General features: G+C 40.1%; 4 protein-coding genes across 9 annotated transcripts; 1 reads left to right on the forward strand and 3 right to left on the reverse strand.

Moving 5' to 3' along the window:
* Positions 1-22,052: 22,052 nt before the first annotated feature.
* Positions 22,053-31,203, reverse strand: LOC144523179 (uncharacterized). 4 transcript variants are annotated; one of them, XM_078258567.1, is made up of 10 exons: positions 31,099-31,203; positions 28,359-30,038; positions 27,463-27,568; positions 27,176-27,323; positions 26,942-26,989; positions 26,658-26,735; positions 25,693-25,830; positions 24,379-24,462; positions 23,827-23,877; positions 22,053-23,550 (listed from the first exon to the last, which is right to left on the reverse strand). In XM_078258567.1, exons 2-10 carry the CDS (start codon positions 29,872-29,874, stop codon positions 23,440-23,442), a joined length of 2,280 nt encoding a protein of 759 aa, XP_078114693.1. In that variant the 5' UTR covers positions 29,875-30,038; positions 31,099-31,203; the 3' UTR covers positions 22,053-23,439. The 4 variants fall into 4 exon arrangements, with proteins under 4 accessions (XP_078114693.1, XP_078114692.1, XP_078114694.1 ...); XM_078258566.1 differs by having other exon boundaries at positions 28,359-30,160; positions 31,099-31,202; XM_078258568.1 differs by lacking the exons at positions 22,053-23,550; positions 23,827-23,877; positions 24,379-24,462 and adding an exon at positions 24,478-25,561 and having other exon boundaries at positions 28,359-30,160; positions 31,099-31,202.
* Positions 31,204-31,652: 449 nt separating this feature from the next.
* anos1b (anosmin 1b) lies at positions 31,653-78,938 on the reverse strand. The gene is made up of 15 exons (XM_078258571.1): positions 78,573-78,938; positions 68,035-68,082; positions 49,538-49,600; positions 48,559-48,766; positions 47,811-47,995; positions 45,879-46,008; positions 43,018-43,111; positions 42,209-42,452; positions 39,231-39,369; positions 37,495-37,731; positions 36,896-36,990; positions 34,199-34,361; positions 33,477-33,709; positions 32,997-33,140; positions 31,653-32,883 (listed from the first exon to the last, which is right to left on the reverse strand). The coding sequence occupies exons 1-14, from the start codon at positions 78,747-78,749 to the stop codon at positions 33,000-33,002; spliced, it is 2,157 nt and encodes a 718-aa protein (XP_078114697.1). The 5' UTR covers positions 78,750-78,938; the 3' UTR covers positions 31,653-32,883; positions 32,997-32,999.
* Positions 78,939-88,547: 9,609 nt separating this feature from the next.
* Positions 88,548-117,407, forward strand: swt1 (SWT1 RNA endoribonuclease homolog). 3 transcript variants are annotated; one of them, XM_078258573.1, is made up of 17 exons: positions 88,548-88,628; positions 89,970-90,039; positions 91,960-92,033; positions 92,162-93,245; positions 93,430-93,556; positions 94,110-94,211; positions 94,880-95,071; positions 96,130-96,223; positions 96,720-96,955; positions 97,555-97,703; positions 98,095-98,233; positions 99,820-99,959; positions 100,377-100,507; positions 100,848-100,994; positions 104,111-104,177; positions 104,304-104,371; positions 115,648-117,407. In XM_078258573.1, the coding sequence occupies exons 2-17, from the start codon at positions 89,974-89,976 to the stop codon at positions 115,754-115,756; spliced, it is 2,925 nt and encodes a 974-aa protein (XP_078114699.1). In that variant the 5' UTR covers positions 88,548-88,628; positions 89,970-89,973; the 3' UTR covers positions 115,757-117,407. The 3 variants fall into 3 exon arrangements, with proteins under 3 accessions (XP_078114699.1, XP_078114698.1, XP_078114700.1); XM_078258572.1 differs by lacking the exon at positions 88,548-88,628 and adding an exon at positions 88,687-88,705; XM_078258574.1 differs by lacking the exon at positions 88,548-88,628 and adding an exon at positions 88,719-88,996.
* A 1,978-nt stretch (positions 117,408-119,385) lies between these two features.
* ivns1abpa (influenza virus NS1A binding protein a) lies at positions 119,386-132,104 on the reverse strand. Its single transcript, XM_078258575.1, has 15 exons — positions 131,915-132,104; positions 127,996-128,286; positions 127,652-127,785; positions 127,202-127,371; positions 127,037-127,112; positions 126,751-126,924; positions 125,361-125,486; positions 123,657-123,767; positions 122,958-123,099; positions 122,474-122,698; positions 122,092-122,213; positions 121,680-121,806; positions 121,201-121,332; positions 120,724-120,897; positions 119,386-120,591 (listed from the first exon to the last, which is right to left on the reverse strand). The coding sequence occupies exons 3-15, from the start codon at positions 127,760-127,762 to the stop codon at positions 120,329-120,331; spliced, it is 1,953 nt and encodes a 650-aa protein (XP_078114701.1). The 5' UTR covers positions 127,763-127,785; positions 127,996-128,286; positions 131,915-132,104; the 3' UTR covers positions 119,386-120,328.
* Positions 132,105-144,179: the final 12,075 nt, after the last annotated feature.

The raw sequence follows: 144,179 nt of genomic DNA on the forward strand, positions 1-144,179 counted from the left end.
TAGAGGGTGTAGAGTAATTGGGGATTTCTCACACACCTTTTGGGACTGCCCGAAAATACAAGTCTACTGGAAGGAGGTAATGAGAGTAATTGGAGAGATATTGGGGTATTAGTTGACCCACAGAGGTTAATTTTAGGGAACACACATTTAAGAGAGTTGGGAAAAAACTAATTGTATATGCCCAGAGCTCTGGTGTTAGTAGCCCATAAAATGATTACGAGGAACTGGCTTAAACCCCACCCACCCACCCTAGACCAGTGGACCCAAAGAGTCAAAGCTGTTAATTGTATGGAAAATAAAACAGCAAAAGGATGGACATTTATTTAGAGAGGTGGTCGCCTGTCATACAGTATACGGCAATTGGATAGAGTGTTGAATTAGAACTGGACACTTGAGATTAGGAAAGTAACCTCTCACATCTTGTGTGTCAGTAGTAGCATGTTGATTTTTCTGTCAATACTATCTGTTTTTGTACCATGTTGTGTGAGACGCTTTTTCAAGGATCTTGTTTTAATAAATGTTTAAAAAAAAACAAACACAATTTATAAAATCATGCCAACAATTATTATTTTAATAGCTTAGTATTCTATGCACTAAAAAGGTATGTATAAAGGCCGTAGGCCAACATACATGTTATTGTAGGCCCAGTTTTATATGCAACTTAATTTTGATACAGGGTCCATGCTCCGTCTCTCTTTCAGTTAGGGGTCCTTTGCTTAAAAAACATTTAGGACCCCTGCTTTAAACTCTGCAACATTACATCTGCCTGTTACATTGCATTCATGTGCCTGATGATTTTGTCCAAAATTACTAACAGCTTTCTTATTCACATCAATACAGTGGGAGCAATTTTGGTTTAATACCACAACCTGCCCACACAGTTGTGATCATGGGGATGGTCAGTGGTTCAACAGGGTCATACTTATACCAATATGATAGATATTCTTTGTGCCAAGCAAAGCTAAACATGTCTACCTTTCTGTACTCAACACAAAGAGATGAAAATGTATTATTCTCCATGGGAATGTGGTCGCTCTTTGTGCATTTGGTGAAACGTTACACATTAACTTATACAGTACATCTTCTCAGACATTACTCTACTTCCCTAGAGAGTTAGTCAATGTTGTGGTGGAAAATAAGTAAGCCTTCTATGTGTGTTGGTCAGTATATATATATATATATATATATATATATATATATATATATATATATATATATATATATATATATATGGGTAAACTGCAGTTCATGGGAAATTATCAAATCTATTGTTTCTTCATTCACTGGAATGCAGCAGAAGGAAAGTTCACGCTCTCCACAAAATTAATGACACACATCTGTGAATGTCGGCTCAATCCCATGTTAGTGAGCACACAATGTAAAAATAATGTTGTTTCAAAACATGATAAGTAGCCTCATCACTAGAGCTATTATTAACTTTTTAGCAAAATGAGCTCAGTGAATTCCCATAACCTATGTTTTACATCTGTCTCTTTTTTACAAATACACTACCAATGACTTCTGAAGAGATTTCCATGTTGCAGTAAATCATCTGTGCTGTAAGACTGTGCTGTTCTAGTCAACAAGAGGAGGCATAATGTGGAAAAAAGGCAATACTACTCTCTTGTGAGTTCATATATTATGCTTTGTCAATGCCTGTTCTCATGTCCAGAAGTTCTCTGTGTGACAGATGTCTGTCAGCATAACATGTGTGTGTGTGTGTGTGTGTGTGTGTGTGTGTGTGTGTGTGTGTGTGTGTGTGTGTGTGTGTGTGTGTGTGTGTGTGTGTGTGTGTGTGTGCGCGTGCGTGCACCACTGTGTCACCAGGTCATGCTGTATGTGATTACTCCACAAATACTGTCCCCAGTCTGTCCCTGTTAATTAAACTTTGTTAGACTTTGCACTGATTTCTGAGCATTAGTGAAACACCGGCTGTAATTTTCCTACGGCTTAAAAAAGATACTTTTTTACTGGCAAATACACAAAGTTTGTGACATTTGTCTCATATAATCCACTGGAGCTTGCGCTTACTGAACAAAGAGGTTGCAGGAAAGCTTTTCAAGCCTGTAAGCTTAATCAAAATGGGATAAAAGCATGCATGTTTGTTATGGTCAAACCATACACAGCTTTACTTTTTTGATCCTCAAACCCTACAAAAAAAGATCTGTGTTGTAGGCCTACCTCTGTTGTTCTGCCCAAAGCAAGAGCACACATCTCTCTGAGTCCTCTGAGCTACTGTACTGTTGTTTGTCTGAGCAATCCAGAACAACACTTAAGTGTTTTAAGATCTGATGCTTCTATCAACATCATTTGTCAGTGCCTTCCAAAACCGTTACAAATTATTGTTGGAAAAATAAATCTGTGTTATGATGTGACAAAGCTATGGTTTACGTTTCGTTAATCAGTTTAGGCACAAAAAACACTTGGTGAGTGGTCAGAGAAAAATCATGGTTTGGGTTAGGAGAGCTTCATCGTCATGGTTACTTTAAATAACAAGGGGTTAGGTCATGGTTAAAAGAAAACAACATTGATTGTTGGTAGAAAATGGAAAACAAACAGCGATCTCCAGTGTCTAAGTACGACATTTTGTGCACTGCGTGGTACATCCTAGGAGTAGCGTGTTCCTGCAAGGGTGGAAGCTGCAGATTCAGGACCGCATTTCTAGGACCCTAGTTTTTCAGGTAGATGCTAGAATGTAGTTACTGTACCTCAAACCAAACCATGTCTTTTAACCTAACCCTAACCTTATAGCTAGTCAGCTGCTAACTTAAGTGTTGACGCTTGCGCAGTATGACAGTTTTGTTCGGTAACTAGGGTCGTAGAAATACCGTCCTAGGACCGCAGTTCTGAAACTGCAGCTTCCTTTATTGCTTGAACATAGAATAGCCTTTGCTCCTGACGGACAAGTCATAAACATAAACATGTCGGTTTGGGGGATTTACTGAAATCACTGAAGCTGTAGTTTCTCTTGGGAGGACAGTCTCAATTATTCTTCAATACTATTTCTGACTAAAGAGCTTTAGTCATGTAATACATTTCTACTTTAATCCAAGCACAGGAGTTGTGTGCCATTTCAATCCAACAGAATGGACAGATTTCAGCAACACAGAGTGTTATGGGTTGGTGTGTTTTATCTTATTTTGGTAGTCTGTTTCTGTTCTGTATTTTGCTCAGTTTCCTGTTTTATTTTGATAGTCTGGTTTTCTGTCTTGTCTGGTTTTACTTTAGGTCTTGTGTTTTCCCGCCTTTTTTGATTGTTCTGCCCAGCCCTAATGTGTTTCACCTGTTTCCCAGCCCTTGTGTCGCCTGTCTTGTGTTACCTCGTTACCCTGTGTATTTAGTTTTTGTGTTCCCCTTGTCCTGTGTCAGATCATTGTGTGTGTGTCTCGTAGCCAGTTTTGTATTCCTGTGTATTTTGGCTCCAGTTTGTTTGTCTTCCTGGTTTGTGTTAGAGTTTCTGTTTTTTCTTGGACTTTATTTTTGGTTTCCCGTTTTTTGCCTGCTTGTTTTTCAGGACTCTTTTGGGGGGGGTTTTGTACTTTTTCTTAGTTTATTAAAACATCAAAATTATCCCCGGTTTCCGCCTCTGCATTTTGGGTCCGCATTTCCTCCAGCCATTCTCTAACACAGAGAGAAAATATTATGGCTTACTTTGTAAGTTTCTCTTCATTTATCAGTCTTGAATTGAATTTAGACAAACTGTGACTAACTGTGTAATGATATTTTTGTTTTTACATTACAACATAGGAGTGCTCATTATTTATCTATTTGACAGGGACAATGGAGAGTCAAACTGTCCCAGAGTTAGCTGATTGCTAAATTTGAACAGCAGTCCCCAGGCAGGAAAAGCCACAATAACTATGGCATCAAATGTTATAATACAGACAGAAAATAAACATTGCATCATGCAAAAATAAAAGCACTTTCCATTTATTATGGCACTCCTTTTTCCCTCACACAGAGTATTTGATTTTTTTTTTATTTTTTTTCTCAATTTTATGAATCCTTTATATCTCTGCCACCACAAAGCGTGTCTAATCTTCTCAATCGACCGCAAGAGCAGGTTTCTGTGGAAATGAGGATTTGGTAACAATGCAGCAGCCTATTGACTACAAATGTTGACTCATTTCAGGCAATCATGCTGTTGACCCTTTCAACCTCCTGTATCAAATCAAGTATGTTTTTGTGTTACAGAAAAGATCACTCACGTGGTAGTGCTTAGTCCAGTATGCAAAAAAAAAAAGTATTTTAGGTTTCCCAGTCTCATTGAGAAATGAGGAGGTAAGATGTTACAAGGAGGAGAGGCCAATTATTAAATCCTTTCTCTATTGTGCTGCGAAATACAGGACCAGTTTCTGTGTGTGTGTGAATAACATGGTGCTCTGTTGCCTGTAATTACTTTCATTGCTTCTTTCGATCACATCCTTAATTTACTGTTAGTCTTTTTCCAATTCCTAACACACTAAAATGACATGCATAGCACAATTATTTAAACTGACAGAGAGCAAAACCTCTTCTCAAGTCTCAAAGTCTAAACACATTTTCTGCTTTACACACATTTTGCAATTCGAAATGGTACTTTTTAAATGCACTGAACACGGTTCTCTGCATAAGACACAATCTGACAGCAAGTCACATGTTTGCCATTTCAAAACATTGCCATTCAAAATGACACTACATGAGCTAATCAATCAAGCCACCTGGCCGAACACCTCAATGCTTAATTGTTACCACTTCAATGAGGAAGTAAGCACTATACAAAGACCACATGTGAGCACCTCTTTTTTTTTCTATATATTTTTCCTGCAATTTTCTTTTTCAGTTTACTTTGTTGTGAGCATATTTCTGTTCAGTCCTATGTAAATATATCTGCTGTGCATATGTTGCACTGACATAAATGTTTCAACAGCATGTGTGTGTGTATATGTCTGCAAATATTTAGATAGATACTTTATTCATCCCGAAGGAAATTTTAGGATCCAGTAGCTTAGACAACCTTAACACAACAAACATAAGAATAAAAATAAAAATCACGGACAGAAATGCAATGACCATGATAAGGTCTGTACAATGACCAAGGTCTGTACAATGACCATGATAAGGTCTGTGCATGTGAGCAATCTGAATTTTCTACAATTTGAACTGTTTTAGTATTATGGAAAAGAATACTAAAGATGAAAGTGCTTTTCATTATGCCCAACAGTGTGTAGTTGGTTAGACAAAAATCTGGTAATATGAATGAAGTGTGTGCCATGTGGTGCAAAAGTTTGATTTTGATAATGCTATATGTAGTTTTGGTTGCAGTGCTTCATTTTGCAGGATATATGAGGTATTTTGCAGTTTGGGTGTGTGGTTTTGTGAATTGTGTTGAGTAATTTGATAAACACACTAGTTTGCAAAATTGTGTTTTAGCAATTGGAAAAAACTAAAGAAACTGGGATCCACTCGGTTTTCATCATCACTGTCTCAGCAGAGCAGAAGACACCTCTTGCAAATGTGTTAACCCTTTCTCATTGGATGACACATTTCCCCCACCCTTTAGCAGAACAGTTAACACAGATGTCATTCAAGCAGTCCAAACTCCATTGTTTTAGCTATGGTAAGCAAACAGAAACCATCTGTTCCTAACTATTAGAAACTACCTACATCAGTATGACATCACTGAAGCACCTGTTTGACATTCCTTCAAACAAATCTTCAATTAGCAATCAGTCTGCAGGCCTTACTATTTTTCTCGATTGCTTTGACACAGCAGTCACCTCACACTCCACATTTTTCAAAACAGTTAACTCACAGGCCGAAACAGTGGCACTCATGGTCAAAATGACACATTTTGTTTGCAAAAGGCTCTAACCGTGCCAAAACATTTAAAATATGCAACAAAAGAAAATTTTGCCTTCAAACAACACAACTTGCAAACAAATGTATGAGCTCTTCCAATCAACCATTACACAGTGGACAACAAAATACAAAATACAGCACACAGTATGAATCAGTGCACCATTGCTTGTCACTGTAGCCTATTACTGTACGTAGCTTTCATGCCAGTGACATTTGTTGTCATATTTGCCTTCTTGCAAAGATTTGGAACCAGAATCAGAAATGCTTTGATGCAAATTTTATTGATTCCACTGATCCTTATTTTGAAACTATGGCTGAAAACTGAAATACTGTAAATATTACACAAAATACATGTGAACCAAAATAAAATCTATTAGAATATAAGAAATTAAAAATAAAATCTATTACTGTAGAGTATAAGAAATAGCCACTATTGAAACTCAGTCTCGTCTGTCTTAGACCTCTTCCATCCATGTTGGCAAAGAACAACACAGACGCTGCACCTTTAAGGCCTGTAGACTGATTGCTAATTGAAGATTTGTGTGAAGGAGCGTCAAACAGGCGCTTCAGTGATGTCATACTGATGTAGGTAGTTTCTAATAGTTAGGAACAGATGGTTTCTGTTTGGTTACCATAGCTAAAACAATGGAGTTTGGACTGCTTGAATAACATCCGTGTTAACTGTTCTGCTAAAGGATGGGGGAAATGTGTCATCCAATGAGAAAGGGTTAACACATTTGCAAGAGGTGTCTTCTGCTCTGCTGAGACAGTGATGATGAAAACCGAGTGGATCCCAGTTTCTTTAAGCAGGTCAAAGCAATCAAGAAAAACTGTAAATGTTTTGGCACGGTTAGAGCCTTTTGCAAACAAAATGTGTCATTTTGACCATGAGTGCCACTGTTTTGGCCTGTGTGTTAACTGTTTTGAAAAATGTGGAGTTTGAGTTGACTGCTGTGTCAAAGCAATCAAGAAAAACTGTAACACAACAAACACATATACACACATATATCACACATACATAAGAATACAAATAAAAATCACGCACAGAAATGCAATGACCATGATAAGGTCTGTACAATGACCATGATAAGGTCTGTACGATGACCATGATAAGGTCTGTGCATGTGAACAATCTGGTGAATTTTCTACAATTTGAACTATTTTAGTATTATGGAAAAGCATACTAAAGATGAAAGTGCTTTTCATTATGCCCAACAGTGTGTAGTTGGTTAGACAAAAATCTGGTAATATGAATGAAGTGTGTGCCATGTGGTGCAAAAGTTTGATTTTGATAATGCTATATGTAGTTTTGGTTGCAGTGCTTCATTTTGCAGGATATATGAGGTATTTTGCAGTTTGGGTGTGTGGTTTTGTGAATTGTGTTGAGTAATTTGATAAACACACTAGTTTGCAAAATTGTGTTTTAGCAATTAGAAAAAACTGTAATAGCAATAATATTTACAGGAAGACCCACATATCTATGAGTATACAACCTCTGCCTCACATCAGTCTCACTGAGTTATTAAAAGCCTCAGGTCTAAATATTTCATTCAGTCACAGAGGAACAATGTCAGAAATAGGGCTGGGTAGCTATACTCAATACCTTTAAACGTGTCAACCAAAATAACCCAGAGCCAAGTAGTATCGAAACTTCTCCAGTCAAACTTTTGCATTTGATCCTTTATACCCAGATAAAAAAAAAAGACTATTTGTATGTTTTGCTCTCAGCCAATCACCGCAATTATTCTTCGATTTAATGCAATGTGTGATTGGCCCTGCATACTGCAGCAGCTACAACCCATGCAGTCTGTGGAGTGGCGAAGATGAGTGTAGTGTATTTGATGAAGTTGGACAGTTTTGTATAGTTTTTTAATAAATAGTTTAAAAATGTAAACATTTTCAAAATGTATTTGTGTAAAAATCATTTGGATGGGCAGGAGAGGTGGTGGCATTTTATACAACTGAATGCTTCCATTCACATAATGGGTAATGGGTATCGAATAAAGTAGAAAAAAAGGTATTAAATTAAGTACTCTATTGGTATCCTAATCACTTTAAGTGTACTGGTATTGATACTGGTATCATAATCTTTTAAATAATACCCAGCCCTAGTCAGAAACTCCTACATAGGAGGTATCAGTCCTAAAAGGTCTATAGGGTAGGTTTCCTTTACAATCTGTTATCAGTAACTTAATTAAATCTTGGCCACTCTAATTTTCCTGGAAGGACCCCCAGACCCCCACTTAATATGTGCACACACACAAGCATGCACGCACACACACACACACACACACACACACACACACACACACACACACACACACACACACACACAGATGAGATATGCAGCACCACCTCCAATGTGAGAGGACACTCATCTGTCATACTGTTATGAATAAAGTAATAGGGAGAATAGATATGTTTACAGTAGATAAACATGTATCTGCTGGGATGTAAACATCACCTTCATGTGACAACAGATTGAGATAAAATGAAAACATTTAGGTTTATTAATATTCCAAAGCTGAGCTGCATTTTATTTGCAACTAAAGAAAGAAGAAAATGATTATGCTGAATTGAAAAGGGAACATAACAGAAGTGATGCTTCTGAATGCAAATCAGTTCAATCCCCACCCCTGCATCCAAGTGGATTGACTCAATCTCATCCCTGTATCTAGCGAAACTAAATTATCTCTAAATCATAATATGCAACGCAGATCTCGAGGCTATGTGGACTCTGCTACAGAGATTAAAATATTACCACTACTATAATACCAATATTTTTTTTATGATGCTTCCACGCTGATCTCATTTCACATACATAACTTTCTGCTCACTGTCTGAAATGCTGTAGAAATACACAGAGACAAATGAGAATTGGACTCCTCCATACTGATGAGAGATGATGCCACTGGGGGTGGCCAATCATATTTGTTTAAGCGATGACATGGTGCATTTTGTACTTTTAATTGGACGCATAGACTCGCCGTTTTTTGTGGAAGTCCCATTCGACCCCACAAATCCCTGTTTACACACAAACAAGGTCTGTTTGTTTTGTGTTTAATTAATGATGTGTGTGACACGTGTGCATGTTACAGTGAGGATGGTACATTGAAAATGTGTGTGTATGCACTTGTGTGAAATGTAAGCAAATGGGAAAGGCTGCCGAGTGTGTGTATATTAGTGTGTACGTGTGGTGGTTTGGGATTTACTTCTTAAGTGACATGGCCGTGCTTAGGAAGCATTGCCATCTGGTAGCTAGAGAGGGGTACTGAGACACATGCAAACAGGTACACACACACACACACACACACACACACACACACACACACACACACACACACACACACACACACACACACACACACACACACACACACACACACACACACACACACACATATACACACACACACACACACACACACACACACACACACACACACACACACGCACACACACACACACCAGTATCAGCGTGTAATAAATAATTCAAATGCACAGAAAAAAGGCAGCAATGCCCTCATCTGTATCAGGCAATCACACACATAACACACATAACACCAGCACCTCATACAATACTATAACTCTGTTTTCTTACCAGTCACTGCAGATTTACTTTCAAAGTTCATGACACTTCCACTAGATGCTGCTTTAATTTTCTTTCTAGTGAAAAAAAAAATCACCATGTGTTGACTCAGGTAAGGATAAAAGACCACGTCTGCAAGGGAAAATTGAAGGTCAACACATTAACCTGTTTCTGTATTACAAGAACACTTCAGACATTAAAACAAACAGCTTCTGTTTTGTTTCTGTTACCCCACACACTGGCACACACAAACAACTTTGTTGTTGTTTATGTACACAGCAGTTGAGATTAGTTTGCATCGCAGCAAACTTGCGAGGGTTGTGTTTGTCCAGGATTACAGTTTTTTTCCGATTGCTAAACGACAGTGGGCACAACTGAAGCCACGTGCAAAACTCAAACTCCAGTCTGCACAGCAGCAGTTCATGTGGACCAAACTCTAGTTCGTTTTTCATTGTTTGAACACAGTTTTCAAAACTCTATACCCTTATCCCATCATTTTAACCACAACCTGAACAACACTGTGGAGTTACAGCACTTTGTTCAAATGCTAACACACTGCTTTCAAAACTGTTAACCACACATTCAAAAAAGAATAGATTTCAGTCTGGTGCCTATCAAACACTGCTGATTGTAATTTTAGCTGAAAGCCTAAGCAGGTGTCTTGTTTTAGACTAGTTAGTGAACATATACAGTATTTATATAGAGAAAGCTCAGAAAGCCTTTTTTGTATACAAACACCAAATAAGAATGAAACAATTATACACTGTACCGTTTGAGAGAAACAGGTAAAAGAGCAAAGATAGCAATATGTCCAGGTAAGATGTCTGAGGTTACATACACAGTTATAAAACAAAGAAGTGAAAAACACTATATCTTTACTATAGTAAAACTGTGTTCTTACTGTTTTTCAGAAAGTACTGGCGGTTACAATAAAACCATATTTCTCTCGGTGTGGTGTTGGAATGGGACACATTTGGACTGAGATAAAGGGCAAGAATTTCAAGGAGTGGTACCTTATGTTGGTAGGCAGTAAGCAGAGGTAACAACCATGACCTTAGACAGCAAATCTCTATCTTATCTCATCTTATTCAGTATTTCTCCTTTCAAATAAATAACAAACCAGTCTATTGTAACACTGGAGTTTTGGCTTTCGGCTGACCTTTACGGAACCTTTTTAACACCAGCAGGAGCACATAGCCTTGCTGTGTTCAAAAGTGAGGTAGTCATATATCAAACAATGTTGATATATGAATAAAATGAGATTATAAAATATCTACCATTCTTTGTGGTGAGGACCTTATCACATGCCACTTCTTCAAATGGCTAATTGATGCTTTTCGGTCAAACAATTACACATATTGTTTAATATATGTGTTGCTTTGTGTTTTTGTTTTATAATAGTGACAACTTGAGAAAGATGCCTAATTCCCTTAAAGCGCCCATATTATGCTCATTTTTTAGGTTCGTAATTGTATTTTAAGGTTGTACCAGAATAGGTTTACATGGTTTAATTTTCAAAAAACACCATATTTTTGTTGTACTGCACAGCTCTCTCTCACTGCTGCAGATCCTCTTTTCACCTGGTCTCTGTTTTAGCTACAGAGTGAGACCTCGTTTCTTCTTCTTCTTCTGTACCATCTTTGATTGCACTCGCAATGCGCAGTAGCTCAGATGTAGATCGTGTCGGCTAGCTAGCTCCATAGACAGTAAAAGAAAGGCTGTTTCTCCTGAACTTCGGTCAGTTAGAAGGCAGGATTAGCTGGGCCCTTCTAAATGAGGGCGCACATGTAAGTAGTTCTTTTGTAGATTATGGTGAACTTGTGTGTGTAGCAGTGCTATTCTGCTATTGAGAACGAGGTAGCATGCTAGCGTTAGCATGCTAACGCTAACGCTACGAGCTAACGGTTGCGGTTAGCCAGCTCGTTTCGGCTTGTGACGTCACACGCCGTGCCGATTTTGAACAGCTCACCCAGAGACTGAAGGCAGGACACATTCAGAAACCGTATCTCACAAAACAGCATGGATGGATTTTTTTCAAAGTTTGTATGCGTGTGGAAGCACCAGAGACACAAAAGAACACCCCAAATCCCAGAAAAAGTGTTTTTTTCATAATATGGGCACTTTAATGTATATGTTGTATGGTTACATGTGTCCTGACATGGACCCTGAGCACTTTTCTTTTTCTTCTCCAGGATTTCCAGCAGAGCAGAAGACTTATACCTGGTTGAATGTGTTTCATTGAATTATGACACAGTAAATGCATACATGAAAGAAAACACATATTACCATGTGAATTGTATTTTACTTTATTTCTTTGACAGGGTTTTATTTAGGCATTTTAAATCTTCCACTATAGGGAAGCTCAACTTAATTCGTATTACTGACATTCAATTTCACTGAGCAAAGTAGTATGTTAGATTAAAGAGAAAATCATGATCTATACTAATGTTAATGTATGCCCGCTCCCCTTTTGTTTTAACCCTGTGGCCACACAGATAGTCACAATCTTCTCTCTGTCTTCTCTGCTCATAGCTGTAGCACAAGTCTTTTCTTTGGACGTCAGGTTATTAAGTGGTTAAATATTTCTAAATCTGTGTTATGAGGTCAGTTAATTTGGAATGGGCACAGTTTGTCATATTCGCAGATTATTACTCAGCGTCACTAATTGCACCATCATACTCATGTTCAGGAGCACAGACTGTATGGACGAAATAATTCTACACACACTTTCGCTGACTCTCCCTCACACACACACATACTCACACACACACACACACACACACACACACACACACACAAACACAGACACACACACAAACATACATGTAGTTCACTCGTTTGGAAAGCTTCTGCTACTCACTTTGCTTATACAGCGAGCGAGGCATGCTGAGAGGTTTTGCCTACATGCTGTGGTATCTCTCCTTTTGCGAGTTAGTCCTCACAGTGTGATCTCCAGACATGACTCACCAGCATGACACTGCGTCTGTACACACACACACACACACACACACACACACACACACACACAAAGACACACACAGAGAGATACATAAGCATACATGTTATGTAAGACCATGTGGAGGCACAATTTTGTGCACAGTTCATTCATTTCCATGTGTGCTTGATTTTCCATATTTCACCCACATACTGTTGACCACTTCTGGTTGCCATGCAGTGTTGTACCCTACATGAGCTCAAGTATGACTTCATCGACACCAAATGTGTTCCAAATGTGTTCAGTTGAATTGATAATAAACTTCACTTTATTCAACACAATTAAACTGTCATGTTTCGGTTGATATGATCAAGTTTGTACTACTACCAGTGGCAGAAGCTAAATGTTTCAACCATTTATCGTTACACATATAATAAGTGTAATGACCTCCCTGCTTGCTAACTATTTTAAACATGTTCAATCTCAATATATAGTGTCTATAACTGATTAAATGTAGATGTATATTATTAATTCAATTGTTTTTTACGGTTGTCTTTGGCAACTACAGAAGTAACCCCTGGCTTACATATACCCCTGGCTGGAAATTACTGCTGTAGACACACACACATACACACACACACACACACACACACACACACACACACACACACACACACACACATCTGTGTCAGAAAAAAATACAAATTAAAATGTTCTTTTTGCAATCAGGCACACATGCAAAAGCTAGCTTCTGTGACTATACAGTAAGTGTAGGTTTTCACCACAAAGGATATGGTAGAGAGAGTGAGACACAAAGACAATTGATATTCATCATATGAAGCCTGCATTCAGTGCTCTTTACAGTCTAATTTTCAGATAAAAGGGTTCAGAGCATCAGCTCACAGAAGTATGTTCTGTTTCAGGGTCAGTCTTTGCTTAAATTGCTTTTCCTCCACATCTCTTTGTCTCCTGGCACTCAGTCTAAATATGCACTAATTCCGTAGGCAGTCAAAGAGACTCATTTGGAAGGAAAATGTACATTCATACAAACGCTTGTATACAGATATATAATCAAGAGTTGACCTGTTTTTTTTTGTGTCATTCTGGTTCCACAAACCTGCAATCAGAGAGAAAGAGAGGGTTCAGGAAAGAGAGAGCATCCTGGAGGGAAACTGGGTAATTTTTTTCAATGAGTGGACAATGTATTGACAGGTCCAGGTGCACACAGTTACATAATAACAGTTCAGTAGAAAAGGCGAACAACCAGACTCCATACATCAAATGATTCCTTTAAGAATATCTCTCCCTGACCTCAAAGAGCAATTATTTTCTTCTTTCCAGTTTCAGCAAGAAAAATAACACTATAGTAAGGTAAGTAATAGTTACTATACTATCCAATAACACACACTTGGTTGTACAGACACACTTTTGTAGAAACAGGCACATGTATGCACCCACACGCTTGCATAAGACTAGGTTCTCACACCAACATGCTTTTACTGAAATCAAGCACACACACACACACACACACACACACACACACACACACACACACACACACACACACACACACACACACACACACACACACACACACACACACACACACACACACACACACACACACAAATTCATTTAAACCCCAAGTTTCAGCCTGTGTGTAGGATCCATTAACTGCCCAGCCCAGGGAAATAAACTGCTGAAATATTTACAGTATAGTTTTTCTGTATGTACGTCGTATGTCCATGTATGTTTATCTCCGTCCTGTGTGGGACAAAGAGACTGAGGGAAAACCTTAAGTATGCTAAAACAGTGATGGAGTTCGCTGCTGTCTTTGTTGTTTTTATTCGCATGAGGTCCAGAAGAAAAGGGTTGCTGATTGTATTGATTTCAAAAGCCAAGTAATTTGAGACTTTCGAGATTTTGGGACATTCCACTATGTTTTTCTGCTGCTAATTAAAATACAAGGTTGGTGTTCTTTTTGTGCATAAGTCGCTTGAAAACTACCAAAACCAACAATCAATTCATCCATCTAACATATATCATCGTCAGTTATTATAGTTCATGGAGTATGTGAGTTCATTACAATAAACATGGCCGCTGCAGTTTTTCTGGACAGCTCTGAAATTACATTTTCGATCTCTGGAGAGCAAAGCTTCACAGAGCTTGTTAGGTTGAGAGTTTACCCTACTTTGCTAGTTTGACAAGCTGAGTGGAATACACTACATTGGTCATATGACTATGGACTTTTAGGGCATAGAGGCAAGCAGTATATCGGGCATATCAGGCAGGGGCTACACAAGCAATACTGATAGCTTAAATCAACTGATTGGTTTTATTTGCTTTATGGGATTTGTTAGCTATAATATCAGTGTCTTTGTCTTCCCCTGAGCCATGAAATGGGGGCTCATGATTTCCCTAACACATTCTTACCCGCTTGGCAGAAAATCTCATAATCAACCAGAGTCTGCTTTGCAACACAGACACAACAGCTGTTTCCCCAGCTTAAAACACTGCCTGATCATTTTATTGCAGACTCCTTTCAGACAGACACATCACACTAACATTACTCTGAGGAGACACAAAGACACTTTTCTCAGGCAGAGAAAAAGCACTGAGTCTTCACATTGTAACAATACAGTTTGCAATGCAAATAAATCTTGAGAGTTAAAAGATTCACAGTCACCCAGGGTGGAGTGAAAATGCTGTGTTGAATCTTTTTTGTAATGAATGTTCGGAGAGCAATCACTGCAAACCCAAACCCTCGGCAGTATGTGACAAGGCTGTTAACAGAAGCATTGTTAGCTCAGGGATGGAGATCTTTGGCAATGGAAGGACAAAAAGGAGGCTGGAGATGTATGCTCTTGTAGTTCCATATTTTTGAGGACCAATCTTAACTTGAAGGTGAGGACATTTTTTGGAAACTATTCTAACCAACTGTCAAACAACCCTTTGACATCTTGAAGACTGCTTACGATGTGCAAAAAAACCAAGGTGTAAAAATGTATTTGCAATTTTGAAAAACTTTAGGACATCACTGCTCCCAGCTTACAGTAATAGTTAACTCCTTGTTAGAGTAAGCAAAAAAGCAAATAAGCATATTGAAAATACATTATGCCAATGATGTTCCTCACAAGCAGAGTAAAAACATGGGTTTGTCTGTGTATTAACCCACACACTGTACATGAACTCATGTATGATGTATTAGCATCTTATGTCTGAGTCCACCTCAGAATTTACCAAGCTCAGCTAAATAAGAGGCTCGAATTTTTTTTTAAAAAGACGAAAATAAATCCACTCAATAATTAGCGATGTGCCACAGCTACTGTGAAAAAAAAGTGACTCACTTTTTGTTCTTTTTCATTTCTGCCTGTTTAGTATAGACAAAAGAGCTACTTGTAGCGCGACCCTTAATAGCAACAATGACATTTAGCTTTGTTTTAATTTACATAAAGGTCATTGTCATGGCGATGATGAAGGAAGTAGAAGGTTATTTGAAACTCTCTGGGGTTCCTTGTCTGGGGACAGAAAGAAGTGTGTGTGTGTGTGTGTGTGTGTGTGTGTGTGTGTGTGTGTGTGTGTGTGTGTGTGTGTGTGTGTGTGTGTGTCCCTCTCGGCCCATTTTTCTGTGGTCTGCATTTAGTCACAAAGGACTGAAAACAAGCAGTCAGTTGTCAGTTTTTTTTTTTATTGTGTCATTAATAATAAAAAAGCTGTAATAAACTGCTTATAATTTAATAGAAATGTTAGGTAACTTAACTCTTACTTTGTTTTGTAATGATTTTGCATTAGATGTAATACGTTATTACATTATGGTTTTGGTGGCATAACGTGGCATATATATTGACATAGAAACTAAGACACAGACAACATATATGTATACACACTTAAAGTGTGTTTTGAAGATAACTTTTTGTTCTGCATTTCAGCTATGTATGCTAAAGCAAGGACACATGCACGGACACAAACATGGGTTCCTACATCTGTAACCATGGTAGAGAAATAGGATGTCTGTATTTGCACTGTAGTACTTTAAGATAAGATAATATTTTATTTATCCTAAGGGAAATTGCTGTGCAGCAGTTGCAGTACAAAGTGGAAAGAGTACAAATCTAAAATCTAAAATAAGAATAACATTTAGGTGCAAATCCAAACTAAATACATACAGTATGCAATGTTGTATGGATCAAAAAACATAAGCAGGTTAAAGGTAAGGATCAGTCCACGTGTGTTGCATATACTGTAGGTATGTATGCACAATATCAAATCTTAAGCAAAAAAAGCTGGAAGTAAGACCTCACAAGGACATTGAACCAAACAATGATATTTTCATGTATAGAGTGCTTGAAAGACTGCAAGGCTTTGAAATTCTTAAAGGTTTTGGACATTGAAATATTGACTTACTTATCATTATTGCTTTTCTTCCTATTACGTCTTTCCACACTCAATACAGGAGGCATCTGTTTTATTATGAAGCTACATTAACTGTTTGTCCTCATCTATCATGCTACAACACATTAGTACAGTTACATTTATTTTACATATTATATCTAATGTAATTTTATAAACACACGTCGCAAAAGCTGTTTAATCAATCTGCTGCAAAATTAGCTCATTTCAGTGTTTATGTTTATGTCTCAGAAATGCATGTCTGCATCAAGCTGCTGTCACTTGTAAACAGCACAGGCACCATGACACTATGATAGAAGTGTTGTTGGAGGAGTGGATGATGAGGAAGATTAAGATGTCCATCTGTTGCCGAACAGTCAGCTTGGATCAGCGTGCAGAGCCACTGGTATGATGCTTGTGCTGAAATGATTGGCAATGAAAGATGCATGGCTCTTAAATGGGAAAAACAGATAATTGATAAGCAAATCCAACCTTTGTATAAATACCAACACTCAGCAGGAAGAAGGTGGGTAAATACTTCTGGGTCTGTGTGTTTTTTACAGATGGTCTAACCCTGACTTTACGAATGAAGAACTATGTAACTAAGTAACTGACTGTCTGACTGAATAAGAGAAGTGACTGACTGAATGAATCAATGATTAAGGGAGTTAACCTTCAGACTCATGAGGTGTATTGAATCTGAAAATGAAGACCTTTAGAAAAGCAATGATTAGCTACTTTGATAACAGTAAAAACATGAAAAAACAAGAGGAGACTACCAGCTAGAGAGAGTGACACTTTGCTTCTGCGCAAGGATCTACACTGTATATGCATAGCATGATTACTATATGTATATTATAATAACTCTCTTTTTTTATGTATTTAAGTATTTAGGAACCACTCATTTCCATACATGTTTATTTGAAACCTCGAGTAGCTCATGTTGCGTTGTGTCTATGGCACCCACCTTATTATTATTATTGTTATTAAATGACATGAATGTTTTTGATATTATTACTGGCTTTTTGTGACCTACTGATTGATGAAGACGTACAAGAATTGCACTTGTATAACTATTCATATGAATGTTTTTCATTTTTTATGTAATTAGAATTTCCTGGCATATATCAAAAGACATGTTCACACTTTACTAAGTCTGTCAGGTGCCCATATGAGCATTGCAACAAATCTTTCTTGCTGTTATCATTCTTCCTTTTCATACCGGAAGAAAGGGGATCCCTTTCTAATGAGCTTTCAATATAAGAGATGGGGGTACAAAATCCACAGTCCTCCTTCTGTGCAAAAATATGTTACAGTATGAAAGTAGTATGAAAATCCCCCTTTGTGTTTTCCTGAAAAGTCTCTTCCCTTGAAAGTAAAATATTTAAATATTCCCCTACATCTATCTGACTTTCTCTTTATTAAAGCTCTATCCATGTTTTACATAACTACTTGCAAAGTCTCTTATCCACATTTAGCTTTCTGACTAATATCTGTGATTACTGCACAGCTCCTGCAGCAGCGGCACTGACCTCAGAGCTTCCAAACCATCCATCTCCCTCCCTCATCCCTTAATACAGCTCCTTTAGTGCTCACTACATCCATCTCAAATGTCCTTTTAAGATCCAAACTCTTCTTCTCTCCTCTTTTCTGAGCTTTATCATCACCTTCTGACCTTCCTTCCAATCTCTCCAAAATAAATCCCTCTTTTCATACCCACTTCACTCCATCCCACTTCTGCTTATCCTCCCCCTCCCTTTCCCATTCCTTTTCTGTAGAAAAGTTTCACTTAAACAATGAAATTAAAAAAATCATAACTATTTGCTCTCTCAGCTCCCCAAGAACAAATCTGGTCTGCTTCTTTAAAACAAGACTGTGGAGACATCAAGTCAAGATGTCCTGCAGGGCTGCTTCAACTGTACAGACTACTCTGTCTTTGAAGACCCTTGTAACGAACAGACAGATGAATATGGCCGCATCAATGGCTGTGTGACACCCGCTAAGCAAACTGTCCTTTATTCAAATAAAAATGCATACATTTCTAAACAAATGAGAAGGAAAACTGTTTTTTGTACAAATAAAAAGAGAGAAGACATGGTGAGGAGAACTTTTAGTTATACACAATTCAGTGTAAATTCCGCTGTTATAATCTCAAATGGAATGACATGCATGATCGAGGTAATGACATAATCTCCCAAGATGGTTTTACTTTGATGCAGCTGCCATATAACCTGAATAGTTTTTATCTGGGAGTTGATACTCTTTTATTCCCCTCTGAAAGATTTGTGTCTTTCCAGGTCTGCTCCAACACTTGATTTATATGTAAAGTGCTGCAGTGCTTTATTACTTATTTTACTTTTTTGTTCCTGTTCCAAAAAACAAGGACCCTAAGCTCTAAATCACTTCAGACCAGCGGCTCTCACTTCCCTGGTGACATTTACCTTCTCACGCTATTATCTGAATATTTAGAGCCCTGCTTTAATTCATAGCTGCTGTTTTTGAGTTTTCCAGCCTTATGTGTTTTCTGAAACAAATATTTATTTTGTTGGATTAAAGTCTTATTGGTTACTGACAGTAAGTAGTGGACTTCTTAGAAAACAGGGTTTAATGGTGAACCTCCTTTCAAACTTCTTTCCATGAACAGTCTCCATGCAAAAGCAGAGTAGTCTGTACTCTGTACAGTTAATGCAGCCCTGCAGAAATACATCTTTATATTTTTTATTAAACTGTCTGCCAGTGTCTTCTTTGATACTACCACTGGTGGAGGCCAAAGTCAGACGTTTTACAATTTTTATCATAGTGTCTCCTGAACCAGTTAAATGATCAGGGATTTCAGTGATTTTAGTAGGCTATGCAAAGTTTTGATCTTTTTTAATTACAGATTACATTTTTAAGACTTCAATTTGCTGCACTCAAGATTCTCTGTGCACTAACATAAATCATCTTTAGAACTACAAACCTGCTGAAACTACTTATTGTTTACAGATTTATGGTGCCCAAAACAAATGCATGGCATGCCAGAGCCTCTCCAACGGACTAAATGTTTCAATGTAATGAGAGCCGGGTCTTAGCAGTTGGCTCGTTACACTGCAGCACTTTACTTGGACAGGCTTTTAAAACTTCAATGTGACAATAGCAACTTTGAGTTATCTGTCGGTATCTTTTGGAGTTTTAAAATGTATCAGTGGTGATGGCCTTGATCTGATATTTATTTGAGTCACATTTTGGCTTCATCGTCCTATTTGTGGGAGGTTTTTAATATAATTTATATTTTTTTTATGTGCTTTATTGAGTATTTTTAGCCCTGGCTGCAAACCAAATTTCCCTTGGGACAATAACACTATGGTTGAAGTTGGGGGCTCCAGACAGATAGGCATCAGATAGAAAAGACCAAAAGAGGCACGTGGAGTGAAAGAAATGACTTGGACAAGTCCAACTGGGAGATGAGATCAGGCTCATTCTAGAGAACATTTACCCATCTCTCACACAGAGGGAGGGAAGTTTTCTCCTGCCTTTTAGAAGCTAATCCTTTTATAGTTTCCCCACATTAGAGAGATAAAGCAGTGCTTTGCAGCACTTAACCCGCCTGTGTAGAGCTGAAGGTTTAGTGGGAAAGGAAGACAGAGACACCCTCAGCTACTGCTGTATGTTGAAACTGCCTTCACACACTAACAAACAAACCTTCATAATGATGCTTAAACCAAAGGGGGCATAGAAATCCCTATTCTTATGTGTGTATATATATATATATATATATATATATATATATATATATATATATATATATATATATAGTATATATATGCCCAGTCCACCATTTTGGTCCAGGCTGAAACATTTAATGGATGGTTTGCCTTGAACAGACATGCATGGATCCCAGATGAATCCTAATGACTTCAACAATCCCCTAACTATGAAACAAACGCTCCCCACAGGCTGAGATGGTGAAGCCCAAGCACTAATCTCAAACTGGAACTTCCCTTTATTTAATGCACATAATTAGCATAAAGCTGTACTCTATCAACTAACTAGATCAACTAAATTACAGGCCTGTGTAATGCTAATTATGACATCAAAGTATGTATCACTAAAATAATCAGACTTGCATAATGATTAGAAGACCCTCCCTCAGGAGGTGTCCCCGCTGAAGTGCAACTCGAGCAACACACTCAACCTCCATCCAGCTCCAGGGCCACTGACTTGTTTCTGACCTTGTGCTCTGGATGGGCGCCAAGAAGAATAAATAAAAAGATGACCATGGCAAGGTGCTAATCAGTGATATATGGCCCCATCTTCTGGTAATGATGTAGTAATGCAGTAGGCCCCAACCACAGTACATTGATCTTTCACAAATTCCTTTTATCACATTGATCAGGGGTCTCCAAGAAGTAACTCGCGAGCTACCGGTAGCTTGCGAGAAGGTTTCCAGAACCTCGCCAATAGGTTGACAAACTGAGATACAAAATTACCATGATATTAAAGGTTAATAGGTAGCCAACTTTTTCTTGGACCCTGATGGGACTATTTTCAGTGATGCAGCTAACTATGTGGGCTAAAAGAAGTGTAAAAATAGTCATGAAGCTTGACGTGAAGTTAAGATTTTTCATAATCTTTGGGTATTGCAATTTCAGCAAACAGTAGCTTCATTCAGCTTACGTGCGTTATGTAAATAAATGTAAGCGATGTGATGCAAGTAGCTCTTGGCCACTTTCATTATTTTAAAGTAGCCCTTAGATGAAGAAAGGTTGGAGACCCCTGACAGATGCTGTAGGTTTTCAATCAGCCATTAATGCAGAGATCTAATCACGATAATAGATTACTTTCCTAAAGAAAAAAGATAAACTAAACTCAAAGATTTTGATGAGACTTTGATGCGGAGATAAGATTGATAATAAGATAGGATATCTTTGAAGTCACACTATCAGTGGTGGAAGGACAGGTTTAACTTGAAGGTCACTGCCGTCACACACTCACTGAAAATAATTTACTGTATATTCCCCAGAATTGTATAGATATCAGAACTGAGTCAATTCCTCTTCTTACTTTATCTAAGGACATTTCTTTTCTATCTGTACTGGATCTCAAGGACATCTGCTAAAAGGAGAAATGTTTGAAACAGGCGCTGCTGGATTGATTTTTTTTTGTGTGTGTGGTTTGGTTGGGATAAACCTCAATTAACACTTAAAAGATGTTATCCATCCTGTCACTATATGTTGTTGCATCCATGTTTCAGCATTTTTGTTGTTTTTTTTAATCACTCCAGTGCACTACTCAATAAAGAATACTTAAGACAAAAGCTGCAAAACAATTCCCAGCAATATTGGCCTTTTAATAACAACAATAAAAACAGCCCAGAAACAATTCTAGGTTCAAGCAATAGCAAGCATATACTGTAGTAGGCCAGTAAAAGTACAATACAATCTGTAAATACATTTATAACTACATAATATTACAACAAAATCTAGGTTGGACAGAAGATTTAATAAAAATAACTGAGGTCCACTTGTTTCTCTGTTAAGAGGCCACTCTGTAACGACTTTCTACTCCTGTGTTAATGCGCCCTTGTGAAGCAGAAGGCCTTGACTGCTTGGCTATCAAAACCGGTGGTCCTTACATCAGCATCTAGCTGTATAGCGGACACGATATTTACTAACCAGCATGACAATCTGTTTTCAACCAAAATTGATGGATTCAAATGTAAAGTCATACAATGGCTTTCAGCTGAAAAGGCAGAAAATACTTTGTACAAATCCAATCATAGGGATGTGATCACAGCAAACATAAAATAGGCAGGAAATAATGTGGTGGAAAAACTGGAATTTTAATCAGAAATTATTGAAAGTAAGGTCCCAAAAACCTGATACTTCAAACAAATATCTGCCTTAAAATATAGTCCCTGTTTCAAGCCTCAACCAAAATGTGCCATTAACCTGTATGGTGTTAAGTCTCCACCCTGTGAGGCAGCCAGGAAGAATATGTGATCAGTACATTCAGTTGGTATTCTAGACTCTGCAATGGATAGGCCTCTAACTGTGCAAATATCAGTAGTCCAAGAGAACGAAACCAACTCAAACCTTCAAGTTTTAAGTGAATGGTTGGTCCACTGAATCAAAAAATCCTAACTTTATTAAACATGTTAGAAACTGCAATGATACTGCTGTGAAGGCCAGCATAAAATAAACAGTTAAAAATGTCATTCAGGCTAAAATGGCCATCTGGGAGGTAAGGCCACTCCATTTGGGATGCAAGGTTCGTCCCATTGGTCCAGACTGGTCCAACGCCTGTGTTCCCATTGATGAGCGATGTGACAGTTACCAAGTCAGAGCTCCATTGTGTCCATTTGGCCATTTGTTTGAAATTCACCGGGAAAAGTAAATGTAAAACGCAAAAACAACCTGATGGGTATGGGTCCAGTATTTCTGTGGGTCAGTAGGGGGCCACATCAGTAGTTCTTTGCAAGTAAAAATTTGCTCTGCTACAGACTGTTATTAAACTCCAAAAGTCCAAATGTGCAGCCACTCTGCTGTCAGTCAAACAGGCAGAATTGGCAGTTATGGTCCTTGGAATACAGATGGCCGCGTTGTGTTAGCTTGTCAGTGACACAGGCCACCTGACAGACTTGGACAGACCGTCTCATGTAACCAGGCGAGCAGTCAGTGAGTGAAAGCGATCATTATCCAGTCGTTCAAACGTTGAGACGACAGTCACACAGTTCCTTGTGAATTCTCTTGCGGATGCGCGGCATGTCCTCCTGACTGAACAGCAGAGGCTGCTTCACCGAGAGACAACGGCAGTACTGACAGAAAGAAAAGAGTGAGGGAAAGTTATCCACAACCACAGCTAAGGTTGCCATATTAAATGTGGACAATGACAGAAGCTTCTCTCCAGTGTCTTTCACTCCCCTTGGAGACTGAGCAATGATCACATTAATGTAGAAACCTGGGGCGGGAAAGACACACTAGCGACACAGCTATATTTTATTTCTATTTCTGGGGGGGAAAAAGACAGGGACAGGGGAAAAAAAAAAAAAAAAGGAAAATTGCATGACAAATGAAGGACAAAAATGTCTCACCTCGAGGACAAAAACTCCACAGTCGCTGTCGTTTTTCTGCTGAGGAATACCCTGAGGAGTCAACAAGTCACAGTGAAGCAGAGGACAAAAGATGCCACAGTTACAGCTTCTGGACTGAAATGGTTCTATGTATTTACTATATAGTATATGTTTGACTTTGTAGTGAGACAGTAATTAAGAAAAAGTTACTGGAAAAAAAAGTGTGGCAGTAACTTGTATTGTTCAGGGTTCATATGGTGAACAAAAGTAACTACTGATTCCAGAAACCGTAATAAGGACTACAAAAAATTAATGTGTTTGGTCACTCACTTGCATTAATAAATAAAACTAATAAATAAAACTGTCAGTGACCTGCAGGTATGTTAGAATTATTTTGGCACCTTTAACAGACAATGTCTTTGTTATTGTATTTTACATTGTATTGCTGAGTCTTCTGTTAATCATAGATTAATTTGGCACTATTTTCATTTTACAGACATCAACTGTGCTGGGCAATATAAATGTTTTCAGGACACAAGGTGAACACAGCATGAGCATTACAGTCAGGGTTACCTTGATGATGGTAATCTTCCAGCCTTTCTGGAAAGCCGTCTGTTGCTTCTCTCTGGCTTCAGACTGAAGGTACTTCATAATGTTCTGACAGGAAAACACACACACACACACACACACACACACACACACACACACACACACACACACACAGAGTTGTGCTGAAAATGGTGCAAAGGACTATCAAACATGTCAGTACTCCCACTGTTTCAGTATTTACTTGATTTTATGAATGTTACTTATAATATTTTCAACAAACTTAAATTTCAATTCAGACTCCAGATTACTGTGTGGATTGTGCAAGCATTGGAATAGTTTTAGACAGTGGAGGGTAAAGAGGGCTAAAATCAATACGTTAAAGCTACATTGTGTAAGAATTTCTCCCATCTAGCGGTGAAATTGTATATGACAACCAACTGAATATTACTTTCTAGCCCCTCCCATTCCGAGCGCGTTTTAACTCATACGGTGGCCGAACCCGAAATTAGCTCTTAGTATCTCCATCGTTTACACGCAGCTGTTCTAGCCACTCCAATATTAACTTTGGTCTTGTTGCTTTGCCGGTCGCGTTGTCGTTTTAATTCTCTTATTCCCTCCCCCTGGCATTCGTCACGGTGCCACTGAGTTTAAAAGTGCAAAAGGCGGCGGTATGTCCCTCTTTGGCTAAGGTATTTTAAAGATGGAGGCGCTACATGCCGCCCGTCATTCGAGCGACTCACCTGTATGTATTCTGAATGATTCTAAATGGCAGATTCTACGCGTACGAGAATACTTTGATTAGTGGGTGGAAGTAATTACACATGAATGAACACATACTTGTGAAAGAACAAAGGTTTTTTTGCTAAGAATCAACTAAAGAAATTACACAATGTAGGTTTAAGCAGTTATGCAGATGGCCACAAGGTGGGGCTATTGGTGCCATGCTTTGATCTTTGATTTGCATCCTTGAGAATATGAGCTAAATTTAAACAGGTAAATGTATGACTTGGTTTTGGTGAAGAATTTGGTCTTTCACACATGAATCCACTAATTTACTATCATAGTATGCTCTGCTTCATTACAGCCTTATGATGAAAAACCTGGATTTCCAAAGAAACTGGCGCATACTGACTATCTGCTGTTACCGACATCAAAGTGAAAAAACAACTATTCATCGTGTGGTGTCTCTCGCCAGGAATTGATGGTCCTATAATTTATCAGAGCAGAAAAGCTGGATTACTGATGATCTTGTTTGTTCCGCCAAGAGATTTAAAATCATTAAAAGTCTGAAACAATGAACTACAACCCAAAGACATCAACAAGCACAGAGGCACTCACATCTGTGGTGTGTCTGAAGACGATGCCTTGGCTGTCGTAGTAACTGATGGTTTTGGTTGCCATGGTGACTGTGATGAGAGACCAGTGGATTTCTAAATGGATGGGAAATAGCAGCAGCCACTTGGAGAACAGGTCAACCTAAAATAATCCCACAAGTTGACATACACACAAATTAGAGATCTAAAGAAGGGAAATAATGCAGATGTCTACTTACTGTCAGATTATTTGGCAATACTTCCAAAAGTCACCGTCTGCAGGACAAAAAATGGCTTTTCAGCATTTCTGCTTGGCACTATATCATTTTTTGACCTACTTTACTCGCACGGCTAAACAGTAAGGTGGTTACTGAATTACTAGTCTAGTTGTGCCACACCATCCACACGCTGCGGAGGAGGATCTGGCTACTTGACATAGCATTCTGGGATGGGAGAAAAATGTGCTCTGGTTTATTGGCATTTCTTTAAATCAATCACAATCGTCATGGGCGGTGTTAAGGTCCGCACGGAGCCACTGTAAAATAGTTGTGCGAGAGAAAACTCAGATTGGACAGATAGTCTAGCTAGCTGTCTGGATTTACCCTGCAGAGATCTGAGGAGCAGTTAACCATAGTCCTCAGAAATCCACCAGTTTAAAATTCCAACACAAAGAAAGTGGACAGAAATGGACATACACGCACCCGGCGGCATTTCCTGCGGCACCGGAGCAATCCTGGAAGTGGAACGTCGAGGATATAGACTACTGAACATATTTCACAACATACTTTTAACACACACAAAAATGGTTGACAGTGAAATCTAGTTTCCTGCAGCAACTGGGCAATGGCTGCTGCCAAGCCCTGACTCTGAGAGGCAAATAAATTAAAAACCGAAAAAATAAAATAGTGACATTAAAGTTCAGCTATTAGCGATACTGTCAAAATAACAGAAAAATGGCTAAACTCCAAACTGTTCCATCTTCCTCCTTACTTTTTTAGTCCATCTCTTCACACCATCATAACCCTTGGCAACCAGCTGCTTGTGGAAAAAGCTGTTGAAAAAATGAACCTGAAGGAGAGAAATAACATTACACAGTCAAAATGTCATGCATACATTTATTAAATAAAAAAAACATCAGTCTAAATATCTCACGAGTCTCAAACAACAATGTAATACAATTTTAGACTCCTACAGTGAGACCTTTTTCTATTTCATATCCCATTCTATATCATTACAAATTAGCATTTTAAGCGTACAAACACACCATCACTTACCTTGTGTTGTGTCGCCTCCATGATGAGTTCTCCATACATGTTGATAATCTGAACAGCCAAAGAGAAAAGTTTCAATGTAAGACTGTCTAACATCACTAGAACTAAACTCAAAACTCTTTTCATTATTGATTCAACCTTTGAAGTGATTTCTGTGTCAGAAGGCCAGACAGAGTAAGAAGAAGTGTCAGAAAAGAATGCTTTTCTGTAGCTGTACAACCCTCAGTCTGTCTTTACCTGGTCATTAAGCCAGTTCTGTTCCTCCAGCGTACTAAGGTCCTCCAGACCCAGGGTGTGTTTATTGTACGACACCATGAAGCCCGCAATAGGAGCAGAGGCCAGTCCCGCCCTATACCGATTCATCTCTCTTTTGATGTCCAGTCCCCTAAAACAAAAACAAGAGGAGAAATGCAGTAGAATTTTTATACAATCTGAATTGTTTATTATACCTTTAAGGACATTTAAAAGGAATATGACGAGCTCAGATACGGAAAGAGTGCGTGTGTGTGCGTGCGTGGACTAACCTATTGCTGAGGTCAGAGTTGCCTTTCTTCTTTAGGTATTCCACGACATCAGTCTCACTGAGAGGAGTGAAACTGCCGTACTTTATGTAGAAGCTCTCCAGAAACTCTGAAAGAGAGGATATATGATCGGTTAGCTAAATAACAAACGCATTGTTTTGTTTTCTCTGGTGTTAAAACCCAAATTCACAAAAACTGATTCTGAATCCATTGCTGACAATCACAGAACTGTTCAGGTCTGTGTGCTAATACATTCAAGCAGTTACATTACGGTGGATTTAACTCGATTAACATACTCACTGCTGATATTTGCGCACCCTTTGCCACTGAACCAGTTTTTGCTTGCAAATTTTCACTTGCAAACATTAGTGATGCCAACAACATGCTGCCCCGCAACAAAAAAGACAAACCTTTATTCCGAGAGGAGAGAACTGCGTGTTGTCTCTTGAAATTGTAAAAGAGAAAAATGCAATTCCCATTTCTGATCCATGAAACATGTGCAGATGACCGATTTGTTCATGCCCATGTGAAAACCTTGGTGAATCAGAGTTAAATTAGGTCTGTCCTGAAGGCAAAAATATCTCTTGGCTTTCTGGACTGTTTTTAGTATTATGCTTGATAACCAAGTCACAACAACACATGAAAAGAGTTTGTGCGTATCGGCTTCAAAAATTGTCTTGACTACCAATCACTTACTCAGAATAGTCAGATCTTATTTTGAAAATAAGAAAATATTCCATAAAAGTTCTGTGTGTAAATGTTTCATGAAAAAAGCCACATTTTATGAACGTCATATGTCAGAAAAAGTGCTATCCTCAGCACTTACTTCTTTCAGTCTGTGTGTAACAAGGTCAATGATTTACATAGCTTCATTTCGACAAACTGAGAATGCATCTTACCATGGATCATATCAGTAAGCTGCTCCAGGGTTTCTTTATTCTGTTGCTCTCCATCCATCTCTTGTCCGTTTATTACTTCTGACTGTTCTTTGCCCCGAATGTCTTCCATCCCCTCCCTCTCCCAGGTTCCAGGCTGACAGTACAGCCCGTGGTCTCTTAATGCCCAGCTGTGCTGCATGCTGCACACTTTGATATAGCCCTGGAATGGAGGAGCAACCATAGCTGGATGAGAAGTTTCCACCTCCATAAGTGTGGAGCAGTGGTTGTCATTTGTTGGTGTGGGGACATTTCCGTTGGACAGAGTTACTGGTACAGACACTGAGTCTGTTCTGTCAGGAGTCTTGTCCACCTGCATCCCAGAGTCCAGGTCCTGGGGAGATCCTGACCTTGAAGCAGGACCCAACTGCTGCGAAACAGAAATTAGTCCATTTGTCATTTCACACTTCATCACGTTACCCTCCTTCGCCTCCTCTTCAGGCTCAGTGTCACTTAGGTTTACCGTGTCTCCATTTACTAGTGGAGATTTAACTGAGCTGGGGTAAGTCTGCTCTCCATGGTCCATCTCTGCATCTTTGTTTTGCCCTGGCCTCTGCACAAACACTAATGGAGCTAGGGCATCCATTTTAGAACTGATGACAACACCACCTAAACATCCCCTTTTTATTTCAACTTCTACTTCCGTTTTTGATGCAGACATAGCTCCCACCTTTCCCCTCCCTCTAACTACTGGTGTTGCCCTGCCAGCCATTCCCGACAATATCTTCTCCACAGTCCTGCTATCTCCACCTCCTCTCCCCCCTGACCCTTCTATCAACATGTCTTCCTTTTTCGGCGCATCCCTTTTCTCTGGCGCAACATAGCTCATTATTGGTCCATCCTGCAGGGAGACTGTGACAGGGGGAGCAACAGGCGTTTGTGACTTAGCATCAGCCACTACTTCAGTCCTTTGCACCTTCTCATATCTGTCACCTTCATCCTCTGCTTCCTCTACCATCTCCTTGGTCAAATCAAAACATTTGAAACCTGTCAGCTGGCCATCCACTTTCCTTTTTGGGGTGTCCCTAAGGTCCTTGCCGGCCCCCCTCCCTCTCCCTCTTCCTCTTCCCTTCCCTCTGCCCGAGATTCGGGCATTGTGTCCTTTGCTGTTGGGGCCACAGCAGTCACATGCCTTAGGAGTCCTCTTTCTGCCTGATGTACGACCATTGAGTAGTGGGTTCTGAGTGGTGCTAGGTGTCTGTGGAGAGGACCAGGCTGATGCTGGGCTTGAGTTAGTAGCAAGTGCTTTTGCTGGGGTTACAACAGCGGGATCTGGATCAGCAGGAGTTGAAGTAAAGGGCTGGGTCAAGTCTGAGTTGGAGGCAAGGTCTGGGGTGAGGAGATTGGTTTGTGTTAGGTCCTGATCTGTAGTATCTCCAGAGGGAGGTACTAGAGGGGGAGCTGCTTTAGCAGCAACAGTTAAATGAGGTGATGCTGATGGTGTTGTTTTCACTGGGGATGCAGCGCTGCTGTGAACCATGACGTCCTCCTTTGGCTCTTCAACCCCATCCCCAACACATCCCTCCCCACACTCCTGTCCTCTCCTTCCCTTTGGTCCTGTGAATTTCAGGTATTGTGGTTTGTTCCTTCCTTGGTTGTTACCCTGACGCTTCCCTTCAGGTATTCTTCAGTAAAGTGCTTTTCCTGTGTAGAAAACAAAAGTTGTTCCCACCATAGAGGTCATTGACTAGACAGCAGACTAGAACATGACAGATATCAAGTGTTCCTCAGTGATGTGGATGGAATAGTAACACCACCATGGTCTCCTAATTAGAGCAAGTGGAAAAGAGGAAGAAACAGGGCCAATGAAAGATATGTTAGCAAGCTCCTCAAATAAATGAATTATGGTTTAAATGTGAAAATGATGGCTCATTATTTAAAATTAAAATAAAAACAATATTTTCCATATTCAACAGGAAACCATATTCATTTAACATAACTGTTTGAGACAATTGGCAAAACTGAAGTAGCAACTACAGTGATGTTATCGTGAATTAACAGGTGGATTACTGTTCAGATATACAGGTTGTGCTTTATTTGTTTGAGCTTGCAAATAACTGCGCACAAGATATCCCGACTACACAACAAGCAGTCAACTGACATTTTGTGCATTTAGTAACGTTACTTTCGCATTTTCAAAGCGGTGTTATTTCGTTCGGAAGCGAAACTCGTAGTTAGCTGAGGTTAGCAACATAGCAGCGACAATTGTTGAACTGCAAATAATCAGTGTATGCAGATGAATTAGCCATTAGCAGCTTTGCTTGTCGTCTCCAACATATTTTCCAGCGTATGGTAAAATGCCCACAATCAATTAAGTTATGGAGTTTAATAAAAACAAACGTTACGTTAGCTCAGGTGACGTTAGTGACATTGGGCACCAGGCTGCTGGAGCATGCACACACATCATTTAAGAATATAACGTGCCATCCGATAATTTAACTAGGTCAAGGTAACGTAATCGCATTTTACAAAGTTCTGCATAAGTTAGTCATTCCCTGAAGGCTAGCTAAGCTAAGTCAGCTAGCTGCAGCCAAAACACAGGCGAAACCACAAAGCAGCGACTACACACATTTCCTCCATTTTCAGTAGGAAGTTGGAGGCGTCTAAAGACAGAAGAGGAGCTGCGAATCAGTATCTGACGTGATATAGGGTATAAGCCAAAAGCATGCGAAAAAGAGGGGGAAAAGTCATCATTATACACTACCTTGTCTATGAAATAACACAGTTTCGTCTGACCACGATTTGAATAAACAATTCAAGCTGTCGTCGCTTATTGATTGCGTCACGCCGTCGGTCTCAGCTTCGGTTGCGTACGGATCGGTCCGAATGCTTTCGATGATCTCCAGAAGTAGCTAACATTCAAATTCTTTCTTCTTGTACGCTGCAATGGCGTATCGCTGCCCTCTACTGATTGTTATAATATGTCTTTTTAACAGTTATAAATACTTTGTTATATTCAAATTCCGCTTCATGTCTTTCCTTTTAATCTTCTTACTTCGACTATTTAGCCATAAAATATCGCAGCCGTTTTGAATTTGAAAAGAGACGACAAGAACATCTACAACAATATACCTGTTTAAATTGTAAATGTAAATGCATGTAAATTAGTCTGTGTTGCCATAGCAAAAAAGGAAAATAGTGGATTAAGAGAAGGAAAACAATGGCAAAATATGATTTTAAATATAGGCCTAATGCTAAATATGACACAAACTGTTATCATAATTTCTAACCACCAGATCACTGACACAACACACAATGTATCTTGATAATCTTTAATTACAAAACACTAAAACAGAAAAACAATAAATAAAACTAAAGGTCAAAAAGTAAATGAATTAAGTACAGAATTATCAACAGTAAAACGTCATAGAGGTTGCATAGAGATAATTAACATTATAAATAGGCCTACTGGTGGCTTGACACCAGTAATTTCCCATCTTTTCAAAGTAATGCCATGACTTTTGTTAACAAAGAAATCTACTACAGGTATATATTTACTGTGTAAAAATGAAAGGGGTGTACCATGTGGAGGATGGTCTGGCAAAAGTGAGACTAGGTGTACCATAATGCAAAGTAATGCTGCACAAGGCACAGACATGTCAAACAAGCAAATTCAGACCAATTTGAGTAAAGAATTAGCTTTTTTTTAACATATGAATAAAATATTAAAATATATTTGAGCTTAATTCAAGGCTTTAGCTCACCAACTCAGAGCCACTGGCTTCAAAAATAATGTAGCAGATTATGCATTAAAATAAACACAGTCAGTCTGTTGCTATACATTTCGTTTGTACACAAGGTCAGTGCTGTATCATTCTCTACTTGCATGATCAAAAACAACAGGCATTATAAGTCTCTTTACAAGTGTCATTTGGCTCAAGTGATGTGAAATGCTTAGAAATGACCTGATTAGTCCCATCTAAACACCCAACATGTACAGATGCAGCCATGCAAGGAGTCTGACTTTTCACATACATGTCCTGCATTGCTGCGGCGCTGTGGCACTAATGCCAAGTGGAGTCATTTGGAAAATGCTTTTAATACAAAAATAGAAAAAAAAATATGGTTAAAGGATACGCATTTCTAGACTAACTGTAAATACATAGTGCTTTTTTAAACTGGCACCATGTACAGGTACAGTTTTTTTTTATTTGTTTTTTTTTACAATTTGTACAAAACAATATTGACTTAGGCCTTAACCTTTAGAACAGCTGCCAGATTAATGGTTGACTAGATGAATGATTGATTTTTTTTCTATTTAAAGCGAGCTCACAACCTTCATGATGTTTGAAAAGTGATTAAAGTATCAGAGTAGGAAGTACCGTTCATATATGACAGTGATCTACTTTACAGAGAAACATTCTTTATTTTACAGCTTTGGTCATGTTTTCTGCACTGTAATGAAAGCAATTGTGGAAGACAGTGGAGAAGTGGATGTTGGTGTAGATGACCGTGATGCAGCAGACGGTGACAGCTGTGGGTTTTGTGCCTAGAAGAGATGATTGGTAGGATTAAAATGTATGCTGTTTTATCATGTACAGGGCTAAAAAGTGTGTCTATAGCTACACAAAAAGCAGTGTCTTGCTGAGAAAGCACGATTACCTATCAAAGTGTGGTGTTGATAGCTGGAGTTTGTATGGTCTTGGTGATTGCGGCGCCGTTGCTGCCCCCTGCTGTTAGCACCTGGAGCTGCAGCTGGTAAATACTGTCGGCCTGAAGACCATGAACTGACACCGACCGCTGAGACTGTGGATGGTGAAGCAGGGTACTGTAAGTTCACACACACACATGTACACTATTCTTGCTTAGCAATAACAAACATATAGAATGTCACTACATTAATCCTTTATTGTACAATAATGTGTCATTATGAAATTAATCTTTTATTTTTTTAACCTTTTTATTCTTTGAATGTTGAATGTCTGACTCATCATCCAAACTGAAAAGGCACACACACACACACACACACACACACACACACACATACACGCACACGCACACACACATCCCTCTCATATTTCTAAGGCATTTTCCTCCTGCTGCTATAGCACAACACAATGTAGACCTCTTTTCGTGTCTCACCGGTGCAATTGTCTGTGTCTGGGAGATAATTGTGTCTTCCTGCCCTTCTGTTGCAGTGGTAACCCCTGATTGCAGCGTCCAGGTGAATTGGAACCCCTCCACAGCTGCCGGGTCCAGGGCATGATGGGACATCCTCCAGCGGAGCGTCGTAAGCAGGGTGCCATTGACTTGCTGAAAGTCTGCAGTTAGTCGTTCTGGACGCAGTACCACCTTTCTGCCTGACAGGAGGCGCTCTGACACCAATAAAGGACACAAAACAGTTTCTCATTTATGACAGAAGAACACTTCAAAATGATTTTTTAGTAGGTTTAATTTGTATACTAAAATGTCAATACCAATAATCAAAGTTTGTTCATAAAAGAAATTATTTGGACTGCATTTCAACTACCGTGTGGATATAAAAAAAGGTTGTTTGGCTACTGAAACTACTGGAATTTTGTGATATATATATATATATATATATATATATATAGTGTTTCAATGAGTGCAAGTTTGTACTTGTGTTTGTACTATGTTTTGGGGTTAATGTTCCCAAAAGAAGACAAGGAAACCACTTTCAAGAACTACTTTTTAAATATAGGCATTTAGGGGGTACAGAATTAATTAAATAAATGAAACTTTTATAAATAACTTTTATGCCGTGCGTGCATGCGTGTGTGTGTGTGTGTGTGTGTGTGTGTGTGTGTGTGTGTGTGTGTGTGTGTGTCTTTAGTTACTCTTACCCTCAGTGTTGCAAGGCAAAGCTTTGCCTCCTCTGACCCTGATGGAGGAGCAAGTTGGGGTTGTAACCCAGGCAACAGCCTCTGACCCCAGGTTAGCGTTCATTGCCACGGCGACCCAGTACTTACAGGCGAACAGCAGGCCTGTGATGGTGTGATGGGTGCCCTGCAGAGAGAAAATTAAGTCGAATTAGGGATAAAAAGAGTGTTTAAACTGAACACAGCTGGTTGTTAAGACTGACATATTAAAGGGTTCCTTAAAATATACACATTACCCCTATTTTTGTTTGGGAACCTGTCTCATATAAGCAGCTTGTTAGCTCCATGTTAAAATAAACACCACAGTTTGAAGCGGAACTTGGCAGCGTTGCAGCTTGGCAGCTTCAAATGGTGAGAAATGGCATAACTTTAAAAAAAAGGCTGAACTTTAATGAACAGAAATCATGCTCTGTGACATCAGCAAATTGCACACAGCACTTTGATATTTATCAACCCACTGGGTCAGTGATCATTTTAGACAAGAGGTTAAAGGTGCACTATGAGTTCCTGCATGGTTTCAGCGCAATTTAATTTTTTGTCTCAAATCGTAGACTGTGAAAAAGCCCGGTCTCGGGAGACAACACAGGGGGCATAAACGTCAAACAAACACTAGAGGCACAGGCTGCGCACCAAAATACAACAAACCACGCCAGCCAATCACCGACAAGATGGTTGGGGGAGGGGGTGAGGGTTAGTGACAGTTAGTCAGTTAGTCATGACAGTTACGGAAACATGGGGGGAGGGGCGAGCTTGCTCTGTTTTGTTTGGTATTTACTTGGAACATGTGACCATGCATGAACTTATAGTGCACCTTTAAACCGCAGACACACTGACCAGACGGCTGACCCACGGCAGAAATAGCAGTTGGACTGATCAGTCTCCTGGAGTTGGTTAAAAAAGTGCCTCGGAACACACCAAAGAGACGAGACGTAATACGTCTCCATAACAGCAGGCGGCGCTAATCTGTATTGTCGGCCAAAAATGAAAACCGGCAGCTGATTGGATGAACGTGTCACGTGGGTCTGGTTTCTCCAGAAATTCAAAGACAGACTGTCATGGCGGCTCGTTCAGAATACGATCTCATATTGTACTAAAATAGTTCACTGAAACGTGTTTCTGAAAACATTTTAAGCGAGAAATAGGCCATGCAGTAGCTGAATCTGTCTTCATTTCAGATCAACAAAGGTCAGTTTAAAAGATTTTCGTCAGATTTTGAGAGACTCTAGTCACGCTCATTCCGCTCCCCATTTCCGGGTTAGCACTCTACTAATCAGATGGGTCATTTACTTCATGATTTGGGTTTAAAATAGCTGCAATAGAAGGTGTTTTAAATGCAGATTTAAAGTAGATTTTGTTTTGCCAATTTAATTTTACATTTACAGTTTTTCTGAATTGCTAAAACACAAAACCCCATTCTCTGAACCAAATGTTCAGCGGCCTAAACTCATTTACTGTGATGCACTAGTGTTGTAAAATGGTTAACACAGGCAGCAAAAGTTAAACACAACTACAACACAGTTGTCATCGTTTACACACAACGACTCAAAATTGTACACGTTTCTAGGTGATCAAACCAATTGTAGAGAATATAAACCAGTTCAGAGTGCACAGGTGGAACAGTGGCATACTGATGTCTGATTTTGCGGTTTCACAATATTTTTTAGTGTACTGTCATGTGCTTTTCATTTCATGTTCTTTGTTCTTTGGCCTTTTGCAGTTGGACTACTGTATTGTTCTACAAGTGCCTTATACTGTAAACAGACATTTACACAAGTTTTTGTTTTCATTTCAAAATGTGTTTACTGTATGAAATAAACTTTTTTTTCTGTAACATGCCCTGGACACTGTGTTCTTGAATTTGTGAGGTAATGTCTAATGAATGCTCTGTAGTGGTTAGTTAATGACTGGCTGTGTTTATGATCTGGCTGTGATGGATCTAATGATGGTAAATCAGTTTTCTATAGATCATTCTCAGTCAAACCCCTTTCTGTCATTTTATATTTTAATAAAGCAATATCCGCCAGGGATTTGACAGAGTTATGGTTAAAGTGATGTTAGGCAGACACAGAGCGAGATGATGGCAGACAAACAAAACAATAGATGCGACATTACGTCATAACTAATTGGATAATTTCCGCCATGTTACTTGGGTACTATTTACAATCGCCACCTATGAGCGTCAGCAATTATATTGTCAGCTGTGCAGCACATATTGCTTTACCAAAAGGACCAAAGAGACCAGGGAGGCTGGCATTACTTTCCACACGCCAGTATAGAGCAGATAAAAGATTTCTTATTTACATATAGGTCAACTAAAACTACTAAAAATGGTCCGTGAACTACCTAACTTAACCGTTAGCAACCAACGGACCAGCTGAGTTCCAAGTCAAAGTTATGGCTGCTAGTTCTCAAAAGCTTGTTTCAAGCTGTTTATATCTATGACTCTCATCCTCTGTCTGTGTGTAACTTTGTCTCTCTGCCATCATCTCGCTCTATCTCTGCCTAACATCACTTTTACCATAACTCTGTCAAATTGGATCTCTGATACACACATACACACATAAAGACACAAGAACAATGCTCACATAAAACCAAGACGTCTATACACAATTTCACAAACACAGAGACACATAAAACTCAGCCAGGGAAGTTATACTGTACCTGCACAGTTGTTGTTCTCTCTGTGCTTGTAACATTAGCACTGCAGGTATGTGGACGCCACCGCAAAATGTATGGACCAGGGTGTCTCTGCCTGCCTGTAAAGCAAAAGAGAGGCAGCAAGACAGACATTACAAGTGGGCATGTGTTTGTGTTTATCTTGTATACATTTGTCATAAATTAGACTGTTTGAAAACTAAGAAAAACATTGTTGGAAAACTCTGGATTCTGATTGGTTGTAAGGTGTGGATTCATTTTTAGTAACCGGACAGTATAACTGGACACCTGTGACGCAGGTTTTTGACTACAGTTCTAAATGAATGTGCAATTATTAACATGTTGGTAAAGACTGCAACAATAAGCCTCAGCTAAAGAACTTGGAGCGAGGGTTATTTGTGTGTAATAGGATAAGTAGCTTCTCAGTAAGAAGCATGCAATTTAATTAGAATTATGTTTGATATTTTTGTGAATCTGGACAACCAAACAGTCACAGAAAGGAAAGAGAGGACTTTTAAAATGATGTGAGCTTCAATGAATATTTTTTTTGCATCTATTTTTTCTTTTCTATTGTTGAGTTGTTGTGTGTTTCAAAATCAACTCACCATGGTGAGGCCACTTCCAGAACACCTTGACCTGCAGCTGGTCGTCATGGTAATGAGGGGCAGCAACCTCTAGGCGCAGGTTGCCAGGGGTGACCCCCCCAGGGTTGATGGGGGTTTCAGGGTGAGGCAGAGAGGATGAGAGGGGGAGGTCAGAGGAAGAAGGGGAGGAGGAGGAGAGGGAAGGAGAGGAGGGAAGAGATGATGAGGATGAGGGAAGTTCATTGGAGAAGTCTTCACCTTTCGTGGAGGAGAGGATAAAAATAATAAAGGTTACAATTTAAAACATTGGCTGATTTGATAGTATGTCTTCTGCAATGAGGGCAGTAAAAGGTAAAAAAAAATATTTTGAGTTTCAAGCTTGTAAATAACGAGGCAAACCACGAAACAAACTTAAAACTTTGGATGCTGGAGTGATATTCATTATGTTTTTATGCGTGTGTTGAAGAAGCAGTTTCTTAACCACTCTACAGTAAGCATTATCTATACAGTAGCTGTTCTGCTATAACTGGCAACATCACAAAAACACATCATATGAATGACTGGATGTATGAAACCTGTTATATAGCACATGGAATATATAAATGTATTATATTGTGCCTGGAATATCATAAACTGGTGACGAGGGTGCAGCTGGTAGCTAGCTTTCCCGTTAATTCATTCACATAGAAACACTAATTGGCTTTATCTGGCCTAACTGACCCTCAGGGGGAAAACCAGGCCAATATGTGGACTGTGTCAAATATTAATGCTGCTAAATTATAAATGGCAATATGTTCCATATAAAATTGTTGGTATGTGGTTTGATAATTGAGCTGCAGCTGGCTATAATCCTCTGCTGGGCTGACCGACAGGTCGCCTATAAATACCTCTGTTGCCTGGACAACCATTAACATCACCACTTTCCTCTTTTTTAAACAGTGCAGCTGTAGGCACACAAAACATGCTGACAGTAAATTATGCAGCTCTGCACAAACTAACAACTTACTAGCTAAACTCATTGACTCAATAATCTACAGCTCTGTTAGCAAATGGGTACAGTGGACTGTACATACAGTATCTAATAATGACATGACAAGTTAATGAAATGTTTTGATGTAATGCACTTGAGTGAGTCTCTATTTGGGGTAAGGTTGCTAGGGGGTCCTTAGGAGGCTTTATTGTTGAATCACAGCAACACAAAGAGTAAAGCTACAGTTTACACTACTTGGGCAAGAAGGCTTGGGCTACTGAGCAACACTTAGGTTTATTTATAGCCCCTTACGGTTTTGTTCCTCCAAGACAAAACTGTACAAAACCTACTGGAGATTGGAGCCTTTCCTAAAAGTTATATATTTCTAAGTGACTTTACACCTGCAGCTGGCCATATTTATTAGTCTATCTAAAGATGTGATGCTTATCCATACTGCTGAGAGAGGCAATGGTGAAAACACTGTATTCATGGTATATGAAGCTGCAGATTTCTTATGAAAAATAATTAGTTCTTAAGGTAACTGCAGATTTTGTGAGAAAGTGGAGCAAACTGCAGTCACAACATGCACCATGTATATGAAACTCTGTACAACCACTGTAAAGCATAAAAATATTAATACACAGAAAAATAATTACTACCCTTTAATGCATTTTACGTAATCACATTCTACTGAAATTGTGACGAGAAAATTGGATATAGTGGTACACAGTGTTACTGCTGAATATAACACGTACACCATGAGGAAGAAGATGCTTTGTTTGTTTACCTGTATGTGTTATTGTATTGAAGACAATTTGGGCTCTGGGACTTTTCAGCCGCTTCTGACCCCAGTAGGCCACCGTCTGGACAGACAGGAAGTAGGAAGTAGCAGGCAGCAGACCCTGCAGCCACAGCTCACACTGTGCCTATAACACATTAAAGAATGGGAACGTGGAAAGAGAAGTTTTCTTAACGGTTGGTTAAGAAAACAGTGGTTCTTGGCTACTTCTTACTCTGTCCTAATTCACTTTCACTTGCTAGATGTGTCCTTAAATTCGAAAATCAACTCAGAATCCCCACTACAGCCAGTACACTTACTGCCAACATCTTCACTGTCCTTACTGTCATCATAATCCTCACTTTTAGTGCTGTGTGTGTGTGTATGTGTGTGTGTGTGTGTGTGTGTGTGTGTGTGTGTGTGTGCCGCTTTGACAGTGCAGACCTGTTCTGCATTAGCCCGCTGTTTGACTGACAGCTCATTAACAAGCTCTTAGTCAATGAGGTCTGTCTGTCTGCGTGGGTTTGAGCTAGTCACAACAAAGAGATGCTTGGATGATAACAAGTTTGTGTGTGTGTGTGTGTGTGTGTGTGTGTGTGTGTGTGTGTGTGTGTGTGTGTGTGGAGTTATGTAAGTGCACACACTTAAGACAGAATGAGACAAAAGCAAGTTAAAAGCAGTTTTGGTGACCTGCAGACAAAATGGGGTTGAAGTATTTCCATTACTCTCAAGATAGACAAAACATATGGCCTGTACAGCTGTGTGTGTGTGTGTGTGTGTGTGTGTGTGTGTGTGTGTGTGTGTGTGTGTGTGTGTGTGTGTGTGTGTGTGTGTGTGTGTGTGTGTGTGTGTGAAACAGAGAATGCAAGAGAAGCCTGGATTTCTATTTTGGTGCATAATGTCAGTGAACATTATATGTAAGAGGCTGATGTATATTTAAAAGCACTGATTCAGCAGAGGTCTTTTCGTGTTTGAATATTTCCCCTTTTACTTCAGGTTTAATGCTAAATCGCTCCAGTCCTGCATAAATTCCTGACTGACAGGATATATGTTTTATATCCATCTAGGGAATGTATGATCATGTGCTGACGGAGAGCAATAAAATATCAATGCTTTCCATAATATGAAAACTATTTTACACAGCGTAGAAATGTTATTCTGTTCCTGACCTACCTGTTGGGATGCTGCTGTCTGTGTGTGTGTGTGTCTAGATGCAGCTGCAAGTAGGAAACACTAGTTAGGGGCCTCATTTAAATTCCAGGCCTCCCAGCCAAGCAGAACAGAGGACCAGACTAGAGATAAATGGCTCCACAATGCTCAGTCTGGGATCGCCATTACTACTTAGGATAGCTAGGTCCATATGAAGCGCTTGCATTACAAGCCTCAAACTTTGATGTTTATGTTTTTATTTCTTCTCTTGAAGTGAGTGCTCGCATTAGAGTTGAACATTTAAGTGGGTCTATATCTGAAGGATCCTGTGCAAAGAGTACTGTTTACTAATTTGAAGAGAAAATGTTCAGTCACTGCATAGGCAATCATAACTGTTGCGTCAAAGCTGTAATATCGGTGTTGTTTACTGTGATTATGGGTATTTTGGCGTTGCTGACTGGACATACTTGCATCGTGAACATATTACATCACCGTCACGCCTATAATCATAATAGTAAAATCCACCCTCTTGACTGTTATTGCTGCATTAAATATAATTTAAAAGAAACCAGTAAGAAACAGGTTACCGAAGTTACTCTTTGAATTGAACAACAAGGAGACAGTAGTGATTAACTTTATTCCTCTGTAAAATAACTTCCCATCATTCTCCTGGTCTAATGCTTGTAATGATGATTTACATGTTGTGCTGGCAGCTACAGTAATAAATATTCATCTAAACATCAATCATATAAGTCTACCTTTGCGCAGATCTTATGCTTTACTTCTCTGATAACTGAACACTCACTCACTAATGTCCGTGTGCTGCAATGACTGGCATGTCGTCAGTACATTTCCAGATGCTTTGACTTGAGTTTAACATGTTATCTAAATGCACGAAAGCCACTTCTCTCTGTTGCCAGTCAATCTATCATGACTAAGTAGTCATGTTATTTCACCGCTGTAAAGCCAGACCTGCATGTTGTCATAGCACTCTAACAAAGTTACCGGTATGTCCCATAAAGATAATGGTACGTATGTCTGTCTGAGGACAATATTGCATTTTCAGATTCACAAGGAACATATGCACAAAATGTCTGCAAAAATAAAGGAAAGCGTGCCAAACAGGGATTTCAGTGTAAACATGTCAAAACCAGATCTAAAGTAATGCACATGTAAACCTTATTTTGGTATATATATTATGTAGAAAACCTTAAAAAGTTAAATCTACTTTAATGACATATAAGTGTCAAGTTTCAAGTATGCAAATTCAACAAAAAATGTAGAATAGCAAGAGCATTTTTTTTCATCCCCTAATTTTTTAGCAGTTCCACTATGCCTCCACCTAATTTTCATTTGTTGGATTTTTACTGGTTTACAGGCTCAGCAGGACATTCCTTAATTTGAGGTAATCATTTAATGTCTAACATTAAGAATGAATATAAAGAAATGTTGAATGTGAGTACCATCCATTCTTATGGTGTTGTTTCCTGTTTACTTGTGCTGAACTTTAAACATACACAACATACAGGTTGCTATGATCATATTAAATGAGTTAAATAGTTTGCACCACTTGCATACAGCACTGCAGAGGGCTGTAAAATCACTGCAGTGTATGTGTGCGTACGTGCGTATGTGCATGTGTGCGTGTGTGGTGCATGGATTTACAGAGCCAGTAAAATCTCTCAGGTGCAGCTATAGATGTGCATGTGCACTTTTCATTTATTCTTTTTAAGGACTTGTGTGCCATGTGTTCATACGTGTGCATTTCTGATGGGCATAGACAGTTAAATCATTGTATTCTTTTATTCAGTGTAACTGAGTTTAAAAAAAAAACTTACCCCCTGAGTCACTCTGGTGTTGCTCTCCTTTTTACCTTGTTCTGGTGTGCGTGAGTGTGTAGGACGTGTGTGCATGTTATTGTGCACTGTATGTGTGTGTGCATGCAGTGTGTGCATGTGTTTGTGCGCTGTGTGTGTATGTCGAGACATCCAGGTGACTCTGTAGTTGTGGACTGGCAGGTCTCCCTCTCTGGGGGGCTCCCAGCTTATTAAGACCGCAACTGTGACCCCACTTCCTCCCGACCTGAGGGGAGAAAGCAACAAGTCAAACAACATTGCAGCATGGATGTAAACACATTTGTGGTAATAAAGTAAAAGAAAGGTACTTCCTTATAAGTTTAGAGTTTAGATTAGAAGTAATTGTTTATGAACACGTTGCACTGGTGTGGTAGATAAATAGTTGCAATACTTGTTTGTCATCTGCTTTCAATGTTGGATTTCATATATTTAATTTATTCTATGTATGAGCTGTCAGACATGTTATCATCACGTTACAATTTGAGACCTGACCTCTGTTTGATTGCAATATTGCTGCTGATCCAAGAAATGGTCTAAACTTTATATGACCTTGTTTACCATTAAAACACACAAATAGAAAAGGCGCTGCAATTTATGATTGGAATAAGGTCAAGGCTGAACTGTAATTTGCATGCAGCTACGCCATCAGACAGGCACTGACAATCCACTTAAACACATTTTATGACTTACAACTGCAGCCTGCAGTCCTGAAAGGATGCATAGCAACTAACCCAGCAAGGAAAATAGCAAAGACATTTATCTATCTAATAATATTTAATCTATTGAGATACCTTTCTGTAAGATGGGTCCCTGGTTGTGAACCTGTCCAGTCTAGAGTGTGGTTGCTCACTCTGACATTCATTGGAGGCTCTGGAGGTGAGGGGTCTGCAGAGAGAGAGATAGTCAGAGAAATGCTGTCAAGAGAGAAATGGCACAAATGCTCATCAAAATAATAGGTGTAAGTACTTTTCTCAGCTGCTGCCTGTTAAGCTTATTGCTGTGAGCGTAATAATTGAAGGTGACTGAGATGAGTCTTTCAACATTTTATTAACTCAAAGCATCTTTCATGGGGATTTGGCAAGTAGACAGTCAGAGGGCATTGTTTAGAGAGATTGAAGTCAATATATAAAAATGAAACTGTTAAAGAGGATAGGACATCCCCTGTGAAAATGACACCCTGGACACGTTTGTCCCAACTGTTTCTAATGACAAATGGCATACCCTCATACTCATCTCTTCTCATCTACTGCTCCAGTGGCAAGAAAGCGTTACATCTATATGGAGATTTAGTGAAGACTAATTGGGGTTAAGATCGTGATTCTTACAAGGCAAAGACTGTTCAACCAGCTTGATTGAATTGTAATAACTCAATGTCTGGGGGGGAAGCTAATTTCCTCTTGGTCTCATTCAAGTCTACAAAGCCAATTAGATTTCCAGCATCAAAGGTGAGCGATACTGGAGAAGCCTGAAGCATCCTTTTTCAGTAGCTACCTCAACACAGACCAAAGACGACCACCACTAGTCACTGTTTGCATCCAAGATTAAATACTGTGCTCTTTCAACAATGGCTCTGTATCTCATTAGAAACTGAAACCCCAATTCTGTATTTGATTAAAACTACAAAATATATCTGATTAGAACTACATCCCCCATGGCAGATCTCCCACAGGCCCCAGGCTGTGCTTGGCTGACCCAGATGCAGAGATCAAAGTTAGGGCAGCATATTCAGACTGCAAGACCTGGCCTGTTTGTCTGTGCATGTGTTTTTTCTTTGGAATAAGAAGGGTATATCTCAGTGCCAGCAGTAATTTCCAGATCATATCCAAGACACACGTTTCTTCTTGGAGGCCTTTTTCACTGTGTGCGTCTTACACAATCAGCCGATTTCAGTCCATTGTTTCATAAGATGAAGACATCAAGATGAGTTCTCTGAACCAGACATTCCCTAGTAATTACTGTTGGCAGGTACTGTGCAACCCTAATATCTAAATGAACAGGAAAGGGGAGTTTCAAATTCAGAGTCTCTCTCTGGTTAGAATAAGGTCACACAGTGGAGGAACTCCAACCATCCTGACATCTCCCAGCCTCCTGATTTGTGACCCCTGACCTCCAGCCCCTGTCTAATCAAACTAATGAACTGGAAACACAAGACTCTGACACCGATCAGATTTTATTTAGAAGTGTGTCTTTAACCTTTAACCCTGGCACTCACAAATACACACACACACACACACACACACACACACACACACACACACACACACACACACACACACCCCGAATCTTAAAGGAATAATTCAGTACTTTGGGATATAAACATACTTGCTTTCTTGCAGAGAGTTAGATGGGTAGATCAATACCACTCTCATTTCTGTCTGTTGTATATAAGGCTATAGCCATCAGCCGCTTAGCTTAGCATAAAGCCTGGAAACAGGGGGAAACAGCACCTCTAAAGCTTAATCCATACAAAAGCAAGCAACCAGCGGAAAATTCTGGAAGTTACTGCTCCCAGCAAAGAAATAACCCACATAATCCACTGTAAAAGCACAAATTATATTTTTTCACTGACTGCTGGCTATCGCCTTAACCTGAAATTATTATTCTGCAGAGATACACGTAAACCTATTTGTGAACCTACGCTGGGAAGAGTTGTGTTATGAGTAACCTTAGGTCACTGACATGCACACAGCCCAGAGAAGTATAATTCCAGGTTTATATGTAAAGGACAGACATTAGAATCTTTTTGTCTAACTCTCTGCAAAAAACTATTTCTTTATTATTATTGTTATGTATGTATCAACATTGATAGGCCACAAGGACAGCCAGAGAAGTTTCAGTATGCAGGCATGGCACAGGTTGTATATTCTCTAAACATTATTACATGAGGAATTCTACTATTTGGTGTTTTGTTGAAGGCGGTGGAAAATGCTATCTCAGACACCTCTTTATAATCTCCCATAAGTGCTCAACTGATAAAGAACCTTTTTCCAAAGCTCAGTCCAACCTGAAGTCATTATTCACATACAAACATGCTCTAGCCAATCCTGGCAGGGGATTCATATCATGAGCCAATCCTGGCGCGACATCAATATGACCTAAGTCTGCTAAACATTAGAGCTAGGACCTCCTACTGTATGTGTGTGTGTGTGTGTGTGTGTGTGTGTGTGTGTGTGTGTGTGTGTGTGTGTGTGTGTGTGTGTGTGTGCATGTAACTCTCACTCTTACCCTGTCACAAGGGTATTTGGCAATAAACCAACTGAATGAGCATGTGTACTGTATATGTATGTGTGAATAAGGGCATGTGCAGTTGTGTATTTTCTGTTTCCTGTCTGTGTTTTATGGACTGCCTGATAGTGTTCCTGCTGTGTGTACCTTATCCATCAACTCTGAGTGAAAGCGAGAGTAAGAACAGGAAAGAAGAGGACTGGAAATGTTCCAGAGTTTCTGACATTTCCTCAGAGAGATGTAATATCTCTCATAAAATGACACAAATGGAACGGAAGAATATGTGTTTTGCTCAGTGTCTCACAACAGAATATCAAAATTCAACAGTAAGTTATGAAACACAGGAGGAATCATCACTCTCTGTGGGACTCTAGTAACAGCTCTCGAAAGAAAATGAAAGCATGTGTTTAAACTGTGTTTGTATTACCTTTACTGGAGATGTAGTGTTTGCTGGGTGTGGTGAAGCCTCTGCCGCCATGGCTGTTGATGGCTGCTACTCTGAACTGGTACCAGCGCTGAGGTCTCAAATCTGACAGAACCACATCTTCAGAAAGGGTCTGAAAATACAAACACATCACATATAACAGTTGCATGACAGAGAAGGACTTTTGTTCCAAACAGATACAATTATACATGATTCCCGACAGATTTAAAGAGTCATAACATCCCCTGAAAATCTTGTTTTTTCTGACCTCCAGTGGTTCAAACTTTTCACCTTACTACAGCGACGTACAGGTGTACTCCAGGACAACAATGTTTTTTTCAGCCTGGTGTTCTATATTAAACTCTTACTCTTTCAAAACAAGTCTCACTATTGTCACGTCATAATTCAGCGTTGGCCCCCCGGTTGGGATGGCTGGTGGCCTATCTGCGTCACTGAGCTTAAAGCGGAAGTGAAACAGAGGGACGGGGTCAGTCTAAGGACGTGACAGTGGAAACAGACTACATGAGGGGATGAGCGTTTTCTTGAGCTATTTGACGTTCCTCCCTATCAAGTTATGTTATTGTAATGCCCGCATCTTAATTGTTTAACAAATGAACTGTCAAGTGTGTGGCAACACAGTGGGACGTTTCACCGGTTGACGAGGGAACGATACATTTATTGGCAAAACATTATTCCAAATCAGTGTTATTTTGAGTTTCTCAATTTGTAAATAGAAAGTTTGCTTCAATCCAAGCCCAATTTGGGCGAAAATATTCCGTCATCTTTCACAAATCCATACTATCTTCTTTTTCTAAAAAACATGACAGAGCCCTGTGTACTTTTAGACGTATACGTTTCACAAGTTAATGAGGTGGAAAGTCCGATGAACACAGCCGGATTGGAATTCCATCTGATTATAGTAAAATTAAACGATTTGCCCAAATTATGGTTCAAATTGCTAAAGATTCACATGTTTTGTCTCCCTGACAGTGCAAATGTAATCAACTGCTTAAAATCTACTCATCCCCACACACACACACACACACACACAGACACGAGCTGCCATCTATTTAAGTCTATAATGAGCGTTCAGTCATTCAGAGTCAGCCGGTGGAACGACTATGGCTGCCTGTGGTTCCTTTTTAAGCTCTGCTTATTTACCTAACCTCACACAGGCACACACACACACGGACGTACAATGCACACACACGCGCACGCGCACACACACACACACACACACACACACACACACACACACACACACACTCACACATTCGCACACACAGACATACGGTTTACCCTGGCAGAATGGGAGACTGGCTGGGGTGGAGAGGTTTAGACAGCAAGGCAGCAGACTGATGAGGTGGAAACAGAGTCTAACATCCATCTCCATAGCTGAGAAGTTTCATCATTCGAGGCAAATTGAGAGTTATGAGTTAAAGATATGTTACGAAGTTTGTGGCCCTGCTCCACTGTTAAAGGCACAGGGAACCATTTTTATGGCTGCAATGACTCAAGACAAAATCAGCTATGGGCCATGTTGTTACAAGGTTGTTTTTTTCTAGCTAACAGCTACCCCTCATCAACATCTCCATAGCTAATATTCCCCAATGTGTGTGTGTGTGTGTGTGTGTGTGTGTGTGTGTGTGTGTGTGTGTGTGTGTGTGTGTGTGTGTGTGTGTGTGTGTGTAACTGTCTTAATCTCACTCTTACCCTGTCACAAGGGTATTTGGCACTAAAACAACTGAATGAGCACATGTACTGTATGCGTGAATAAGGGCATGTGCAGTTGTGTATTTTCTGTTTCCTGTCTGTATCTCTTTAAATGTGAAAAGATCATTCAAAAACTGAATTTGAATTTGACTTGAACCTTCTAATCGTAAAAAAATAAAGACCCAGGGTGAAAGGTGAGATGCTGCTGGTTACTGTAGTTACCATGGCAACAGTAGTCCATGGAGAGGCATGGTCTTCACTGGGATGAATCCCGACGTTCCAGCGGGACTGGAGCATGTAAACGACCGGTTCCACGCTAACATTGAACTTTGACACCCACACCAACTTCACATGGCCCTCTGAATTCTCCACGAAGCTCATCTCTCTGCGAGGCTTCAAAGGAACACCTGGAGAAAATAATTATTTAAAAGGTCAAAACAGGAACGTGATGTTATTTGAAAGTTATTTAAAAAAAACATTAAAAAAAACATTTACGTAACATCAAATAACACAAAGTGATTGTGAGATTGATGGTCTACGGGTAGAAGGGTATTGTATGTTGTACAATGCAGTATCTATTGTATGTGTATGTACAGATTGTAATTTGGGATATATAAATAAAAATGACTTGACTATCAACAAAGTGACACTAGGAACAAGCGTCACAGCGTCTGAGGCAGTTTGTACTCATGACTAGCTCCACACAGACTTGAGCTGGAGCTTTTAACCACGGTGGGGCCGTCTGGGACTTCGGATGCAGTCAAGCAGGCAGTATTTAAGGATGGTTATTACATTAAATTGCATTTCATTTATTTGGCAGACACTTCTAACCAAAGAAACTCACAATAAGTACATTTAAACGCCATAGGAACAAGAAACAACTAAAAGCATGTTCACTGAACAGCAGTGACAGCAGCCTCTCATAATAAAACCCACAAGATGTTACACACAAGTCCCAACCTGCCTTTACCTTTATATAGATTGGATGGGGCTTGGCAAGTGTGTCCACAGCCATTAAAGCAGCATTTCCTGGGGGAGGGACAATGCTGGTCTGTTGAGCAGCCCTCCACGCAGGCTGCAGCAAATCCGGTGGCTCTCTGAGGCGGAGGGCAGTCCCCCTGACGAGACAACCTCAGAGAGGTCAGAAACTCCCTGCTCGTCACACACTCGGTCTGCTTCTGAGAGAAAGAACAGTGGGAAATTGTTAATATTACAGTTGACACACAACGGAAACAATGCGTAACGTATGAACACACATATGAAGGCAGAAAAACACACAGCAGAGGTGAAAGTGTATCCTGGTACATGGTATGGTAAACTCCTACTGACTCTTTGAAGCCAGCCCTTGAGATCTGGTCTAAAAGGGGATGCATGTGTGTGTGTGTGTGTGTGTGTGTGTGTGTGTGTGTGTGTGTGTGTGTGTGTGTCTGTGTGTGTGTGTGTGTGTGCGTGCGTGCGTGTGCGCACATGGCAGCAGATCATCAAAATGTAAACACAAGCTTTAACTAATAGCTCTAAATAGCCTTGTGTTCCCAACCAGCCAGCCAGCCAGCCAGTAACATGCTTCAGCTATTGTGATGAAAAACTAATATGAAGACCACAGCGACTGGCTTTACAAATAATCATTCAGGGCCACACACACACACACACACACACACACACACACACACACACACACACACACACACACACACACACACACACACAATATATACACACATAACCACTGCACACTCCCAAATGTATACATTTAAAAGCTCACAAACATGTTATTCATAACACACATAAGCTTGCATAAACACACACATGAATGCTCATTCATGGCATACACAGTCAGAAAACAGCTTCATGGTGCCAACAAAAGCAAGTTTCGGGTGCAGGAGTGACACAGCCACCAAGGGTGTTGTGACACACACACACACACATTATGCACTCTCTTTCTGTCTTACCTCACAAGACTTTGGAGAAAGGACCTTCTTGGTTTCCCACAGTTCTTTACATGGCTGTAGGCACTACACATAAACAAACAAATATAAATAAACAAAATATGAGGCTTTAGGCACAATAAAGTAAGTACATTTGATCATCAACACCTTCTTAAAGCAATAGTTCAACATTTTTGGGAAAATAATTATTTGTTTTCTGGTGGAGAGAGATGAGAGGATCGATATGTAGCTACAGCCTGCATCTGGTTAGCTTAGCTTAGGACAAACACTTCCAGTGCCCTTTCTAGGACCACAGAATCTTCGAACTTTACACATCTAAAGACGCACAGACTTAAAAACAATGCCAGCGTCGCGGCTGGTTATTAGTTACCTTTAGAGATGCTGGTAGTCAGGTTTTGTTACTTTTGGACATTGTCAGGCTAGCTTTTTTCCATTGCTTTCAGTCTCTGTGCTAAGCTAAGCTAGCCTGTTACTGACTGCAGCCTTATATTAGACGCATACTTACGAGAGTGGCATTGATCTAACTCCATGCCAGAAAGTGAAAATAAGTGTATTTCCGAAAATGTCTAACTGTTCCTTTAAATAGCTGAGGTTTGAAGAAATACAAGAAAGAAAATGTGTTGGAACAAGGATAAATGACAAAGTGTTAGAGGGTTTTAGCATTTGCAGAGGCCTTAGTGTTTAAGCAGGTATGGAACACAGAGAAAACACACACTCCTAATACACACATGCACACACTCATCTGGTTTGCCACCTCAGTGAACTGGTGAATGATGGCTCTTACCAAATTAAAACCAGACAACATATAAAAACTGCGGTTTCACCCCGAACCGCCATCCCCCCTCCTCTATTCCTCCCTCTGTCTGTCTCCCTCCCTCAGCTCCCTAGTGTGCCTGGCTTCAATCATTTCTCCAATTTATTCCATCGTACTGATTCCACGGGAACAAACAGAATCAACAAAAAGCCATAAAAACTTATTTTGCACAAATAAATGGGCTACTGTTGGATGAAAAAGTATTTTCTCAAACCCCAGCTGTTTTAGATTATTATTATTTATTTGCAGACTGGTGATTATGAACACTTTAAGGGTTATCATCATACGTGAGCACTGCATTAAAGACCATGTAAACTTTTCATTTATAAAATGAAAGACAAACACTTCATAGTTACTTGTCACTGGGATTCATACAGCATCAACAAACCAAACCCAGTGAAACCACATGTGCTGGTTTCATAGCATGTGGGACAAAAAAATGGAGTCTCGGAGTGAAGCATGATAGCGGTTTAATGTTGTACAGTCGGCTCATTTCATTCAAGTCATGGATGAAAAGGTTTGGGTTAGCTTAAAGTGATACTCCACCCCAAATTCTCCCTATTGAGTATTAAACACTCTGTAGGTTTGAAATGTGGCAGTAAAAAGTTTGTTTCTCCGCAGGGCTGTAGTCAGCTGGATTTATGTAAGTTACAGTGGATTCCAATAGTGACAAAATAAAAATCTATATGCACAACCATAGCAGGTGTTTAGGCATCATACACCTTGATGCACTCCATGCATGTTAGACTGCCCATCTCTGCCAGATCAACATGAATATTTTGGCACACCTAGTTTGGAACACCCTTACCATACGCATGGACAGCAATGTGTGCTACACTTTAGAAGTTTCAATCGACTTCACAATTTAATCCATTAAAACTGCCATAAATCCAGGAGGACCTCAACCTTTGTTCCCCATGAAGAATCAAATTACAGCCTTTGTCCACAAAAGATACATTTTTGAGACTTTAAGTTATTTTCCATTTTCTCCTTTGCAAGTTAGTTACGTATTCCTCAAGGAGTCTGGGTATGAGGAGACAATACAAGAGAGAGAGAGAGATAATACATGACACACCCATAGTATTGTAACCAGACCGTTAAGTGCAATGTATTTTTTCAAGGAGCTCTCGTGGGTCTCTGCACTCCACTGCAACCACATGCTGCTCAGGTTGTCAGAATCTCCCCAAAAACGACGCTCACACACACGCACACACACACACGCACAGACACACACGCATACACGCACACACACACCTATTGTCTTTTTTCATATGCGCACAACTCCATCTTGCATCCAAACCCAGCCCACTTTGTACTCTCCCTTCGTCCTTTGCTGCCACTTTGATCAGTTAGACATTTTAGTTTTTCATACCCTTCCCTTCTACTCTTTCCCCCTTCTGTCCACTCTGTCTTTTTATCTCCTGTCTTCACATTATCACTCCTCTTTTTCTCCTCCTTGACCTTTCATCCCTGCACTGCCTTTCTCTACCTCCTTACTTTCCCCTACTTCAACACCTCTCCTCTCCTTCTTCCTCTGCTCTCCCTGACTTATCCTTCTCTAATCCAGGGCTAAAACATACATCCCCACTGAAGTTTATTTTGGGGTTTTTTACCCAGCTTGCAGGGCATCCCTGTGAAATAAAGGTTTAGATAGCTGACTTTGTAATCACAATGTCACAGGTTTGAGTCCTTTTCCTGTCATTGTCTCTCCTCTACGGTATCTAACAAAGGCAAAAATGCCCCCAAACCTAGATAACTAAACATCCCATCCCACAATACATCCATACCATATATTTTAGATAATAATGAATACTAACTCTTGCAAACACCAATACCAGTGTTTCCTATGCATTGATATATCTGTGGTGGCCCGCAACACAATCAATGTTGACCTACACATACTGCCGTATATGCTCTCTCTCTCTCTCTCTCTCTATCTATCTCTCTCTCTCTCTCTCTCTCTCTCTCTCTCTCTCTCTCTCTCTCTCACACACACACACACACACACATATACACACACACAAACAAAACAGACGCTACTCCTCCGTGCAAATTCATTAATGCCATTGATTATTCTACACACTCCAATACAGTAATGTAGGTGGCAGTATGAGCTTTAAACTTGGTTTGCGATCCGCTAATTAACACACAGAAAAAGAAGTTGCTTTTTCCGACATCAATCTTTTTCCCCACAGAGAAGAAGGCTAGTCGATCCGGAGTTTAATGGTTAGATATGAAGTTATTACCAGTATTTATTCAGGGTTCCTTTTCTAACTTCGTTCGCTGTTTGACTATGGGAATTGCCTCGGCGTGACCAACTATGGAAGCACCAATGACACCACATCTATAATCCTCATATAATCACAGTCAACCAGCTCCTTACAAATCATTCTCGCTTTCTTCCCGTGAAGAAACTATACTAAGCTCCCTCAGCGCTTCTAGGCTTGCTTGGTTGGTTATCTGCTAAACAGTTCCCAACCCAGTCTGGATTTGCTGAGTAAGTACTTCGCAAGAAGTTTTTACCTTGTGGTTACACAATTTGAAAGCAGTGTCCGCATCAAGGCGAACTGCTCTTCTGTCGGCTAGTCGGTATTTGTTTATTGGTTGCTTAGCTGTGTAACTCTTTTACCCTCTGGCTATCACGTTATGGCGAGCCTCCCTGGATTTGGTTAGCATTTGTTTGTTAGCCGGACCGGGTACCTGGAGTAAGATAACGTGTTACAACGGGCTAACTCTTTCGGTACATGGTTAACGTTAGCTCAGGCTAAGCCCTGTGTGCTAATCTTGCCGACAGGCTAACGTGTCATGACGCGCCTGCTAAGGTTGTATATTTACGCCGTTTTTCTTTCTTTCCAGTCACCATGTCCTCGGCAGCGCCCCACCCCCCGCCAAAGGGTCGGAACCGAAAGCTAGTGAGGCTGTATCCTGCCTGTGCCCATCTCGGGCAGGGACCCTCACCAGATGTGCATAGCCTGCATGGGCGCTAAACATGCTATAAGGGAGAACAGTGAATGGCACATAAAACCGGAGGTTAGCCCAGGCTCACATAAATGTCTTGGAGCTTATGGTGGTGTTTCTGGCTCTAAAACATTTTCTGCACTTTCTCCAAGGTCGTCATGTTTTAGTGAAAACAGACAATTCCACTGTGGTTGCGTACATCAACCGCCAGGGCGGCACTTGCTCACTGCTGTTGCACCAGTTAGCTCGCACAGTGATTTTGTGGAGCAGCAAGAGACTGCTGTCTCTTCGAGCAACACACGTGCCAGGTGTTCTAAACACCTGGAATCCTCTGTACTCAGAGTGGACTCTCCACCCACAGGTGGTAGAACAGATCTGGCAGAGATACGGTCAGGCAGCCGTAGATCTCTTCGCCTCGCAGGAAAACATGCAGTGTCCAGTGTTCTTCTCTCTGTCAGGCATAAATGCACCGCTGGGTGTGGATGCTCTAGCCCACCCATGGCCAAACGTGCAACTCTATGCATTTCCCCTCGCCCTCAGTCTGATCTCCCCCACCCTAGCGAGGTGAGAGGACAGGGCCTGTTGCTAATCCTGATAGGTGGTCATCCAAGCATTGGGTAGCAGAGATAATACAACTCCTGGCAGGAGAGCCATGGCCTCTCCCCATACGCAGAGACCTTCTCTCCCAAGCGGGCGGGGAGATCTACCACCCTCACCCAGACCGCATAGCGCTCTGGGCTTGGCCCGTGAGAGGTGGAACCTTTCACCATTCAGAGTGCAAGGGCCGCATCCACCCACTCCCTTTACAGTGGAAAGTGGCGGGTTTTTGAGGAGTGGTACGAACATAGGGATACCATCCCTTTTCAGTGTTCTGTGGTGGACCTACTGTGTTTCCTGCAGTACCTGATGGATAAAGGGAAGCCTTTTTCGACAATTGTGTACTTAGCTGCTGTCTCAGCTTGTTACATGGGTTTCAGGGATAAGCCGGCGGGGCAACATCTCTTAGTTTGTCGTTTTATGAAAGGGGCATGCCGCAAGCTCCCAGTTTCCAGGCCCCTGGTTCCTCTGTGGGATTTGACACAGTTTGACCTGTCTGTCACAGACAGACGTGGTGTCATTGGAGCTTCCATAGTTGGTCATGCAGAGGCGATTCCCATAGTGAAACACCTCACGTCTGATTGTCAGCTACCAGCGTTTGTAGAGTCAGACTCTACCGGACTCTCCAGGTGACCATGCTGCTCTGGGGTGAAACCACTGCGGACGCAGAGCTCTCCACCCGCCGGAGCTCCAACTGCTGTCTGTCTGTGCCATCTATCAGTATTAAATTGAAACAGTTTCATAACCTGTAAAAATGAAAACGTCTCGTATGTGCGTAATGTAAATACATTTCCCCGTGTTTTGGTACAGTTCATTTTAACACCTGATACGAGCCATGTGGGAGTAGCCTACACATGAAACTCAAAGTTTTGAGTGCTTTAGCAGCATCGCCCTGACTCCCTGAATATGCAGAGACGTCGTCTCGCTCCGCCTCTCTGCTGAGGCCCGTTCATGTAACAGCATCAGTTAAACTTTATTTCACACTATGATGGTTACATTTGCAACAATCTGTGGTTCACATGCATGCCGAACTGTAGGGGCAGTCTGTTACTCTACATCACGGACAATTTATCTATCAATATTTCAAAATAGAAAACATTACACTTCATAATGGGTTGTATTCATAACACTATTGTATTATTGTACAAATGAGCTACAACAGTAATAGCAGTTACCTTAAGTCACTCCTACATTTTTCAACTGAGGAGCAAAACATGCTCCTTGGGAAAAAGATACGGTTGTGCCCTGTTCATACTAATCAAATGAACCTGACTTTGTTGTTAAGTGTAGTCAGATGTGAAAGCCTCCTTTCCTTACTGCATTATAACATTACATTTAAAATGTTGAATTGTTACCTGCAGAATTGTGTATACAAATATTTGCAGTACATTTAATATAAGAAGTCTGCACCTCTTTCCACGCGTGCAACCCCCACCCCGGGTCAGTTACCACCACAAATAGAATCTAATTATGTGGGGAACACTGAATACCAAATATTACTCTTCTTGTGCTTTATTTACAAAAGATATAGTCCCCTATTGCAACGTGACTATTCGACCTGAAACTGTACTTTTTTCACACCCTGCAGTCAGCATACCCCTGACAGTGCAGGTGTACACAGATGTTATCTATTTTGTTATTATTATTATTATTATTATTATTATTATGTTATTTTTATAGACTAGTTGTGGTTAAAGTTAAAGACAACTTTCAAACGTTATTGTCCCGACAATAAAGTATGTATTTTATTGTATTGTACAGTGGTGGAAAATAAATAAGTAAATCTCCAAGTACTGTACTGAACTACATTTCATTTTACACTATAGTTATTACTTTTTCCTCACCACATTTCAGAGGGAAATGCTGTACTTTCTACTCCACATGTATGTAGTAGTAGTAGTAGTAGTAGTAGTTAAAATTAGCTCTACCTTGAACCTGCCTCCAACATTTAAATGCTGCACACATGTTAATGCAACAGCAATAACAATTCAATAATATATTAATTGAACACTGACAGGGGCCATTCTGCATAAGAGTTACTTTAACGTGTGATACTTTATATATTTTGCCAGTAATAGTCCTATACTATAATAATCTATACTGTTACTAATGCTGAATGCAAAAGGTTTACATGCAACAGAGTATTTTACTTGTATTACTGAAGTAATGAATGTGGGTATGTATTATTTTACTCTCAGTAGTGAGAGAAAGGCGAGACAGAGAGAGAGCGAAGGGAGAAAGGGAGGGTTGAGGCAAATGGATTTAAGCTGAAAACACTCAAGGTATGTATGTGGTACACACCTTACACTCTCAAATATCACTTGGATATTATAAATCACTGAAAAGTACATGAACCGTATTTGTGTAAGTGGAGCTGAGAGACGAACGGACACTTTTGGCCTTGAAGGCGACATGATGAGTTATGTGTGTGTGAGAGAGAGCAGTAGACAAAGCAGAGGTCAGAGGTCAGGGGTGTTACTGTTTAACACACCAACACACTGTAACAACAGAGCCTAGATTAATGACTGTGTATGTGTCCGTATGTGTGCACAGTTTGCATAGTGAGCTCCTCAGATATCTGTATAATAATTAATCACACACACACACACACACACACACACACCTAGTCTCTCGGCCCTGCTTTGGCCTCTCCTGCTGTTTTATGGCCTCACCTGCCACGATAGAGGGATGACAGCCACACTCAAAGAGAGGGAAGAGAGGAAATGGGAGAGGGAGGGGAGGAGAGATGTGGTTTCAGAGTGGGAGGGGGGGGAGGGAGTGAGTGTCAGTTGAAAAGGAGAGAAGAGATGAAAGACAAATTGTGAAACAGGTCCAGAGGAAAGGGAAAGAAAGAGAGAGAGACAAAGACAGCCACAGACCAGATGTGCTCATTCTCCATACACCATCACCCTGTGTGCAATGTGAAAAAACATTTATGTTCATTTATGTGTTCAGTTGTTCAGAGTCTTATACATATATATACATAGTACATATGTGTTGTTGTATTTAGGATTAGGTACCGTTTAACTTCTTTCACTACTCCTTTAGTTTTAGTAAAATCATTAACAGTGTATGTGTCCGTATATCAAGACTTTTTTTTTTTTGCAATTATATTTTCAATCCCTTAAGTTGACAAATGTTTTTTCGACAAAACCCTTTATCTATTTAACAAAGCTCAAATGTTAATTGTTGTACAACTGGAAACTAAATATTAAAATTGTAGATACAGACACATTTCAGTCTGCACAAAGAAAGTGTTATGGTACAATAACAAGCCCTCGTGGGATCTTTATACTTCTTTCTATTAGTGTGAATGACAAGAAAAAGAGTTGTAAAATTGTAGCTATGACTGCATGCCACAATCCCAGGGTACTGGTATGACCAAGTATCTCTTAAAGTTGAGACCAAATTTCAGATAAATCTTGTTGCTGAAAAAAAAGGTTATTTCTTCTTCTGCAAAATATTCTCTTATTCTTAAACACAAAAAATAACTTGAAAGTTATTTTTCCATCAGCTTTTCTTATCTTCCACCAGCAGCTATTTTGAGAACCTGAAAGCTCTGTTTGAAGTGAAAAATAGCATCCTCATCATGTTTTCTCCTGCAAAGCAATCCAGCAGATTTCCTGCGAAATCTGACCCGGTGGCCTACATTGTCACATGCAGTTCAGTGGTGGATGCAGTCCCAGTGATGTCACATACTGACTTCAGGTTAAAGGTGTAGTGAGAGAAGTAGAGGGCCACCCAAACAACAAACTGACAGGAGTGTGATTGTAAGGAAACAATAATAGTAACTTTAGGCTAGTAGTCTGCGACTACTGTCTGTGACTAATACTGATGAAATATCTAATTGCAACTTTTCTCAACCAATGTTGTGAGTGTTACTGAAATCACAGTCTGTTTAGTATCGTATGTGAAATGTGATTTTGAGAAAACGTGAAAAAAAACGTACGTGTTTCTAAAAACTTAAGAGTACGAAAAAAAATAGTACATGCAGACGTTTAATAACTCAGTGTGAATATAAATCTAAATTTTGCTTTTTCATGTATGCCTTCCTCATTTCACATCATCAGGCTTAAGTTAGTCAATGATGGTCAAACTATTGCGGCACAATTAATTCACAAGTGTTGATTTATTGATGTCACAGTGCTACATTTAGTAGTAACCACATTTATATGCTAAATAAGATTCTACAGAACATTACCGAGGGCAAGAACACGCTTTTATATTTTGAATTTGCAAACACGCATACAAGTATACACACATGAATACACACTTCAGGTTTTGTGGTACGTGAGTGAAAAGTAGCGGAACAAATTCCACAAATCCCTTTGAAAAGCATGTTATACTTTTGCCAGACCTTTGGAAAAACATGTACAACAACCAGAGCTAACTTAAATCAGCAGCTTGCGGGAGGAGAGGAAAGGCTAGAGAAATAGAGATTGGGAGGATAGTCAAAAAGACAAATGCTTCGAGATAGTTTGGTGGTTAACTTCCTCACCTCTCAAACCCACAATAACCTCAGATGAAATCCTGCCAGAGCTTTCTCTCTCTATGTTTCCCCTAATCATTTTCTCTCTGTGCTTTCTCTCTGTCTAAAATAAGATTGCTAGACTGACTGCTCTGTTTGGACGGAGAAAGGAAGTATGCACAATTAAGAAATTGATGTATTGATGGCGGTCAAAATACTTGACCTACAAGAGGTTTTGCTGCTTTGTTAACTTTCTAAAAGGCAAAAATATCAGGTTCAGATTTGAAAATCTCATGTATTCCTTTAAATACCCTCCGAGCATAAGCTTGCATTTCTAACAATATTTTGACAGAACTTGCACTTATGGCCAAGTAAATGTTACATATCTCAATAAGACATCTTAATAAACTACTGGACAAGTCTGAACAGCAGAGGGAATGGAAATGACTGTGGGAAAAGGAGAAGAAAGACACAGAATTAAGATTGATATGCAAGCTTATACAATCTAGCAAGCTGTTGTTTGCAGCTGTTGTACTGGGTTGAGTTGTACTTTAAAATCTAAGGAGGAGAGTGAGACGGGAGCTTCGAGCTGGCACACAGGGATGACTGCCTGACTGTTGAAACCCTGTCCAACATATTCCTCTTCAATTATTTCCTGGGCCTCTTTCGATTATAACATTGTGAGTGCCGATTTCATTTTAATCCAACACTTGATTTGAATGAGAAGTAATTGAGGCGAGATTCAGCACCTTCAAGTGTGTGGTAAAACAGTGGACAGCCCCCACTGGAACAAATTGCTGCCCTAAATAAAGCAGTTCAAATATGTTGGGATCTTGTTCATAAGTGAGGGTATGATGGAATGTGTGTGTTTAAAGGTGGATTGGTGCCCACACTATTAGTGTTAGGTGTTGCATCGGACTGTTGTGGTGAAGGTGGAACGAAGCCTGAAGACAAAGCTCTCAATTTACCCACCGGTACATGTTCCAACCCTCACCTACATACATGAACTCTGAGTTCAGACAGAAAGAATGACATTGTGGATACAAGCAGCTGAAGGAAGTTTTCTTTACAGCTTGTCTTGCCTCATGGTGCGTTCAGTTTTGTACTCTGAAGTAGGAATTTCCGAGTTGCAAGTCGGAAAATTGAAGTGGAACGCCCCCTGAAGTCAGATTTCTGTCTTGAAAAGTGGGTGAACCCCACAGTACCCCGAGCAAAGCCAGCCTCAAAATCCAACATGGCTACATGCATCAACAGTAGTGAAAGCTGTAGTAATATATAGTTTAATAGCACTTCTGTATTATTTGTGTGTCATTAAACCAGTCATACACACAGTACCGTCCAACTTCTATCTATTAGCTGCCCTCCGGTGAGTGTATTCAGAGTGTGTACAGCCAGATAGCCGTTAGCCGTTAGCTGCTAGCTACCCTCCGGTGAGTGTGTACAGCCAGATAGCCATTAGCTGCTAGCTGCCGTCCGGTGAGTGTATTCAGCCAGGCTTCTGTGATAATCATCCCAATAACAATCCACAGAGCGGCGATGGTGTTGCTATGTCCTCCAGTTACTGAAGGCTAGCTTTAGCTTGCGCTTGGAGCAGCAAGTTAATCTGCCTGTTGCCCCTCTGTCTGTCTCGTTCTTTCCAACTCTTGGAAAGAACGAGGCTAGTTCTTCGTCTGTATACTCGGGTTCGAATAAATAAGGACGACCATCAAACTCAAAAGGCTCTTCCGTGTGTTGTATATCTGCTATGTTCTCCATAGTTATGTTACTCCAAGCTTCTTCCCTTGTGATCAACTCTGCCCTTCACTCTTCACACACTACTCTTTAACTTTTCCTGCTACAACTGAATTCCCAGGAGACATGGCGCGATGCTACAGCTAAGCTTCAGCAACGCTATTACTGTGCAAGCCACAGACATTGTTTATCCCGTTTCCATGTAGTTACATAGTCACTGATATGGTCATAACCACTACAGTGCTCAATTACCTATTTTGAGGGGGAAATAATCTAAACTTTTCACTGCGAAGGCATGATCTGTCCTATGCAGGACATCCACCAGACCACCGCCGCTCCATGGATTGTTATTGGGATGATTATCACAGAAGCCTGGCTGAATACACTCACCGGACGGTGAGCTATCACGCGAGATTACGCACAGAGCACAACATCTATTGCTTTTAAACCACAGCCGGGATATATACAACTGTGTGGCATCTTGTCCTATCACCTCACTCGCTTCTTGATTCTTCTTTACCAGTAGTCTCTTCCAGCAATAGATGTTGTGCTCTGTGCGTGATCTCGCGTGATCTCGCGCGATAGCAGTCGAAAGGAGTATCCATCAGGCAAGTGTTATTTAAATATACTTCTGGTGTAGTGACACACTTTCTAATGCCTCATTTTATAAGTAAAGAAACTATTTGTACTACTGTAGAAGTTTGGTATCATTCCGGGCATTATTAGTGGGGTAATTTACGAGATACAAACGTGGATCCATTAGTGCCTGCACTAAGCTAACCAGCTAATAACGCTAACTCGACCAACGTTATTACAAGGGAAAAAAGCTTATGTGGGGTTGTTTGGCTCGAGGTCGAGGTGCAAAGTAGCCTCGTGAGACCATCCTGATCCAAGGGCGTAAATCCCAGGGAGGTCGGGGGGGTCAAGACCCCCCCCATCTAAGGGTTGTCCCCCCATAGAAATATCATTACAACAATGCTGTGTATTGTAAATAACATAATGATGTATACTTAAAATATCTGTGTAAGCAGAAAAACAATACAAACCCCCAAAAATGCTTTTTAAGTTTAGAAACATTTTGAGTCCCCCCTCCCTTGCCTCACAGTGGTTTGGTCCACTGCATGCTGTAGGATCTGCACTAGACTTACAGTCACATCGGGTAGTAACAGGAATGTAGTAAGTAGGCGGTTCAAGACTATTTTATTCACATTAAATAAACATCGGATTAAGTTTTTCTTTTCTCAAATAGAAATGATGCTGAGTAATTAATAAATTAGTCATGACAAAAAAGTTTGCTATGTTAGTGTAATATAATGTAACGTTACCTAGCTTATAGCTTGTTGGAAATGCACCCACTACAACTAACGTTACCACGGCGATAAACCTAACGTTGTGTGTGTGAACTGATATTAGGGTTAATATTGAAGATCTACAGTTGTGTTTTGCTCAATATGAAGTCAAGTGGCTGATCAGTTAAATATATATCCTCTGTCCCAGAAGAAACCTAATATTTATGTGGAGGACGCAAGATCATGTTATAATTATAATATGACCACGTGGTGAACCTATGAACCTAACTCATATTTAGACATCTGATGTTAAAGATTTGTGTTGTTGTTAAAAATGACAGAGAAAAGAAAAACAGATATAAGATCCTTTTTCAGTAGGCTTACACCGAAACGCCAAGTAAGTACAATAAGTCCTCATATCAAGACAATTTGGTAACATCTTTATAAGAATGGGTGCTTATGGAAATACTAACGTCACTATGTCACAGGCAAAGGAGACAGAAAGAACTGAGGAACAGGGAGACCAGAGACAGTCAGGTGTAGAGTCTCAGGTATTTTTGTGGCTTGATTATAAACAACTTAAAAATAAATACATGATTTTAAAGAAGAATATTTCGTTCAATTTAGTCAGCTGTTTTATTGAATCAAGAGAAACGCTGAAAAGAAGGATAATGGTACAGTCTCCATGCTACACTAATGATAGTATTAAGGCTTTCCTCTGTGAACACATGTCCTCTACGAGTATAATTGTGGCTGTATTATTTGTGTCCTCTTCAAAAATTGCTCTTCAGAAATTTTATGTTTATTGTCCCCCCCTACCTCTAGATCAGATTTACCCCCATGTCCTGATCTCGCGAGTTCCAGTTCTCCACTCGCAGATCAGTCTGGCATCTTGAGACAGAGAAAATTTGGAGCCGTTCGCCAAACGACCGACCAATCAGCGTTGGTTTTGAGGCGGGTTTAGGTGTAACGCAACGAGAAGCGACTGTTCAGTCTAAACAACATGGCAGCTTCCACGGATGAGATGAGCGTAGCTATCACACAAGTTTTATCCAAATTAGAAAGTATTCCTTCATTGAAAGAAGAGCAAAAAACGGCACTGGAGGCTTTTCTCGAAGGAAAAGATGTTTTTGCTCTTTTCCCGACTGGTTTCGTTTAGAGATGGTCCGATACCATTTTTTGCTTCCCGATACCGATTCCGATACCTGAACTTGCGTATCGGCCGATACCGAGTACCGATCCGATACCAGTGCATATGATTTCTATCTTTGTCGGTCTGGCTCAGGTTAAACTCTTGTGAAACATGAACACCCAGAACTTTCTGTTAGTTTGACAGTCAGTTATAACGGAAAAAGAACATAAATAAACTACTTAACGTAGATTTTCTTTAGGGCTTTATTACGTGGTATCGGATCGGTGCATATAATCCAGTACTTCCCGATACCAATACCAGCGTTTTAGGCAGTATGAACATCTCTAGTTTCGGCAAGAGTTTGATATATTGTTGATCTGAGTGGTTGATTTGGCCCGTCTATCACCAACATAGGTGGTGATAGACAGATGGTTTATCCAATCAGCTAACCAGTATTTTCGCCCCTTCCCAAAAGTGCTCCAACGGAAAGTTCCCAGATGGATATGCCGAGCAAATGCGAAGCAATCCATCTGGTGGAGTCAGGTTAGGTGCAAAGCAGCCTAGGGTGAAATTACTCCGAACCATCACTTTAATACTACAATTAGAGTTCTAACTTACAGTATGATGTGAAATCTACCAAAGCTAAGCTAATACAGCGATAATACAGCCATAACTATTCCAACTGGTATTACAAGTGATGTGAACCTCTTAAGAGCAAGTAATGAGGAATGAATAACAGAGATTATGATAAGAGAAAGAGAAACAGTAACTTGATAGCTCTGTTCTTTGTTCTGCATCAGACCTGTTTGCTAGTGGACATTCTGCTGCATCACACACCTGGTACACATTACGTCTACTTTGCATGTGTTGTGAGAAAGAGAGAAAGAAAGAGATAAAAAAAAAGGAGATGGACTGATGGACAGATGGAGGAGTTGAGTGAGGGCTGTAGTTCATTTTTGGTGAACTCCCATGGGTGTTTCCACGAATGAGAGTCCACTGATGATGTGACACAAACCATATGAGTTGGGGCAACATCTGCCTAGTGCGTGTTTGTGTCTTCAATAGAGAAATCCTGGGCCGTATGTAACAAAGGAACAGATAAAGCACAACATTCAGTGAGACAATGCTTACCTTTAACTTGCCCCCTTTGTCTCTTTCTCTTATCCTAGCATATTAAGGGATTCACTAGAGGTATAATTTTAGACCATTTTTATCCTTTTTTATTATAAATGTGTAACATTATTTATGTATAAATGACAATGTCATGCAGGTCTATATATGGAAGACTAATAATATATCATTGCAGAGTATTTGCACCCTACATGTCCTAAGGATGCACTTTACAGTCCCCTATAAAGTTTGTTTGTTTTTGAACAAATGCTCCTGGTACTCTGAGAGTAAACATTATATAAGAACATGCCATGAAATTGCTAAAGAAATTATTCAAATAGCTTGCTGTTTGTAATTGTTTTGTGCCATTTCCAGTGTGAAAAAATGGATCATTGCAAGCTTTCAGCCTCCTAAGTGAAACATACATAGGAAATTAAATTCATCCTTTAGCTTCCCAGTGCACCACTTTGTGTGTGTGGGTGTGTGACTGTGAGCGGATAGACTGACTATGTGTTACACGTGTTAAATCTCAGTGAGAACAACCTCATTCAGCACTGCTCCAAGTCTGGGTAAGGAACCAAAAAGGAGTTAAAGGAAAAGTAAAACCAGTCCCCAAATTATAAAAATCTCTGACAAAAGTTATTCAGTATGTTACACTGCCAAAATGCTTTATGAGATCTGCAGTGGAATGTAGGTTGAGACCAAGTCACATTTTGTTAAATTTGCTTTATTAATAACCCTAAAATTGGGTTTATAAAGATAAGAAAAATGTGGCTCAGTGGAGAAAACGTCTGAAAATCTGTGCAGAGGAGTGTTTTCCTCCAACAGATAAACACTTCCTCCCCTCTGACTCTCTCCTTCTCTTTTTCTCTCTGCGTATGAGTATGAGTATTGCACCTTAAAAACAGTGTCCTTAGCACTGATGAACAAAAAACATGAAGTACTGAAAACTAGCATTTAATATCTGGTCAGATTTATTTATTCTTTACTCAGATTATAGTTAAATTTGAATCAAAATTTTGCCAGTCTTGGACTGTATTTTATACGAAAAGATTTGGACAGATTGATATTTTGGCCTGACGATGGATGACGATGAAAGGTCGGCACACTAAAGTTATTAAAATCCATCCGGAGTGGAACATGAATGTCTGTACAAAATGTGATAGCAATCCATTTAATGGTTGTTGAGATATTTCAGATGGGCCAAAGTGGTGGACCAACCAACTGACATTGCCATCCCCAGAGCCGATAGCGTGACTAAAATATTTTAAACAATAATCTGGTCTGTTGTTGTTGGGATCTGTAGTTTACCTTTTTATATCAAAAATGTTACTAGAACGGGCGCCTGGGTAGCTCACCTGGTAGAGCATGCATCCATATATGGAGGTTTACTCCTTGACGCAACGGCCGCGGGTTTGACTCTGCCCTGCGGCCCTTTGCTGCATGTCATGCCCCCTCTCTCTCCCATTTTCATGTCTTCAGCTGTACTATATAAATAAAGGCCTTAAATGCCCAAAAAATAATCTTAATTTTTTTTTTTTACTAGAACAAATGAAGAATTAATAGAATAGAGGAGAATGGAAACCTGGAAATATTATGTCTGTATTATGTTTCTGTTATATTTATGTTAGCCTAATGAAACAAAAATAAAGTGTGCTCATTGTGTAATGCTCCCAAGGTGCATAATCAACAAAAACAAATAGTAAGCCTACAATATCTCCCACATATCCTGTTAACAAATACACACACCTTGGGAGCATTAAACAGTGTTGGACTTCCTCTGCTTCATAATTCATTATTTTGATTAATCTTGGCAATTATGCCTGAGGACTGGGATAGATGCTTTTCTGTTCTAATTTATTTTTTTTGGCCTACCCTGGTGACTTTTACAAATTGGGCTGCGTCCACTTTCAACAGACTGTAAAACGGTAAGAATTAATAACTCTGCAATTCAAACAAGCTAGAAGAGACACTGTGCATGTCTGTGCAGTATCAGCCTGTCTAAAAGGAAAATTGTGGTTTACACAGAGTCAGCCCCCACTGGCCAGTTTCAGAGACTGTTATTGGACGTTGGTTGCCACACTGGTATTCACACATGTACAACAGCAAGACACAAAGCCAAGGTAATAAAGTTTAGATGTGGTATTAAACTAGAAAATATTTTCTGTTCTCATTCTCCGTGTGTTTGTTGAACTCTAAACATCAGGAATAGAAACAAAGGAAGGGAGAGAAGGAAGGATATAGATAAGATTGGCGAAGGTCAAAGGAGCTGTGCATGTTTGAGGTGGTGAGGGGGGTTAGGAATAGCCGAAGGTTGAGGTCTGATGTTTTGTTCGTTGCGGTATCCACTGCAACGGTCTGTTAGTGGGAGGTTTGGAGGGGGGCATGCTCTTGTCTGTTGTTGACATTAACCCCAGCTGACCTAAACATACACACACTACTGATCTACGCGCTGTACAGAAGAAGAAAAAGCTCTCGCTCTCACGCCTGTTTCTTGCTTTTACTTTGTCCAACTGTGCATTTGTAGCAAAGCTTGGAAGTGTTGCAAGAAGTAAAATACGACTCAGGCGCACTTTCAGCTGTGATGAAGTTTTTAGGTGTGAACCTTGAACGGAGAGTTCAGAAAACACATCAATAAGAAACCAGACAGAATATTTCAATATATGTCATTAATATTGAGTAAGTTAAGGTCAGGGAGTAAAAGGTCATGGTGGACAGATATTTTGCAAACAATGTTTGGGCTGTGACTTACACAACATCATTAATTAGTCCATAAAATTGTTTCTGATTTCACATACTTTGTTTAGTGATCAAACCTTTTATTTTCCTCTCCTATCTGTTTTTTTTTCAATACTGAAGATATTTTTTCTGTTTTCATCTTTTAGCCTGTCTGATTTAAAACATGATGAATTGCATCAAAATATGGAGACCCCGTTTCTGTCTTATCCACAAACTGTCTGCGTGTTTGATTTGGGACCAGCGGTCTAAATCACCCACAGTAATGTCCAGAAAGCTGTAACAAGCAGGAACTTCTGCAGAGTGGACAGACTGGCAGCTAAAAACGGCATGGAAACTCCTCTTGAATCAAACAATGAATTAGCACGCACGCACACACACACACACACACACACACACACACACACACACACACACACACACACACACACACACACACACACACACATACACACACACAGTAAAGCCTCCTGGCAGGCAGTGTTAAGTGAATAAACAGTGGATAATTTTTGCTCCAGGGTGGATGGATAATGGGGTTATAGCGGAGGACGTTATTTTAACTAAAAACACCACCTTTGCTATTACAGGAGTCGTGTGGTGGGTGTAAAGATTCTATACACAAGGGAAGCAAGAGAAAGACTCTCGGTCTCTTTGCCTCTCGAAGCAGAGACTCTGACTCTGCTTTTACTGTTGTTGTGTCAGCTTTGTTATATTCTATCAGGATACCTCGTTGTGTGTTATCATACTTATACTATATCCACTTACTTACTTAATACACCAGTGACAGTTAGATGGTAATGTAGCACAAAGCAAACATACTGTTGTTATGTTTTAATGTACCTTGCGCACTGATTTAAACTGTTGCACAGAAATTAGTTTGAGATGTGCCAGCTAGTCAGAAACACATATTTTCCATGGCCCCTTATACAATATGATGTCCCAAAAAAGCCATACCTGTGTTCTGTTTAATGTTCCACGACAGCCCTTTGGCCGGACTCATAATTTGAATCACTGAGTCAATGAAAAGAGATCAAAACATTTGACTTTTGATTTTTTTTCATTGCTGTTTTTCTCACCAGTACCTTCTTGTTGCTGTAGTTTTGGGAAAGTTTTGTTAAATCACTGGAGATGAACTTGCCCCCTTCGTCATTGAATATTTTTGTTCATATTTAAAGACAAATTCTGTCCCTTCAAGATCAACAACTTATTTTATAGTTACCGTAAGACTTCGCCCTGTTTTTTGCCCTTTTCACTGCTAACTCTACTGTTTTTTTGGCAGTGCACCCGCTTCTTCTCAAGTGCAAGCAATGAGCTTCACTAGGTGTAACATGAAGATGGTTCTCCCCAACCAGTAGGAGTTGCTAGTGCAGCAAAAATGACAAAAACCCTCACAGGCTTACCACCCAACAACCCGAAGACGGCCAATTGTGTTTGATGGAATGAACTACCAAATCAGAGTTAATGTTGCCAGAAGTTTGACCCCTGGTCTTTACTCCTACATTGAAGACTCGGTTTTAAGGGTTATGACTGGCTTAAAATCAGGGTTACGGTTGGGGTTAGGCACAGAGTGATTAATGTTTGGGTAAGCCTTCAGGGAATTGAATGCAAGTCAGTAAAATATCTTAAGAAGTGAAGCAGTACAAGTTTGTGTGTATGAGTATTTACCTGCGCACAGCGTCTGTGGTTTTCACACCAAACCAGAACTTGGTCACTCTGGAAGAGACGGAGAGGATGAGGATTAAAACAAACAGAGAGAGAGAGAGAGAAAGAGAGAGAGAGAAATAAATCTTTCACAGACAAATCCTGTGTTTCACACATTCTGCCCACACTTGACCCATTCGTGTGAGACTGCTGTCTAACATACAAGGAGACAGAAAGCTAAATATTGTTCATAAAAGGTCACCATATAACCAAAGCAAACCTGACATGCAGACAGACTCACACTCAACCTTTTTCTTATTTACATATTATCCTCAGGGTGCAAAATGACTTAACACACTGTGTTTGTGGTTGCTGAACCAGACAGAGACCGCGTCACTTGGTGAGATGTATGTTTATGTGTGTGTGTGTGTGTGTGTGTGTGTGTGTGTGTGTGTGTGTGTGTGTGTGTGTGTGTTGTGTACAGTTGCTGCTAAGTGAGTCAAGACCACCAGTAAACATGGCTGCTATAACCACCGTGACAGAGGGAGACGTCATCGTGACCACAGGGACAGAAATACAGATTAACCATCCAACCCCTCATCCTAAAGTCCTTTCAACTTTTCAAAATGTTCTTCCATCCAAGAAAAACTCTTTAAAATAAACTTGTAATCATCCATACTTGGTATTGAACGCACAAGGCCATGCAGACCTGCTTTTACCTGTTGATGTATGAGCTACATGAGGTATTTTTTTGTCATTATTATAAGGTTGTGAAATGCCATAAACAAATAACAACCGATTCAATCAAAATTGTTTTAAAAGACATTATCTGTCAATTGAGTAATTATATAATCGACTATTATTTAAGCACTGCATCCCATAAAGCCTGTTGGTTTCACAGTGTGGATGTTACATTAAAACTTAACTTTATTTAAAGTTAAGTTTTTATTAAATTTTTTTAGGACATGTTGGATCACTTACTGTAAATAGTTTAATTGCAGACTCAAAACCCTATCAGCTGTTTTTAACTTGAATTGGTGAGATAGTCAGTCAGTGTGGCAAAACTGCTGCTCTTTGCTATGTCATCATCACAATCATGATGACATCATCCAAAATCAAAACAACTATTACAATACTGGTGTGTGTGCAGTTGTGTATCTGTCTATTGTCATGTGTGTGTTCCTCCAGGGAGTATATGACCCTCTAGTGTGTGTGTGTGTGTGTGTGTGTGTGTGTGTGTGTGTGTGTGTGTGTGTGTGTGTGTGTGCATGTGTGTGTGTGTGTGTGTGTGTGTGATAAGCCCTCTTAACGACTCCTAAACTATCTCCTTAGCGTGCTGTATTTAGCCTGAACTAAGCTTATCTCTTTATACACACACACACACACACACACACACACACACACACACACACACACACACACACACACACACACACACTTTTCAGGGCTTCTCCTCTTTTAAGTAGCCTTTGTGCTGCTGGTATGATGAGGGTTAAGGGGTTAGAGTTGGGGTAACAGTGCAGAGGTTAAAGTTTAGAGATTAGGGGTTAAGGGCTTTCACGGTACAGAAGATATTGAATTGCCTCATTCACTCTTAACATTCAACAGATGCATACTGACTATTATGGTAAAATACCTGCTAAAGGAACTAAATTGGACTTTGATGTATGAATATGAGGACTAATTATATTAACTTATAAGCCCTGTAAAGATGCTCCATGTAGCAGCAAAAAGAAGTTACTGTCACTAGAACAGCCGAGGATTTTTCCTGAAGTGAGGACATGATTAAGGCTGTGACATACTTTTAAAGAAGTGCTGGTCTGACAGTACAGTTAAAAGCTTCTTTCTGACTGTAGCATGGGGAGGGCTGCCTCTCATAATTTTTGTAAATTTCTAAAACTGACAAACCATCAGTCGTGCCTGCTTTCTGCAGAGACTGGCCATTGAGCATATGTGTGAAAATGGTCAGAGCTCCAAGTTCTCCACAAATTTTATTTGCCTCATTCCTCTCATACTCTCACCCTTGTCCACTGCTACAGCTGCTTACTGTTGCCTCGGTTGACCAGCTGTTGGCAGCAGTGAAGAGGTGGTTAGTTTTCCAGAGTGGAGAAATCAGGAGTGCAACCAAAATCAGGATCAAATTCTGAACAAAGACCGCAACAATTTCATTCAGAGTTTACAACGCTTAAACTGAAATTCTGTCTGTGAAATGGTTGTTGGACATAACCTTGGGAGAAATACAAAGGTATTTCTTTCCCATGCTAGTATGCCTTCAAGACTTAAATGAGTATTGATGGGGTGGACACCTCTGACTTAACAGTAATCTGTGCTAGTTGTTAAAGGGGGATAATGCTGAGGATGCTGCTTAACCAGCCTCTATAGAGATTGATATGAGAGAGAGAGAAGAAGAAAGCAGCAGAGCATAAAGTAATGGTTAAACCTCTGATGAACATATTAGGTAACAAGTCTGTGGGGAAGGATGGATGGAAAGAGGAATAGATGAGAGGAGAAACAGAGGAACGGCTGTCATGGTGTCACTACAGAGACAGACCTTCCTCCTCTGCCCACCTTTTCTTTCTTTCCTCCTGTCCTTGAGGCACTTTCTGACTACGCATTACTGATGCCGCCAAGGGGCTACTGAATGCATAAATAAATGGATGCAGGTCTTATAGTAGCAGTGTAACTCACTACTTAAATGGAGGAGGTTGTCAGCGCTCTCAAACATTAAAACACGGTTGTGAATAACATCACTAATCTGTACTTTCACCATTTCCACTTCTGGATCCACTGGTATTTTTTTCAAAGACAAACTTTTGCAGACATTAAAACACACAACTTTAAATGGGTCGCATGTTCAGGATATAAACAGGTTTAAGAGAATGAAAACATTTGCAGGTTTAAATGTTACATTTAAGCGTTACAAGCTTTGTTGGATATTCTACATATTCTGAGATCCAACAAAGCGTTGAATTTCATTCCTCACAAAACATTTGCAAATCCAATGTTTTATAACATTTTGAAACCTACACCATATACATTTTAAGTTACTTGCTGGCAGTCTTCTTCTTCACTGCCTTTGTCGGGGCATTGCTGCTGTCTGTGGTGCTTAACCGCCACAGTGGAATAATGTGAAAACATTGGCAGGATTGTGTGTTTGCATTGTACAGACAAACAAAACGGGGATCCATTCATGAAAACATTGCTCATAGTGGTCAAAAACTCCACAGGGTACCTTTAAGTTGCATTAGTGCTGCAGAATTGGGATGCTGGGGGTGCAGCGGTGAAGCAAATTCCACCCTCAGATCCCCTTTCAGCATCAGTTTGTGAGGTTCCGTGAATTCTTTGTGATGGAGTGATATCATTTACTGATTTTATTACTTTGGATTATGTTACAAATTCCCCACATTTACCAGAATTTCCTTTAAAAGTTGCCAAATGTATGTACCTGGACTGGTGGGGTTAATATGTAAGGTGAAAGACCAATATGTGTATTGGTGAGAGAGTCTTACAGCTGCATTGCAATCTGGTCTAAGGTTGCTAGTAGAGAACAATGTTTCTACCTCTTTAAAAAATATATATAGATATGTTCCTGTACGACAGCTGAACAGTGGAACAAAATGATTAAAATAATAAAATGGAAACATTATACTTTATGCTGTGTAATTAATTCAACAGACATATTGTGATTCTTGATTGCAATATTGCTCTGCTCCATCCTGGGTTGAACATTTGTACTCTACCCTTCTGCCTTTCTTTTAGTAGAGTAAAAATTGTTACAGGAAAAGCATTCTCATTCTTTGTGTCTTTCATTTGTACCCAACTCTTCCTCTTAGTCTCTCCACATTGCTGTCAACTTCTGTAAAAAAGTCAGGAGAGGACTTAAAAATGACAGTGATGATGTACTGTAGCTCCAGTCAAAGAACTGAGGACAGTTAAACATCTCCAGATTTTCACTGAGGAGATATAAAGCTGCTTTCCCCGCTGCTGGCCTCACATCTTCATCCCATATCTTAATCTTTTTCACGCTCTCTTTCTTTTTCCTCGCAATAACATCCCCCTTTTTCTGTCACTCCTCGTCAGCCACCTCTGCAACACACACATTAATGCACGCATACATGGATTTACACATACACACACTGATCCCAAGTCAATTTCATGGGACATATTTGCTGTCAGAGCCAATCAAGGCAGTTGAGATGGGCCTGTGTGCCGTATGGCTATTAAACGGTGGTCAGAGTGGGGTTTCGTAGGGTCTCAGAGAGTGTGTGTGTGTGTGTGTGTGTGTGTGTGTGTGTGTGTGTGTGTGTGTGTGTGTGTGTGTCTGTATGCGGCAAAACAGCTGCACATGTTGAAAAAGTCAGGGGAGAGAAAGGGAGGATTGGAAGAAGGTGACGGGAAGAAGTGAAAAGAAGTTGGATGTGGAAGGCCGAGAGGAAATGGTAGGGAGGGAGGAAGTTGAAAAGAGCAGAGGGAGACAGACAAAAGAAGGTGAAAGATGAAAATAACTATTAGTTAATAGGACCAAAGAGGAGACTGGAAAGGAGTAGTGGATACTAGTTGTGAAATAGGACGCAATAAATGTAGTAAGTTTCGTCTGACTGGGGTTATTTTAATAACGAAAGGCCAATTCTTTAGTGTATTTTCATCCATAGTAGAAGAGCATTACTAAAATTTACAAATGCATTTATTGTGGCACTATACTTCTGGTTATGGATTACATGTAAGTTGTATGTGATGTATTTATTTACAAAAGTATATTTATTTATTTGCTAAACCCATATAAAGAACTACAAAACATTTCGTTCCAAAAGTTTTTGTGCATTTTATGGCTCATGCACCAAAAACACTGTTGCTCACGAGAAGCCTTGCATGAAAAGTATCAAGAGAATTTCCCTCCAACCCAGTTTACGATGTATTATTCACCATTTCAATTATGGATCTCCACATGGCCGGATTTAATACCAACACTAAAAACACAGGGTTTTAAAAAAAAATTCTATCCTGGGATCTGCAAGAGAAATCTGTCTGAGCCTGAGACACCCGTCAGAACCAGAACTGACCCACGGAGTTAGAAACACTTGCACTAAAGGACTTTCACATGACTATGATGACTGCTGGGTCTACAGTAATCCTTGTTGAAGAACAACAACCTGATATCACTGGATGCAACAGCAGGAAAGAGGTTGGGACACAAATACAGACACACACATACACACACACAGAGAAACGTGCACGGTCAACATGCATGCGCACAGCTGCACACACCCTTCAGTGTTTGAAAGAGAGTGAGATATAAATCACACTTCTGCCAGATGCAGCGATAAAAAGGGAGTGTGTATGTGTGTGTGTGTGTGTGTGTGTGTGTGTGTGTGTGTGTGTGTGTGTGTGTGTGTGTGTGTGTGTGTGAGAGAGACAGGGGCAGAAAGAGTATGTGCACATATTATGTGTGTGTGTGTGTGTGTGTGTGTGTGTGTGTGTGTGTATGTGTGTGTTGTGGTCAGTGTTTGCGGTGAGGCGCAGTAGAAAGTCTTTTTAACATGAGGCATTAACTCTGCTAATCACACCCAGATGACCAGAAGCAAACGTGTGTGTTTTGTGTGAGTGTGTGTGTGGTAAATGCATCATGACTAACTTCCACTCAACAGAATATGAAGTTCTTCCAAAAAGGTCCATGTTGAGGTCTGAACATTCCCGACAGAAGCCCCTAATTAGCTTACGTGCGGGCGCCTGTGTGTGTGTTTCCGTGCACGTGTGTCAACGTTATGTGTTTGTGGTGCCCCACATCCTGTAAACAACAAGAGTCACAACAAAGTGGTTGTTATACGGTCCTGAACTTTGCATCATCCGACAATTACGTCGGCATCCATCTTTCTGGTTCGGTTCACTTCAAACAGCAGCAACAATGAAACGATCGAACTTTCAAAAGTTCAACATTTTGGGAAACACGCTTATTCTCCTTTCCGCCAGAAGCCAGCTAACTTAGCATAGCACAAAGACTGTAAACAGGGGAAAACCAGCAGAGACGTTGGGAAGGTACTGGTCCCGACTGAGAAATAAAACTGTGATTTGTCATTTTTAATAATTTTTTTTTTGTACAAATGAAACAAATGAGATACAATGTGTTAATTAGATAATTAGTGAGCTTTAGAGGTGCTGGTCAGCGGAAAAAAAAGGCAGGCTTGCTGTTTCCCCCCGTTTCCAGTCTTTGTGCTAAGCTAAGTAGACCTGCTGCCGGCGGTAGCTTCATATTGCAGAAATGAGAGTGGTTTCCAGTGGGAAGAAGAATGGATTTAATTGCTCACATATCAGATAAAATATGCCATCATGGCTTTCTCGCTTTCTGGAGCTAAGAGAACAAAGCCCTGCCGCTCAATGCTTTGCCATTCCAGCTGTAATTTACGGTCTTGGAATTTCTTGTCCTGGTTTCAGGTGAGAGTCACTCCTACGCTGCCACAATTTTATCACCATCTATCTCTGCTGATCAAATGACAGGGCAGTCACAAAGCCGCAGAAAGAGGTAGATGCTTTATCTCTGAGGTGAATCAAAGTCTTTGTCTCCTGCCGTCACCCACCCTTCTGCCTGTCTCTCTGCTTACCTATCTGCTGACCAGCATATCAGAGCACGCTTTTTAAGCAGTGTATTAGTTTGTCAGGTTGTCCGTCTTCATGTACGGTATGTTTGTTACACCTGTCTGTTTGCGGCTACCTGGCTGCGCAAGCTCACGTTTTTCTATCTCATCTGTCTGTCTTTGTGCTTGACCGCGTCTGTCTACCTGCCTTTATCTCCCCATCTGTCTCTGTGCAACCTGACCTGACCGTTGTCTCTGGTCTTTTTCAGAGCGTGACTGGTTGGCTGACCGACCACTGCTGATTAGAGTTACCTACCGCAGAGCAGCTGGGACACACACACACACACACACACACACACACACACACACACACACACATGCACACACACACAAACATGAATGCACAGGCAGCTTATTCAGCCTCGCACTGGCCCTCAGCCCTGGCTCAAACCGCTAACCATCCGCTCATCAGCACCACAGACCTGTGAGTGTTTAAGACACGCAGTCTAATCTGATCTACTACGTATGTGTAAAAAGATGCTGCAGGCTGCAGTTCTTTTCTTATTTTTAGGAGTGTACATCAAGGAGGAATTTGGGAATATGACAACATACCAGCAAATATATGCTCATGTGTACACACACACAAACACAGGCACATAAAGAGCTATAATTACACTATTACACCATACAAGGGAAAAGTAGTGGAAAACCCAGAGAAGAAGCTGTAGGAGAGGTGTAAATAGAAAACTGGTGACTCACATTCTAGTGGCTACACACTAGCCACACACACACACACGCACACACACACACACACACACACACACACACACACACACACACAGAGAGAGAAAGAGCCAAAAACACAGGGTTCACCCAAATGAAGCCAGAGGAAGCAATGTGTGTGTTTGTGTCTTTGTGTCTGAGTGTGGTGACAGAGTAGGATGAGTAAAGCTCTTTTTGCCCTCCCTGATGTTATAGTTACTGGAGCTGTTATCAAAAGTTGGGTTTTTTTAACGTAATTTTCCTTAAATGAATGAATGCTCTGACACACAGTCTCTCCTGCCCATTAATCACTCTGTGTTCTGCTACAGCGTCCTATAATAGGTTTAGGGAGTGATGCTGTTCCCCAGGATGTGGCTGAGAGGAAACTTGTTTCCTTGTTTGCTCAAAATGTAGAGGCTCTTTTTAATTTGGTAAAGCACACAAAGTTTTCAGTGCCCCTTTATATACTAAAATGAGTTTCTGAGTCACACGCAAGGGTTAAATTGGGCCGCGGCTGTCAGCACCAGCACATAGGCCTACACTCTCCTATCAGAGGACGCTTAACTTAAAACTTCAACACATCTTCAATGCTTATATTTTTTATACTTTTCTCAGTAGTAAACATAGTCCTAAATGAAGTGATGAAATAACTTGCGAACATCAGACATTTAATTGGTTTCCTTTTTGTTGCTGTCCATGGGTTTCTACCTAGCAGATCGGCGACCTTAGTCTGGGAGGCGGCAATGCACCTTAACAATGGTTGCCACCTGCCATTAAAACTGAAAAAAGAAGAAGATGCAACCTCAATGCACTTGTCAGTCAGTCAAACAGCACAGATGGCAGAGATTGATAGGTGGATGGCAAGGTAGGTCAGAAACTGACAGGTTTAACATATATTATTTTTTTTAACAGAATTCAAATTGCTCTGCTTAAACAATGTTTTGCTTTTACAAAATGATACTATAACTTTAACACAAGACTGTTTGGGGCAGGTTGCTTCCAATCCAATGGATTGTTCCCCAGTGAGTAAAAGTGCATTAAGGATCGGACTAATCGAGTGAGTTACTTTAAAAACTACTTGTTTCAGGAAGTTTCATGAATCAACCTCTGTGTTCTTACTTAAAAGATCTGCCTATTTTGTTTCAAGATGTTGACAGTCTTGAAATCTTCCTGACAAATCAAATGTATATAGTGTAAGAAATGTCTAATAACTTCAGTTGTTTTAATAAAAATATCCAAGTGGGATGACTAAAATTTTATTTATTTTCTGGATTATGGGATATTTTCTCAACAATTGGTAAATTGTTGAAAAAATATCAGCATAAAGAGAAATATCCATGTCAACTAATCCCAAAAGCATGACAGAAAATACACTCACACAAGAAATTAAGGAGTTGTATCAGGATGGAATGCAACATTTTGTTCACTTTAAAAATAAATAAAACCCAAGTAGAAAATGAACATCTGGCCTGTTTGCTACCTCCCAGTCAGTTGGTTTCATTTCCATCGCTGCCGTTTGATGCTCAACATCTGACTACTGCACTCCACTACATAAAATTTAACCAAATGTTCCCTTTCTCACACCTCCATCACACACACATCTCACTCTGCTAGAGAGTCATCCAGGGGCCACCCTCATTACCCAATGCACAGGTGCCGGGAGTCTATTCTGGATGGACGAGAACCAGACCAAACCTTCGTTTTATACATGAACATATGCAAACCCGCACACACATATTTCTTCTACACACTTCAGAGCCACTAGGGCTGAACTCTTTGGTTAATGACTTTCCCACCCACTACACAGCTTGTACATGTTGAAGCTGTTAACGATAAGTGGCTTTTCGAACTTGGTAACGTCCTAATGTCCCTGTTAATCTCACATTCCTCACTACAAAGGCCACAGAACATTGGCCAGCTATTTCACTGAGATGAGTAATTTTGTCAACTATTATAAACTAGTAGGCTTCCCAACATTTTTCATGGTCCCTTTGGCCCTGAGTACTGACACGGGGCAACTACAATCTGAGCAACATTAAAACATTGGTCCAAACCTTCCTGATGAAAACCCTGTTGGAAACAACTCACCATTTAAGGTGAGATCACAGTTTCTTCTGATTAATTATTTAGGCAGCAATTGCTCTGCTGCGCTCCTTTTCTGTTGTGCATAACAACACTGTTAGCTGATCTAAAATATCTGCACAACATGGCATTTAGTGGCCTTTGTTTCCCCTTAAAAGGAAAGAATTGCAAGCTTTATTCAAATATTTGGATGATAACTACAATTTGTTTTAATGAGTATTTCTCCAGCAAGCAACACAGTTCATGACAAGAGTGACACAAACTAAGTGACACAACTGTGAATGGGGGTTAGAGGTGTAGGAATATCTGGTGTGGCCTTTTTACAAATCAGACCAAATATAATTATTGATGTTGTATTCAATGTTGTAATAATCTTTCATGATGCAATTCAAAGTTACAGTAATTGAATGTTAATGTCTGTGGTTGCATGCATATCTAAGAGCCATTCAGCCATTTGTGCATACTGCTCTATCTGACAATTCACTGAGAGTCCTGTTATGAAAAAGTACAAACTTCGACCTTTTGATTTATTAAGCCTATCAATTTGACTGAAGACGCTCATGCCTTTCAGCTTCTGTTCCTTTAGTCCTTCAGTATCCCCCTGTGAAATATTTCAGGGAGATAGATAACTCTGAATATTTAAGAAAATAGCCTCCATTCAAATAATAAAATTGCATTAAGCAAAATGATGTTAAGCGACTATTAATACCACAAACGAAATTCATCACCTCACATATGGATTAATACGGATACAGTTGCAGAATACAGTAGCCTATTTTGTCAACAACACATGCCGTGATTGCAACTGTACAAATACAGAAAATACCAGTAATGCACCTTTTAAAGAAAGAGTTTAGAGGGTAAAACACTCTAAAGTTGTGCAGCCTTACAGTCTTTATATTTGAAGAATACAGTTTACTCACATTTGAGGGTCACATAAATGTTTGAAGTATCAAACTAATGTAATTAGACTGGGATGTAAGTGGTAAATACCATCGAAAACCCAGTCTTGGCTGTGTGTATCTTTATGTTACGACTTCTCATTTATTTTGTATGCACTAATGGTCATGTTGACCGCGGACTGCAGGTCATATTTGACCTGAGGGTCGGTAAACACTCATAAATAAGGGACAAAGTGGCTGTAGGTACCTGGAGGTGTCTGAAGGCGGCGGTTAGCTGAGTCATATGCAGAGTGAGGCACCTGGACGTGCATCTGGCGCTGTTGATTTTCTCCTGCACATCATCCTGTTCGGGGGAACTCCTGCGGGCACTAGTCACCGCCAACACCGCGCACAGGAGCACCAAAACAGCCCGACAAACAGACATTGCACCGCGCGGAAATACAAGAACACCAAATAAAGGGACGCACAAATTAAACGGCAGACTTTTCTTCCTCGTGTCCGGCTCGTCAACGTCTTGCTCTCGCGACCCCTTAATAAGTTCAGAATGAAAACATCTGAGCGCTGCTCGTGTCTGCGCGCGAGCAGTAAGTGGAGCGGCTCTACCCTCCTCTCGGACACTCCCACCACCGGTACTACAAGTGCGGCCACGCGGAGTTCTAATGGTTTTCAACCTAATTATCCTTATCATCATCATCATCATCGTCATCATCATCATCATCATCACCTCTGCGATTTCCATAACGTGTTCCTCCAATTAGTCTCATCATCATCATTATCATCATCATCATCATCATCATCATCATCATCATGATCATCATTATTATTATTACTCAAACACTCCCATCTCTTCACCGCTATCAGCGTTGCTTCCAGTTTTTTTCAATTGCTTAAGCACAATTTTGAAAACAGTGACCGTCTTTTTCAAAACACTACACCCAATTAGCAGAACACCTCAGACCCTTTGCAAAATGAAAAACTCTTGCTGAAACTATACACTAATTTATAAAAAACATATTTTGTTACCATATGAAACACACACGTTTCATTTGACTTAATTATGTTTGAACCAGATACACACTGCTGTTGCTAACCTAAAACACTTTTAGCAATTCTACTTCTCAGTGATTAGAGTACTGTAAATGTACACAGAGAAAGTGCAAATTTACAATAAGTTCACCAAACACTACACAAGACCAATGCTGCAGACTGAGGATAATATCATTTATTTCTCTCCATATACCCAAATCAGTCAACATGTCGACATGGAGAATCAACAACAAAACAAGTCCCGGTTTTCATGCTACTAGTGTGCATAACACTGTTAGCTCAGCAAACAACAAACAAACATAAAATACGGTATCCAGTACAGGTTACAATCACAGAAAAAACAACAACAACAAAATATATCTGAAAAAGTACAGAAAATACTAGACATTATCTCTTCGCCTAGCTGGATCTGGCCAGAGAATTTCATCAACATCACAGGCAATATCCTCATTGGCAAGACAACCGTCTTGAATGTCGAATCCGTCCTTGCACAGCTGCAGCGTCGACTTGGTCACAGGGGTCCTCCATGGCCTGAATGAGGGGTACCAGAGCCTGGGGCCGGAGATCGTAAACCCTCGCGTGAATACGGGCCCCCTTCCTCCTTGTCGTTCTCGACATTCAATCCTCAAATGTCACAGGGAGGGGTATCAAACGTGCTGATATGGTGCATACAATGAGCAGCTGATTACTGTAACTGTAGACAGATTTTCTTTTACCTGTTTCCTTGTCGAAATGTCCTTATGACAGATGCCACTGTATATCTGCTAAGATTTGGCTGAACTCTTAGTCCAGCCTCCCTCAGCGTCAATCCGTGGTTCACAACATGGTCCACTAGTCTTTTGCGCGACTTTCATTTGATAAATTTGGTCTTCTTTGAGCATATTCTCCGGCTTCAGGTCTTCCTCTCCCTCTCCCTCTTCCTCTACATCCAGCTCGGTCTCTACCTCTGGCTGGGCCTCTTCCTCTACCTCTTTCTCCTCCTCTGTGGATTCCCCCTCTCACTCTCAGTCCTCCTCTTCTGACTCCTTTCATTTTGGTTGAAGGCAGGTGAACTTACCTGCTGCATTTTATATAGTGCTTAAACCTGATTGGTGTGTCTACAATTAAGCAATCATGTGTTTGCGTACCTGGTGGCTGTGTTTAACCGATTGGTTCATGGGTGTGTTAATTTGAAAGCCTTTGCTTTGAAATTGCAAGGAAATAACATCATGATACATTTCTGTGTCAAATGCATACAAGTGTGTTTAGTGTTTCGCAAATCACTGTGTGTAATGTTTTGCAAAAAGTGTGAAGCTGACAATGTGCTTACAGTTGTGCAAATCTAGGCCAATGTTTTGCTCTTTGAGTGTAAGGTTTTGCTAATTGTGGGAAAGTTTTAATTTTAGTGTGTAAGCAATTGAAAAAAAACTGTAAGCAACTGGCTCTTTTCTCTGATAGCATCTACACTGCAGTTCTGATTTATTCATTTTTTTTCAAAATCCCCAAAATATTAGGATTATCCATTTATTTTGTCAATGTCACTCTGCTCATGGGTCAGCCAGAGATCAGCACCCTGGCATAAGAAGACTTAGACCTTTTTTTTGGATGTCACAGTAGGAAAAGCCAGGTGTAGATAATAAAATAAATGATGGCTGAATTCCATTTAGCTGCTTCCGTTTCAGGTCCTGATAGTGTTCCTGATAGGGCTAACTGTCACACTTTCATTACTTAGTGTGACACTTGAATATAACAAAGACATTGGTAACGTATCATGATCATCATCATCACCATTATAACCCTGCACACCAACAAATCTAAATCAACATCCTATAATAATATTCTTTTATCTTGCTTCACTGGTGCTCATGCAATTATGCATCATTATCATCATGTTCATCATCTTTATTCTCCTTTTTTCATCACCGTCCTCACCACCTGATCTTTAGTATCTTCATCTTCATTATCATCATCTCAGTAATCGCCATTACATCATCATTACCTCGCCATCTCGCTTTAAGCTTCATCATCATATATTTTTTTCTTGCATAACCTTTATCATCTTAATCTTCTGCCTTTTCAACATCATCCACAACCTAATTTCCTCATCGCCATCATCATCACAAATAAACAGGGCCATCAACTATCAACTCAGTGAGTAAATAAGGAACACTTTGTTGAAAATCAAAAAAGTTCCTATAAACAGATTAAACATAAGGAGATACAGTGCAGTGAAGCAAGAGAAGGCATTTATAGCTTAATGGTTTGCATTGCAGGCTTTTGTTCTAGGCCTATTAACACTTTACTATTACTATTCTGAAAAACAAACTTCTCTTTAAAGTCTGGTAATTCTCCCTGGTAATTATTAGAGCAGACTCATAAAAGAGTATGTATTAATGGGAAAGAGACCTAAAGAATGTGTTGAGGTAGGTGTCTGTCGCAAAGCCAGTCAGTGTGTTAGTTACCACTTTTCAACAGCAACTGCAGAGCCAAATGGGTTTTATTAGATCCAGGGCCAAGTCAAGATGTTTAGGACACATTGTTTGAAAGCCCTATTTGTTTACATAAAACTATAACCCAGCAGAGGAGTCATCTCAGTTGGCAATGAGATGTATAAAGAATCACCTACGTTTTGATTTACGGGAAATGGAAACGTATAAATATTTAGTAAGTACTGGCAGGACTGTTCTTGGCACTGCAGTGAAAACCAGACTTGATTCTGTCCTCATATAGAAAGGACTGCATACTGTAGGTTAGTATAATAGCAAAATCCAGTGATTTACATCCTAAAGATATCAGATATAATATGTACTTGTGATCCCCTCATTGTGGGTATAACCTTAGTATGAACATGAGCTTTGAGAAGTTCAACCAAATAATGTTTCCTCTCAGATTCTTTCATTTAAAGGACTTTTACAAGCCGTGTACAGTATGTGTGCACATGCACACCTGACCTCAGAGAACCTACGCAGTCCTTAAATCAGTAAGCATGAAAACAATTCTTACACACACACACACACACACACACACACACACACACACACACACACACACACACACACACACACATACACACACAGTAGTTGCCCATGATCTATATGACCGATATTTTCATATTTTCATAAAACACCCTGCTCAGGTTTCTGAATAAACCATTAGTGGAGTAAAGACCCTCCCCAACACATACTAAAACATCACAACAGAAGCATTCACCGTCTGTCCAAATCTGCTCGTTGATTAAAGCCAAATGTCTTCGAATTTCATGAAAAGAGAGAGACGAAGAGGGATAGAGAGAAAGAGAAACAGAGTGATAGAGACAGAAAGAAAGAAAAAAAGAACCAAAGAAAAAAAGAAAGAAAGAAAAAGAAACAGAAAGCAAAGTTCTGGCCTGTTTTCAGACCTCTTAATCAATGCCTGCTATCTTATTTTTTCAGTGATCTAGATCTAGATATTGAAGTGAAAACGGAAATAACTGTATTCGGTCTAATGATCAGGCTAAGTGCTTGAGCTCTTGGGAGGTTTAATGACTTGAGGAAGAGTTTATAATCTACACTTATACAGAAATTAATCTGAAGTTCTTCATCCATTCAAGATAGTTTGAATGTATCCATCAAACATTTATTTCTGCCATTGTGGGGGAGATCAAATTAGCAAAAATATTTATTTTAGCAGCTAAATTCATAAAGTTATGTGGAAAACAAACATTTTACAGACTTTTCTGGGATGGCTATTGAAACATTTCTTGGGGTTGCTGCACTGGAGGGACTTTGGACTCTTGACCTAAGTATTTCTAAAGTCCTACAACCCTGTTAACCAGTTTGTAATGAAGTTTGTGTGGAGTGATACGGTTGTACTGTCTAATCTTATTCACTAAGAATAAAATTAGGACATCTTTCCAATTGTGTTATGGCTTTTCATGTTCACAGAGAAGATTGAGTTTCATGATTCATGCTATTATACTGCTACGTGTAGCCTTCTGATGATGAGATCTTATGAAACGGTTTGACATCTGACTTCTAGGCCTTCCTCACAATGTACCACATAAACACAATTTCACAACTAAACCCAGCAGAATTAACCATCTATATGAACTACAAAACAGAGAAGCTGTTTCCAATTTCCAAATATGATCTCTATGTATTTAACATGTCACCAATCTAATCCAAACTGTGTCATCTACTGAATCCCAATCCATTTAAACAGTTTCTGCCGCAATTTGTACATGTTGTTATCATTCATGTCCAAGATTATTGAAGTGGTCAGAGATTATTCCCTGCAGCTGGTACTACTCACCGCTCATCTGTTAGTCGTCTGATCTCTGTCACATTCAAAGTCTTCAACAGAACTGTTTCTCAAGCTATGGTCCATGGACCCAAAGGTGGCTCATAGTGGATGCTCAGCACAGTCTGTGTATGTCAAGAGCAAAGGAAGGCAGGGGGTTTGTGAATGGAGCTACAGTGTCACTATGTGGCATATCACAGCAATTGCTAATTTAGTATGGTTTCATAAAGGACAATACTGTATAAACCAGTGGTTTCAGCGACTTTACTTTGCTCTAAGCGATGTCACACATTTTTTAGGCTACAACATTTTTTGTCACATATAGCAGACATCTCACTATCTGCGCGCTGCCTGTCCCCAGAACACACTGTAAAAAAAAACCGTCTCTGTAGACAGCCCAGGCTCCACAAACGACAACAAAAACAAACTGTGCCAACCTGCACCACGAAATATACACAAACAGTGTTCCAGTGTTCCTGCCAATAACCGACAATGGGGTGGGGGGGTTAGTGCGCGGAAGCACAGAAGGGAGGGAGAGGGGACGGTGTCACTCAACGGGATGAGGAGGAGGGAGGGGCGAGCTAGTCTCGTTTTGTTTGAAAATACTTTGAACGTCAACAAGAAGTAACATCACCCAACATCGCTTATAGCACCTTTAACCTGAGAAGAGTTAAATAGATCACATGCATCATTATGGAGGTAGCGAAAATGTGACTGTGGACAAAACAATATTGCAAATGACCACCATCATAATGCCTATATAGTTTTTCAAAAGCTAATCCTTAAAATAAGAACAGCAATCATGCAATGCCAAGTTTAAAGTCTTTAACTTAACGTAATGTTGGTGTGCTGAAGGAATTTCCCTGCAGATTTTGTTTTATTTTCTATCAGAGCACAGTACTAGACTTTTACAGAATATTTTATGGTGAGGATTTAAGGTAACATCCCAAAAGGAACTGATATTAAATTAATAAGAGGTTACTGATTACACAGAAATGCAGACTGTGTTCAATTACTCTTCTACAGGCAAGAATGCAGTTCAACAATACAATACAGTTCCTCTGTCTTGCTCCTGAAGTAAACTACTGGTTTTTTATTATTAAGGAATTTAACAGACTCAGTGTAATCTCCAAAACTCTCCCTCATGCATGTCTAACATGCTGCCCATCTGCTGAGTGGTTGTATTGCTGTAAAATGTAATGTACAAGGTGAGAGGAAAACTACTGACCTAACTGCTACAGCCTTAAGATAAAATAAAACTTTATTGTCCATTCACTAGGAAAGTTTCCTTGCATCACATGCTCCAACAATCGACAGACTAACATAAAAACAACATAAAAACATATGTAAGGTCATCCTCCAGCAGTCATCAAAAAGACATGATACAATATAAACATCTGACACGCCTGTCCCTCGTCACAAGCACATACATTATACATCCAAACATATATTATTTATGATTGTTATGAGCACAGTCCCTGTCTGAGTAAAAACAAATGTGGTGTAACCTTGGTGAAAATAATGTGTTTGTGTAAAGAGGTCAAGATAACACACTCTCAGACAGATACTGACTCCCGTCTGCCCTACTGTCTACTCACCCATTATGAATGACTGCATTTGTCTTTCTCCTTAGTGGGCTAATGTACAGTATTTGCATGCTGTGGTGGTGGTGGTGGTATCTTTTCCTACAGGACAAAGACTGTATATGTATCACAAGAATCATTCTCATGACTTGTGGTGGAAATCTGAACAAGATCTGAATAAAAGAGGATGCGAGACGAAACCTCTCTTTCATCTGGTTTATTTCATACGTGCATGTAGGGGAACAAGTCCTGCACAGATACACAGCAACCGCACAGGAGTTGAGCCCCTGAACAAGAGCAAGCAAAACCTTAAATACATTTACAAATGACTGGGCCTGTCATGTTTACAGATGATTTACAGATTGATTAATCCATTATCCTGTCTAAATCTCTTTACAATCCAACAGTTGTTCTACTATTATATACACATTTATATGGGATGGAAGCACTAAAAGTACCACACAGGAAGTAGGGGCCAGAACAAGGCTAAATTGAGTTCACTAATTCTAATACTGGCCAAAGGTTACTGTAGGGGAGGCCGGGGATAGTTGTAACATTTTTGACATTTCTGTCTGTATCTTGGAGCTCTTTGAAGCCAGTGTGTTCAAAATGTGATACAAACTAGTTACATGTGTCTGCTATTATATAGAGTAGCGGTTATCTCTGCAACCCAAACAGAAAATGCACGGTTTACTCTCAAACACAAGAAGGAAAATGTTACAATTTACCCCATGGTCTGGGTTAGTTGTACTATACCTTGGGGTGAAATGTAACATTAGCCGCTTTCCGACCAAGTAGTTACAGGAACGTAGTTATAGGAAAAGTCCACTTCTAAACAGATCTACTAACTACTCTCCCCCAAAACCGTTTTTCCCATTTGCATTCGCACTGACCAAGTGGCCATAGGGACTGTAGGAGGGGTAAGGGAGTGACGCAAGCATGGCAACGGTCTTTATAGCGTTAAAATCAGAAAACAAATACACCAAAAAAAGTATGACCTAAATACTAAATCTAATGTATATAGCATGTGTCATAATTTAAACAAGTCTCCCAAAGAGAAACGGGTTTTTATCTCTCTCCCCCGCCTCTGCCTGCTGCGCTGTTGACATGTGTGTGACTGTGTGTGTGTGTGTGTGTGTGTGTGTGTGTGTGTGTGTGTGTGTGTGTGTGTGTGTGTGTGTGTGTGAGACGGCCGGCCAGCGAGGTGGAGTTTAACTCCAAAAAGACAGTTAACCACAGGTTCCCGTTAATCTTATGATGGACATGTGTTGTGATATTTAAACAAACAAACTGTCAATGGCGAAATAAAAGCCTCTTATTTACGAGACCGGTCTGAGAGACCTCCAGCTTACAGCGGGGTCTCTGAGCATGACTGGCCGAACGACGAGCAGGCGGCCCGGGGCAGGTGCCTGCTGGCTGTCGCCTCACTTCATGGAGCTTCCCAACTCCGAAAACTTTGAAGCAAATTGTCAATTCGGCATCAATTTGCGCAAGACTGCCTATATTCGAAATCTAAACATTTCATTTCTCACCTAAAACGTTGTCAGAAGTGAAATTAGTGATGAATAAGATGGCGAAAATTGTTAAAATTGTCCCGTTGTTGGTCTGTCTGTAACGGAAACCCGACTCTCGTTGACCTAGGTTCATATGCTGAAAAGGGAACAGCGAAAAGACCCTGCCCTGAAGTAGGAGCTGAAAGAGTTACAGGAACTGCGGCCAGAGGGACTTAAAAATCCCCAAATTGATCCAGTCGGAACACGAGAAAAAAAGGGTTCTAGGAATTTTATGTTCTAGGAACTGCAAAAATCCCTCCAGTCGGAAAGCGGCTATTATGATATACACTGGGGTAAAATGTAACATCATGAAATTAGGATTATGACAAAAATTGATAGTGAAACTTTTATTCAACACTTAAATGACGGTCCAGCTTTCTTTTCCAAGACTGAAATTTAAAGAAAAAATATAAATACAACCAAAATTTAGTTTAGGTTACCAAGGTTCAAAATTTACTTTTTCATCCACCAGCAAAATGGCTATAGTGAATTCTACCAGCCACTCAATATATTACCATTGTTTTTCGGCTGGTGAGTGAAGCAAATCCACTGGCCACTTTTACCATATTTTACCAGCATTTGGCTAGTAGATTGTGCTATTTTGAACCCTGGTTTTTAACATTTTCTAACCCAGACTTTTACAACTAACCCAGACTGTTGTTGCCATGAACTAGCTTAATTTACAGCTAACAGCTAAAACATAAGCACTAACAACCTGCCTGAAAAATATCCACATAGACACCCAATAAACATGATTTAAGTTTGTTGAGGTTAGCTACAAAGCTGGCAATGCTATCACAAAAATAAAAGGTTAAAAAATACTTTCTTACCTAAAAATGTGTTTTTTCTTTCTAAAATGTGCAGTCTGTCACAGGGTGCTGCTTCTTCAAATGTGTAATACTAAACAGAGCATGTATATAGTGAATCAGGTGATTCAAAAAAAAATAATGTTATATTTACAGTCAGTTACAACCGTTAACAACTGACCCGTGTTACAACTACCACCGGTCTCCCCTAATACCATCATGAGACATAACAGAGCCGCGTTTATGTAGCCTATGGATAGTGTAGGATATATATTTTTTGTGAGCATAAAGTGAGAGGCTTTAGAGTTCATGAAGCTGACCTTGTGTCTCTGCTTCCTTGGGTTATGAGAGGCCATCTGTTTTTTTAGAAGTGATAAGATATTATAAAGGGAGTACGGGATATTGGCACCCAGGAAATGATTGGAAAGTGGAGAAAAGGCCTCTGACACTTGGCGAGGCTCTGTCGGTCCGTTAGGAGAGATAGACTCTGTCTTAATATGTAATATCTGATCCGTGTATACGTAGGTCTACTTGTATTCTGCAATATCATTCACTAAAGTTTGTTATATTTGAACAAATCCTGAGTTTTATTTACCAGTAAACGAACACTTAATATTTGAGGGTGTGAGGTGTAGTGATATAAGTGGAGTCAGATAGGTTATTTTGGCCTCTTTGGCCAGTCAAATTTATTCCTTCAATAGCAGCATTCATATATCGTTTTTTATGCATATTTGTCATTGGTTACAGAAAGTACAGGTCATAGTTCATCAGTTACATCGGCAGTCATTGTGTGTGTGTGTGTGTGTGTGTGTGTGTGTGTGTGTGTGTGTGTGTGTGTGTGTGTGTGTGTGTGTGTACAGTAATAAATAGTAGGCTACAAAATATAATACAAATATAATTAGGCTACAAATGGTACAGTGACAGTGAATGGTACCACGCGCAGATCTCCACCCCGGTCCAGTCTGCGGCGGTAATGTAGCAACCAGATGAAGAAATAGGCGTAGTAGAAGAAGAAAGAAGCGGAAGAGCGGCGGATGTTTTGATCTGTCGGCTTACAGTAAGTTCATTTACATTTACTTGGTTGTAAATTATAGATGTATTCCTACCAGGTGTGCTTTATTTCACCGAATCAATGTACGCGAACGATTCAAGATATCAAATAAGACAATTAGCTTGACCTGTAGCGGTTTTGTTGTTATTTTTCATCAGCAGCGTCATCTTAAAATAGCTAACGTTAACAGTAACATTTAACTTAGCTTTTGGTCGTGTGTCGTGTATCTAACAATCAGCTCAACACTTTGTATTTCACAGTGTTACCTTAGACATTAGTTTTATATTAGATGTATTAAATATAGTTATGTTTGTGTCATTACACAGTTCACCCTGTGTTAGCCCCAGTTTGTTACTCATGTAACGTTAGGCACGGTAAGGCAACTTTATATGACGTTAGCACATTGCATATGGAGACACTGGCACAAATGCTTCTTTTTTTGATGTGTGTGTATATATATATATATATATATACACATATATAGCCTTATTATATTATGACATTGTATTATGCCTCTGGGATTATTTATGTGTTGTAACGTTATGTATTGTGCTGTCATGTTATTGGACCATGAGTCCGTAATAAGGTCTTATCAGCAACAAGGCAATTCAAAGTGCTTTACATAAAACATTAAAGACCAATTAAAAGATGAATTAAAGAAAATAGAAAAAACAAGCTAAAATACAAAAATATATAAAATAGAAAAATAAAAGTTGCAGTGTAAGAAATTAACATTTACTTGATTTCCTAAAAGGCAGCATCAAATAGTAAAGTCTTCAGCCTTAATGTATAGGAACTGAGAGTTGCAGCGGATCTGCAGTTTTTTTTCTGTGGCGCATAAAAACTGAATAATATCAGAACTATCAGCGCTAAACTATGCAGTGCTTTTTGAGAGACAGGAAGCCAGTGTAAAGACCTCAGAACTGGAGTGATGTGATCCACTTTCTTGGTCTGAGTGATATACTCTCGAACAGCAGCGTTCTGAATCAGCTGTAGCTGTCTACTTGATAATTAAAAACAACTGGTCCGTATTTTTGAATTGACGATTACATTGACTTCTACCAGTTACATGAGAGGCACAAACTGGGACTAACCAGTTTGTGTGGCATATTATGGAAATAGATGCAGCCTTGTAGACAGGGCATTTAATCATTTAATATTAGGTGGTATTGCCAATATAATTTCAAATTAGTTTAATTCTGTATTAGTTAGACATATGGCACACTTTCCTGTTATATTGAGGTCGAGAGCCAAAGAAGGGGGGGTCTAGTTGAAGATTAAAATGGATGGATGTGTAAGGATGATGCATAGTCACTTAATACCTGCTTTCAAAATTACTTTTCATAGGAAAATGTCAAAAAAGTCAAAAAAGAGAAAGCGCAAGAAGTTGTCATCCTCAAGTGAAGAAGATGAGAAGGTAAGAAGGCATTCAACAGTGTTTACTATTGTTGCTATGGGTGGTTGATGTGGATAAAATACTGTATTTGGATACAGGTTATTTTATACCATGATATCAATATACAGTGGGGAGAACAAGTATTTGATACACTGCCAATTTTGCAGGTTTTCCCACTTACAAAGCATGTAGAAGTCTGTAATTTTTATCATAGGTACTCTTCAACTGTGAGTGACGGAATCTAAAACAAAAATCCAGAAAATCACATTGTATGATTTTTAAGTAATTAATTTAAATTTTATTGCATGACATAAGTATTTGATACATCAGAAAAGCAGAACTTAATATTTGGTACAGAAACCTTTGTTTGCAATTACAGAGATCATACGTCTCCTGTAGTTCTTGACCGGGTTTGCACACACTGCAGCAGGGATTTTGGCCCACTCTTCCATACAGACCTCTCCAGATCCTTCAGGTTTCGGGGCTGTCGCTGGGCAATACGGACTTTCAGCTCCCTCCAAAGATTTTCTATTGGGTTCAGGTCTGGAGACTGGCTAGGCCACTCCAGGACCTTGAGATGATTCTTACGGAGCCACTCCTTAGTTGCCCTGGCTGTGTGTTTTGGGTCGTTGTCATGCTGGAAGACCCAACCACGACCCATCTTCAATGCTCTTACTGAGGGAAGGAGGTTGTTGGCCAAGATCTCGCGATACATGGCCCCATCCATCCTCCCCTCAATACGGTGCAGTCGTCCTGTCCCCTTTGCAGAAAAGCATCCCCAAAGAATGATGTTTCCACCTCCATGCTTCACGGTTGGGATGGTGTTCTTGGGGTTGTACTCATCCTTCTTCTTCCTCCAAACACGGCGAGTGGAGTTTAGACCAAAAAGCTCTATTTTTGTCTCATCAGACCACATGACCTTTTCCCATTCATCCTCTGGATCATCCAGACGGTCATTGGCAAACTTCAGACGGGCCTGGACATGCGCTGGCTTGAGCAGGGGGACCTTGCGTGCGCTGCAGGATTTTAATTCATGACGGCGTAGTGTGTTTCTAATGGTTTTCTTTGAGACTGTGGTCCCAGCTCTCTTCAGGTCATTGACCAGGTCCTGCCGTGTAGTTCTGGGCTGATCCCTCACCTTCCTCATGATCATTGATGCCCCACGAGGTGAGATCTTGTATGGAGCCCCAGACCGAGGGAGATTGACCGTCATCTTGAACTTCTTCCATTTTCTAATAATTGCGCCAACAGTTGTTGCCTTCTCACCAAGCTGCTTGCCTATTGTCCTTTAGCCCATCCCAGCCTTGTGCAGGTCTACAATTTTATTCCTGATGTCCTTACACAGCTCTCTGGTCTTGGCCATTGTGGAGAGGTTGGAGTCTGTTTGATTGAGTGTGTGGACAGGTGTCTTTTATACAGGTTAACGAGTTCAAACAGGTGCAGTTAATACAGGTAATGAGTGGCGAACAGGAAGGCTTCTTAAAGAAAAACTAACAGGTCTGTGAGAGCCGGAATTCTTACTGGTTGGTAGGTGATCAAATATTTATGTCATGCAATAAAATGCAAATTAATTATTTAAAAATCATACAATGTGATTTTCTCTCTCACAGTTGAAGAGTACCTATGATAAAAAATTACAGACCTCTACATGCTTTGTAAGTAGGAAAACCTGCAAAATCGGCAGTGTATCAAATACTTGTTTTCCCCACTGTATAGGTGGTATAATGTCACATAAAGTCGGGGGAAAATCAGTTGAGAAAGTGTTCAGCAGAATATTGAATGAATCAACGTGTTTCAGCTCTAGTCTCACCGTACCGTACAGTATATATGCATTGTATATTGTCTAACAACCAACTGTAGGTGTTTCTGTCATCAAGGGTCTACTCTGTACTCACAATAAGCTGCTCCCAAGAGATTTAATGTTTTGTTTTTTGTTTTCAGGCATCCAAGAAACAAGATGTTACCAAGAAGTGCAAACATGGCAAGAGAAAGCAAGATGTAAAAAGTCAGGAGAGGTTAGATACAGTATACTTGACTTTAACAACAAATTAATATTTATATTATGTAGTTGAAAATCATTCAGGTAATTAATATGTTTGTTAATTATCACTGACTGATATTTCGTCTGTTCTTCTACATGTAGCTGTGCAGCAAAACCGGAAAATTGTGCTTTTTCTACCGTTAAAGATGTTTCCCAAAGCACCCGCCAGATCAAAAAGCCTGTCTACAGACTGGCAAAAACACAAGCAACAGACCAGAAACCTGTTAATAAGGAAGAAGAATGTACAAAATCAAAACGTGTCTTAGTGCCATTCCATTGGGGAAAATGCTCTAGTAAAACAAAAAATTATATTTCAGGGAACGAGAATACTGTCAGTGGGAGTAAGACTGTGAAAATGGGACACTTAAAATCCTCGAACAATGCATGTACAGTTCCTCAGAGGACAGACAAGACATCTAATGAAAGATCAGATAAAAAGTCTTCCCAAAGGAGCCCATCAAAAAGAAAAAAGCAGCTAACGAGTCCCAGTTTGGTTTCTGCTGAACAGAAAGAACAGAGGCAGGATGTCCTGGAGAGGGAGCGCAGAGCTGAGGAACCATCAAGGACTGGAAATGACAGCAACACCATCAAGACCAGGGAACCAGGCAAGACTTCCTCCGCTTTCAAGGACACTTCATGGCAAAAGAGAACCGAACTGTTCGAGAAGATGTGCCAAAGGCATAAAAAAAATAAAGCCAAAAGGAGCCTGTGTACAGAAGCCAAAACCTCCTCTTCCTCTACCACAAAGCATTCCTCCACTTCAGCCAAGCAGACTACCTCAGTGAGTAGCTCAAATGTGGTGAAGAATGTCACTTCAATCCCAGGGAATGCCACATCAGTGTCACATAAGACAGCTAAGTCAACATCTGCTCAGCAACAAAAATGCTCTATCGCATCATATCTGCCTCTTAATTTTAAGATACCAAAAAAGGTTCAACCAAGGCCAGTAGGTAGCACCGGTAGGGATAATGATGCTAGTTCTACAAACAGAAATCTCAAACATGGGACTGAGATTTCAGCCTCTGGGGCCTCAAGGAGCAACTCCAAGCAGGAAACTGTCCAACAAGCTCACAGCTGTTTGGATGTTACACCTAGTTGTTCATCTGAAGGACAAGATAAGAGGTCATCTTTGTCAGATCAACTCCCAGCTACGTCTCATACCGTCACTGAGCCGTGGTATGACCAGGTAATAAAAAGCATAATTCATTTAATGTGAACAAGTCAGTCTTTGTTTTACATTTATTGTTTATCTTGACAAAAATGATTCAAATAATAAAAAAATTCTAGCTAGTATGTTAAAATTACATCAGTATTTTGTTGTTGCAAAATGGCAGAGATTGTTTGTTTTTTTAAAATGTGTTTTTCTTTAGATGCAAGTGGTTGAAGAGCTACATCTTGCCCGTTCTGAGAAGAGATTGGAGGTGAATGTAATGCAAAGCTATGGAGAATTAACCTGTATGGACATAGACCTTCCAGAAGAGGGGGCTGCAGACACCTGTAAGTTTTATTGTTTTATTGGTAGATGCTTGACATCTGGTACACTCATAAGTGTAAAATGTAAACGCTTTTTGGAATGTAGTCTCAAATGACCAAATGCAGGCACTATATGTTAAGTTCAAAAGTGTATGCATTGTATTGGCCTTACATTTAGTATGATTTACCTGAAACATGATACGTAAGCAAAACAAAAACTTTTGCCTCAGAATGACACATGACGATATTTACAAAATAAGACCTGTCAAGTTACAATTTTAGATTCCTCACCGGCTTCTGGAATCAGGTTTCCGAATATAGATTAGTGTCTCCTCCTGTCCTTGAAAATCTTGTAATTATTTTAAGATTATAGAGTAACCCCACAGAAGATGCGAAAAAGATAATAGTGCCATGTAGGTAAAACATGAGGTCACATAAAAAGCTCAACAATTCTGACCCGTAACCTTCACAGGCACTAAACTTACGCTGAAATTGTTATGTGCAATTTTATTTATTTTATTCAGTTGTTAACTTTTGACAGTCAACAAACAATTCACTAAACATGAACTTTTTACAGGTAAACAACCTCCTCAGCAAGACCTAATCCTTGTTTTGGACACCAACATTCTCCTCAGTCACCTGGATTATGTGAAAAAGATCAGATCTCACGGCCTTGGAGGTGTTGACATTTATTTTAATACTTGATGTTTCTTGTAGAATGATTTTTAATGATTTTATATGTCATATATTGATATAACACATGCCATTATAAAAGGTATCCAGATAGTTTATTACTCCCAAGCTTGTTCATTTGTAAGCTAAATGCTAGAAGTTATTCAGCAGCAGTGGCTGAACTATCATTACACATCATCAAGAGATGTCCCCACCCTTTTAAACACACCATATGTTTGCATCTCTAATAGAAAGAAGCAATACATGTTTACCTGTCCTCAGCCCTCTTTGTTTAATTTTGTGTTTGCCCTTATTCCTTGCCCTTACATTTTCCGTATCATTTTAATTAATTGAGTTATATTTTAGGACTACTGAATGATGTCAAGTCCTGATACAATGATCATAGCACACTTTAGGAGCAGGAAGGTAATCTAAGTATGCAAAGAGGAGACCATGTTAACCAGCATCTGCTCATAAAGAAAGAATTTCATCACAAATTCAAAAAAGTGGAAAAGGACATTATCATTGGGACATTATCATTAAAAAAAAACATATCCAAAGAAAGTAGGATTTCCACATTTTTGGGATTTTCTTCTATTCATGATGAAATGCACTTAAGTTTTGAAATATGGAATCATCACTACTTTGCTTTCTCCCCACTTCATGCTCTCTTAGCCTTGGGATTCCCTATAGTCCTGATCCCCTGGGTGGTGCTTCAGGAGCTGGATTCCCTAAAAAGGGGGAAAGGCCTGTCAGGTTCTGTGGCCCACCTGGCAACTCCTGCCATCTCGTACATTTACAACTCTTTGAAGAATCGGGAACCTCACCTCTGGGGGCAGTCTATGCAGCAGGCCGCTGAGAGCAGCAGTGAGTGCTGATTTAAGGAAAATTTCAGTGCACTGAAAGTAGTGTTAATTTATTACAACCTAGTATGGAACCTAAAGGTTAAGAGTGGTTATTGTCTTCATACGCTGTCCATGAGCCCATATCAGATTTATATTTGGGACTGTTGGGTGTTATCTTAGACATAAACATGATGGCTGAGCAGGCTAATATACATAAATGTCACCCGTCGTTACAAAAGATCACACATCAAACATTACAGAAATTTGCAGGCAAAACAATAAGCACTTACGTGGAACATTTCTGCTTTTTCTATGGGTAAAAGCATCACAATATAATAATATATCTTTCATATCAACACTCAAGTCCTTGTGGGATTTTTGGCTGTAAACATTTTTTTTTGTTCTATTAGAGCCTGATCATTGACTTTGATGGGTTTGCATGATTTATTTTTTGCAATTAGAGCCAGTATTTTGAAAGTTTATTATTGAGCATGGTATAGTGTTTAAGTTGTGGGAGATCACATCATGTTATTCCTTCTATAGAGCTTTTCTACCTTTACAGTAAGCTATTACATAAACAGCAACAGAGCTGCCATGCATCCCTGCCCAACACTAATATAAACACTAGGTGGCACTAGCACTAAGCTTGTCCTCCACAATTCATCTTCATAGCATACATTGTGAGCATCTCAAGGGCAGCCATGCATAAGGTAACCCACTTCTTAGCTGTATGTAATATTGATCAGACATCAATATTTCAACAGTGGTATGAGAATATCTTCCAAAAGATCTGTGAAAAGGAGATTTAGCAGAGATAGTGTTTAAGTATTTCGGAGGATATAAGCATTTAGTGCATCTCCTAAAAATAGGCCTGAGATCTCCATCTTGTTTTCTTCATATTCCCCCTTGTCTTTAAAAGAAAAAAGACACCCTGTTGTTGTACAGTGTGGTAACACACTTACCATGAGCTATCAGTATCGTGAATTAAACATGTCTCTTTGTCCTTATACAGACTGTTTCTCTCTGTCACTCTTGTCTTCCTGTCCCTTACTCTTTCTCTTTGTCCCTCCTTGTCCCCAGATGGTCTGAATGCTGAGAATAATGATGATAGGGTGCTGCAGTGCTGCCTGCAATACCAGAGTCTCTACCCAGAGTGTGCTCACATTCTATGCACGTGAGTTCCCCCTCCCCCTATGGTATACTGCTGCTGCTGCAGAGTCTGTGTCCTCTGCAAATAATGCACATGCATGTGACACAGTGGGTCCAACCAGATAGTTCCAGTTGGAATAAAAGAAAGAGAAGGCCAGACAGAGTAATTAGGCAAGAATAGATGTGCTGAGCAGGGATTAGTTCAGGGATTTTTCGGCTTACATAGTGGGGTGGCCATTGTGTTGTTTCACCTACTTTTTCCTTTTAGCCTACTTCTCTGACTGCCATTATTTCCACACATGTAATTGATCATTTTGCTAAATTAAAGGAGAAGATAGTGGGCAGACATTCGATTAGTGTTGCACAGCAACAGGTCAGATCACTCTGGATTCGGTTTTACCCACCAAACCTCCAGGCTGCTGTAAAATAGATGTGTCTTAATGTTGTTTGTGTGATCACTGCCATATAGACTTGCCTGATTTAAAAAAACAACAACATGTTATTCCCTCTTTTCTCTCTAGTAATGATAAGAACCTATGCAGTAAGGCCCTCCTGAGTGGGGTGAAGGCCCTCAGCAAGAGTGATTTAGAGGCAGAGGTTGGAAGATCCAGACATGGCTTTCATCCTCTGCAAAACATTAAGACTCCCATGCTGCCTCACATCAGCCCTCCTGTCTCCTCACCAGTGCTGAGCAGGAGCTATACGCCAGTCCAGCCACACAGTCAAGAGAGAACAGGCGTTTCTGTAGAAGAGAAAGGTGAGTCAGGGATTAATGTGTGCTTCTTGCAAATGACCGGCCATATTCCATCATAGTGTTATAGTTAACAGCACATTCCATCCAATATGGGTGTGCAAAAAAATCCATTCATATTCAAATCGCAATTCAAGCTCTGCCGATTCAAAATTGATTCATATTCGAATCGCAATTCAAGCTCTGCCGATTCAAAATTGATTCATAGAATTCGAAAAATCAATTCATTTTTTAATTTTTTTTTATTGTATGTTTACTGCAATCACATGGGAAAAGAAACTACATTTACATACTGTGAATCGTTTTTGCCTGCCTGCCATGTCTTCCCAGCCCTTCCAATTTCCGTGTTTTCTTTGCCTCACTTCAGGTCCATCTGTGTTCAATTCAGGTGACGTGTTAGCAGTTTTAACAAACAAAAAAGGAAATATAATAGAGTTTTAATTAGTGTTAGAGTTAAAATAATTATGATATGCTCCTGCTCTCTCTCTCCTACTGCACATACATGCATATAATCATGTAATGTAAAGAATAACTGCAGTTTTGCATTATGTGTTAATTGTGTGTATCTACTAATATACAATATGTATGTATGTAACTGATCACAGATGACAAGCGGCTGACCAAAAGAGAGGATGAAGAGAAAACAAACTGGGACCGTGGCTTTGTTTCTAAACTAGAAGACTGCCTGCGAGAGGTGCTGTCTGATGTGTTAGAGGTGGAGATGAAGGCTGCTTACCAAGAGCTCTGGCTAGAGGTACAACTGTGTTTCACTTTATCTTTTAGACAATATTTTAAATACTGGTTTGCATTTTAAACTTAGAGAACTAATGTCTTGTATTTAGTGCTGCACATTGCAATTGCAATATCAGTCAAAAATAATCGCAATTACATATTTTCCTCGTATCGTGCAGCCCTACTGGTATTCATTAATTGATTAAAGGCAAGAATTTGGTTTAATCTTTGCATGAGTTTAATGACTCTTATAAGTCATCTTAGATCAGATTTATGGGTTTTTGTGTGGAAAATTGTAATCTCTTGTGTGCCATACAGGAGTCTAGATGCGCCAGATTGACTGACATTTTGAAAATTGCAATATGTTTTATTTTTCGTGTTGGCTTTTGATTGTTTTGTTTTTTTGTCAACAGATAGTTTACCTGAAACCACCATGGACTCTTCAAGATGTCCTGCATTGTTTAAAAAAGCACTGGATTGCTGTTTTTGGGCACATTGTCCCACGGAGGAAGCAGCAAACAGTTTTAAACCTCATCGACTTCTTCAACTCAGGTATGTAGGTGGATGAGGGGGAAGGGCTATGATGTATTTGAGGGATTTTCAACATGACGTCTTCTAATGAGCACATATTTTTAAAGTGATTTTTTTTCTTATGAACAAAAACATATTTATTTTATTATATTTTACCCCAGTTAAAGATTATTAAAGATCCAGTACAGTCTTAGGGTTTTTTTTGTGCCAGAAATAGATAAATAATGTCTACAAACAGATAATAAATAAATAATAATTAAATCAAGTCAGTTTAGAAAGAAGCTTTTATCTTTAGCTGTGCAGCCATAAGGTTTGATTTCTAATATGGCATACGTTGTGTGCAGTACATCAACTCAAAGTGTGTTAACCTCTGGCATTGTTTTTTTTGGCGTATTCTAATCTTCCTTCGGATGTGAATAATATATTTTGAAAACAACAACAAACTTGAGATACTACATGAGATACGAGAGCAAAAAATGTTACCTCTGTGGAAACGACCAAGCTGAGCTCCCAGAGGTGTATACATGCAAAGATATTCTTTGTTTCATTGTAACAGTTTTAAGACCGTAAGCCGAGCATTTTTTTTCTCCTTTTTATTCTTCTCCGGACAGCGGTGTTGAGATACTGAGTCATCTCCCAAATAAAACCCTTACTCCACTGGGGTATGATGTGGTCTGTACTGCACTAGAACCCTACAAAACTACATACAGAATCAGGTCATCTGCTAAAACAGGACACTCCAATGTGTGTCGGAAATATGCTGAGTTGTCCACTGCAGCATTTCTTACTCTGGATCTCATCACTGGATCCAATTAAATTACACTAAGTGTGTGTGTGTGTGTGTGTGTGTGTGTGTGTGTGTGTGTGTGTGTGTGTGTGTGTGTGTGTGTGTGTGTGTGTGTGTGTGTGTGTGTGTGCGCGCGCGCGCGCCTCTCTCATTCAATCTCTGTGTCCACCTGTCTGGGGGTGACTGCTACATCTCTTGCTCTGTGTATCCTTGGTACACTAACACGATTCGGGATTTCTTGGTACCACGCAGCCTGGCTCTGTGCCAGGACTGTGAGAGGAGGACGAGGAGGGGGAAGAAAGGAAGGAGGGATAAACTGAACAAGAACAAATCTAGGAGTGGAAAAGTACTGCGAGTGTGTTTGTTGTTAGCTGTAGCTACACTTGTGAGGACAGACCTTTTAGTTCAGGTAACTTCAGGCACATATTACTGCGTATTGATAACTGCTTAGGTTACAGTGAGGGTAAGGGTTACTGAAATGTATGTATCTGTTATTGTTAAGGTTACTTTAAGGTCCCACAGAATTAATGTGAAAGTCCATACAATGTCCTTTCAAGTATTCAGTATAGCAAAAACAGAGTTGGACATAAGACACATGCTCACAGTCTCTCAGCTGACTTGTTATTGGCCACAGTGTCTAGCCGCCTGACTCTTTTGTTCCTCTTACAGGGCTATACACACAACACATCCATCTTCTTTTTGCCTAGGTGTACCAAAAAACTGGCAACTGATTGTCTGTATATTTTGAAGTGCATCTATGTGCATCTACTGGCACTGACCCACATGATGGGTGATATCTATCTCTCATGTGTTTACCCAGGTGAAACTATGGACTGTAACGCTACCTCAGCGGCCCTCCAAGAAGCTAAGGAGCTTGTGAAAGCGTTTGGGAAAAGTTCAAGCCGTGTTCCCAGTGCCATCTCCATAATGGACAACATTTACAATAAGCTACAACCGCAGGTCAGCTAGGAGCAAATTAGACACCTCAAAGTATTCCACTTCCGGTCTGTTCAAATAGTTTCCTCCTTTTCTACGACTGCACTCTCTGAATTGTTTTTACATTGTGGTGGTTTGGAAGCACAGAATATTTTCATACCCTGTTTGTATCGTGTGATATGTTTATACCCAGATAGCAAGTGGGGAAAATCTATTCTCTTTTAGATTTGAAATAACAAATGATTAACAATGATAATAACCCAGACAGCAGGATGCATTTTCATACTATACACAGGTTTTTAATTGACACTATTGGATTTTATATCTTCATGTGTGTGTGTGTGTGTGTGTGTGTGTGTGTGTGTGTGTGTGTGTGTGTGTGTGTGTGTGTGTGTGTGTGTGTGTGTGTTTGTGTGTGTTTGTGTGTGTTTGTGTGTGTAGTGGGAATCTCCTGCCTGTGATGTTGTCATGAATGATGATGATGAAGACAAACAACCCACATCTGCTCAGGTTTCTCACCAGGAAGTATGGGCCCTGTTTGAGAACATCTGGTCTAATGTGTTCCAATTAAGGTGGGTGTAACATGGATTTGACTGATGCAGTACTGGGATGATTCTACTGCAGACATTTGAGAATGATATGTTACAGATTTGAAGAAAAAATGCCTTGATTTTTACCTGGACTTTATGTCGCCTTACATTCAAAGGTTGTTGTTTCCTGCTGCAAGAAGACACCATTATATAGAGTGTATGAGGTCTCTTGCAACACTTCTGCTAATAGAATGTGTAGTGGAAAGTAGAAAGAAAATTAGCAGGAACAAAACAATTTGGAGCTTGTTTATTTTTATATTATTGTGTTTTTTTTATTCCATTCCACTGACCCCTAAGGTCATTTGTTTCTGTCATGTTTCAGCTTAGAAGTGTTCAAAGCTCTGGGCTTTGACCCTCACACCATGCAGAGGGCTCAGTCAGCGGGAGGCCCTCCGCCACCACAGGACGCCTTGGTCTGTTTGCACAAACTGTCCTCCATGGTCTCACAGCTGCTCCAAGCCTTCAGCAGGTATCTCAACCAACTCATATCATTGCTGTCCACTAGACATTCTGCTTCTCTCCCTGTTAGCCACCATGTCCTCTATGTTAACTTTATATTACTCACTTTGTACAACTTGTATGTGAAAGGAGGTAGCCTGAACCCACAAAGATTTATCACTCGACTATGCAGTTCCCTTCAGCTCTACAGAATATTAAATAGAAAGTATATACTGGCCATTTAAATATATTAGGCTACCAAAAATAGTGACATATAACACACTGAAATAAATATGGCCCTGATACAGATCGTGCAGGCCTACTCAGGAGATGGTGGAGAACAAATGCAGAGCTAAAAGGACTGCCTTGTATACCAAAGTTAAACTTGATTGCTATAGCTGTATCCATATGCAAAATGTGTTACAGACCCCGTGTTAATCCTCTGTGGGTTTAAAGAGCCCGGGTCGGATGAGAATAAATTGAGGTCAAAAATGAGGTTTCTGAGCAGGAATTCTGTGGCACCTCTGAAAACCTCTCCTGCAACACCCTCCATAACTATTGTGGCGATCTCTTTTCATCGTACCAACTTCGTTAAACCCTCTGACTTAACCTTCCTCATGCCTTCACAGGTGTGTTTCACCTTTGTCTGGACAACCAGTCCCTCTAAGAAGCCCCTTTAAACTGTCCTTCACCTGTCGTTAACCAGCCTACGCCTTCCTGTGCCCTAATTATATGTATGAGTTGTATGCTCTCAGCTGTCAGGCCCTATTTGGCATGTAGTGTTAGTGTGTTAATCTGCTTAACCTTGTAGCTTTGCCTTATCACGTTTGCCATGACGCAACAGAAAGCACTACACTGTAAGCACTGCTTAATTTCTCACAATGCCTTCGAGAAGGAAATTGCTAACAGTTATGCCTGAGATGTCTTCACCTCCTGTAGGCTTTCCCATGGTATACTCAGGCATGCAGTGGCATCTCAAAATATTTGTACTTGCACAACATTCTTGCAGTCAACTTGTTTCCCGTTAGGTTAGTGATGATTAACATTGTTGTCATGGCAAGTACAAGAACACATTCCACAATTTAGAATTCTTTCAGCTCCATTAATATAATCCAACTACTTTAGAAAGATGGCTAGATAGGATATTACGATATTAGTTAGCTAATAATTTGGTCACTCAAGTCTTCACAATTTATCTGTCCTATTATTTTGCACTTTCTATTGCTCTCTTACACACACACACACACACACACACACACACACACACACACACACACACACACACACACACACACACACACACTCTTTGAGGGCAGGGAACAATGAATCCAAATGGCAAGATGTCTGTTGATCCCTCTGTTTCATCCAGGTGTAACTCTGACCTCTTGCTCTCTCGGCCTACAAAACCAGTATAAAAGACTTTTCCTTTGGTTGTGATGTACTCCTGAAAATAACCTTAAAAATGTGTGTGCCGATTAAATCAAATTGTGTTTTGTGTCTGCTGTGGATTATTTTGTTATCTCTCGGTCGGTTGTGCTCCCCTCTGAATGTGTAACATGTTGCTTCATGTAGGAAACATCTTGTAGAGCAGGACCTGTACAACCAGTAAAAGCAGTGATAAGAATTTGGACAATGTTTTTAACAACAAGACAAGTGTTTTTTTTGTTTTTTTATATCTGTGGTGATAGATGAAGAAAAGAAAAATGGTGCTCTTGCAGGGTTTTGTCAGCTCACTGGCTATAAAACAGACAAAATAGCCCTCTTAGATCATTATCCACTAAACTCCTAAGTATGTGTCCCAGGTGCACTTTATTACCACTTCCACCCACCAGGCCTTTATAACTCCAATGTTTATTGTGTTTGCCAGCCTTTGTCTGTCTTTGTGGGATGTTAATCAGTCTGAAGAGGAGCAGTGTCCTCCAAAAGTTGTTTGTAATGATAATACAATTTTTTTTTTTGCATGTGGAGCTGTAAGTGTGCACTCTATTGTTCTGACACTGATAATCCTAAAAACCTCAACAAGTTCTACCACAACTGCATCCTCTTTTAAAAGCAGATTTTGTTAGATCTTGCTTTTCTCTCAAGCTTGTAGTCACCGTGTGTGTGTGTGTGTGTGTGTGTGTGTGTGTGTGTGTGTGTGTGTGTGTGTGTGTGTGTGTGTGTGTGTGTGTGTGTGTGTGTGTGTGTGTGTCTTTGCTCAATTGTGTGGCTTTTGTAGATATATGTGAAAGTTGTACATGTTTGTGATGGATTTCCCCTTTGGTGTGAAGCACATTGAGTTTATTTTAAACTTCACTTCACTTAAATGTTCAGCTATTAGTTATAAATACCACACCCACCTCTCACCCAATGTCTGCTGGAATTCCCTTCTAAAGGATAAGCAAGTATAGCTAATGGAGGGATGGATGCTTACACATGCACTCAATATAAACATGGTGGTTGTGTTCGATACCTTTCTGCAATAACAGTGAATTCTTTCGAATTTTTTTAGCACACTTATATATGCTTATCTATACACATGCGTGTGTGTGTTGGGCTGCTCAAGTACCGTTGCCTAGGAGACAGCCAGACTAATTTCCACATGTTTGAGCGGAGCTATGACTCATTTCATACAGGCTATCTTTTTTTCGTCTCCCTCTCACTAATTTTTCTCATTCTGTGGACACTAGACATGGATAATTTAGGTCTCTGCTAAAATTACCATTTTCTATTCCTCAATCTTCCCTCCTCTACTTGCTTTCTTTTTGTCTGTTACTTTATTTTTTCCTAGGCCTTCAGGGTAGCCCTCTGTAATAAAGCTATTGACAGTGGTTTGCGTGTGTGGAGTTGGGTTAAGTGCATGGTGATGAATAGGTGGAGAAAACATTCAACTATCTGTGTATTCATTTTATCTGCTGCTGTGCCAAAATATTGTATATAAACTAAAAAGAGAATTATGTACACTGGAGGTAGGGGTAGCAGGACAGAATACATTGAAAACGTCTTATTGCATGTAGTTTAATTTACTCTTACAGTAGTGAAAACAAAGGATTGATTCACTTACACTGACCAAATGCTGCACTGAGGTAATAATTAAAATATCACACCTTTTCAGGCTTCACCTGGAAGAGAAGTCATCTCTAAAATGTGTGTTTTTCTTCATCCCAGTGTCTTGTCCTCAGCTCCTGGTTTAGAGGAAGTCCAGACACTGCTCGGCATCATCCACTCTAATAAGGTTGGTGCCATTTCACAGTTATTGCTATCAAATTAGATGGGTGCCTTTTTCAAATATGTCCTTTGTCATGTTGAACTCACCTTGACCTGTTCATTTTCAGCTCAGCTCATATGCCTTGTGTTTCAGATTGTTGATGTGGATGCCAGATTGACAGCAAAAGACCTTCTAGATTGTTTCTCACAACAAGACTACAGGTAGGACACACACACACACACACACACACACAAAAAAAATAATAATGATTATTATAAGTATTATAAGTATTGTTGATACAGAGCATACATTTAAATGGTTGCTGTTACACTATGACTTCTGTCTGTGGTAAATCAGATGGATTTGTTTTGACTCAACTCACACAGTTGCTACAGATTTTTGTTTTTAAGACGTTATATAGATTTCTCAATATATGCACTACTTATTCACTCCTAATTCCGCCGATATCAGCTTGACCAGATAGATAGTTAAATTGTCTCCCTCTTCTGATAGATTGAGGATTCGTATTTTGTTGTTTCATCTCATCTCATTCTGTTTCCTTGGGCATCTCACTCAACCTCCAAATATTGAAGTAGTTCTTCCACATAATTAATTTTCTTTTCTTGTGAATTGATGTGCACTACTTGCTTGTGCAAGTCGGAGAAGAGAGATTTCATTTTCTTGTCCAGTGATTCAACTTAAGTTTCAAAAGATTTCACTTTATGTTCAACTGACACCAGCATCAACATTCTTTTCTCAGCTTAAAATGCTTTACCTATGCATTACTGCCCTTTGCGTCTCCTTGTTCTTTTTTCTCTTCGTCTCTGGCCTTTGAGGAAATGGTTGATTTGATTGTCAGCGTTTCTATTCACTGACAAATGCGGCAGATTTCTCAAATCTTTTACAAATATAAACTTGTACTTGCTTCAAGCCTATCTTATCGCTTCCATATGTTTTAACATCCAGGACGAGCTTAGCGTACGTTTTTGTCACTTTCCTTTGGAGGTTAGGTGCATTAAAACTAGTGAAATAGATCCAGCGCCTTGATTTAACATGTAGCCACTGAGTTTGATGTATGTGTATAGCAACGACTTTCTTCTGACCAGAACGACAATGTTTGATTGCAAGTCAAACAAATTATCAAGTTGTGCTCTTTGTAGAAGCATGCCCGGGCAGGTACTGTATGTGTGTTCTTTATTCAGTGTCATTACCGTTAGTTTGTCATGGTTGCCCTCCTCACAGATATCCCCAGCAGAGCCCTGACAACAACGGTGGCCATGTCAACAGTTGCAAACAGTTGTGTGTGTGTGTTATTAACATATTTCTTTGAAAGAAAGCTTCATAGATCTTTGTACTTTTGTAATCTAATACGCACACCACATTCAATCAACTCATTTATATTTGACACATCGTACAAGGTACAATTCCAGTGAAATGTTATTACCCACTAGGCTGGCATATAATGGGACTGCTATGCAGTTACCTGGATCACAAATCACTTGTTTTGTTAGCTGTTGAAACACGCACACATGTTGTCTTTCTGGGTCAGGATTTATCTGTTGCATTGAAAAGAATGATGCTGGTTCTGTGCTAAGTTGACCTTTTCAAGTGGCAGTGAGAATTAGAAATACATGTTTGATCGGCTTTATTTGAACCATGGAGATTAAACAGTGCATGGACTGCTCCTGAATGGACTCCCATAAACTCTTTAAAGCAAGTGTTGACTTAGCAAGCGTAGCTGGGATCACAACTGAAGTGAGGTATGTGTCACTTCACCAGGCTATTGTCAATGCCATCGATCTCACACACCTTATTTCAACCTGTGGCTTATTTATGATTATTTTTAAGTTGAAAATTGTAAGTATCTTTTGGAAGGAGTTATCTTGTATCTCGGAAATTATCTGTAAGCACTACAACACACTTAAAGGTGCACTATGCGTTCCTGCATGGTTTGCGTATGCGTGATTTCATTCTCTCCTTGATCCGCTAGCTGCCTGCCCCCTGAATACACTGTGAAAAAGCCCGGTCTCGTGAGACAACACAGGGGGTGTAAACGTCAAACAAACACTAGGGGGACAGGATAGGCACCAAAATATAACAAAAACGTTCCAGCCAATCACCGACAAGATGGTTGGGGGAGGGGGTGGGGATTAGTGACAGTTAGTCAGTTAGTCATGACAGTTACGGAAACATGGGGGGAGGGGCGAGCTTGCTTTTGTTTTGTTTGAAATTTACTTGGAACGTCAACAGAAGTAATGTCATGCAGGAATGCATAGTGCACCTTTAAAATGATGCACAAAAACACTGATGGATTCAAGATCCATTATAATAAAGTTATTAGGGCCCGAGCACGAAAGTGCAAGGCCTCAACGGTGCCTTGCACTGAAAGTGCGAAGGAACCTATTGTTTTTGTAAGGATTATTATTCCGCGACGTCACTAGCATTTTTGAGGGGCTTAGCATGCTGGAAAACTCACAAAAATTTGCACACATGTCAGACCTGGCAAACACTACAAAGATTCGAAAAATTACACATATTCACCACTAGGTGGCGCTATAGCAGAAAAAACGTGTTTGACCCTATAACTCCCAAATCGTACATCGCACATTCAAAAACCATGTATCCTCGTATTCCCTGGATTCAACTGAATCTCCTGACCTCCTAGACCGTGCGACCGATCTGCACGAAATTTGGCAAGTAGCATCTCCAGACCGACCTGACAAAAAGTTATCAAAAGAATTTTTATAGGATAAAAATTGCACAAATTACGCACAAACACATTTGTGTAGCTAACTATAAAAACACCAACTTTGCCATAACTGGACCAAAATTAAGACTATCAACGCGAAACTTTAGATTCTTGTTTGCCATGACCCTCTGGAGGTCCTCCACACATTTTACGAACATTGGCCACTAGGGGGCACTACAAGTAGAAAAAGTTTATATCTCATGAACAGCTCATCAGATTTTTACAAAATGTGGAGGGTACCATCTAGGGCCAATCCTGAGGCCACTCCTAGATTAAGGTACTGTTTGGTCAAAGTGGGCGTGGCCTGTGGGACCCTAATTGGTTTTAGCCCTTGGGCACATTTTTGACGGCCTCAGTATATACGAAAACTCACAAAAATTGGCACCCACATAAACACCTGGGAGCTTTGCGAGACTGTTCAGCAATTTGGCACATATTGCTCTAATCATTGTGGACATATTTCCCATTTACCTTCATTAGCTCCGCCCAACCGGAAGGCGGCCATTCTTAATTTATGCATTTTTCATGTGTTTTACATTCTTTTGAACTCGTCCTAGGCCATGATTTCAATCTTCTTGAATCTTTGCAGGTACTATCTGTTGACCCTTATGACGAAAGGGTATCCAAATAATTTTGATAGTTGAAGAAATGCGCAAGTTATAACAACTTCCTGTCTAAACAGGAAGTTGCGTTATCTTGGCAACAATTACTCCGATTGCCCCGAAACTTGACAAAGTTGTTCCTCATGGCCAGTTTAGCATCTGTGCTAAACGTGGTGGCAATCGGCCATTAGATGGCGCCGTTTTAATTTTTTGAAATAATCAGCAAAATATCGATATATGGGAAACCTACTTTGTCTAACTCCTCCTGGCCCGTGAGTCCAATCTGCACAAAAACCTGGATATAGACTCGGTGGACCCTCGTGACTAAAAGTGATCAAAAGAATTTTGATAGCTAACACAATGCGCAAGTTATAGAGGACCAACTTCCTGTAGGTGGCTGTTGAAACCGGAACGGTTGTATCTTGGCAAAAGTTATTCCGATTTACATGAAACTTAGAATGTGTGGTCTACATGTGATATTGAGCCGCTCCCTATTGACCCTTTGCACGTGACGTCACGCTGCACTCACACGAATTATGAACGCTATGACGGACGGCGGAAGAGCTATGCTGCAGATGGATGACAAGCTAAACTCGTACATTTTCGTTTGTGTTTATGTTCTCACATTAACAATCTGATTTACTGCATGGATTAACGTGTGATAGATAATTAATGACTGCACTTCCCAGAGCTGGGATGTGTTCAGGCATCCATTAGCTAGGAAGTTGCATTGGCACACCCAGTGAATAACGGTATGTGGGTAGCCACGACCGACCATGTCCTCTAAAAACATGGGCTACGTGTTATATAAATCTTTACTTAAGTAAAGAATAGATGTTAATACAAAATAAACCCTAGATTGATGTCTTATATTTGCCATTATGAGGTACCTCCCCCCGCCGTTAGCGTAGCATCGCGTACCTGTAACCCAGCCAGCTACAAAGAACTGGTAAGCATCCAGACTTTTAAAAGCTTTGAGATCAGCACCAGTAATGGGGATACCCCGTTTACCACAAATGGTACAGATCGGTGGCAGACTCGGTGATTTAATGAGGTCCGTGAAAACGGAGGGAGAAAGAATTAAGGGTCGGTATCCAATCCTGCTATCTCCAACTTCTCCAAATACTGCTCTTTGTGAGCACCTACCAGATGCCCTACCTCGACCGATAACGGCACGACAACTTGTTGTTCAATAGAAGAAGCCATATAAAGCCATAAATACAGTTTATTTAGTGTTATGTATTTCAAACTGATTGAAACTATGAAACTTTCCCCTAGTCTACTACTGTTTAGCCTGTGCTTCCGCCGTTCGTCATGGCGCCGTCACGTGGTCGTGTGACGTGTTTGCAAAGGGGGAATACTCTAGCCACACCCATGTACACAGACCGCGCCCCCTTTCATAACTTGTGAACCGTTTAAGGTAAACTCTTGTGAGAGGTATCATTGAACTCAGCAAAGAGTTCCTTTTTAATTGGTGACGGTTTGCCCCGCCCCATATGCTTAAGCCATGCCCCCTTTAATAACTAATGACCCGTTTCTTGTACACTATTGTGTGAGGTATCGTTGAACTCAGCAGAGAGTTGACTTTTCATTGGTGACGATTTGCAATGTCTGAGTGCCGCACAAATGCACGGCCGCAAAGAGCGGCGTCCGCCAGTACCCACAACCTGCATTCAGCGGCCCATTCATTGCTGCTTGCAGCTTTAATTCTTATTCTTATTATTCTTATTATTCTTCTTCTTATTATTATATAACATAGACACATACCTCAGGAGGAAAATTGTGTCTTCTGATCAGAGAGACAGAAAATGCATCATGTATAGTCTTCCCAAAACAAGACCTGAGTGTCTTAAGAGGCCTTAGGCTGATCAGTCATATGTGCAGCATCTGACTTCTCAATATAGAATGTAACCGAGATACGATACGAGATAAGTAGTGTCAACAAAGCATATGATCTCCATCTGACTTGTTTTTCAGTTATTAGCAAACGTGATCTCAGTGAACAATCTTCCCAGAGTGAGTAGAGTCACAGTAATCAAAACCCGAATAAATGATTAAACAATGTTTCATGAAGGTTCACTTGCACGGGTATTTGTGTGCAGCTTGAGAAAAAGAGGAGCTGCCGTTTAGGACTACAAAGTGACCTCCAACCTTTCTCTCACTCGCTCATGTAACACAAGCTTTACTCTTACACCGTCTCCAAGATTATCTTGCCTGTCTCAAGACTAAATTATTAACACATACGAGCACACAGTTATCCTACTTATCCTGCTTATCCTTAGCTGCTTTTTTTCCTGCTTGTCACTCATAATATGACATATTTGCACACTGCTTTTGCTGTTAGAAACAATATACCGGTAATGGAAATGCTAATACAAATGTTTTAGTGCTGAAATTATTAGTTCAATTTTGGTTAGTCGATCAACAGAAAATTATTCGCCAACAATTTTAACAATCAGTTAATCGTTTAGCAAGAAAAAGCATAAAGCTAATGCTGATTCCAGCTTCTTGAATGTAAGGATTTGTTATGTTGTGTTCTGTGTTTTATTGACATAATGTAATATCTTTGGGTTTTGGAATCTTGGTTGCATGTCACACAGTTTCTTTTACATTTTATAGACTTAACAAATTGACAGATTGATTGATAATTAAATATATATATATATATATATATATATATATATATATATATATATATATATATATATATATATATTTATTATACCCTCAGTCCCCCCATGCATGAGCAACAGAATGCACACATACATACTGAGATGAACAGAATCAGTAACCCCGCCACTCCGGGTCCATCATGATATGCTTCCAATGCTAAATTGCTGCTGCAATTTGTTTTACTGCAGATTGAACACAGCAGCTTTCATGGAAACAAGCCAGACTTTTATGTATTCATTAAATCTCTATTTGTCTCTTATCTCTTAAAGCCGCTGCCTCATTTCATAACCCCATAAAATGAATATTGACTTCCACTAACAGCACAAGTGATTTTATAGCTCGTGGTCTCTTGAAAAAGATAATTCTGTATTTGGACTGTGGTTACTGTAGTATATTGATAATGCTTATTGTATAACCAACAAGTGCTGTCATCAGATAACTGAATGTTTTACTGCATTTTAAGGAGTTACTTACTTACTTGGAACAATGACCTGAAACCATGATGAGACCAAAGGTTTTCAGGTCACCACTGAGATATACCTTTAAGCTGAATGTGATTGTAAATATTTGATTTTGTACATTCACTGTGAAGTGATGTAGACCATTACTTAGTGACGCGTTATCTGTGGTGTTAAATATTTGATTTTGGTGCTCAGTGCGGTAGTATGATGTCATCTGTTATATAAAGCCTTAGGGAGGCCCTTTCCAGAAGCATGTTCGGTCACTGGCAGGCAGCTTTCAGTACAAGTAGACCTCGACAGCAGATAAGATTTTCGAAATGTCCGATTCTGTGTTGCTTATCATTCTTGATAACACAAGCCTGTTGGCTTCATGGCTGTGGCTCAGGAGGTACAGTGGGTCGCTGTAATCACAAAGTTGGCTGTTCAATCCCCAGTTCCTCCTGTCCACATGTCGAAGTCTCATTGAGCAAGACACAGGTGTGTGTGAATGGGTGAATGAGAGGTAAATTGTAAGTGTAAGTATAAAATAACTATAATATACTAAATATGTTGCAATTTAAAGAAAGGTACAAACGATGTATTTAAAAAAACAAAGTACAGATGTAAGGAAGAGGTTTTGTTCTACCTTATCTTAATAGCTAGATAAAGTAGGAAGTCAATTGGAGTAGTTTGACTGTGAATTAGTTGTGGTAAAGACGGGGTAGGACCTGATAAGCCTATGGCTTCTACCTATCCCTTTTCGAACAGGTCCAGTGATATGTTGTAATTTTATATATATTTTATATATATATATATATATATATATATATATATATATATATATATATATATTATATGTATATATATATATTCTTTAAATTGTTCGAAATAAAGATTTCATTCATTCATTAAAATTGTAAATGCAGTCCATTTACCATTTTTAATAAAAACAAATCAAAAAGTAACCAATATAGATATATTTATAAAACTACTAGAAACACCACTTCAAAATCTTATATTCTTAATCAGAGTCTGTGACTCTGAACTCTGTCATTAGAGACATTTGTCATGTATGTGCATGTTCCTTTGCCGTTTTTAGCTGTTAACTTGCTACTGCATTTGGAGAGTGTGAGCATACAGTAAGGAGAGCTTTAATGTGGTCTTATAAATGATTTGCAACCCAGTTGGGAAAGACACACAGTGCACTTGTGTAGTTGCTTTATGAACTTGATTTTAAGATTTGTAATTAATAATTTGTTTATTATTTATTTTATCTAGTCACACATTTGAATCTAGAGTTAATATTAGGGTTGGGTATTGTTTGGTTTGGATACCGGTGCTAAAGCGGTACATTTAAAACGGTACCGGTGCCTGAACAGTGCCTGAACCAATACTTTTTAAGAAAGTTAAAAAAAAGAAGGGTACTAAACAGTTGGCGACATTAAAGAATGGCTTGTTTATTGCTAAGGCCATATCGTCAAAATTAAATGTTTAATAATAATAATGTAATCACTATAACAATAACGTATTTCACTAGTAAATAGCTGTTGAATGACAAAAACAACCACCAGATGGGAAAAGGGCATTTAACAACAACTTTGAATGCACCACGAGAATGTAAATTACCAGTTTCATTGAACACACCGTCTGTGTTTTTCCAACAACAACAGCTGCAGATTGTTACATCCCGTTGTCGGAATCCTCTACAGTGAAATACAGACAAACTTTACACCGTTTAGCGTTATCTGTCAACATTTTAACCATGTTTAATCCAGCTACTAGCTAGTGGTAGGCTAACGTTAGCTGCTGTCGAGTGTAGTGTTAACTAGCTAGCGGTAGGCTAACGTTAGCTGCTGTCGAGTGTAGTGTTAACTAGCGCCACGTGCAGCGATGTTTCTGTTTCCTGTAACGTCTGTTTCAGAGCATCAGAGAGAAGCGCAGACATATCAGTGGCACCAGAATGAGGATGTGTTACGAGGAAGTACGGCAAAATAGTAGGCTGCTAGGCACGATGCAAAGCCGAGTGAAGTGAAAATAAATTAATAAATGGCGGCATGCGATTAATACGATAAAAAAAAATTAACGCATTATGCTCGGCCCTTAATCGCATCGCGATTAACGCGTTAATGCTGATAGCCCTACTTATATCATAATATTTACACATTCGTTTTAAATAACTCAGTCAAGCAGAATGACCAGGGGGAAACACTGTACTGCTGTTTTCATAAAACTAACCATCCTATAGGGAACAGCACATCATTTATTTATAGAAAGCCTAAAGCCTTTCATTAATTAATTTTCTGTTCTTTTGATTCAAAAGCTACACTGAAGAGAAACTGCTTTGTGTTTGATGAAAAAGATCATTCACTCTCAGTTGTTTCTCACCAAGTCAATATTTTTGTTTTTCAGCAATTAAATGATAAATGGATTATAGCCATGTTAGAAATAGAGCTTTTCTTTCATCCTCTATTCCATAATATTACTGAAGTATAATACTATTTCATCATTTACTAATTGGACTGTACCAAAAGACCTTGCAAGCCTTTGTAGGTCAAACATTTCCTAAGCAAACCCAGGGCCACCTTGTTATCATTAACTGGCTTTCCTTCGTAAGCCTTTCTGTGCGACTGACTTACACTCGTCAGGTCAATTTTTAGGCTTTTAAATCAACGTCAAACGGGAAAACTCTTAAAAATGCCTTAGCTAGTTAATATTATCAACGTGTGCAACAGGATTCATTCTTTACAGCATAATTGGTGTACAGTGAAAGAAGGGAAACACTGTTCATGTTAACAGCATCAAGCGAAAATCTCAAAGCATGTTCCTCTGATATTAAGAAGTAGATTGTGGAGACCAAGAGTTGGTCACCATGGAGATAATCCATGTGTCCATAGCAGCATAACGTGATTGGCTTGAGAAGAACAGCAATCAGTTATGTCATCCTAATGCATCATGTGGTTCTATATTCGATTTGGTGCAAATCGTTGCTGTCTCCTGAGGATATCCATTAATTATATCAAACACATACAAACTGTTATGTAACACACAGAAGCAGCACAGCTCTCCCTTTTGTGTGTGTGAACATTGTGGGTCTGGGTCAGTGACTCTGCACAATTCATGTGCGTCACTGACTTTGTGTGACTGCGTTAAGAGATCCTTCCTGCAAGAGCTCGATGCTCTTTGTCGTGACCACTGTGTCACACTAATGAATCCGTAGTTGTAGCCAAGTAAACACGGTGACAGGAAGCCTTTCACACAGTCCCTCTGTCCACGCAGCATGCTGGAATGTTAAACCAGATCATTTGTGACAGACCAACACAATCTGGGAGTAGCTTAAACCCGGCAAGAGTGAAGAGTCCGTAACACAACCTGCGATTTCCATGGGTTATAAAAACACAGCTGCACTTTCGGATGAAGAAGGGGGAGGTGGATGGATGGATGTAGGGTGAAAACAGGGGGCGTCAACAGCCGGCAAACACTGCTCTTTCTTTCCTCCTTCTCTCCGCCCTGCAGTTACATAATGTTCTGATGGAAACAAAGCAAAGAAGGACACAAACAAGCAACAAGCTCCCTCAGTGTCTCTGCTGCTAGGCAGCTGTTGCCAAGACTGACAGCCAATATGCGCATGTGTTTGTGCTCACGGGTGAAAACTGGTTATGTGTTTTGTCTGTGCATTTGTAACTACATGGATATATGCAGTGTCGTAACCAGAAAAATGTAAATGAACTGGAGGGAAGTGTGTGAAAAAAGCTGTCAGCGGGCTTCTGGAAGCAGCAGCCTAAAGAGAAGCTCTTTTGTCTGTTAGGAACATTCAGTGCTGAACATGATCAGCACATTGGAAGTTAACTCATCAAGATGTCTGTGTGGAGTCGTCCAGGTTCACACGAAGGGAGGTTGTACAATTCAAAACATTTAGCTGCTAGTAAGAATGGATAAAAATAAAAAAAAACACTGAACTAAAACCAGGGTATATAAATCCTAAAAACAGGCTGTGGCTTTTGCTAACACCCCAAATAGAGCCGCAGCAACCAAAGCAGGCACAACATTGCTCTGTACCTGAGAATTTGTGCTAAAAACAACAGTCCTGTGGCAAGCTTAGCTTACCTGAAAGGCTGTAAACCAGGGGTCAGTGTACTGCTCTGTACATTGGGGAAACCAAATAATCGTTCCATAAATGCATGACCACATAGAAGCGCAAACACATCACGTCAGGATTAAGGAGTAATGAGAAGTTTTCAGGACTATAATAATGCACAAATCCAGAGAATATTGATGGTATTAAATATCCATGACTAAATAAGCAACAACCAAAGTTAAAGCTTTGGGCAAAAAAAGCCTATTATTTATTAAGAGTTTAACACTTGATAACTCAGCTAAGCTGCCTTGTCAGGATTGTGTGGGTGACATGTGCAAACAACCAGATTTAGATTCAAAAATTGCTTAATCAGAATCAGTTTTATCAGAATCAGAATCAATTTTATTGGCCAAGTATCCTTACATACACAAGGAATTTGACTGCGGTAGGTGTTAACTCTCTATACATTCAACAAATAGACATGTAGTAGTAAACATTTAGTAGACAAATAGTAATATAGACACATACTGTACAATAGAGACAACAATATACATATAGGCACATATCAACATAATATACAAATATACAAATAAGACATAATATCAAGACAAGTACACATGGCGTGGGATGTAAAGTGCAAATTGCATATTGGAATGATAAGTATGTAATGTGTAGAGAAGTGGGTGAGTGGCCAAAGTGGGGATGACCCCACTTTATCCGCAGTTCAGTAGAGTTAATGCAGATTGGTGCATTACAGCCTTTTTCCTTCCACTTTAAATCGACCGCAGCAAAAGACACAACTACAGAGTTCCAACTTGTGCAGAAATGTTTTTGTTCATGTAGGACCCCGAGACGATTGAGGAAATAGTTTTTTTTGGGCCGTTGAGGCCGTTTGTCCATTGGTCAAGCTCACTGTTCTGTTTTTGCGTCTAATTTATCTCTTGACTTGTGTTCCCAGGGAGAAGCTGAGCGTTGGAGGGAACCAGTTAATGGGGCTGAAAGAGGCCCTGGATCGTTGTGTCAGGACCTCAGGTCAACAAATCCCCTTTACCACATCACTGCCCTGACTGGATCAGAATCAGGGAGTCTGCACATCAGCCAAACAGATGCGCTGAAAAGACGATATCCTTTACTTGAAGTAAAACACTTGAATTTGAAACGGTGTCTGCTCATACTGGGCCTCTGGTGACTGGAACTGTTTACCCTTTTTTAATTTCCATGTATGGATGTTCGCCGTCATTGTAAAGGGCATTACATTTGCTAAACACAGCTTGTATTTTCTGTATCTGACTGTTTTACATTATTAAGAGTTTAGAGTTCCTCCAATATTCATTCAGCTACATTACACCTGGTTGTCATATCTCCTGCCAAATCACAGTTGAGCAGTGATGAGGCATTTTATATATCATTTTGTATTTCAGTTTAGTAAGTCTAACATTTATGCACAGAACATATTGTATTATTTTGTTACCGGTAGTTAAATCACAGCGGTGGCTTTCATTATTATTATTATTTAAACATTTATATTTGCTTTTGAAACACAGTCTGTCACATAGTGTGCAAACAGAATTTTGAGATATTTATTTAGTGATCGTTTTAGACGATATGAATGTGTGGTGACGCAACAATGTCTGAAGTTTTAGGTTTACCCCTCGGGCCACTGTGACAACTGACAGACAACTTTCTTTTAATGACTAGAGTATATTTTAATGCCTGTTCACTATTTTTCATCCCCGACCCTATTTAGCAGTTGGTTCCCATTATTTATGATTGTTCAACTTCACCAAAAGCTTCAGTTCACTGGACTTAAAGAAATAGTACGTCATTTTTGGTAAATACGCTTATTCACTTTCTTGCTGAGAGTCCTTGTGCTACGCTAAGCTAACCATCTTCATATTTTTCATATTCGTTTTACCAAATTAAATAGTCACACAGCATGCTTAAATAGGGCTGGGTATCGTTAAAGAATGTTCGATACCGGTTCCTAAACAATACCAATTTTATAAAACAAAAAGAGGTTACAACATTACAAATTATGGCACTAACTTTTATTTTTTATTTTTCAGCGTAGAGTTTTTCCTGCATGCCTCTACGATGTGTAACATCAGACAGCCAATCACAAACATTATAGGTCTTGGTAGAAGCATGCTGCATGCTCACTGACTCAACGAGATTTACTCCTTAGGTATTGAAATTGGGTATTGAATGACAAGGCATCTTTCGATACTCAATACTTTGGAGGCAATTTGGTCGGTGCCTAAAAAGTATTGAATTTCGGCACCCAGCCCTATGCTTTAGACTTTACACAACTAACTGCAAATGTAGCTAAGAGCATAGAAACCAAAGCAATAACACCCGATAGAGAGTAAGGTTTGACATGCCTGGCTATCTTTTGAGCTTCTTCTTTTCGAAATCATGATTTTTGAAAGCCAACAGATTCTCAGTCTCACGGTCCCAGTTAGAAGCCGAAACCAAATGACTATTTTTTGAATTATTATTTTTTTTTTACTAAAGCTATTGGTGGGGTTGTCACGCATAATCATAAATGATAAAGAACAAAACTTTAATAGAGTCTAGTTGGAAAACCAGTGAGTGTTCAGATTTTGCTAGTTTTGGTTGATTTTTAAGTAGAAATGTAAATAATTTGAGAACACTAAATATATTTTATGTAAAAAGACTTGAATGTTTACAACAAGACATTAAATGTTTTGAAGCTTTGTCTTATGAGAGATTTCTTTTTCTTGATCTTTGAGTAGTTCAGTCAGGACCACTTTGTCAAAATAGATTAATTGATCTGCTATTTGTATTTGGCGGTATGGCTCTGTTCTGGGGCCTCCCCGCATTTCCACGTGCATACATGGAAAGCATGAGGCAGGAGAGCACACCTCCCTGCCCTTCCATGTGCATGTATGGAAAGCCTTAAGCGGGGAGAGCAGCAGTGCAGTTTAAATAGAGCGCGCTATTTGGAAAGCCAATCAAAAGAGGGAATCAGCTGAGGCATCAGCTGGTGTGCTGGTTTAGGAACTGTCGGCTATGAGCTGATAGCCGAGCTTGACTCCGTGACCTGCCAGAATATACGCTATGATTCATAAGTGATTTCCAAACGAATGTAGCTTCAGTAACAGTGACTTAACCTAATCTTGTATAACTGCTTTCTTTGTGGTATTTACTGCAGTTTTTAGGACAGGCTAATCTAGTATGTGTGCTGTGATTGAGTGTGAGTGCATGGGGTCACGTTGTTTGTGTGTGTGTGTGTGTGTGTGTGTGTGTGTGTGTGTGTGGTGACAAAGGGGATTAGTGCAGGTGACGCCAGCAGACTGGCTGAGATTACACCTCCTGCTGCTGTGACACACACAGCCAGGCCAAAGCATCAGACGTCATGCATGTGTAGGGAGAACAGGTCATGAGGGCCAATGACGATCTGAAGTCATTGAACTTCCTGTCTCATTAAGTCATTGCAGAGTTGGACACTACGCAGACGCGGCTGTTATTGAACATGTTCAGTTGTTATGGTAGACTCAAACCTTTGGCTTTTTGTTCCTGATGTGTCTCCTGCGTCATACATTTTCCCACGTAATCATTTATAATAAAAGTGTGCATTGAATTTTAAATGTCCTTTTACTTGATTTCTAAGTTTAAACCATTTTCCTGCCGGAGCAGTCTGTGCCAAAGGAACTACTTCAATTTAAAGCAAATTTAAAAGCTCACCTTGAGTCAAAGAGACCCTTTTTGTCTTCAGATACTGTGTAATCAAATGCTTGGCTAAAGTGAAACAGCTTTCATTCCAGATTGTTGATGTGACGGAAAAAAAAAATTCCACAGAGAAAAAGATATGTTTATACTCTATTTGCATGCTTAGTGTCCTTAATATTTTAACAATAGATTATGCCCTTGCCTTTTGTTTGTCTCAAAAACACTTTTTTGGTTTAGTCGGTCATCCAAAGAGGAAGCCAACAAAACTTGTTCCCAATTAACTGTGCAAGAAAGAAAAGGGGTTGGACATTAGCCTACATAGTTGTTTTGCCATGCAAATCTAAGAGTACCATCATCCATGTCCAAGTATTTAGTAGTCCCTGCTTCCTGTAGCACATGGCCCATCTGCTGCTTTTTTTGTTGTTGCTGCGACTGTCAGGTGTGTCAGCAGAGATTATCGGACTAACTTGTGAATGGGCACAGGGTAGGGATTTAATAAACTGTCAGCAGTCAGTGATGTCTGAGGTCGTGCAGATGCGGCTGGTCCCCTCTCAACACTCCCACAGCCCAGTGACTGGCGTCATCCCCTACTGCAGAGGTCTGTTAGCCAGCTTAGTATAATCTCTCCTAAAAGACACTTAGAGAGGAGCTTAGTGTGGTAGTCCCCGGGAAAATGGTGGCACTGTAGGCTTAAACAGAAGGGACCACAGTAATTTCTCGACAGTAATAGCAGAACATGGGGGGGAAGACGAGGTGGCAGTAAAGTCTAAATTTAGGGTGAGCAAATCAGCTGTTGGAAACTTAGTCCAGGCTTGAAGCACCTGGTTCAGCTGCTGATCTACGACAAACTGCTGTCACAGCCAGACATCTCTTTAATATTTACTTCTCCAAGTACCCTCCTTGGTTAAAACCAATCAGTCGTGGCAAAAGGTACAAATCTAAATATTAACAGTGTAAAACAAGTTATTACTTAATACATACATTTAAAAAAAAAAGAGACAAATCTGATTTAAATGATTTATTAATTAAGAAATGTTATAAATGTGATTCTCATTCCAACATTTCTTCCAGAAGAATCTGCCCATGCCTGACACTTTAAAAACACAAGAAAAAAAAAAAAAAAAGGATTTTCAGTAAACTGCATCTCTACATACATTAATTAGTTAAATTCACAATAACAAAAGTTTGGTTAGCAGAAGCATGGTTGTGCGTGTGGTGTGTGCACAAAAAGAAAATTACTAAAACTGGCACTGGTTAGATTCGTTGACTTGAAGCTGTCTGCTACTACTTTTTATTTTATCAGTAAATCAGCAGTGTATAAAAAATATAAAAAAGGCCATCATTTAAGATTCATAAAGCAATCCAGCTAGTTTAAATGACACTAAAAAAAAAAGCCATGAGGTGTTTCTCAAGTTTGAGTAAGGCTTCAAACCACTGACCTTTAAATGTGAGCAAAATTACGTTTCTGCAACAGAGAATTCTTAAATAAAACTTAACTTTCAAGTCAATTGTCACCACTCCATACTGCCACATTCCAAGTGACCAATAACCACCAGCTCATCTGAAAACCCTCAAAGTGACAAACCTTTCAACTCTAGAGAAGAAAAGCACTAAGTGTATTAAATGTTGGCATATGACAAAAAAATGAGGAAGAAATAAAATATATACAGCACGAAAAACATTGTATGCAATATGCAAAGGCTTCATGTTGCTCTGGGCAACCCATCCCACCCCCACTCCTCCTCCCCACCCTCCAAATATAAGCCAGCCTTCACTGAAGACCCCTCATCCCAACAACCCCTATCCCCACCCACACATATCCGCTCATACACACATACAGAACATCACGAAACACGATTACGTCACTAAGCCTGTTAGTTTGGAAAAAGGTGAAGCACTGTGAAACTCCCCAACTCCCTTCCTCCTCCTCCTTGTCTTCCCCCTCTTTAGTCAGAGAGGGGAGACAGGGCCTTGGTGCAGTCGTCCCACTCGTCTGTCTCGAGGTTGTACACCTCCATCGTGTTGAGGAACTCGTTTCCATCGAAGCCGCCCACAGCGTAGATGGTTTCTCCCAGCATGGCCACGCCCGCATTGCTGCGGGAAGATGTCATGCTACCCAGCATCCTCCACTCATTGCGGGCGGGGTCGTACACCTCCACACAGCGAAGCGCGTGGGAGCCATCGAAGCCGCCAACAACAAACAGTTTGCCTGGACAGAGTGAGAGACATCATCAGCATGATGACCAAAAAAAAAAAAAAAAAACAGAATCACTGAAATTCCTAACAGTTTGCTTCTTGTCAACACACACCAACACCCACACCCACACAGTTGTGGGCTTACCTGCATGGACAGCAACGGCGGCCCCTCTGCGAGCCACATTCATGGGGGCTATCAGGGTCCAGGTGTTGTTCTCAGGGTTGTAGCGTTCCACAGTGTTCAGGCAGTTCCACGACTCCGCCCCTCCAATCACGTACATGAAGCCATCCAACTCACACACTGCTGCCTGGTGCCTCCCTGAAATAAAAAATGTGCTTGATGAATACAACTCTCCTAGTTTCCCCTCAGGGTGCAAAGATCACAAGAGCTGTTCTCTGAGGAATAGTTATCCTACTTTTGGTCTCGTTCTTAAACATAACGGATTCTTTGCTCCAACAATCCAATTTCCCAGAGGGAATAATTAAAGCTTTTTTATAAAAAAAAAAGAAAGAAAAGACATTCGTTAGCTCGCTGAAACTGATATTATTCAGCTTTATGCTTGGGGTTAGACCATGTTATAACTGTAAAAGGGAAGGTTCTGAGTGTATGTGGGACACATACTGATGTTAAGGGAGGCACAGTTGGACCAGGTCTTGGTCACAGGGTCAAAAGCGTCACAGTTCTTCAGGCCCTTCTGCCCACAGGGGTCCGACCCTCCCACAACAAAGAGTTTGTTGTTCAATGAGCAGACACCTTTAAACAAAGAGGACAGAAATGAGCTACTGTAAAAAGGCAAAATAGCTACTTTATTTAAGTGTATTCCTGGATAAAAACATCATTAAAGTGCTCATATTATGCTAGTTTTCAGGTTCATAATTGTATTTAGAAGTTGTACCAGAATAGGTTTACACGGTTTAATTTTCAAAAAACACTATCATTTTGTTGTACTGCACATTTCTGCGGCTCCTCTTTTCACCCTGTGTGTTGAGTGAGGCATTGCACTTCTGTTACATCTTTCTTCAGAGTCATAAGCCAAAAAGCACAATGTGAGCACTTTAAATTCAATAATCAGTTTATTAATCCTTGCAGGAGGGACTGACCTGCATTGCAGCGGTTTGTCCTCAGCTCTGGCACTTGAGCCCACTCGTCAGCATGTGGATCGTACGTCTCCCCGCAGCTCAGCTCGTCAGAATGTCCATTTGAACCGCCAATCACGTACAGCTGACCCTGTAAGGTGGAAATGGACAAATCATTAGACGACGATACATCAACCTGACACCTAAACGCTAATTTAGATTTTGGTTGCCTTATATACTTTGAACTACAAGAACCGACTGACATTAAGTTAACAAGACTTTAGAAACCCAATTATTTGGACAGGTAATAGGGAAACACCCAAGTATTTGCACAAGATTATTGAAACCTGGATAGGTGCAGTCCTAGGCCAATATCCAACCTGTCATTTCATTGTAGAGTCAAAGAAATCTGATAAAGATGAACAGTAAACTGTACCATGAGCACAGCCATCTGAAATCGAGCCCTTGGAGTCCGCATGGGAGCGATGAAGGTCCAGCGGTCCTCTTTGGGGTCATAACACTCCACAGTCCTCAGACACTCTTCTCTGTTGTAGCCTCCTGCAGAAACATAAAGGTTACAGTGGAGCTCTGTGGTTTTTCCCCTTCTTTTACACAACCCCCATTTTAAACATTAAGTATTTAAGACACTAATGTCGAGATAAGTTTGGCGTAGACATTGACGGTACTCAGCGCTCGAAGGTAAGGATTGTCTCTTAAGCCAAGAGAGAAGCACGTAGCTTCCTGTGTATCCCAACCTCCAATTATATACACATGATATAATAGTCTATTCCAACGTTATAACCCTGTTTACTGCTAACCTGCTGCGATGAGTTTTCCGTTAAGGGCTGCGGTGCCCAGGCCAGAGCGAGCGTAATGCATGGGTGAGAGCGGCTGCTCCTCCAGCTCCTCGGGCTGGGCCTCGAAGCTGAGGCTCTTCATCAGGCAGGGGGTGGCAGAGGGAGAGGTCTGAGGGCTGCTGCGACCGTGCAAGAAGATCACACACAACACACCGTCCAGCACAGCCAGACACAGGTAGGTGTTGTCTAGAGGTAAGATTGGAGGTTGTTAGAGGCATTTGAGTTGAGGATAATAATAAAAAAGTTTTGCGATTAAGCTCAGAATTCAGATGCCATGTCCTTTCAAGTAAAGTGGGTTAGTTTTGAAGTCTTGAATCTGCCAGACTTCTGACTTAAATCTCACACTTATTGTGCAGCATATGAAACATGTGCACTAAATATATTGTAATAGAACTAGTTCTGATTGTACTGTGACAAATCACATGTAGTTAATGCATACACTTACTTGTGGTCTTCTCAGAGGCAATGTACTTCCACTCTCTCCTGCCGGTCTGTTTCTGGGCATTTGCTGCTTGGTTGGAGGGCGACAGGCTTCCTGAGGAGCTGCAGCTCATCTGTCTCTGGGTGCTCTCACGTACGGGTTTCTTCTGCAAGAGCACAGTGCAGCTACAGAAGCCAAGCTTGCACCACAGGCCCACCAGTGGCCACAACACCAGCTAAATCATACCCCAAACTACGCTTTGATCCAGCTGATGTAGACGTTTGTATTGAGCAAGTATTGAAATCTCACGCCATCTGAAGCCAACAGCACTGCAAACTACAGTCTCAGACCACACTACTACAGTCAGATCTAACAGCACGCAGTTGAGTCACAACTCAAAATAGAGGGTAAAAAGCTGAGACAGCCATTACTGCCGCATTCAACTGATTGAGATTAGCTTCAAAAATCCAAGTGCGGTTTTAATGTATGCTCAACAGCATAGGCAAGCAACATAGCTCACGTCTTGCTAGTCTATTGACATTGGTCTTTACATTGTGGCTAAACTGTGGTATTAAATGAGCCATATGTACTTCTTGCCAGGCACAGGCTGTTTAGTATGTTTTGCATGGCCAGGCACAAGTTTTCAGCAAGTACAATAAAGCTACACACTGCCAAGCAAAATGTGGTAGAGACTTGTGAAGCCAGGCACAAGCTGTTGAGTACCTGCACAAACTGAAGGTGGTCCTCCTCGCCACCAAACATCTCACTGTGCCCATCAATCACCAGCCCTCCATCCACCAGCTTATGGTCAGGTGAGTAGTACAGCGTTTGCACCTGAAAGACAAACAGGAACAACACACCCATGTGGCTGTCTCCATGGCAACACACTGAGAACCCCAGCATAAGGGGAGAGGAGGGAGGGAGGAGGAAGAAGAGGGCAGTGCTGTGAAGAGGAAGGGGGGGGGGGGGGGGAACGAAAGCATGGATCTTCAGTCACTTGGATGGAAAGCTTCCTTTAAAAAAAGACACACACGCTGCTGCCACTGCAAAGAGTGGTTTAAGTGTTTGAGCTCAAGAAGGTATCGAACAGTGGCTCTCCTTAATTTGCATCTAAAAAAAATAAAATAAAAAAAACAACAAGAGGGAGCCGGTGAAGAATGAGAGGCTGCATCTGGAAAGTTCTTCTGTGAAGAATGAAGAGAAGGAGGAGGAGGGGTTGCATGTGACCCTTTTTCCACCTCTGCTGCTTGGAAACCGGTCCTTTAGCTAAACAAGTTGGTCTTTGTGATGGCAGCCACAATGGGCAGTCAAATCCAGATGACTAAAGACAGTAGCGCTGTTGTAACAACTATCAAGCTAAGATAATCTTAACCATCACCCATTAATAGATTAAATCCAAGAAATCAAAGCCACATGTTCTGTGTATCTTATGTGTTGAAGTCACTCAGTTGCCCATCTGAAGGGAAGATTTTAGAAAAGAAATGCAAAAAGGCTCCTATAAATTTTTATAAAAAGTTGCTGAAAATTATAATTTTACCTGGATGGTTAACCATTAATTTATAGACCAGTGGAATACAATATTTGTACTGAGCAAATCACTATGCTTATGTGCAGTGCTGTTTTCTGTCCAATGCCCAATTTGAGTGGTTATTGAATGGCCAGTGGAAGTATGCCTGTATGAGACTATATTGTTGTTATGTGCAGTAAAGGGCATTCAATTAGATGTATGTATTGCTTAAGGTTTGCGAGGAATGTATTCTGGTAAATGCAAAAATGGGGTGCATCTGTATATGTGGCATGGACAGATGGGAGCACAGTGTTGCTTGGCTGCAAAGAGAGGCTGCTGAGAGGCAGTAGTGCTCCTCTCCTCCCTTTTCTCTGACTCATTACCCTGGTGGCTCAGTCCCGGCTCTTCAGTCTGGTCTCCTGCTGCTGCTAATAAACCTACAGGAGAGATAAATCAACGGGGAGGAGTGTCTGTTAGTGCTGGAACAAAAAACATGCACCTGTTCAGATAGTAAAGTGGCAGTGAGACAGTAGAATCAAGGGTCACACCTTTGAGAACCTGTGTTTTTGTGTTTCAGAGGAGAAGAGCACTGTAATACTCAGATGGGGTTGAATGTAAACCAACCACATACCCAAAGAGAACAGTGGAAACAAACAAGAGCAAACAGCAGCTCTTTTTGGCTCACCTCTAATTTGTAGTATGGTTCAGGGGTACAGAGTTTCTTACTGCAAAAACCTCAACAAACCAGAGGGAAAAAAAAAGAACAATCCTGACATAGCAGCATGACAATGTCATGCTATTTCTACTTCAACCCGCCTAATGACTTCTTAATGTCAAAAACAGGAGTCAGAGGGAAAGGAAGGGGCAGGGTGGGAATGAAAATCAGTCTGAGAGTTTAGACTGCACGCCCTGGTACTGACCTCCTCCATCAGTCGTTCCAGTTGGTCTCCATTCTCCCAAAGGCTACGCTGCACCCAGTTGAGCACCTTCGAATAGAGCTTGCCATTGCTGGGCAGGGTCAGGTTGTCTTCTAGCATTACTTCTAACTGTAAACACACAAAGGAGACGAAACAGGAGTTAGGTTTACACACAGTAGGAATAAAGTGACTGCTTTACTGAAGAAATAAATTCCATGATCCTTATCGTTCACTGGAAAACATGATCTTACTGGCTGATTATTATTTACCTTTGAATTAGGTACATGTGATTCCTTACCTGTATATTCCCTTAATTTTGCCATGGTGGCAGGATTCACCTTTTGTAATACTATTAAGTTGCTTGGGAAACATTCACACCACTAATTAAACCAGTAAGCTCGTGGTGCAAAATATGTATACATGTTTGGATTAATCATGGATTCATCAGGAAATGTGTTTGAAAAAATAGAAATGTTGAAGTTGCTGAAGGTTGCTTTTCTAAATTCATGTCTTGTCTCAAATAATTTGTTGTTACAGGTGATTTAAAATAGGACAACAGCAATTAGCTAATGGACCAAATAGCTGCCAGCCAACAATATTTTTTTCGCAATGCTCAGTACAGGTCAAGTTTGTGGTTCACTTCAGGAGAATTTAACAGATTGTTCTAACCGATTTAAAAGCCTCAAGGTATTAATGTTGCAATGACAGAACTAGCAAATCTTCACATTTGAGAAGCTGTAATTAACAAAAGTTTGGTATTTAATAGATAAAGTATTTCAATGTCACTGTTCATTTATTGTATGACCAACCAACTTGTCATTTTAGCACTAGGCCTACTCCCAGATAATGTACAATCCTAAATCAGGGTGAAGCACAATGAAGGCCAAACAGCATGCACCAACCCAACAACTTCATTCAATTTATCTGACTTGCACAACCTCAACTAGTTAATCTCGTAGAGTACCTAGTGCAGTCCCCATGGTGAATAAAAACATATACAATGTACCCTCCTCTACTAGGCCTTACTATTGCATATGTTTAAAAGTCACCTGCTCTAAATACATTCTCGGCAGGCTTTAGCAGTAGGGAAATCTATTAAGATGCACACGTACGTACTAAGTATTGTTAATCTCATGTCAAAGTCAGAAAGTTAAAAATGCAAAAGGTTAATCCAGCGTGTGTCCTTCAATTTAAGACCACCAACGCTGGTTAGTTTTAGTGCAGGAGTCAAGGGGGACTAGAATAGACAACTCTCAACCTGTGTTGCCTTGTAGCTTCATGATCAGAGAATGGCACCCACTCTTTCAAATCATCTATAACTTACTAGTCCCACTTTAACTGACTATAAAATACTTAAAAACATTATGGCATGTGTGCAAATTGAAGCTAGTACCTTGAGGCGGGGAAGTTTGAGGAAGTCCTCCTGTTCAGACACTTCCAGTAGATGGTCCTGGATGAAGGCATCCACCTTGGCCAAAACTCTGACATCTCCCATAGAGCTGGCAAAGTTCCGAAAAGAGATGGCGCTCTGGGAATCCATTTTAGACAGCAGGTAGTCGCCACAAATCTAAGAAGTGAGTGGGATGTGTTAAAGTTATTTGTAACCTGCAAAAATCACGTGACCAAAATTGTAGCATTGGGGTTATTTCTCCAATGCTACAATGTGATTAAAAACATACCTGTTTGACTCGCTCCATCTTGAACTTTTTGGCTGCTGAGTAAACTTCCTTGACCAGTTCCTTGTCTGCCTTTAGCCTGCAACACACAGAAGAACAAGAAGGTTGTCAATTGCTAAGATCAGAGATGAGATAAGATAAGAGGTAAAAGGTCAAAGTGCTACTAACTGGGCAGTATAGGCGTAATTGAGCAAGATCTCCACAGCCTCTGGGTCCAAGTCCTCAAAAGTGACATGCGAGACTCCGTGAGTCTCAATGTCACTATTAAAGATTTCAAACAGGTATGGACTGCAGCAAGCCAGAACAGCACGGTGAGCCATCAGCTCATGACCACACACCTGGACAAATGAAGACAGAAGACAAGCAATTAGGAAATTTGTTAAAAGGGAAACTACTACCAAACATGATATTAGTGTTTTAGCATCAAGTGAACTAAAGAAATAAACACAATATTGATTGACAGAATATAATGAAAGCAACATGATCAATAGCTAAAAATCAAATCCATTTACACACACACACACACACACACTTGAAGGCTCATTACCACGACTGATAATTGTAGTGGTTTTGAAACTGTGACTTTTTTGTACAAGTGTGTGTTTTCATTAACCATACCTGCAGTCTGACATCACAGAACTGACCACTCTTTCTCAGAGCGTTCATTTTGGCCACGGTGGAATCCAGGAAACTCTCATCCTCAAAGATCAAATAGCCGTTTGGAATCATCTTGGTGTATTTTGATATTATGCCTGCAGAGGAAAGGTAAGGTAACAAAAATTAATGTTTGCCAAGTAAAGCAATAATACCCAGCATGCTTGTCTTTTTCCCCCTCTTACATGCTTTCAGCCACGTAACATTGTTATAGCTGTCTTTATTAATTGATGACCAGAAAGAGGATTAGGTGCCTGTAATGTGCATTGTGTATTATAATATGTCCTATGCATTAGTCATTGCCTTACCTAATAGAGAATAATGCAAATTCAGGGAAGCAACACTGCTGAGAGTAGAACCGAAAGTAGGTAATAGGCAAAGCAGACTGAGATCACAGTGGAACTCAAGTTTTCTTCACCCAAGAAGAGGAATGGGAAGTTGTTAGAAGAAATGCCAGTTGACTAAATGGCCGTGAGCAGAAGGGAGAAGGGGAGCAGCCGCACGGACAAACTATCAGGCTTGAAGCGACTGTAATCAAGTCCTCGGGATCCCGTTGGCTATAGAGTTGTACGTATTCTGTGTTGGTCATACATTATAACCTAGAAGAAAAGGAGAAAAAAGGGTTTGTTATTTCTTTTAAGTGGAAAGAGGGCCTATTCTTGGCACCCATTCGATGCTAGCAAGAGTCAGTCCCACATGGTAAATCAAGGCAAACTTGCGCACAGGAAGGCAGTTGAGAACACTGCCCTCCACCCCCTCTTCCAGCATCCTTTTCACAAGCCATTTTCCAAAAACATGCAGGAGTACACTGTTTCCATTTTACCCACATGCCTACAAAATTCAAGAATAGATGCTCTGATTCAGGTTATCCTCATCGAATTCAGAAAGAAAACTGGAATTAAGCATTTGATCCCAATATGCTGTAAACCAAAAGGCGTACAGCGTTGGTAGCTAAGCCCATGTCTTTGGTACTCCTCCCTTACAACACCCTCCATTTACCGCTTTAAATCTCCGCACCTGCTGATGTGTCTCACCAGGCCGAGCAAAACCATTTAATCCGTTTCATGCCTTGAGCTCTGTCTCCACTCTCTGAAGCAAGGCCACTCCAACTCTCTTATGTGACAAGCCCCTTTGACTGGCTCCTCCCTATAGGAACCCTTTCATTCAAGCAATGGCCTATAAGGAAAATGCAGGAGGGAACAACTTGTGACAAGAGTTTCCACAGCCAGTCAATTGTGGAGATACAGTGATGGTCGGTTATATGTTGCTATAAATTGTGGTTGGCCATCATAGCTCTCCATATACCACAGGCCCCACCCACCCACACATCACAGCTATTAGAGATCATCCCATCTCTCTCCATCTTAAGAATGTATTCTGCTATTGAAGAGTTTAGATTTCACTAGCCGTAAAGCCTCTGGCAGCCCATACTGAGCCAAACAAAAACACAGAGCTCACTTGTACCAAACAGATATCTACAGCAAAAATGTACACAACTGACATAATCCCATGCCTAACCATGATGCCGTCTGCAATCTGAAGCTCAGTAAATAAATTACACTGCAGTCCCAACAGCTTTATCACCATACATATATGGGGAGAGAGGACAAGACGGACCACAGCAGCTGCCCATAGTCTGAAAATGTATCCATAGTCCATGTGACATGGCTTTCTTGGGTAGCCCAGCTTTGTGATTGTGTTCTGTATCCAACTTGCATGCAATGATTCTAACTCATTAGAAAAGGCTGTGATTTACTCAACTGCTGCACATATAATGTACTGACTCTAGCTGCTGTCAGTGGCACATTCAGTAGCAGCCTCAGACTGCATTTAAAGTTTTTTTTGTCTGTCCTTTGACAACAAACAGCATAATGAAATGGAACAATAAGGTGCTGTACGACTGTTCCGGGTTTGGCAAAGACGTGTGTAGGCGGATGTGTTAAACTACCAAGCTAAGACAGCTGGGAGGTATGCCAGAGATTTGGCACATGCTAGAATATGGTCTTTTTGTATTGTACCGAACAGCATGGAAAGCTATAATTCAGCCCGTGTGTGTGTGTGGAGAAAACATTGACCTAGTTTTGAGTTGTGATGCAACATCTAGCAGAAGGTTCCTTGTGAAGGCTCAAAAGCTCAACTCCTCCACATTTGGGTCCACTGTGCTCGCCTGTTGCCTTGTTCCCCTCTCATTTCTCCACCTAACACTTACCCAACACTCTGCCAGGCAAGCCACGCCCTGAGCTCTCTGCATAATTCTTTAATACAGTGCCGTTTTAAATCACAGCTGTGATTAAATAATCTTCTGTAAACTGATAAGACAATCTCACGCCGTGGCCAGTGTTACTCTGGGAACCAGCAAATAGCAATTCAGGAATGATGTCTGGCATAAAACTGCTATGTTAAGCAAGTTTCATGCTGACAATGTATTAAATTGTTGCCTTCAAGGGAAATGGTTGACAAGATTCATGTCAAACTAGAGTAAGAATTGGGAAATAACAGTGACGAGATCGAGTCAGTGCCTGGAATTTATGTATAGAAAAAAAAAAAAAAAGCCAGGCAGACATGAGCTTCAAATGTGGATATTGGGGCATACGCTTAAAAATCAGCCAACAAAAGGAGAGAACAAAGGCATCAAAGAGAACAAGTGAGATTGTTCACAATGTTGTCACAGAGGGTAGCCCTGAAAGTATTTTCTCTCTCTCCATTTTTCCACCTAATTAGTCAGTCACAAAAGTGCAGGCCTGACACTGAACAATCAATGCCTGTTAGACACCACTCCAGTGGTGAAGAGAAGCATTGCTGGATATTTCACCCAGTTTTATGGTGTGGAACACTCAGAAATGTACAGTACTGCTTAATTTAACACATCTTGAACAAAGGAATCTATTAAGGGTGTGACAAAAATGAAGTAGGCAGTAAATATTGTATTGGTTGTGTGCGTCTATAAATATACAAAAATGTATCGAAACACTAGCACTAGAACTCAGATACTATAATACCTAAAATGTTTGTTTCACCCTTTTCATAAAATCACTAATCTACTGTGCTATTTGGAAATTTTCCACGTGGTTGCCAGCCTCAGAATCGGATTAAAAGCACACTAGGTCAAATACTATGCATGGCATAAGGCAACATGCAGCCGACTGACACTAACGTTACACTAAAGCAATTTCCTTTAACTAGAAAATCGATACAGTACAGCCAATAATGCTCAGTGTCGACAGAAACAGTGGCGCGTCAATATTAGGCCAAGGAGACTGTTCACAGTCTTTTAAATCTGACACGATACGGCACTAAATGGAGGGTGAGTAAAGGACAGGATGTACCCATGCTACGTTACCCACATCATGCCATACCCCAGTGGGCAAGTCTTACAATTGCCACCCAGTATATTGTGTTTGCATATTCGCGGCAAAACAATGTCATTCATCTGCCTGCCTGCCTCCTCTGGTGGAGTACTGTAACGTTACCAGGGCCATGTCGACTGGCGATGTGCCAGGAGTCTTTACAGCTAGCTAGTCTGTAACGTTACATACATCCCGCCACCAGAAGCTGGGAAAGGAACTAGAACCCCCCCTGAGAAGAATCTGATTAACTCGACTTTTACACGGATTACAAAAGCAGAAATATGTTAGCCATCCAGTTGGAGCCAAGCTAAAGTTGGAAACCTGAAGAGAGACGGAGAGGTCTGGAAGATAATGCACGTTAGCCTTCTAACGTTAGCTAGATAACCTGCTGCTTAGCTAGGATGAGAAGCCATGAGACAGCCACACCAGTTGAATTTATTAAATTGGACCTTGTTGAATACATTCGGTCGTCTGCCAGTGTACGTGATCAACACGAGAACTAGCTTCACTAATGTTACTTCGTTAGATGGTAATATGAGCCAAATACCTGCGTCATTATAGTTAACGCTAGCTGTATGCGGGAACGGTTTGTGATATGTCCGCGCCAAAGCTAGCTAGGTATTTCCAGCAGTTTCCACGCAGCCTGAGCAGAGACAGCAGCTAGTTAACATTACCATTCATTCCTAAACGCAAAATATCTAGCTATAGCTCAAGATTAGTTGAAATTGAAAGAAAGACGGACACATAAAGTTAAACATCTGCTGTAACCAATGGTAGATTTAACGATTTCTCCACATTTTAACAGCCACGTTAACGTTACTTGACAAAGACGTTAAACAGCAGCATTTCCTTTTTGATTTGAAGAGAGAACAAATCTTACCTGAGGCGTTTGACAGCAAACGATATTAGACATATTTAATGCGAATTCAGAGTTGGTTGGATTGGGTTAAAGCAAAGACGCAACGCGGCTACAGGCACGGCTTGTTAGGCTAGTAGTAGATGTATATTCCCTCTTTGTGGAAATAATACGTCCACTCTCAGTCTAGTTTGGACTAGATCTGATAGAATGGCCGGTTGGTGGTGACGGGAAAGCGTGCGGCCGCCCTGTGACGCAACCAACAGTGGGCGGTCCTACAACGCCTACTCCTACTCTGAAAGTGAGTGATGAACATGGATGTATGAAGAGAACGGTGATGAAATCTTGCATTTTTACTTCCGGCACCCGCTGTAGGCGGGACTGTTGAGCTCTATGATACAATGTACGAGTGGCTCATGGGCTTGTCTCAAGTTGTACAGTAGCCTATGTGTGAATATACACAATAAAGTTAATGACAAAAAGAGTGGCTCATAGGTAAAATAAATAAATGCAAAACATATATATATATATATATATATCAACGAAGTGAAGTTAAAGCACTTTTCCAGTAATTAGTTCATCAGCCTGACAATATACAATTCATAGTAATGATATACACAGTCAGTAGTGGAAGAAGATGGCTACTCAAGTAAGATATTTAATCCTTTACTTGAGTAGCCTATATGTAGCAATACAAAAACTAAAAATACTTAATTAAAAGGCCTGCATTCATAATTTGAATTCAAGCAATGGCCCCTGTGAGTGTTATCTTACAGTTTAACTGGATTCTTTTTACTGATGCATTTTAACTATAACAATTCATCTTTTTTATGAGCTCATCATTGGGTTTGTGTTTAAATGTGATACATTTGTAGCTATAGCTTTATATATATATATATATATATATATATATATATATATATATATATATATATATATATATAGTAATGAATATCCACATTGCCCTCAAGAGTAAGGTCAGAGAGCATAAAACAATTTACTTTAGGACACTTCAGCAGGGTTTCATTTCAAAGAAACATGTCATGGACCACAACACATCAATAATCTGGAAAAGCAAAGAAACCAAAGACTCAACCACCTCAAAGCACTCAGCGGACACAAACACGGAACATCACTAGAAATCATTCTCAAAGTCTAACAAATATACATCAGATCCATTTTTGAATATGCAGCCCCAGCCTGGACCAAAGCCTCACAACACCAATTCAACGCACTACAAATCATCCAAAACAAGACAATAAAAATGGCGTACAGACTCCCACAGTACCCATTACATCCACAGAATGCCCAGACTCAAACCCATCCAAGAGAGAAACATCATCCTCACAAAAAACTACATTCAGAGAGCCATCAACCCAGCAATGACGCAGCTAATCCAGGAAGCACAATGGGCCACCGGAACACCCCTCTCGATAATCCTCCAAAACAAACCACCATATAGCCATCAGAATGCCAATTTACAACCCGCGATTACATTCTTCACCATTCCATTCACCCCATTTCCACTCTACATACCTCATCTATCTTTATTTTATTCAGTGTTCTCATCTATTTATCCAGTTATTTAATTACTTTCTTTTTTTGGTAATCTTGTTCTATTCCCTCACCCCCCACCAACATGAACAATGTAGGCCTCTCCTTGCTCAGTTCTGTTAGCTTTATCTTTTATTTTATCTTCTATTTTATCTGTGCTACTCATTTTATTTTATTCACGTATTTATCCATTTTTTTATTTATTCTCTATTTTTATTCTTTTTTTCTGTTTTAGCCTATAATAAAACATAAATGAAAAATTGGTCACGTGCTGCCTTCAATCCTCCCAAGTGGGCTCCTTCTCCACCTCCTTCCCTCATGTCTGTCTTTATGGATAGAAAAGGGGACAAGCCCTGAGCTATCCTCCACGCACAAGAAAAAAACCTACCTAGCTAGTACTTCAGCAGGGTGGATGTTTGCTGAGTCTCCTGGTCTAACCTGGGGCCAGAATGGCTCCTCTGCCTTTTGCTTCTTATGTCTGTATGGAGATCTTTTACATTTTGTGTCTCCTGTCTTTTGAATGCATTAGCCATTCAATTTACCCTTCCACTTTTCCATATTTACTCGTCATTTGTCATATTCTCCTGTACATGTGTCTGTGAGTCATGACAGCATACCGGGATAAGTTGTTTGAGGTCCATTAAGAAGGAACATCCAGGTTAAAACCTCTCCACTACTGCACATACGTCATCGAGAGAAAGAAGGACCCTGCACCTGCCTTGACTGAATGGAGCTTAGTACTACTTAAGTACATCAGTAATTACATTAGAGGATGAGAATGGAGCAGTGGAGTGTGTGTGTGTGTGTGTGTGTGTGTGTGTGTGTGTGTGTGTGTGTGTGTGTGTGTGTGTGTGTGTGTGTGGTGTGTGTGTGTGTGTGTGTGAAGTCGATGGGCTTATGGATGGTCTCCATATGTTTGTGAAAGCCTGGCACCGAATGTATAGGTGACAGCAGCACAAGAGCATTTAGTAAGCACAGTGTCGAGAACCAAAGTGTTAACAACCAAAGCCAGGGGTCCAGTCAACGCAGATTAGGTTTATCAACACAACGTAATCTCTTCATAACAGCTCTTGTGCTGGTATTATTATCCCATCCATGTGGGGGTGACATTCCTGACATGGTGAAAGAAGTTATTGCTGGCTTATGGGCAAGGAAATAAATGGGTGGTTTCCAAGGATGGTCACTTCATATTTCACCCTTATTTCTTTTTTGTAGCTGTGTCAATGTGTGCCTGGATTGCAGAGGGAGAGTTACCATACACACGGGCCGGGAAACCAGCCAGCTTTAAGGTCATATCACCAGGATGTTTTCAACAAAACAATTTAAAAAAAGATACAGTCCATGCCATCACAGATGCATTACTATGCAACTTTTACATGATTGCCAAACACATGCTTATTGTTATGTCCAGCTTTTGAACTGTAAATGTTAACTTAACCACCTGTAACATAAACAAACAATACCCTAAACACAATCAAACCAAACAAAACCAAGTTGGGTGCCAGAAAGGCAACAGCCTTCCAGGAGGGAGAAAGAGCGAGCCATCTTGGAATCACCCAGGTCAATATACAGTAGACTCCCAGCAGGTAAGGCCAATCCCTTAACGAGGTCGGAGGAACCATTCAATCAGGGGCGACTAAGAAAGGGAACAGAGACAGGCCAAATCAAGTCATATGGCCCAGGGCCATCACAATCAACACAACGTAATCTCTTCATAATAGCTCCATCCATGTGGGGGTGACATTCCTGACAAGGTGAAAGAAGTTACTGCTGGCTCATGGGCAATTAAATGAAAGGCTGATTTCCAAGGATGGTCACCTGCATCATACTGTATTTTTTTTTAGCTGTGTCTATGTGTGCCTGGATTGCAGCGTGATGAGCCACTATAAACACGGGCCAGGAAACCAACCAGCTGTAAGGTCATATCACTAAGGTCATTCAAAAAATTGAAGTAAGATACAGTGCGTGCCATCACCAATGCATCATTATGCAACTTTTACATGATTGCCAAACACATGCTTATTGTTAAATGTAAACTTAACCACCTGTAACATAAACAAAGGATAAACTAAACATATTCAAACCAAACAAAACCAAGTTGGGTGCCAGAAAGGCAATAGCGTTCCAGGAGGGAGAGAGAGCGAGCCATCTTGGAATCAGTCAGCTAATATAGGCTGAATCTCACTTCCCTTATTTGATAGCTCCTCGCTCCTCAGTCCTCCACTGAATTGGAAGTTGTTCTGCCCCTCCTTCTTGAAGGCCGTCTCAAAGCTCTTCTTAATGCCTAGAGGAGCGAGGAGCGAGCATCGAGAAGGGGTCTCCTAAGGAACAATGATCGAGGGTACAGGGGAGCAGCCTTCCCGGAAGCCGTGCAGCTGAGCTAACGCCGACTACCGGTATACAGCTGACAAATTAACATGATGCTTCAGAGGAAAGGACGTCTCATCCCTCTAAGGGTACATCCCATGTCCCTTACTTGATAGCTCCTCGCCCCTCGGTCCTCGGCTGAACCGGAAGTGGTTCTTTCCCTCCTCTGTGGAGGCCATCTCAAAACCCTTATTTCTCTCTTTGAGTTCGTGAAAAGCGCTATATAAATTCAATTTATTATTATTATTATTATTATTATTTCTACCCGAGGACAGAGGAACGAGCATCATGGAGGGACACACGAGAGCAGACTACCCGGAAGCCATGCAGCTAAAAGGGTTGCTAACGCCGCCCATACAACTGACAAATTCATGTGATGCTTTAGAGGAAAGGACGTCTCATCCCTCTATAACACATTTGCTCGTTTCCTCTCTCTTCCCATAATTTCCTTGTGTTGCTCCTGTGCTTCCTCGGTGGGAGGGACTAAGACGCGAGTAAGGAGGCAAGTGGAGGAGTCGAGGATGCAATTTAAGCGACATGAGATGCAGTGCATAACACATTTCCTCGTTTCCGCTCTCCTCGCATGATTTCCTCCGTCTCTCCTATGCTTCCTCGGTGGGAGGGACTAAGATGCGAGGAAGGAAGGCAAGTGGAGGAGCCAGGGTTATGGATGTTTATGGATTATGGATCCCACTGCAGTTCTAGGCAAGACCTGCCCTACGAAGCAGCCCGATTGGTTGAGGTTAGGCATTGACCTTGAGTAGTTAAGGTTAGGATAGCTAATAGTAGCACAGCTGTTGAACCAGTGCCTTATGGTCAGCAGCAGTTTTACTCCACAGCAGTCAGTATGGCTCTGTTTATTATACATATGTGACAGTAAAATCAAGAGATATAAACTCTGGCGCCCCCCTTTATTCTTTCATTCTACAGAGATTTGTTCAGTGAGGCTGCATAAATGTGTTCTGACAAGAACACTATGAATATTTTAGGTATCTGGGCTCAGCAGTAACACGTGGCTGGCACTGCTGTGTGGATGGAGTTGAGGCAAGCAGTAGGTCTAAGTCTTGTGAACATTTTTTAATGACAGTGTTGAAAAACTTGCTAAATACTGCCAGTGATGGCATTACCAGTTATTTACTGATTTCTTATAGAGTAAAATGTGAAACCATAAAGTATCTAGTCTCTTCTCTAGTCCACATTAATTCAGTTTAGTGGAAAGGATTTCATTTTGCAGTATATTTATTAATTCACTTATATCTTGCACTCCATTCTCAGTCTTCTGTCAGTTTGGCAAATACAGTAGCTAGAGCATCAAAGCTGTGTGTGCCTATCATTATGTAAACTTAGCACAAAAAGTAAGGAAATTTGTGTTTGGTAGATTATTTCTCTGTGGTAACAATGCTTTTTGACAATAAATCTTATACCGTTGAAAAGCCTGTTTAGTTCCCTTTCAAACGGTGCCCCATTTGTAAGGAACATGCATTTGTGGGATGAGCAGCAGTGCTGAGTATGTGGGTTGCGCCCATGAAAAATTTGCCAAATCTTCTCTGCCAATGACAAACAGCTTATTCTGCCATTGACTCACTTGGTGTTTGGTGGATTGGATGATTCTGCCCACGGCAGTTGGATCATAGGGTCAAAGTGTGGAGAAGACGCGGAGAACGCTATGCTGGTTGCTGCACCGATAGAGTAACACCTTTTGGTGGAGGCAGTGTGATGGTGTGGGGCGGCATCTCCCTCACTGGAAAAACAAGGCTTGTCATCATTGGAGGCAATCTCAATGCAGAGAGATATAGAGATGAGAATCTGCAACCAGTGGCAATCGCATATCTCCACAGTCTGGGACTGAACTCTATCCTCCAAGATGACAACGCTCGCCCCCTCAGGGCGGGGTTTATCAGAGACTACCTCCAGAATGTTGGAGTGGAGAGGATGGAATGGCCTGCCAGCAGTCCTGACCTCAACCCCATTGAACACTTGTGGGATCATCTTGGGCGTGCTGTTCGTGCCAGAGTGACCAACACAACCACGTTGGCTGACTTGCGACAAATGCTGGTTGAAGAATGGGATTCCAGCCCACAGCAGTGTGTGACCAGGCTGGTGACCAGCATAAGAAGGAGGTGCCAGGCTGTTGTGGCTGTGTATGGTTCTTCCACACGCTACTGAGGCTCCTGTTTGTGAAAAGAATACATTGTTAAATTGCCAATATGTCTTGTTTCTTCAAACTTCAATCATCCAAGCCACCAAACACCAAACGAGTCAATGGCAGAATAAGCTGTTTGGCATTGGCAGTGAAGATTTGGCAAATTTTTTATGGGCGCAACCCACATACTCAGCACTGCTGCTCATCCCACAAAGCCATGTTCCTTACAAATGGGGCACCATTTGAAAGGGAATTAAACAGGCTTTCCAACGGTATAAGATTAATTGTCAAAAAGCATTGTTACCACAGAGAAATAATCTACCAAACACAAATTTCCTTACTTTTTGTGCTAAATTTATATCATTTAATTAGACAAAGAGAGTTTTGTTGATTATCACCACCTCTCCACCCTTCACCCTGGGGCACTGCAAAATGGAACAGTGCCACGTAAGTGTGGAGTTACATAGTCCTCTGATAAGCTACTGATAACTATGAAATTCATTAAGTTAACCTCATGACAGATCAATGACATTGACGAAACAAGGGCAGTGGGTTTTCAGTGGGGCCAGCTCAAAGGTGAAGAGAATGTTGTCAACTTATGGCCTGTGAGGTCTGAGACAACACACTACTTATGTGACCTCAGATCATCTGTATTATCTCTCAAGAATCCAGCCTGTAATGTTCTGTAAATGCATTTGATCTATGCTCATCTGTTTTTTAATCCTGACAGTTCAGTCCACAATCATAAACATGCAGTACTCTTTTCTCATTGAAGAACTGACCCTTTAATTTGAGATGGCAGATGGACATACTGGTTCATAGACAATGACTGAGACACAGGCTTTGCTTTCCTGCAACCAAATGAGGTTTGAATTCAGATTCATACAGTAGACCAATCTGTTGACATCAGCACTTTTACAAATTCATTGTGTCACCCATAAAGTAATAACATGGTCCTAACACACTTTGAGTTACAATAAAATGACATCTTTTCAGATGTTGTATCAAACTAAATGTGGCATAATAGGTGCACATCAGTTACTGTTAGATAATAAGTTACAGCTAACACCTTCTGCTAACTGATAACCGTGATTATGCAGACCCACAAAGGCTCACTGTAGTCAAACAAGCTCTCTAGTCTTTCCCACAGATCTTTGCCAGGCTCTCCTCTCGTCCCCACAGAAGGAAGAGTCACAAGAGTGTCACAAGAGTAGCTTTCTGTCCCATGTAAGTAAACAAAATCTCTGTCAAAAGCTCTTTTCAAACTTTCCACCCTCCTGTGGTCTGTCCCATTCTAAGGATGTGGGTCAGTTCAGTGATAATGGAATGGCTAGATTTTGTTGAAATAAAAGACTTGGTAAGCGGAAAACTGAGCTGCTGTCTTGATGTTGTGTTGCATTGATCTCCCTGGTGGACACTGCCCAGGTGGACATGAAATGCGACCTAGATAACATCATAGGTCAAACTTCAAGGAGTTCAAACAGGGACACACAACTCAAACACATGTTGTGTGCACATGCATGTAGGCAAACGCACAGTCACACTCATTTGCACACACACAGTGGCCTTTGGCTAGCATCAGTGATATTCTGTTTAACCTTTAACCAGTGTGCCTCTAGAGAGGAAGCCTTGCATCACTTTGCCCTTAGTCACATGTATCCATTTATAGTTATTGGAAAACTCACCATAGCTGTGTTACTTTTTTAATCCCAGAAAGGCAATTACTTTTCACATAAACCATCACCAGCAACACAGTAAAAACCTCCAGCGTTGTTTACACAGATGGATTGTAGAAGATACACAGTCCATTTTACTCATCAAATCTCATCAAACTGCTGTAGCGGCACATTAGTAGTTGTACCTGAGATTCACTCTTATCAGCTCAGCTGTCCGAATTAATCAAGGTCACCACAATTAACTGGAACATTTTCTACTGATTAACAGAAGAAATGACTGGATCGCTTTGGGCTCAAAACTCCACTTTGAAATGTGTCAGCCTGAACATTTGCATCAATGTCCTTTTTAGTGCAGTTGACCTGGTTTCTATATGCACTTGTCTCTTTAAAGTTAATTTGGGCTGCAGATTTCATTGCGGCTATGAATTTTGAAAATGTACTTTTTTTTGCAGTTTTTATACCTGTAATGATACTTGAACATGCTCCATGCTTGCTATTGTTTGAATGCTTCACATATAGAATGTCTGATCATTTTCACCTTTGTTTCTAGACAGGTTGCCTCTTAGAAGTTTAATGAATTTTTCCAGTAAGTGCTTAATCTACTTCTTTCTCAACTTTAGTGTCTGTGTTTGTTAAATTAAATGGAGGATTAACTGAGCAGACAGATGATGGTGAAATTCATCCACAACTGTGCAGTGCTGTAACAGGAGAGGCCATGACATTTACAGACCGGGCTAGAGAGAATTAATTGTGCAGTTGTGGAGAGACTGGAGTACTAATGCATGTTGATGGGTATGTGGTAGTTATCTGTCTATCTTTTGCATACTGTATGCGTCACACAAAAAACATGCACTCACAGTATGCTTTGAGCTACTTGCAGATCTAGCTAATGAGAGTAAACAGACAGAAAGTTAGCATTCTGTTTGACTGCAGAAAAAAAAACTGAAAGAAAAAAAACTGGCATTGATGTTTCCAGTTTAAATTCAGCAGCCCAAACAGAAATTGAGACAGTAGCCTTGATCATAAATTATGTCTGCACTCTCTGCTCACTCAAGTATACAATGACGAAACCATATGCTTATTTTGTGGAAAGTGTGCAGATCATCCTCTGTGCTGTTGTGTTATCCAGCAGCTTCTGTTTTATCATTGTTGTCTGTGATATGTTTTGTTATGGCACCAATGACAACTGTCAGCAGGCATTTATGCTGTGGCATGACCATAATATTTACTTTAGAAATTGGATCCATGGCTGTCTCGCTCCAGCATCACATATGAAAATACATAATTGAACATGGCACAACAATGTACTATAACATTAAATTTAGGAAAATAACATATTGCACAATATATGCACAATATTATATAATAAGCATGGCATAATATTACATAATACACAATCTTTATAATATTTAGCTCATTTTGGCTGTAAAAATGGCAAAAACTGGCTTGTGGTAAAGGTAAAGTTAAAGGACAGTAAGACAGAAGCTTGATAAATAAAAAATGTATCAGGTGTTGCACTTTTTATGCTTTTATTGCTTTAAAGAAATGTCTTTCTTTCCATAAGTGTTGTAGATGGTTTTATGGTGCAATGCTGTTCCTTTTAAACTACTTTAAGTTATTATGTGTAAATGTGCCTGTGTTTCTATCTGTACATACTGTATACTAAAAAAAAATATTTTTTTCATCCCTGAAAGACACAACTGACATTGCAAGCAGCATGCAAGTATGAGAGAGTTTTCTGATTGTATGCTTGTGACCATTAAAAAGTAAAAAAAAGAATTGTGCTCAGAGGAAATGAATTAGAGCTAAAAAAGAGCCAAGGAGAGTACTTTTTTCATTCAAAGCATTCAGAAAAAAAAGTAAAGTGGATAAATTGCAGCGAGACAGCAATGTGAGGTGCTTCTTAAAATGAATATACAGCCTTTTTTGTAGATGCATTAATAATGCATCCGCCTTAGATGGAGTGGCTTCTTAAAAAATAGTGCCGTATTGTGGCTCGGTTCCACGTGTATCTTGTATTTTCTCAATGTCACATTCCAGTAGTGAAGAGCAGTGTTGATATTTTGGCCATGATCTTGTGTTTTGGTCCAAAACAATGACTCCCATTGTGACAATCCTTTCTTTGGCGTTCCAAAAGGTATCACCAAGCTGTTTCATGTTAAACAAGGAAGAAGTGATGGCACCCTGTAAAACATGATAGTCTAATGTGTGTTCTCTAAGAGGTGTTCACTCCAGTCTACTCTACATTGTTTATTGAAATTATACGGTTATATGGTTCGATTTAATCCAAAACCAAGAAAAGGCACATTTCGTTTGAGAAACCTCTGCTGTCAATTTTCTCAATCACTGAATATTAATACTCTTCTGCCTTTTGCATTGCTATGCATGTATAGTAGATGCACAGCTATAATGTAAGCTTATCACTTCCAATAAATGTTGGAGAGAGATAACTGCCTTTTAAGTTTTTACCGGAAGCAATTGTGAAACTGTGAAAACAGAATTGGACAACAAATTCAATAATAGGGATTGCTAATCAGCAAAAAGAAGAGATTACATAAACCAGAGTTAGAGCATTTTGCTTCATGCCAGGAAGAAAGAAAGTATCACAAGAGGAATAAATAAAATGTAAACACGTGTGATAGATAGATATTCTTTTTTTTAGTTTTGAGTGCACCTCCTGTTAAGTACTGTACCTTGCAGCCTATGGCACATGCGTCACCATACAGTAAAAGCGCAGCCAGTTCAGAAACAAATCTGTGCATTTAACAGATGTCCAAGGTCACTATGATATACTGTATAGTACAGCATATCTACCGTGAAAGGAATATGCTGAATATGCTGTAGGAATGTTGTTAATGATTCATTTTTGTCAGAATTTCTTCATTTAGAAAAATGAAAACAAAACAACATATCATAGGTCACCTGCTTCAATAGAACATTAAGCATTCAATCTGTCACACCTACCTGCACACACACACACACACACACACACACACACACACACACACACACACACACACACACACACACACACACACACACACACACACACACACACACACACACACACACAGAGATACAGCAGTCTGATTAGGAAAGCCCTTGACATGACCTTGTTGATACCTGATTTGCCTTTCTCCACATATAAATCTACTCACTAGTCTATATCACGGTGTTACCATGGTTAAGTATACAGTATTAGTAACTTGAATCCCTTGCTGCTGCAACAGTTTGAATTTCCCCATTGTGGGATTAATAAAGGATTTTGAATCTTGAATCTTGAATCCCGTACAAATGAGTTACTGTGGTACCATTGAGGTAGACAGGGTTGATATATACTGTATATATTTTTCTTGCAAATACAGTATGTTGTGCTATCTATTTACTACATTTGCTACATATTCTACAACATGTGTGAATGCATTGTTTTGTTTTTAAGCATGCTTCTATGTGTGAGTGTGTGTTAATGAGTGTGTGATACTGTGTGTGGGTTTTTCTGTGCATATTTCTCCTAGAAACTGATTAAATGTGCCTTTTTCTCTCAAATTGGTCAGGGACACATTATAATACCAAATACCACAAATGAAGGACAGACTAATCATTTAAAATTAAATTATAGCATTGATTTAGATCAAATAAATTAAACTCTTTTCTGCCTCCCCACCAGGAATTTTAGCTATAATGCAGATGTTGTTTTCATAATCCAGTGCATATGACTTTACTGTCAGATGTTGGCTAAACTAGGTAACACCATAACTAGAAATATTTTAATATTAAACTTCTTAAGAACAAAGAGTTTTTTCTAAATGTATTAAGGCCTAATACTAGTTTTCTATTAACTTTATGGATTTCTTTGACACCGATGCCAAACAGACCAGCAATCCTTAACTAGCACACATGTTAATGGTTTCCTCAAGGAAAATTACAAGCAGGTAAGCATATTTTAAAACAGTCAAATTTGACCTTGGAACACAATTGTTCGTAAAATTTTATTTATATTCAAAGCAGTGGCATAAATGTAACAGTAACGTGTAATAATTGTAACTGACAACAATTAGCTACCTAGTTTTAACAGGTGCAGTTCTGTCATCCAAATACTAGCATAGGTTAGCATGTGAAGACACATAGCATAGTTAACAGTTCGTATATGCCGATAGTTAATGACTTTAACTGAGTTGATTTGGAAATAAAATATGTTTGGCCATAGTTTTATAGTGTATATATTTATAGCTGCAGCTAGCATACTGTAGCTATTGATAGTAATTAGCTACAGCAAGCTAGCACATTTACTGTAGCTTGTGATTTTGTTAGTGCTAGCTTTCTTCCAGAACATAGAAAATGACCATAGGGAAAATTACAAGCAGGTAACCTTATTTTAAAACAAATAGAGTAAAACCCAATTGTCATATTTTATAGCAACAACTTGGGAACCACAGAGCTAGCTCACTTTGCTGTCCATTCGTTTTCTATTGTGAATGTATATTATTTTGACTGACAGGGATACATGTTTAACTCTCGTTTTTGAATCGTATGAAAACTCTGTTGCTGG

This window comes from Sander vitreus, chromosome 9 (assembly GCF_031162955.1).
Source record: "Sander vitreus isolate 19-12246 chromosome 9, sanVit1, whole genome shotgun sequence".
Classification (NCBI taxonomy): domain Eukaryota; kingdom Metazoa; phylum Chordata; class Actinopteri; order Perciformes; family Percidae; genus Sander; species Sander vitreus.

Bases quoted from the DNA above. Each gene is read 5' to 3' on its own strand.
- swt1 (XM_078258572.1), top strand. The intron at 94,212-94,879 runs GTGTTGACATTT...ATGCTCTCTTAG, and splicing joins CAGATCTCACGGCCTTGGAG to CCTTGGGATTCCCTATAGTC. The intron at 100,995-104,110 runs GTATCTCAACCA...TCTTCATCCCAG, and splicing joins CTGCTCCAAGCCTTCAGCAG to TGTCTTGTCCTCAGCTCCTG.
- ivns1abpa (XM_078258575.1), bottom strand. From the start codon at position 127,762: ATGATTCCAAACGGCTATTTGATCTTTGAGGATGAGAGTTTCCTGGAT. The intron at 121,807-122,091 runs GTACAGTTTACT...TCCACCTTACAG, and splicing joins TTCAGATGGCTGTGCTCATG to GGTCAGCTGTACGTGATTGG. The intron at 120,898-121,200 runs GTATGTGTCCCA...TTTTTATTTCAG, and splicing joins CTGTGCCTCCCTTAACATCA to GGAGGCACCAGGCAGCAGTG.
- anos1b (XM_078258571.1), bottom strand. From the start codon at position 78,749: ATGTCTGTTTGTCGGGCTGTTTTGGTGCTCCTGTGCGCGGTGTTGGCG. The intron at 46,009-47,810 runs GTAACTACAGTA...TTGTATTTTCAG, and splicing joins CATGGACTACTGTTGCCATG to ACCCTTTCTGAAGATGTGGT. The intron at 37,732-39,230 runs GTAAACAAACAA...CCTCCACGAAAG, and splicing joins CAATACAATAACACATACAG to GTGAAGACTTCTCCAATGAA.
- LOC144523179 (XM_078258567.1), bottom strand. From the start codon at position 29,874: ATGGTTCACAGCAGCGCTGCATCCCCAGTGAAAACAACACCATCAGCA. The intron at 26,990-27,175 runs GTAAAGACAGAC...TTGGCTGTTCAG, and splicing joins AGAACTGGCTTAATGACCAG to ATTATCAACATGTATGGAGA. The intron at 23,878-24,378 runs GTAACCCTGACT...TTGACTCCTCAG, and splicing joins GGAAGATTACCATCATCAAG to GGTATTCCTCAGCAGAAAAA.